Below are 144,179 nucleotides of genomic sequence, written 5' to 3'. Positions count from 1 at the left end.
TTGGATTTTGGCCGAAACTTGTGTTGCATACACACAGTCACACAAAGTTGTCGGAAAATCTGATCGTTCAGAACGAGGTGGCGTAAATCACGTACGACGGGACTATAAAGAGGCCAATAGCCAATAGCTTTTGTCTCGTAATTTATTCTGAGCATGCGTGGCACTTTGTCCGTTGGAATTCTCTACACGCGATCAGAAAATGTCCGATCGGATCTTGTTTTTCAGAAAATTTTAGATCCAGTTCTCAAACTTTTTCAGTCGGAAATTCTGATGTAAACAGTCTGATAGAGCCCACACATGATCGGATTTTCCGACAACATAATCTGATCAGACTTTTTCCGTCTGAATTTCTGACTGTGTGTATGGGGCATTAGATATAATCCCCCTTCTCATTCACCCAGACCAGACATGCTTTACCAAAGGCCAACAGGCGTGGGACACCACACGTAGGTTGACGAACGTTATACATTTAGCAGAACTGCATAAAAGGCCTTCTTTGTTGTTAGCACTGGACGCAGAGAAGGCCTTTTATCGCATTCATTGGTAGTATCTTACCCAAGTATTGAAGAGGTTTGGCTTCTCTGCCCCTATCTTATCTGCAATTTTAGCTTTATACTCCAAACCCTCGGCCCAGGTTTACACCTCGGGTGTATTGTCCAAGCCATTCGTTATTACGATCAGAACTAGACAAGGGTGTCCTTTGTCTCCAATAATCTTTAATATGTTAATAAAACCCCTAGCAATTTATATACAATCACACCCAGATATCAAAGGATTCCAAACTCCTGCTTCATCCCACACTATTAGTCTGTTCGCAGGCGACAGCATTATGATTCTCACTGATGTGGAAACTTTCCTGGCTTCGGTCCACTCTGCTTTGGAACTATTTAATAGAATATCCTAATATAAGGTCAATCAAGGCAAATCTTACATATTGGGGTTGGGCATCGACCCATCTTTGCAAAAGAAACTTAGTTCACGGTTCCCGTACTCCTGAAAAAATGATGGAATAAAATACTTGGGAATAACCCTCACAGCAACCACGACAAGCTGATTGCAGCCAACTACACTCTGTTCCTTGGTCCTATGTATAAGAAATTACAGGACTTATCTAACGTAGAACTGTCATGGTCAGGCCGACTAGTGGCTTTTAAGATGATAGTCCTACCGCAGTTGCTTTATCTATTTCGGACACTACCAATTCCGGTCCCTTTCTCCTTCTTCTCCAAAGCCCAAACCTTGTTAACCACTTCAGCCCCGGACCATTTTGCTGGTCAAAGACCAGACCACTTTTTGCGATTCGGCACTGCGTCTCTTTAACTGACAATTGCGCGGTCATGCGACGTGGCTCCCAAACAAAATTGACGTCCTTAGTCCTTAGAGCTTTCTTTTGGTGGTATTTGATCACCCCTGCGGTTTTAATTTTTTGTGCTATAAACAAAAATAGAGCGACATTTTTGAAAAAAAACGCATTATTTTTTACTTTTTGTTATAATAAATATCCCCCAAAAATATAAAAAAATAAAATTTTTCCCTCAGTTTAGGCCGATACGTATTCTTCTACATATTTTTGGTAAAAAAAAATCGCAATAAGCGATTATTGATTGGTTTGCACAAAAGTTATAGCGTTTACAAAATAGGGGATAGTTTTATGGCATTTTTATTGATAATTTTTTTTTTTTACTAGTAATGGTGGCGATCAGCGATTTTTATTGTGATTGCAACATTATGGCGGACACATCGGACATTTTTGACACATTTTTGGGACCATTGTCATTTATACAGCAATCACTGCTATATGAATGCAGTGATTCCTGTATAAATGACACTGGCAGTGAAGGGGTTAACCAGTGGGTGGCAGTGTAAGGGTTAAGTGTTCCTAAAGGTGTGTTGCTAACTGTGGGGGGCTGGGCTTTAATTTAGTGAACACTGATCTCTGCTCCAATCACATGGCAGAATGGGGAGATGCTGTTAACAACGGCATTTCCTCGTTCAGCCACCCCGTGAGACGATCGCGGGTATGCCCACGGCGATCGAGTCTGCAGGGCCCGCGATTGGACTCACGGGGGTCCCGACCAGCATGCGAGCGCGCCGCTGGCGGCGAGCTCGCTATGGCAGGGCGGCAAATTTAAAGGGACGTACAGGTACGCCCATTCGCCTGCCCATGCCATTCTGCTGACGTACATCAGCGTGCGCTGGTCGGGAACCGGTTACACAAATATTTGTGGCAAGGCAAAAGAGCAAGGTGTGCATTTAAGAAACTAGTAGCATCTAGGAAAGCAGGAGGAGTGGGCAATGTATCATTGAAAGACTACCACATATCCTCAATTCTATCTCAGGCTAGAGTGTGGTTCCCCCAGTTACATGACCCTAGGTGGTTTGACCTCGAGAAATCGCAGGTCCCTGGTAAAGCTCTCTCTGAGTTATTAACAACCAGCAATTATCACACACGGACATACACATGCCTATCTTCTATGATGATGGCCACATTACAAGCCTGGAGGAACTTCACATCCACAAAATTCATAGATCAGGTACTCAGACCCCTGCCAGGTACAATATCAAGTTTACCCCTAATTATCCCAGATTTATGCATATCACATTGGATAACTAAGGGTATTAAGGTAGTAGATGACTTAATGGTGGGCCCAACACTCAAAACCTTCAGGGCTTTACAGATAGAATTTGGATTAGATGACAATGACCACTATAGATATTGCCAAATTGCTCATTTTATTCACAATACACCTCAGACGTACACATTACTGCCATGGCGAATAACTCTTTATCTTACAAGCCCCACCACTTTAATCAGAGGAGTATCAATGTTTTACAATCTATTAAATAATAAGAATGGAACGGTCCGGCAAGATTCCTAGATTGCATGATAGACATTATCCATATGTTTTCCATGCAACAAATCCCGAGGCCAAATCTAAGGGGGTGACAATTCTGCTACATAAAAATGCTGATTTCATTGTACATCAGCAGATGGCGGACATTGCCGGAAGGTATTTATTTTTGAAGGGGATCTGGGCGGGAACTCCGGTTACCTTGGCTAACGTTTACTTCCCCAACACTGCACAGGTTACTTTTTGTCAACATGTGGTAGATGAATTGAAGGGCTTTGCATCTGGATGTGTGGTGCTGGGGGGAGATTTCAACTTAGCGCTAAATCCCCTTCAGGATACATCAGATGGCAGGTCCAGCATTCCGTATAAAAAGTTGCGTAAAATCAAGACACTTCTAGCTTCCCTTACTTTAGTAGATACTTGGCGCTTGGCAAACCCCTCAGGCAGGGACTACACATATTTTTCACCCTTGCATAATAAATTTACACGCATAGACTACATTTTTGTTACTCAAAGGGATATACCCCGTATAAAATCTGCTAAAATAGGTGCGCAGACCCTATCTGACCACGCCCCTATATCGTTGCAATTTCACAAAATAAACATACATCGCGGCCCCCACTCGTGGAGATTAAACCCCTCCCTGCTCACGGATAAGGACAACACTGACAAAATAGCAGATATAATTAAATTATATTTTACAGAAAATGTCTCTGAAGAATTGTCGCCGTTTACAATTTGGGCGGCCCATAAATGCGTGGTTCGGGGGGAGCTCATACGGCTGGGGGCCACGAGAAAAAGGGTTGCTGAGAGGGAGATTAATGATTTGATACAGACCATTAGAGACCTAGAGGGGAAGCATAAACAATCCTTAGCAACTGATACAGCAGTAACTTTATTAGAATTGAGGAAAAAATTACAAGCCCATTTGAACCTTAAAGCACAAAAGATCCTTTTCTTGAAGAAGGGGTTCTTCTATGAACACAATGATAAAACAGGCAAACTTTTAGCAAAGGCCCTTAAAGAAACATTATTATCGACGAATATTGCTGCAATTAAAACCAGTGACGGTCAGACAACACAGGATGCTGCGAAAATCGCGCAAAGATTTCAGGAATATTACTCCAATTTGTATAATCTACCGCAGTTACATAAACCTAGCGACCTAAGGGGGACGACAGCAGAGATTACTAATAAATTCCTGGCTGACAGCGGACTCCCCAAACTTACTGAGGAGGAAGCGCTGTCGCTGGAAGAACCGATAACTGAAGGTGAACTCACCGCAGCTATTAAGGAACTAAAAAAGGGGAAAAGCCCTGGACCGGACGGTTTAACAGCCCACTATTGTAAAATCTTTATGGAATTATTGATTCCATACATGATTAATACATTTAACCACTTCCGAGACCCACAAACGTTACCAGAAGATTTCCTGAGAGCGCACGTTACAGTATTGCCTAAACCTAATAAAGACCCTCTAGATTGTGCCAGCTATAGGCCGATTTCTTTATTGAATGTGGACCTAAAAATGTATACGAAAATACTAGCGAACAGACTGCGCCCATTGTTGCACAAACTTATAGGCCCCGAGCAGGTAGGTTTTATGCCTGGTAGGGAGGCGAAAGATAACGTGATTAAAGCCCTTAATCTTATACACAGGGCCCAAACAGAACAATTTGAAGGCATGCTCTTATCTACAGATGCAGAGAAAGCCTTCGACCGTGTGTCGTGGGACTTCCTGTATGCGACTTGCTCTCATATAGGTCTGAGAGCACATATGCTATCCTGGATTAAAACTATTTATTATAATCCTACGGCGCAAATTAAGGTGAATGGGACACTGTCAGACAAGGTGCAGATACGGAATGGGACTAGGCAAGGGTGTCCTCTTTCGCCCTTGCTGTTTATACTCACCTTGGAACCATTAATCCGCACAGTTAATTTATCATCCTCTATACATGGCTTCCACGTAGGCGATAAGGAATACAAGTGTGCTGCGTATGCGGATGATCTATTGTTTTTTATAACTCAGCCGCATGTTACTATGCCCAATCTGTGCACTATATTTAAGCATTACAGCTATATGGCGAATTTCAAAATTAATTATAAAAAATCTGAGGCCCTCAATCTTACGCTACAAGAGACCACACGGGAGGCTGTTTTACGTAACTGTAAATTTAAGTGGGAATCCCGCTCCCTTAAATATTTAGGAGTTCATTTGACTCCCAGTCTAACTGAGATATATAGCCAAAATTTTTTGCCATTGTTACAAAACGTGAAAAAAGACCTGGAGAGATGGACACTCAAACATTTCTCCTGGTTTGGTAGGGCAGCGATCGTCAAAATGACAATCCTGCCCAGATTTTTTTATTTTTTCCAGACTTTGCCAATATGGCTACCTGCAAAATTTTTTCAGTCATTGAATGCTATTCTTAGACACTTCTTATGGGCATCTAAAAAGCCACGCATAAGCCTTGCAATACTCACTAGAGATAAAGGCAGTGGGGGAATGGGATTCCCCAATTTCAAAAATTATTATAAGGCCACTCATCTTACCAGAATGATTGACTGGACCTGCCATGCGGATAATAAAGATTGGGTGAAACTTGAAAACGATGTAGGTCCTATTCCAGTGACATATTCCCCTTGGATTCCGTGGGACTTGTGCCCTAAACAGCTTAAGCAACATCCCCTTATAGGGACCACTTTAAGACTTTTACAAACAGTGGCTCAAACAACGGGTTTGACTACTTCACCTGGCCCATTAACACCGCTAGTAGATAATCCTGACTTTATACCAGGCATGCATAAACCTATCCGGCACTTTATATGTGGGAATCTGCCCTTATTAGCCACTCATTGTCTTGAGGGTAATAAGATTAAATCAATGTTGGACTTACAACATACTTTGGGTTTAACCGTTTTGGGGCAATGGACGTATAGACAAATACATGATTATATTTTGAGCCCGCGGAGGATCAAACATTTTATACGACCATTAACGCCTTTTGAGGCGGTTTGCCTTCGTGCCAAGGCTTCTACGAAAAATATCTCTCTCACGTATGCGTGGTTACAATCCGCAGCACGTCTGGAACCTAATAAACATAAGCTTTTCTGGGAAGCAGCATTAAATGCATCATTTACAAACGACCAATGGCTACAGGCATGTGTATTTGCTCATAAATGTGCAATTAGCACTAGATTACAGGAAACTTCTTTTAAACTTCTGACGAATTGGTATAACACGCCAGTTAAATTGCATAAGTGGTTCCCCGATGTTCCAGACCTATGTTGGCGTTGTAATCAAGCTAAGGGCACTTTACAACATATATGGTGGGAGTGTGACCTAATCAGACCATTTTGGGGCCAAGTGATTAGTATTATACAACAAATAACTGATACACAGATCCCCCTTGACGCTAAATGTTGTCTACTACATATTACTGACCTTTCTATGAGTAAATATAAAAAATCGCTGATTAGATTTCTTCTAACTGCCGCCAAGACAGTGATACCGAGATATTGGAGGAACACTATGACTCCCTCAATTATGGAATGGCTGGGGGAGATAGGATATTTGCATAAAATGGAAGAAATTAGGGCTATAGCCCATGAAAGCATGGGCAAGTATATAGTTATATGGCGACCTTGGGTAGTGTTTAGCAATTCCTCTGTAAACGCCTTTTTGATACAAACATGAGGTGGAGGGGGCGTTGTGTGTTCGGGCTAGCAATGCCCGCTTGATTATTTAGGGACAATTGAATTGTCCTTTTTTTTTTTTTTTTTTTTTTTTTTGTTTTGTTTTGTTTTTGTTTTTATATCTATTAGTCACATTTGGCCTTTGTATGATAGGCAATAGGGTGTATTTAGAGTGGTATAAAGTTATAAGGCAGATACGCCGGGACAGGCTTTTACAACCCATTGATATATATGTTTAGATCCTATTGACTCTTTGGGAATGGTAGGGTACCTATCCTTTTACTAATGGGCCTTTCCATTTTTTTTTTTTTTTTTTTTTTTTTGGAGGGGCTTATTAGTCTAATAGGGATCTTCTGTCAATCTGTTTATATGCAAACAAGAGGACTAAAAGTATGAGTTTGAGTCTGTAACGCTATTGTTACCCTATGGTACACACAGGCAATTGTATTTGCGCTTGTTATGTATTGCTATATTTGTATTGTAACTGGCTATTTCTTTAATAAAATCTAATTGTTTAAAAAAAAAATAATAAGAATGTTTTCACAAAATCTAAAAGCACCATGGCATGGGAACGAGACTTGGGTGCAACATATACCAAGGAACAATGGCAAAAAGCTTTGTGCAACACATTTACTGCAAGAGCCAAGAGCGTTAATCTATGGGAACTCACCCACAAAATACTACTGTGGTGGTACTTAACACCGTACAGAATTTCAAAATTTTCCTCCCAAACTTCCCCACTCTGTTGGAGGAACTGTGGGGACATTGGCACGTTGCACCACATCTTGTGGACATGCCCATGTTTACAGGGCCTATGGTCCAAAGTATTTGGACTAATTTCAAAGATCACAGGAGTGCAGGTCCTTCCATCTGCAGCCACCGCAATCCTATCCCTAGGTATAGATCTCAACCCCAACAAATTTAAGAACCATAGTCACCCATATCCTTCTTAGCAATTGACTGTCAATAATGTGGCACTGAAAAGATGTTAAACCTCCCTCGCTAAAAGAAGTAGCTGAGACAACTAATACCCATGCCACATACGAATCAATGTTCGCAGCAGCCCAGGGTAACTACCAGGATATGAGAACCAAGTAGTCGAATTGGTATGTGCGGTATAACTCTAATCATAAAGGCTGAGTCATGTGACAAACTATGTTCCTTCTAAGCTTTTATTACTAATAAGTCGAGCTGTGCAACATTTCAGTGTTCTACGTGAATCTGTTCCACATTGTTATACATTGCAATTTCATTTGTAAAGGTTTCCCAACTGTACTGCTGTGTGATGTCAATTGTTGAATGTATATCTTTTATATCTTATAAACCAATATCTCAAATTCTACCTCAGGCAGAGCTCCCATCTAGTGATGGAGGAACTTCCGATGGGGCGTTTCGCGAACGCGGCCAAAAGTTTGCGAACCGCAAAGTTTGAGGCGGACTGCATTGACTTTAATGGCAGGCGAACCTTAAAAACCTACAGGTCATATTTTCAGCCACAAAATACTTACTAGCTGTGCACACATAGTCCCACCACATGGACACTGACATAGCAAAAGTATTAAGTGAATCTGGGATCGACAACGACAAGCATTCTTTTTTTATCTGTGGAATTTTGACAACTCAGGAGCGCATGAAGACCATGGAGGAGAGGCAAGGTCAGGGCAGGCTATGAAGGGGGTGCAAGAGATGATCAGTGCCACAGTGAGGGCAGCGCAGTCCTGTGCCAGTGTCCCAGTGTGCCAACCTGTGGTTGAGCCCCTCCCTCTGCCCGGCCCTTACCCCCACCTATGCAGGGCTCCACTGCTGTGATCCGGAGGTGCCAGTCCAGTGCTGATCCTCAGCCATGGTGCTGGCACTGCCTGCTGATTGGCTTCTCCGCTGCTATCTCCCTCACTGTCTGAAACCAGCACCGCGATAGAGACTGAGCACTGACACCAGCACCGTGATAGAGAGCACTGACAACAGCACCATGATAGAGAGCACTGACACCAGCACCGTGATAGAGAGCACTGACACCAGCACCATGATAGAGAGCACTGACGCCAGCACTGAGCTAAAGAGCACTGACACCAGCACCGAGATAGGGAGCACTGACACCACACTAGCACCGTAACAGAGAGCACTGACACCAGCACCGTGATAGAGAGCACTGATACCAGCACCGTGATAGAGAGCACTGAGACCACACCAGCACCGAGATAGAGAGCACTGACACCACACCAGCACCATGATAGAGAGCTCTGAGACCACACCAGCACCGAGATAGAGAGCACTGACACCACACCAGCACCGTGATAGAGAGCACTGACACCAGCACCGTGATAGAGAGCACTGAGACCACACCAGCACCGAGATAGAGAGCACTGAGACCACACCAGCACTGAGATAGAGAGAGAGCACTGACACCAGCACCGAGATAGAGAGCACTGACACCAGCACCGAAATAGAGAGAGAGCACTGACACCAGCACCGAGATAGAGAGCACTGACACCAGCACCATGATAGAGAGCACTGACACCACACCAGCACCGAGATAGAGAGAGAGCACTGACACCAGCACCGAGATAGAGTGCACTGACAGCAGCACTGATACCAGCAACTCTCTGCAGAACCCAAAAATATGACACTGCTCAACCTCTTCAAACAGGAGGGTATATAGTAAGGTGTGCTTTTTTTGTACAAGGTAGTGAGCCAAAGGTAGAAAAAAGGTCTGTGTGCTCAATTAAATAAATCGTTTATAGAGTTATGCATATACATGGTCTACTGATCACATGTGTTGAATTCCTCAGAGATCCATGCCGCATTAATTTTTATAAATGTGAGGTAGTCAACACTGTCGGGAGCTAGGCGAGTGCGCTTATTGGTCACGATCCCCCCTGCTGCGCTGAACGTCCTTTCAGACAGGACACTGGATGAGGGGCAAGCCAACAGCTCCATTGCAAATTGGGCAAGCTCTGGCCAGAGGTCAAGCCTGCCCACCCAGTAGTCCAGGGGTTCATCACTCCTCAGAGCGTCCACATCGGCCGTTAACCCGATCAGTTATCAAGCATATAGAAGGTTGAGTTCCATCGCGTCGGGCAATCGCAAATAAGACGTCTGACTGGCAGATTGTGTCGCCGCTGAATGTCAGCAAGGTGAGCCATGGCCGTGTAAGATCTTCTAAAATGGGCCGAGATTTTCCTTGCCTGCCGCAAGATGTCCTGGACCCCAGGGTATTTGACAACGAATCGCTGCATGACCAAGTTTAAGACGTGTGCCATGCATGGCATGTGTGTAATTTTGCCCTGTTTCAATGTGCTAAGCAGATTGGCACCGTTGTCACACACCACTTTACCAACTGTCAAATTGAGCGGTGTCAGCCACCGATCTGCCTGTGAACGCACATCTGAAAGGAGTGCAGGGCCAGTGTGGCTCCTGGCTTCCAGGCACAACAGACGCAGCACAGCATGGCAACGTCTCACCTCGCATGTTGAATAGGTTCTGGGGAGCTTGGGCGGCGCAGCGGAAGAGACGCTAGCAGCGGAAAAGGAGGAGTCAGCCAAGGAGGAGAGGGAGGAGGATGGAGTAGGAGGAGGAGAAGAAGAGGCAGGCCTGCATGCAATCCGTGGCGGTAAAACCAAATCTACACGGGTGCCACGGGTTACATGCTTGATGGCCGTCAGAAGGTTCACCCAGTGGGCAGTAAAAGTTATATACCTTTCCTGCCCGTGTTTGCTAGACCACGTGTCTGTGGTCAGATGTATCTTGGCACCGACACTGTGTGCCAGAGATACATTCACTTGCCGCTGAACATGGCCATATAGCTCTGAGATGTCCTTCTGTGAGAAATACTTCCTTCCTAGGACCTTCCATTGTGGTGTTCCAATGGCCACAAATTTTCAAAAGGCCTCCGAGTCCACCAGTTTATATGGCAGTAGTTGGCGGGCTATCAGTCCTGACAAGCCAGCCGTCAACTGTTGGGCAAGAGGGTTATCCGGCATCATCATTTTTTTACGCTCGAACATTTGGCCCACAGAAGCCTGCCTTTTTGCAGAAAAACGTGAGGATGGCGTGATGGAAGGTGGAGTGGAGGACAATTGTGAGGAGAGAGGAGAAGGAGAAGTAGACGACAAGCCTGGAGTGTGGCTTTGTGTGTTTCGTTGCTCCCACTGGGCTCGGTGATGGCAGCTCATGTGCCTTCTTAAGGCGGTCGTCCCTAGGTGAGTGTTGGGCTTACCGCGACTTATGCGTTGACTGCAAAGGCTGCAGATGGCAACACTATTGTCAAAAATACAAATAAAGATTGTTGCACTAACTCAAAAAAATAAAATAAAAAATAAAATAAATAAAATGACAGCTCGCACTATATTGCAGGGAACAATATGCACAATATAAACAAAGAAAATGCGGCTGTAGTCAGCAGCGGACACGTTACAAAAAGCCCACACTGCGGAGCCATGTGCCCCTGTCCTGGGAGCGCCAGATGTGACCGTACATGGTCAATGACTCGCTCCTGATACATTAGCAGTCTACTTTGTCCCTCCTGTGCAATCTAAGTTCCACCTGCTTCTCCTATATCTGCTGGTCCATATCTCCCTCTGAAATCCCCTCCTCTTTCTCTCTTGTGGGCACCCACGTGACATCACTAGACACGTCATCATCGACGTCACCTTCCCCACCACTATAATTAGAGATCTCAGAGTAGGCAGCAACACCGGGGACCAATCTCCTCCTTGGGCTGATCTGGGTACTGTCGTCAGACTGCTTAGTGGCGGTTGTTGCTGCCTCCTCTTCCTGATCCAATGCCAAGAGTGGCTGCGCATCGGAAATGTCTTGATATGGATCAGAAAAAAATTCCTGTGACTCAAGCGGAAGGTATATGGTGGTGGTGGTGTTAGTGTCTTTGGGGGTGCACACAGCAGAGAGTGAAGAAGAGGGTGCAGATCGAGAGGATGAGGAGGGTGCAGAAGAGTAAGGCTGAGTGAGCCACTCAACCAAGTCTGGTGCGTCCTTTGACGTAATCGCACACACCTTCTGCAATTTGCCACTTTGGCTCAAGTCTGTTGCTCCTGCCCTACCCCTACCACCCCTGCGGAAGGGCCTGCCTCTTCCTCTGCCTGTCATTTTTTAAATGACAGGGTGACAAAAGTCTCTAGCGAAGTGCAGTATGTATGTGGAAGAAGGTATATAACACCCCGCTTCAATCTGTCGTTTTTGGGGGCCACTAGTCTATCACACCAGTTATAATACTATTTTTAATTGTGTTTTTCACTCTTTGTAGTATCACTGCAGAACCGTTCAGCAGTTACAATGCTGCACAGTGGAAATGCACTATACTATGCTTTCTATATGTATTTTATACATGTATTACACCCCTATATACTGCACACCAAATAGTACACCTATACCAGTCCTTAAAAGGACCTTTGTGGACCTAATAGAAGTTAGCTAGTAGCTAGTGATTTGCTGACTGTCCTTGCTCCAAAAACCAAACTGTCCCTCTCTACACTGAGAAACGACAGCTGCAGAATCGGTCAGCAGCACAGCAGTGCAGTGCACTATAATATGCTATATTTGAAAGAAAGTATATTATATATGTACAGCCCTATATACTGTACACCTATACCAGCCCTTAAAAGGACCTTTGTGGACCTAGTAGCTAGTGATTTGTAGACTGTCCCTGCTCCAAACACTAAACTGTCCCTCAGTCCCTACACTGATAAAATACAGCTGCAGAATCGGTCAGCACTCAGCTCAGCAGTCAAGCATAATATGCTTTCTATATTTGAAAGAAAGTATATTATACGTGTACAACCCTATATACTGTACACCTATACCAGTCCTTAAAAGGACCTTTGTGGACCTAGTAGCTAGTGATTTGCAGACTGTCCCTGCTCCAAACACCAAACTGTCCCTCCCTACACTGATAAAAGACAGCTGCAGAATCGGTCAGCAAGCACTCATAATATACTTGAAAGAAAGTATATTTTAAGTGTATTACAACCCTAGATACTGTACACCTATACCAGTCCTTAAAAGGACCTTTGTGGACCTAATAGTAATAGCTAGTGATTAAACTGCCCCTGCTCCACACAGCACTAGATCAGGTCTATTTATAAGGTAGGGGGAATGTCCAATTGTCCATGTGCTGAAATGTCTCAATTGGCTGTCCTGTACCCCATGATGGATGTGTCATGGGTCAAAGTTCTTCACAATGTAAACAAATATGGCCACCATGAAAAGCGCCAGAAGTCCGCCGGTTTGGCGAATCGCGAACAAGCAAAATTCACCGCAAACCGACCGCCGGGCGAACCGCAAGGCCATCTCTACTCCCATCGCTATCAAACTTGATCCCTTTACAGCAGCAGTCAATTAAACAATGGCTCGAATATCGGCAACTAACATCTTTTCTATCCTCTCTCCCTCCTTTAGATGTGTTTTAATAGAGAGCTAGATCCCCTTGAATCTCTTTTGTTATAAGAAACTGTACTGGAACATATTTTGTCTTCTGTGTATAGGGTTCTTATTTCTAGACTCCGTCTAGATCTCCCAGAGTTTACGGATAAGTGGCATAGAGACCTGAGGGTCCAAATAAAAACAAAGGAATGGGAAAAGGCATTTATTCGTACACATAATATGTCGTTAGCTACTAAGGCACAAGAGATGAACTTTAAAGTGGTTGTAAACCCTCCCCCACAACTTTGTCCCATGTAAATCAGCATAAAAAACCCTAATGAACACTGCTTGTAGTTATCTCCTTACTTGCTTAGTATTGTTGTAATCCTTGTTGTTCTGTAGAATGAAGTCACTGAGCATGCCCAGATCTCCCTTGATTTAAGGCACACTCTTTATGTCTTATCTATCTGTTATCTGGACTTCCTACTGCACAACACTGAACTCTGCTAATCACTCAGAGCTTCCTCCTACACACCATGTGACATGACATACAGTCTAAACTGCAGCCATTACTGCAGTCTTATCAGCTGAAGCTGTTACGTCTGACAAAGGGAAACATTAGACATCAGCACACGTAATTACTATGAAATAAACAAGTAAGCTATGAACAGGGAAGCAGGGTTGCCATAGAAACGTTGGATTGAGAAGGAGGCTTGGTTAACAGTACAGGAAGTGCTCAATGTAAGGGTGGAAATACACTCCACTGTGGACTCAGAAAACAATACTTAAGATGGCGCTGCCAATCCCCTGGAAACAAGTTTTTTAAAGTTTCGTTAAACAGTAAGTAATATGCGATTTGGGCTGGATTACAGTGGCTATAGTCTGATAATTACTTATTATAATGGACTAAATGAAAAGAAGCATCAGAGTGGGAGAGTTTACTTCCTCTTTAAGCTTCTTTCTCGATGGTACAGATGTCCGGTACTGATCCACTAGATATATTCAAATATGACGGACTTGTGTTGGCGGTGTCACTCTGCCAAAGGTCCGTTACTACATATTTGGTGGGAATGTCCTTCAGTTTATAATTTTTGGAATATGATACTCCAGCTTTATGCCCGGGTAACGGGGGAAACTATCTCCAACATACCACAAATTACTTTGTTATCTATTCTCCCTGGCTAAAAGCATTAAGAAAGGCCTTCTGAGACATTGGTTGACAGCTGCAAGAGCGGTTATACCGCGACATTGGCAGTCGGCACATGTTCCATCGTTGACTGAGTGGATTTCAGAGATGGATTACATTGCGAGGATGGAGACTCTCTTGTCGCAGCAGATGGACACTTATGAACAGTGTTGTCAAATTTGGCAGCCGTGGAAGATGTTAAGGGAATCCCTTGAATTACGGAACCTGATTGGAGGTTGTAGAGTTGGGGTGAGTGAGGAGACGTTGGTTTGAGTAGTCATTTCGGGTAGTTCTAAATGTGTTTTTTTCTTCCCCCCTTCTGCCTCTTGATAGGGCTTGGCAGGGTGTGGGTATATGTTTTATATTTTGTTATAATGTGGTATGTTCTTTATTATTATTTATAGGATGTGGATTATGTGTGATTCTTTATAAAAAAAAAATAAAAAATTTATGTTTAGTTGTTTGTTGGTTATATAAATGTCTTAAAAATTGTCAATAAAATTAGAATTAAATAAACCAATAAAAATTATTGAATCTAAAACAGTATTACAAAAATATTTATTACCAAAAAAATAAAAACATACCCACCTCCACCCTTCACCATTAAAAAAATGACAACATTGTCATATAAGCACCAAATAGCAGCAGCTCACACACAACCATCCACCCCATCCAAAGACACCAGGCTTATTGCCATGCCATCAAATCCCATGGGGGGTACTGGCCAAACTATTACAGCTTGTGGTGATTTTAAATAATGAGACACGTATGTCTAATCCAAGGTCAGGCCCCCAGTCAGGTCTATTCAAACATGACTGGCTAAAGGAATGACTTTTTAGTGGGCCCCAGTTAACTCTGGGTTAGCCAAATATCAGCTGCTGTGAATATCAATAAACCTTGTGTAGGCAAATACAGCCACTATAAGACCAAATATATCAGCAGTTGTCAGCGTATAGCAGATCGGACTGTGCAGTTCAAAGCCATCAGAGAGCTCTTAATTACTGGTTATAACCATACAGACAGTCTCTCAGATTGGTATCCACTCTGCAGATAACATAACATAGCAGGATGCTGAAAGCTGCTAGATACGGCAGCAGCAGGAAAGCAAAGCTAAGCCAGACGTTTTACACCAATAGCAGACAAGGTAGTTGGATACTGAAGCACGTAATGGAAATTAGGATAAAATGTCTGATACTCACAGTGTTTCACATGTAAGGCATACAGTCATGCTTAAAAGTTTGCACACCCCACCAAATTGTTAAATTTTGTCATTAATATTGAAAATATGACTGATCATGCTGTCTTTTATTTAAGGATAGCAATCACATGAAGCCATTTATTATCACATCGTTTTTTGGAACCTTTTAAAAACATAATGATAACAGAAATCGCCCAAATGGCCCTGATAAAAATTGTGCATACCCCGGAATGTTTGGCCTTGGTACAGACACAGAAGGTGGCACACACAGGTTAAAATGGCAATTAAAGGTTAATTTTCCACATTTGTGGCTTTTTAAATCACAATTCGTGTCTGTGAATAAGTCAGTGAGTTTGTTAGCTCATTATTATCTTGTTAAGCGGGTCTTTTGACGGTTCTTTTCTATCTCCTCATGGCTTAGTGTCTAGCCTGTTCAGTGCATCCACGTGAGAGCTAACAAATGCATTGACTATTTATACACAAACACTAATTGTGATTTAAAAAGCCACAAATGTGGGAAATTAACCTTTAATTGCCATTTTATGCTGTGTGTGCCACCATCTGTGTCTGTACCAAGGCCAAACTTTCCAGGGTATGCAAACTTTTGATCAGGGCCACTTAGGTGATTTCTGTTATCATTATGATTTAAAAAGGTTTTAAAAAAAAGAAGTGATAATAAATGGCTTCATGTGATTGCTATCCTTAAATAAAATACATTTTTTTGGCATGATCAGTCATATTTTCAATATTAATGCCAAAATGTCACAATTTCTGCCAGGGTATGCAAACTCTTGAGCACAACTGTAAATACCTCCACAATGCAAAGCAATGCAATTTCATTTAATCGAGGCTCAATCACATTGCTCCTTCTGTTTGGTGTACAAGCCACCAGGGAAGATGTAGCTCTTGTGGTCTACAGGTCGTTCCCAGCACTTCCTGTTGTCATTACATCGGCCAGTTCCCTGTTTCGAGCTTATCATTGCATTAGCTCATTACTCCAGTAAGTGTCACCGCCACCATCGTCAAGCCTCTTAGCCAGCATAGATGGAAGGGCATGTGTTGGCAGCTGCTTGATGACATCACACCGTCAACATGTTTCACTCGTCAAACAGCACAGGCTTCCTCAGGGAGGGGCTAATTTGCAGAGACTTAAATACCTAACTTGTTGGTTGTATTTTCAAATGACCAGCAGGTACCTCCCTCCCCAACAGACTGAAACTGTTGCATACACACCGTCAGACAAAGTTGTCAGAAAATCCGATCGTACTTAACGTGATGACGTTATTTTGTTAGGACGGGACTACGTTCAGGCTAGTAGCCAATAGCTTTGGTCTAGGAATTTGATCTGAGCATGCGTGGCACTTTGTCCGATTGGAATTCTCTACACATGATCGGACAAAGTCCGAACGGATCATGTTGTCGGAAAATTTTATAGACAAGTTGGAAAACTTGGTCCGTCGGATACTCCGACGGAAACAGTCCAATGGAGCCCACACACAGTCGGATTATCCGACAACACGGTCCAATCGGACACCTTCCGTCGGAATGTCCGACCGTGTGTACAAGGGCTTAGTCAAAATGAAAGGTCAATTTGATATTCCGCTCCTTATGATTCAGCTCCTATATAAATATCTGAAGCTTCTCAGCCATTCCCTTCAACAGTACCATAACATTGCCGATTTACTTAAGCCACAAGGTTACATGGTACATCAAAGATACCTTCTCCTCCCAAATGAAGGCAGGCATAAGTTGGAGCCCAAGGGGCTCCCGTGCAGGTGCCCCTCATCTGTTGGTAGCTGGATCTCAAAACTGAAAAAAAAATTGCTGTAGAGGTTTAACCTAAGTGATTCCAAATAAATTAATTCTGTGCCCCCATTTGTGGAAAGTCAGCTTCCAAATGCGGGTCACCCCCATTAGGCCCTACTCATGTAGGTTTGATGTGTAGAGCGACACCACATCAATCCCAAATAGAAGAGACCCTCCACTACCACCTGCCTATTTTTGTGAAGTACATCATGGGTATCCTGTATGTAGGGGGGGAGTTCAACCACCAGTACTTGATAGAGGAATCCATATACTTATCCACTTTCTCAAGAAGCCCTTTAATGGCAGAAACTATCGGCCTTCCCAGTGGGTTGGGCGAATATTTGGAATTATATAGAAGATAAGTGTATTGTACTCATCCACCTTCAGGTATTCAAGTTCTCTTTTTGAGATCAATCCCATAAGTCCACCAACTCACCATCAATATGTAGATGTAGTCCTCGTAACTAAGGCCATACAAAATAACTTGGGCTAAGGGAAGTCCCATGTGGAAAAGGTTGCCACAAGAGGACCAAGCAGTTGTTAAAGTGAAGTTCCACCCAAAAATGGAACTTCCGCTGAAGTGTAGGTGGCCCCTTGACATGCCACATTTGGCATGCAATATTTTTTGGGGGTGCAGATACCCCTTTTTAGAGGGATCCAGCTTCCACTTCCTCCCGGGGCACCGCGGCGCCGGAAGCCAGTTCACCTCTACCCCCTCCCTCTCGGCAATCATCTGGGACACGACACAGGTCCCAGATGATTGCCCGACCGGTTACAGTGTGCAGCGCAGCTCGCGCATGTGCAGTGCATGCCTGGCTGTGAAGCCAAAGCCGGGTGCCCACAGTGACAATGCAGCAGAGAGGAGGGGGAGAGGAGAGGGGCTTCGTACGCCCGCATCACTGGACCGTGGGACAGGTGAGTGTCCGATTAATAAAAGTCAGCAGCTACACTCTTTGTAGCTGCTGACTTTTATATGGGTGGAACTCCGCTTTAAGTATTAAGGCTATGAAGCCAACAGCCTCCTAGAAATCAGTGTCACTGACTGTGGGCAGAGCCCCATGGCAAATCTGAAACATTAGCCCCACATCAGGTTTGTTTTGGATATTGCAAAATATGTATATCAACCAACCAATTAAATAGTATCTAAAGAAAATCATCATCATTTTCTGCATTTCAGGGTGTTGGCACAATAAATAAGGGGTACGTTTTGAGGGTTCAAGGGCTGTGGCACACGCATGCAATGTACAGTGTGAATAGTCTCAGACTCTACATAATCACATTCCTTTTTTGGCGTGATGAAACCACATTCACCTTTCACCAAGTGCGCTGAGTTTCTTCTCTATACCCGTCTTTCCATCTGTCTGTCTCTACAGCTGGGAAGTATGATAATCTTTACCTCTATGAAAAACCTCCCTCTTCTGTACACTGATGTTCATGTCTGATATTATCAACTCAACCCAGCCCCACCCTGTGTTGTATTGGAGATTGTATTGAAACACAACTGTATTCATCATTATTGGCAGGGACTTTCATTGTACGTCTCTCTGCTGTCTGCAATGGCATCTGCTGAACTGAAAGCTGAGCTGGAATGTTCCCTTTGTTTGGACATTTATACAGATCCTGTAAACCTGAGATGTGGACACAACTTCTGCCGGGTCTGTATTGATTGTGCGCTGGATACACAGGAGAGGTCTGGAGGATATTTCTGTCCTGACTGCAAGGAGAAGTTTCAGGAACGGTCTGCACTGCAGGGGAACATAACACTACGTAACATAGTGGAGAATTTCCTGTCTTCTCAGCCAGATAAGGAGGAGTCCGGGGGCTTCTGTACTCACTGTGTGGACTCTCCTGTACCTGCTGTTAGATCCTGTCTGCTCTGTGAGGTTTCTCTATGTGATAAACACTTGAGAGTCCACAAAAAGTCCCCAGAACACGTCTTATGTGACCCCACCTTGTCCATGGAGAGCAGGAAATGCTCCGTCCATAAGAAGATTCTGGAGTATTACTGCACTGAGGATAATACCTGTATATGTGTGTCCTGTATGATTGGAGAACATAAAGGACATGAGATGGAGTCACTGGATGAGGCTTCTGAGAAGAAGAAGGAGACACTGAGGAATGTTCTGCAGAAACTTCTGACAAAGAGAGAGGAGACGGAGGAAAGAGTCCAGAGTCTGCAGGAACACAGGAGGAAAGTAGAAGAAAAATCAGCTGATGACACCGAGAGAGTCACTGTCCTGTTTAGAGATCTCAGGAGACGTCTGGAAGGCCTGGAGAAGAGAGTCCTGAGGGAAATCTCCGGGAGGGCAGAGCGGATCTCCATCTCCATCCGGGATCTGGAAATAAAGAAGGAGGAGCTGTCCAGGAAGTTGCGTCACATTGAGGAGCTGTGTAACGTGACGGATCCACTGACTGTCTTACAGGAATCAGACACAGGTGACTTGTGTGATACTGAGGATGGAGATAATGAGGACAGAGAGAGACATGAGGAGCTCCTCCATGATGGAGGGGGTCTGGATGTGGCTGGGATATCTAACACATTACACACAGGTTTATCTGATATAATAACAGAGGTAAATGTAGACTTCTATATACAGGATGCAGCAAATATATTGCTGGATGTAAATACAGCTCATAATTCTCTGTATATATCAGATGATAGGAAAACTGCTACCAGGTCACATATAGACCAGAGTCGTCCAGAAACACCAGAGAGATTTCAGTATTGGTCTCAGGTGTTGAGCAGTCAGGGTTTCTCCTCAGGGAGACATTACTGGGAAGTGGATATCGGGGGATCAGATGGATGGAGAGTTGGGATGTGTTACCCAAGTATAGACAAGAGACAAAGAGTGCAGTCATGGATTGGAAATAATAACAAGTCCTGGTGTTTGTATAGGAATGGTGATCTGTATGGGGTGATACATGACTGTAAACTGATTTCCTTACTCTGCTATATCTCCAGTAAAAGAGTCGGGATATATTTGGATTATGAGGCCGGGCGGATCTCATTTTATGATCTGTGTGACCCGATCCAACACCTCCGCACCTTCACCACCACCTTCACTGAGCCCCTCCATGCTGGGATACTGGTAGGGAGAGGGAGTATAAAGATCTGTGGGGGGGGGGGGGGGGGTCAGAAGATATAAAACTGGTGACATCACAATGAGGAGGGGTGGGATTGATGGAATATTCAGCCAATAAGATAAGAAAGTGAGGTGGGGCTTAAGTCAGTGTCATGTAGGTTTTTCTACTATAAATAAATGTAAGTGAGATTTCTCACTCTGTCACTCATTGATCACTGTGATTGGGTAGAATATCTGTCCAATTACTGCAGTATCAGTGAGTAACATGTTCCTATTGGTCAGTGAACATGGGTGTGGTCTTTCTATCTATCTATCTATGAAATGTACATAATGCGATGCATTAATAAAGTGTATTTCCACCCAATTGTTTTTTCTCATAGTATTGCACATAGTTGGGAAGGGTTAGAACCCTGGCCCGGTGTTTTACAACTATCTGGGCCTCATTTAGATAGATCTACTCTCACTTCCTGTCCTACTAGCTATGTTTAACCAAAAAGGAAGTGAGAGGAACTTTCTAACAGATTTTCTTTTGTAGCATAGGGGAAGGCTAGAACCCCTTTAGAATTTGTATTACTGTCTGTGTCCCCATTGGAGACTTCCTTTCCCTTCCTGTCTGGTAAAACATTGTCAGCAGAACAGGAAGTGAAGGGAAATCTTTCTAACAGAGCCCTAGCTATAAGTAAAAAAAAAAAACAACAGTGGTTTTTACCCTTCCCCAGTCCATCAAATACTAGCAGTATTAGAGTCACTCGTAACATAACTGTGCATCATGTTCTCCAGTCTCAACCTTCTCAGCTTCCCCACCAGACAGGATGGTATCTACAGAGACCCTTCATACATTAAGCTGATAATATGTAGAGCACATGGGAAAACAAAGAGGGAGAGGCCGGGGAACATGATGAACGACAATATACATTACAGTGCTGCCAATAGACATCAACACCATCTGATTGGTTGCTCCAAATTGCGAACTCTGCACTACCGTGCTGAACAAGATGAGATGTATTAGAAGAACACAGGGTAACCTACCTCTTTGTTTCACATAACTCTGAGGGAAGTTGGGAACCCAAATTGTATGTAACATGGCCTTGTGAATGGGTGAGTAGCGCTGTTGATACTGATATAGAGGTCTCCTGTTTTGGCACTTTGTGTTATGGGATGACAACGCTCTTCCCTTGGTCTCTCACCAGGCATGTACTGGCCATCTGGACTACTGGGAGTTTACCGGTAGGCCGATGGCTCAGTGGGCCAGTTTCAGTGACAGCCTGTCAAAGTAATGGCAGCACGGCTCATGCAGCCATTAATTTGAGCACCGCTGTACTGCCTAAAAGGTAGGCATCACTAAATGGCTGGCCGCGGTCCGGTTTTGGCCCCAGTGGCCATTCTACCCGGACCGCAGCCTTGCCAAGTAGTTCACTGTGTGTTCTCTCCCCTTCGCCAGCTTGCCTACCTGCCCCTCCTAATGCCGCTATGTACACAGCATGGCATGCACAGTAGGTCAATTTTTTTCCCCTAATATTGCTACACTGCCCCCTCCCAACACTGCCTGTCATATTCACACAAAACATGAAGCGCAGCCACTCTGGACAAAGGGCGGGACTTTTTAAGTTAAGAAGTGAGTGATTGATTGTGAAATGTGAAAAGTCCCACCCTTTGTCCAGATCGGCTGCGCTTCATGCTTTGTGTGAATAAGGTAGGGCTCTGTGGGGAGGGGGCAGTGCTGTGTTGTTATGTTATGAAAAGGATAGGGGTTTGATATCGAGAGAGGACTGTGTTGGGGGTCTGTGATAGGGGGGTCAGTCTGTGATTTGGGGGGTCAGTTTGTGATGGGGGTCTGTGATTGGGGGTCTGTGATGGGTCAGGTCAGTTTGTGATGGGGTGTCTGTCTTTAATGGGGTTCTGTGATGGAGGATCTGTGATAGGGGAGTCTGTGATGGGAGGTCAGTCTGTGATGGGGGGTCAGTCTGTATTACGGGGTCTGTGATGAGGTAGTCTGTGATGTAAAATGGGAGGAGGGATGTGATGTGAAGGGAGGGACTGAGGACACTGATGTAAAAGGGGATCTGTGATTTCTGCACAAGCAAAACACAGGTCTCTGCAAGGGCAATAGAAAACAATTATTTTCTACAGTATCTCACAAAAGTGAGTACACCCCTCACATTTTTGCAAGACCATACAGCGGTTTAACAGGACAGGTTCCATTTATAACAGGCCTCGCCATGGTCGACCAAATAAGTTGAGTGCACATGCTCAGCATCATATCCAGAGGTTGTCTTTGGGAAATAGACATATGAGTGCTGCCAGCATTGCTGCAGAGGTTGAAGGGGTGGGAGGTCAGGGTCAGCCTGTCAGTGCTCAGACCCACCCTCCCTCATGTGACTCGTTAGTGTTACAAGGTCTCAGGTGTGAATGGGGAGCAGGTGTGTTAAATTTGGTGCTATTGCTCTCACTCGCTCACACTGAAAGTTCAACATGGCACCTCATGGCAAAGAACTGAGGATCTGAAAAAAAGAATTGTTGCTCTACATAAAGATGACCTAGGCTATAAGAAGATTGCCAAGACCCTGAAGCACAGTGGTCAAGACCATACAGCGGTTTAACAGGACAGGTTCCACAGACCTCGCCATGGTTGACCAAAGAAGTTGAGCGCACGCACTCGGCATCATATCCAGAGGTTGTCTTTGGGAAATAGACATATGAGTACTGCCATTATTGTTGCAGAGATTGAAGGGGTGGGGGGTCAGCCTGTCAGTGCTCAGACCATATGCTGTACACTGCATCAAATTGGTCTGCATGGCTGTCATCCCAGAAGGAGGCCTCTTCTAAAGATGATGCACAAGAAAGCCCGCAAACAGTTTGCTGAAGACAAGCAGACTAAGGACATGGATTACTGGAACCATGTCCTGTGGTCTGATGAGACCAAGATAAACTTATTTGGTTCAGATGGTGTCAGGCATGTGTGGCGGCAACCAGGTGAGGAGTACAAAGACAAGTGTGTCTTGCCTACAGTCAAGCATGGTGGTGGGAGTGTCATGGTCTGGGGCTGCATTAATGCTTCTTTGAGGGAACCATGAATGCCAACATGTACTGTGACTAAGGATGATATGCAAGTTACTGTCCTAAAAAGTGTTTGGGGACCCGGGTCCTGCCACAGGGGACATGTATCAATGCAAAAAAAAGTTTAAAAAACTTCAGTTTTTTCCGGAGCAGTGATTTTAATAATGATTAAAGGGAAACAATAAAAGTGTAATATTCCTTTACATTTCATACCTGGGGGGTTGTCTATAGTATGCCTGTGAAGGGGCGCATGTTTCCCGTGCTTAGAACTGTCCCTGCACAAAGTGTAATTTCTGCAGAAAAAAAGTCATTTAAAATCACTCGTGGCTATAATGAATTGTCGGCTCCCATAATACAGAGAACACTCATTGAAAGTCATTGATAAAAAAAAAAAGCGTGGGGTTCCCCCAAATTCAATTACCAGGCCCTTCAGGTCTGGTATGGATATTAATATATAATATTAAAAAAAAAATTGATGTGGGGTCCCCCTAAAAATCAATACCAGATCCTGCCAGGTTGCGTGCTCGGATAAAGGGTCTGGTATGGATTTTTAAGGGGGCCCCCACGTCAATTTTTTTTAAAATTTGACGCTGTTTTTTTTTTTTTATCAATGACTTTCAATGAGTGTCCTCTGTATTACGGGAGCCAACAATTCATTACAGCCGCAAGTGATTTTAAATGACTTTTTTTCCTGCAGAAATTACACTTTGTGGAGGAACAGTTCTTAGCACGGGAAACATGCGCCCCTTCACAGGCATACTATAGACACCCCCCAGGTACAACATTTAAAGGAATATTACACTTTTATTGTTTCACTTTAATCATTATTAAAATCACTGCTCCCGAAAAAACGTCAGTTTTTAAAACTTTTTTTGCATTGATCCATGTCCCCTGGGGCAGGACCCGAGTCCCAAACACTTTTTAGGACAGTAACTTGCATATTAGCCTTTAAAATTAGCACTTTAGATTTCTCCCATAGACTTGTACAGGGTGTTCCACGGCTTTTCGAATTTGCTGCGAATACCCCAAATTGTTCACCGTTCGCCGAACAGGCGAACAGGCAATGTTCGAGCCAAACATGAGTTTGACTCGAACTTGGAGCTCATCCCTAACTGTAACATACTGAAGCCGAGCATGATCTCCTCCCTTCGGAGACTGGGCCGTAGGGCAGTATTCCAACATGATAACGACCCCAAACACACCTCCAAGAAGACCACTGCCTTGCTAAATAAGCTGAGGGTAAAGGTGATGGACTGGCCAAGCATGTCTCCAGACCTAAACCCTATTGAGCATCTACGGGGCATCCTCAAACAGAAGGTGGAGGAGTGCAAGGTCTCTAACATCCACCAGCTCTGTGATGTCATCATGGAGGAGTGGAAGAAGGGCTCCAGTGGCAACCTGTGAAGTTCTGGTGACCTCCATGCCCAAGAGGGTTAAGGCAGTGCTGAAAAATAATGGTGGCCACACAACATATTGACACTCTGGGCCCAATTTGAACATTTTCACTTAGGGGTGTACTCACTTTTGTTGCCCATGGTTTGAACCAGGGATATGCAATTAGCGGACCTCCAGCTGTTGTAGAACTACAAGTCCCATGAGGCATAGCAAGACTGACAGCCACAAGCATGACACCCAGAGGCAGAGGCATGATGGGACTTGTAGTTTTGAAACAGCTGGAGGTCCGCTAACTGCATATCCCTGGTTTAGACATTAACGGCTGTGTGTTGAGTTATTTTGAGGGGACAGCAAATTTACACTGTTATACAAGCTGTACACTCACTACTTTACATTGTAGACAAGTGTCATTTCTTCAGTGTTATCACATAAAAAAATAGAATAAAACAGTTACACAAATGTGAGAGGTGTACTTACTTTGGCGAGATACTATATGTGTCCTGTTTACACTGCAACAGCGCCCCTGAGTGCTGAGCAGTGCAGTGCAAAATGCATTCTGCTTCTATGCACCGCAACTGAGGTGTATTTGACATTTCAATAAAGTTGAGAGAAGTAGGGTCCATGATGTCACCTTCCCATCTCTCTCTACTTCAGGCAGGAAGCCTTTTCCTCATTCATAAAATACAAGAGCTGAGCAGCACTCAGTCCGACTCTATTTTGTTCTGGGAGTGGGATAGGAAATCCCCATCCATCCTGCTGCCTGCTGTACTCTGGTTGTAGATGATGCTACATAAAGTTTATACAAAGCACACAGCCGCTGTATGTCTTAGTGAAGGAAATAGTTTGTTTGGACCAAGCTTGGTCCAAACAAATTACTTAAACCAGGACTTAGGCTTTAACCTAGGGCTGGTGCAAGGATTTTTGACAACCTAAGCGAAACCTCATTTTGCCACCCCGCCTGGCTCCACCCCTGACTCCACCCTCTTTCCCCTGCCCATGTATACCCCACCTTTTTAATGAAGTGCCTATCAAAATGCAGCCCGCCAGCGCCCTATCAAATGCGGCCTTACCAGCACCCATCAAATGCAGCCTCACCAGCACCCATCAAATGTAGCCTCATCAGCACCCATCAAATGTAGCCTCACCAGCGCTCATCAAATGTAGCCTCACCAGTGCTCATCAAATGTGGCCTCCCCAGTGCCCATCAAATACGGCCTTACCAGTGCCCATCAAATGCGGCCTTACCAGCGCCCTATCAAATGCGGCCTCAACATCGCCCATCAAATACGGCCTTACCAGCACCCATCAAATGCAGCCTTACCAGCACCATATCAAATGCGGCCTCTCCAGCGCCCATCAAAGGCGGCCTCCCCAGCGCCCATCAAAGGCGGCCTTACCAGCGCCCATCAAATGCGGCACTGATAGACGGCAATGATGGCCAGAAATGATAGGCACCGCTGATAGACGGCAATGATAGCCGGCAATGATAGGCGCCACTGATATCCAGCAATGATAGCTCGCAATGATAGGCGCCACTGATAGACAGCAATGATAGGCGCTACTGATAGACAGCAATGATAGCCGGCAATGATAGGCGCCACTGATAGACAGCAATGATAGCCGGCAATGATAGGCGCCACTGATAGACGGCAATGATATCCGGCAATGATAGGCACCACTGATAGACGGCAATGATATCTGGCAATGATAGCCGGCAATGATAGGCGCCACTGATAGACAGCAATGATAGTCAGCAATGATAGGCGCCACTGATAGACGGCAATGATATCCGGCAATGATAGGCGCCACTGATAGCCGGCAATGATAGGCGCCACTGATAGCCGGCAACGATAAGCATCACTGATGGGCAGTGATTAGCACCACTGGTGGGCACAGGCAGGCATTGCTGATGGCACTGCACTGATAATCATTGCACTTATCGGCTCTCCTCTACTCACGCACTGTCAGCATGAATAGAGGAAAGCCGATAACGGGCAATTCCTTTTTACCCTGTGATTGGACACAGCTGATCATATGGTAAAGAGCCTATGTCACAGGCTCTTTACCATGATCAGAGATGTGGTGTGTCCATACGACACACCGCACCATCGATCGCCGTGCTCAGCATCCCCAGGGGCGCCCACAAGCGGCATGTTCTGAAGGATGTCATAGGACTCCCAGTCAGAACAATGAAGCTCCCACCTGGCTGTCATTTCTCTATAAGCCGGGTGGGAAGGTGTTGAGGACCAATATCTGTCCACGACAAGTGACTGAGAGCTGAATTTTAACCCTTTCATGACGGGGGGTAAAACAAACTTTAATGCCCAGACCAAATTTTGGAACTTTGACATGTGTTAATAAAACTGAACATATGATTGCATCTACCTTGTGCACCCCGATGAATTATACCTTTTCAGGACAAATTTGGGTTTTATTTGGTGGTAAATGATAGTAGATATCGCCAGATTTTCACTATCATCGGAAATCTGGCCCAAAATAGTAAAAAAAAAGTTGTAGCTGTATATCTCTAGCTATTACCATAACCTTCCACCAAACAACAACCCAAAAGAAATTCTCCTTCTCCCAACAATCGCAGGGATACCACATATGTGTATTCTAACACGGGGGGCCATTCGCTCAGAGACAGGTGCGTTTTCCAGCGATTCGCGGTAGTCAGGAACTGGATATTAAAGGCCTGGTAGATCCTTTTTATTAAAAGGCAAAATGAAAGTCCATAACATAAAGTGTTTCCCACACATGGGTTCTTCAGTAAATACAAATAAACAGAAAATGCCAGTTCACCTGGCTCCTAAGCTCTCACACAGTTTTAGTCACAGTACCAGTGCTCTTTGTGCCGGATACCCAGACCCAGTGGCCACCTGACCAGGCGCTGCCCCCTCTATCCACAGCCGCCATGGCAACCACTCCCTATCCATGCGTCCAGCCCCTTTCAGGATGCTGGGAGCACCAGTGGCGGCTGGTGCTAAAACATTTTTTGGGGGGGGGCGCAAACAAACTATAAAACACTGAAACCCCCCATCAATTGAAGCCTCGCTGTGCCCATCAAGCGCAGCCACTGTGCCCATCAATTACAGCCACTGTGCCCATCAAATGCAGCCACTGTGCCCATCAAACGCAGCCATTGTGCCCAAACGCAGCCACTTGTGCCCGTCATATGCAGCCACTCGTGCCCTTCAAATGCAGCCACTTGTGCCTTTCATATGCAGCCACTGTGCCCATCATTTGCAGCCACTGTGCCCATCATATGCAGCCACTCGTGCCCATCAAATGCAGTCACTCGTGCCCATCAAATGCAGACACTTGTGCCCTTCAAATGCAGCCACTTGTGCCCATCATATGCAGCCACTCGTGCCCATCAAATGCAGCCACTTGTGTCCGTCATATGCAGCCACTTGTGTCCGTCAAATGCAGCCACTTGTGCCCATCAAATGCAGCCAGTGTGCCCACCGACCCCTGTGATTGCGGCTCTAGCAGCAGCACCACCAACCCTCACGTGGCTCTGACAGACCCCCCCTGACAATTACCCCGCCAGGCAGCAGCTCCATGCACCAGAGCGGTGGCGATCTCTGCTCCAGCGCATGTCTCCTCGCTCCTCGTTCTAGGCGCCAGGCATCCAATAGGGTGGCCTGGCACTTTGGCTAATCGGGAAACAGGTCTGATGCCCTGCCTCCTGATTGGCAGGGAGGAAGGTTAGTGTGAAAAAAGTGCAAATATATTTGCTATCGTCACACAATTGGGTGGGATCAGGGAACACTCTTTGCGCCCTGAGCCCACCCTATTTTGAAGCCTATTAGAGCCTCAGGCTCTAATCAGGTGCTTCAAAATGCACCACCCCCTCCCGCCCATGGAATCCATGCATCCGGCATCCTGAAAGGGGTCGGGAGCATGGATGGGGGGGTGGCACCCGTGTGCCCAGAGTGCGCGGGCAGCCACTGCCGGGTGCATGAATTACAGTGGGGGGGTGGGTTTTTTTTGCGTTGGAGCACCCAAAAGTGTCAACAGTTCCTGAGTGCCACTGAGCACCTCCTAGTTCTCCAAGAAGCGTTGGGAGCCACCAGCATCCCCGCACCTCTGGCCACATACAGTACTGCATACCCCAGCGCCCCCCTACCTCTGGCCACATACAGCACTGCATACACCAGCGCCCCCTCACCTCTGGCCACATATAGTACTGCATATACCAGCGCCCCCGCACTTCTGGCCACATACAGTAATGCATACCCCAGCGCCCCCCTACCTCTGGCCACATACAGCACTGCATACACCAGCGCCCCCGCACCTCTAGCCACATACAGTACTGCATATACCAGTGCCCCCGCACCTCAGGCCACATACAGTACTGCATATACCAGTGCCCCCGCACCTCAGGCCACATACAGTACTGCATGCACCAGCAGTGGTTGTGGAACAGATCATCTGAATTTCCATTATTTCTTATGGGGAAACTCGCTTTGATATACGAGTGCTTTGGATTGCATGCTTCTGGAACTAATTATGCTCATAATCCAAAGTATTACTGTAGTAATAACACAATCCTGCGAAATAATATATGTTTATAATATACAATTGAGGATGTGAATGGCCTTCCTTTCCTTTCTCTTCAACCAGTGTGGACTACTTGAGTAAACGTAGACCAAAAACTCATAGTGATCTCTCTGGCCTATGAAGATAAGGTAACACCAGGATATATGAAGTTTATCTGTGTTTGTTATCTCGCAGACATGTCTGTGTCGGAGGGTGGGGCGGCTGACCCGATCGCATACAACAGTTCTTAACCCTTTGCTGTCTCCCCAGAAAGCTTGAGGGTATGACATCATAACGTTACGTGAGTGATCATCTTATTTATATAATGGAATTGCAAATATGAATGATACATCAAAACATCTTTATGTAAGATCAGGCATTTTCTGGAACTTCTGGACCACCTACTGTGTGTGTGTATATATATATATATATATATATATATATATATATATATATATATATATATATATATATATATATATATATACATGGCTTTTTTTCTCAGAGAATAGGTGCAGGAACTCCCCCTTTTGGGAGTTACCCCTTGTCTTTGCCCCTACCTAACTCTGAGCACCAGTCCTTGGTTTCACCCCCTACCCACCTCCCTGCACCGCCCCTTTTATAGAATACAGAACCAAGTAATATTTGTGGTACTAAGTAATTTGTATGTCATTTATTATTGATAACAAGAAAAGCAGTAATATAGACTCCCCACAGCCAACAACAATAGACCCACTAGCAACAATAGACCCCCCCGCAACAATGGACCACCTACAACAAAATCCCCCCAGCAACAATAGACCCTCTAGCAGCCAGCTATAATAGACTGCTCCCTCAACAGTAGATCCCTCCCAGCAACAACTGCCCCCCCCCCCTAGCAACATAAAACCCACCCCAGCAACAATAGACCCCCCAACACCAACAATGGACCTCCCCAGGAGCAATCAACCCTCCAGCAACAAAAGATCCACCAGCAGCCAGCATCAATAGACACTGTAGCACAACCCAGCACTCCTTGCCATTACATACATTCAGTGCTGGATGAAAAAAAAAGCCATGTATATATATATATATATATATATATATATATTTCATTACTTTGACATAATATACCGTGGTTATGGCAGCAGCTGGCTGTCCTAACACCGGTATTTTTTTAAACAGTGGGCGATCCTCTTTTACATAAAATTGGTCCTGGTGGCGGATTCGCCTCGGGATCACTAGACTTTTATGGGCAGCCTCCTGCTGCTTCCCGGTCATTTTCCCAGCTTACCGGTGTTCTGCCATATAGTGTCCTGGCATCGGATAGTGTCCACCCCGTACTGCGCATGCAGAGCACAAAGCAGAGGAAGCTTCGGAAAATCTCCGAAGATGATCGCTGCCTGCGCCGTGAGTCGAGGTGGTAGCCCCACCATCCAAGCGGACATAGGGCTGGCGATATTAGAGGGCACCTCGCGGGCTCGCTTCGCTCGCCACGCTTCGGGCTCTTTTATATTACAACTCTATGTCCACTTGGATGGTGGAGCTAGAACCTGGACTCACAGCGCAGGCGCCGTTCATCCGTTCAGCTATTTTCGAAATCTGTGTGTGCTGTGTACTGCGCATGAGCAGTACACAGCGGACACTATCCGATGGGGGACTCTATATGATAGGACACCGGAGCCATTGGTAGAAATCCCGTGGAGTGATGGGCAGGAAGTCGAGTGAGGGCAAGATAGCCTCCACTCAACTCTATGCCCTTGGAGGACCAAAGCGACGTCTGATGCCACTTCCTCATAAAGGCTTTAAAAGGGCCAATTTTTTATTTTTATTTTTTATTAGTAAATGCAAAATTATGTTTTTATTCTTTTGTTTGCTTTTAAGTGTAAATGTGAGATCTGAGGTCTTTTTGACCCCATATCTCTCAATAAAGAGGACCTGTCATGCTTATTTCTATTACAAGGGATGTTTACATTCCTTGTAATAGGAATAAAAGTAATCTAAAAAAATTTTTTTTAAAGGGACAGTGTAAAAAAAATTAAAAAAAATTAAAATTAAAAAGTGCCTTGTCCTTTCCGAGCTCACACGCAGGAGGGAACACATACATAAGTCACACCCACATGTAAACAAACAGTATTAAATCCCCACATGTGAGGTACCGCCATGATCATTATAGTGAAAGAAATAATTCTAGTACTAGACCTTCTCTGTAACTCTAAACTGTTAACCTGCAAAAAAAAATTAAAGCATTGCCTACGGAGATTTTTAAGTGCCGTAGTTTGTCGCCATTCCACGAGAGTGCACAATATTGAAGCACAACATGTTAGGTATCTATTTAATGTGTGTTAATGTGCGGTGTAAAATCATCTTTCACATTATACAAAAAAATCGGGCTAAAGTTACTGTTTCTTTTCTTTTCTTTTTTAAATTAATGAAAGTGTATTTGTTCCTTTCTGGAACAAAATGCATTTCATTGGTTTCCAGCGTAGAAGCTTTGGCGTGCTCAGAGAGCAGAAGTATGAATATGACCAGAAGCAGTGAAAGAGTAAAGCCCCATACATATCAGTTTTTCTGCTGCGTTTTTCCTTCAGATTTACCTAAACCATATAATATGAGGTCAAACCTTAGGAGTTTCAATTTGTATGCAATCAGGCAGGCCCTTGCACTACATGGTTTTGGTAAATCTGAAGGAAAAACTCATCAGAAAATCTGATAGTGTGTATGGGGCATAAGAAGTAGCATGAACCACTTTTCCAACTATACCCGGGGTAGCAAGATTTTGCTCAAAGCCTGGCAGGTGGCATGAGCCGTACGCCGCGTACACACAATCGGAAATCTTGGTCGGAAAAAGCTCTGATGGTTTTCCCGATGGAATTCCGATGGGATTTCACTCAAGCTGTCTTGCCTACACACGGTCACACCAAATTACGACCGTCAAGAACGCGGTGACGTACAACACGTACGACGGGACTAGAAAAAGGAAGCTCAATAGCCAGTAGCCAATAGCTTCCGTCTCATAGTTGAATCTGAGCACGTGTGAGTTTTTGCGTGTCGGAATTGCATACAGACGATCGGAATTTCCGATACAAACTTTTTCCATCTGAAAAATTGAGAACCTGCTATTAATCTTTTGCATGGCGAAAATTTGGCCAGCAAAATTCAGATGGAGCATACACACGGTCGCATTTTCCGATGAAAAGCTCTCATCGGTCTTTTGCTGCCCCAAATTCCGACCATGTCTACGTGGCATTCGGGTGGCAAGATATCTAGAGCAGTGGACATATGTGTACAAGTAGTCTCAGCTACTAAATTCACAAATGGCAACAGCAAACTGCACCACAGCTCACAATTGCCAACTTCCATAAAATGCTGATGCTCTGGTCTCCACTTATCCTGCTACCCTTAAACTACCACCACCGACAACCTCTACCTACACCGAACTTCTCCCTCAGCCACACTGAAGAGTAAATATTTCTGAGAGGCGTCTACTTTTTATTGTCTAAACCAGGGGTCTCCAATCTTTCTAAACAAAGGGCCAGTTTACTGTCTTTCAGACTTTAGGGGGGCCGGACTGTGGCCAGTGGGAAAAAAAAAGTCCCATCTTTGGTGGCCTATTATTATTGGCGAAACTGGTTTTAGGGACTTTAAATGAAGGTATGGCCTGGTAAGGCCAGTTCTTCCATCCCTTGGGACTTTAAATGAAATTATGGCCTGGTAAGGCCAGTAAGGTCACACATTTCCATCCCTATTATGATCAAGAATGGGGGGAGAGCAAGGGGGCGGGACTTTAAATGAGGCACGTGGTAGCACAAGAATAATTTGGTGAACATAATTGGAATTTATTGGTTGCCATAAAATACAAGTTGGGTACATTAAATATAAACATATTGAAGTGATGCATAGATAATACAGTACATCTCAGTCATAACATGATTGTCACATAAAACAGCAACAGCTTTCCAAAGTGCACCAAAACCATGATGAAGATAAAATTGTAAAATTTTGATAATGCCTGCAAAAACTCGGGCCTCTTGGATCCTTAAGTAGAATATAAAGTTGGCTAACAAGGCTGTATGGGTATTGATAAATAACATGGCGTAAGGCAGCTCTACGCGTTTTGTGGCTGGAAGGCCACTCGTCAGGAACCAGCACTTGATGTTTCTAAAAATAGAAATATTGGTATTAACTTACATAGTAGAATAAATGTAGATATGGACAGGGGTGAAACTGAAAACCCCCGTACCAAATACAATTAAACTTACTCGAGTTCAAAAGATGGTTGTCAGGTCACCTTGAGGCGAGGTGACAGATGCACACTGTAGGGATCAGGAGTGCACCGCAAGTTTGTGGACCCTACACCGGACTGCTGCGGACGGGAGACAGATCCCACTGGGGTTAGAGCGTAAGATTCCCTGGGGCGCAGGGTCTAAGAGCCAGCAGGTGTTCACCAGCGCCTCTAGTGGTGAGGATGGACTTGGCTGCAACTGACTCCAGGTCGCGACCCCCAGGGTCCCCCAGCTCACACCCACAGTAGGCAACAGGAGGATAGGAATAGTGAGGGACAAAGCCAAGGTCGGGGCCACAAGCAGACAGGAATAGTCAGGGACACGCCAAAAGGTCAAAATCACAGGCAAACAGGGATCGTCAAGGACACGCCAAAGTTGGTAACAGAACAACAGAAGAGCACACGGTAGGTAACAGGAGGCTAACACACAAAGGAATACACAATGGTTGATCAGCACTGTTGTCTTGCAGTGCACAGGTTAATATAAGGGTCCCTGATAGGGCCTGGGGTGGAGCCTTGCTTAGAGGAGAGATTATAAAAACCACCAGGTGGAAGTGGCTGGCCTCTTAGTCTGAACACATGAGGGGAGGTAAACAAACAGGAAGATCACTGCATAACCATGACAATGGTGGTGTGGTGCCGGGCAACACTAGCAATCCGAACTGTAATCCCCACCAGGAGCCACGGAGGGCAGTCCAGCGGGGGACACACCCATAGGCACCAACCAGGGCGGGCACAGAACCGTGGCAACCTAAGTGTAAAGTGAAATGTAAGGTAAACCAAGATATTCACATGGGAAAGGTGTAAAGCGTGGAAGGGAGTGAAGAAGGGATGTGTAGTGAAAGAGGGGAAGTGATAGTGAGAACTAGCACTAGCACTAAAGAAAAAAAAAGGAAGGAGGAATAGAATGGAGACGAGATAGCACCAGTCAAGAGCCCCCTTGCTCTCCCCCCATTCTTTGGTGCCCTATTGTTGGTGTCACCAGGAGGAATTGTGCCCCAACATTGATTGTCATTGGGCCAATTTTTTGGTGTCATTGGGAGGCATTGTGCCCCTTGGCTGGTGTCATTGGGAGGAATTGTGCCCCCATCATTGGTGTCATTGGACCCAATGTTTGGTGTCATTGGGAGGAATTGTGCCTCAAGGTTGGTGTCTTTGGGAGGAATTGTGTCCCTTCAGTGGGGGAATTATGTCCCATTGTGGGTTTAAGTGGGTGAAACAAGGGCTGGATAAAAGGAAGCAAAGGGCCGCATCTGGCCCCCGCTGCAGTTTGGAGACCACTTGTCTAAAGAATAGTTGCGCTATGTGAAAAATTCATAAACAACCAAAAACAAGTATAGGGAAAATAAAACTAAGTCCAAGGTAAAACAATAATCAAATCCATGGACAGATGTGTTCAGAGTGTATCCACTCCAAAATGTCACTGTGTGTAATTGAAAATACACAGTAATGTGTGTGTGAAGAAATTCAGGAACAAAAACAAATAAATACAAAACAGACAACATGTATTCAAAATGTATCCAGTCCAGTTTGTTCAAACAATGATGTCCACACGAGCTGCTGTAACTAAATATGATCAGTGAACCCACCACCTGGGTAAATCAAGCTGCTTACCAGAAATGCCGACCCCAAATTACAGGAGGTCTGGCAAGGCACAGTAGTGTAACAATGGATCATCCAATAGGAGGGTGTCAGTGGTACTCCACATCAAACTAGAACTATGGAATCCTCACCCTGTGGGTCTATAAGGCTCAATAAAAGAGTAGGACAGACCTCCGATGGTGTGACATTGCTTACAATTTATTGATTAAAAGACAAAAAGCTACTTACAAATTGAATCTCTTTGTTAACATGCAAAAAAAAAAAACACATACGCTGCTAGAGCCAGCTCCAGCTAGGTGAGGATAACATCAGCACATGCTCCACCTTACCCCAACGTACATTTCGTCTGAACAGACGTTGTCAAGGGAATTAACACTTTTTATACCGGAGAACTTTTCTAGTGTCTTTCATTGGTCCCTTGGAGGTCACATGGCTCCCATAAACCTTTCGGAAAACCAAGCCACCAAAAATAATTTGGCTCAAGTCCTCAGAATCCATGATAAAAGTCCAAATAAAACATTATTCAAGTTTTTGGCTCAGCCCTACTTACAGCCAAAGTTTATAGCTTAAAGTGTTACTAAACCTACACCTGTAAAATCGGTCTGTATATGCTTGTTATACTCCCTGTGGAACTAAAGGGGTTAATCTTCTGCATCGCGTAAAAAGGCTCTTTGTTCCGATATGGACAGATCCTTTCCTCCTGGACTGTTTAGCTTGGTGAGGCCATAAAATACAATGAGGGTAGCCATCCTACACATGCTCAGTTTAGTCTCCATTGCTGGAGAGAACATTTCCTGTTGAAGTTGAACTGTTCAGGTCCCATGATATTGACATCACACATGTGGGCATGTATACAGGCTGTAGTGGAAATATCCTCCTACCTGAAAAACTCAGCACTAGACAAACTCTGCAGTTTATCATGTGTCTGTGGTATACAGATCAGCAAAAAAGGTATATAGTGGCAATATTTTAATTGTAAAAAGATTTATAATCTGTGGGCACTGTGGGGGGGGCAGAGGAACTAATTTCATATTACTGGGTTTAGTAACACTTTAATAGATGTATAGAATTGAAATCTTAAAATTTTAAATTGTGTCACCATGTGAAAATAACAGTCCAGTATTATGAACTTCCTGTACTCCTATTGTTCAATAAATGGTGTGCTGTACAGAACATTTAACATTGTCCCAGGTTTAGGCGTAGAGACCCTAGAATGTGCATTTGTAGGTATTGATAAAATTCCTCGGGCATGGCGTGAAATTTAGGAGTTGGTAGAACATTGTCATAATAGTGGTGAGGAATTGGAACTCCATCCAAGTCTTGGGAAAAGGGCCAAAAGCCATAGACTGTCACCTCATCGCAAATTTCAATGGCTGCACTCACCAACATAAGTCCGGAAGAGAGCCGAGGAGCCTTGACTCCTATATGTTTCCAGTAATCCGCCAAGTTCTTGAGGTAGTCTGGGTTGAAGAAGACAACTCTGCTGTTCAAGTCAAAGTCATTGATGGTGTACATTGCCCGGAGAGAGATCTCTGTGTCCCGCAAGTAAGAGAATGCTGGTAGGATGACTAAAGTAGGGCCATACTCCTTCATCCTAATGCTGAATGGTTTCCTCCTTTCCATCAGACTGCTGAACCTAATGGAAGAGAGGTAATTATGTGTATTTAAAGTGAGACTCTATAGTCGAGTAATACATGAGGATACAATTACTTAACCACTTAAGGACCGAGCCTCTTTTTGAGTTACAAGTTAAAACATTTATAATTACTTATAACCCCCAATTTTTTTTTTCTAACACCCTAGAGAATAAAATGGCGGACCGCTAGGCAGATAAGATCATGGTGACCACTGGTCAAAATCAGGGCCTTGCACCACTGGGTTTTTAAGGTGAAACTCCATCAGGGCCATAATTGCAAGGACTTTGCACAATATTTTTTTTTTTTGCAGGACTCCTAGGGAAGCTCTAGGTCTCTCCCACCATCCAAATCACATATGCAATATTTAGTGAACCTGGCATCAGTTATAATGATGGTAATCATTGTTTTGCACGGTGTTTGATTTCACAAGGGTTTTTAAGGATTATGTACACTGAACAGGAATAGCACCAGAATTAGGTTTTATTATAGTTCTTCATTCTTGCCCTGGGCTCTGCACCAGCCTGTCCCGGTACTGGCAAGCATACATTAATACTTCCACCTTCCATCTATAGATATACAGAAAAGAAAGTTAATTCTATGTAGTAAAGGGACAAAGGAAACCAGGAATAGTCCTTCAAAATCACTGTAATTTGGGAGTTCCTCTATCTGCTGGGGTGGAGCCCAAAACCACAGCCACGATTCTTCTAAAATCCCAGCACACACTTGCCCAATTAGTGTGCTGGTGGACGGTTCTGGAAACCAGGATTGGAGATTTTATCCCATCAAAGTCTCTACAAAATCTCTAGGACCCAGGTCCAATCCTGGTCTACCAACCACTGACAGTTCCTTCTGAAGGCCCCAATCACCCTAGAGTCCTTCAATCTGGCTGAATGAGAAACTTCCAACCTTCCAGCTATATACAGTATATATGTATGTATATATATATATATATATATATATATATATATATATATATATACAGAAAAGAAAGTTAATTCTGCGGCGTAAAGGGGCAAAGGAAACCAGGAATGTCCTTCAAATTACTGTCATTTGGGAGTTCCTCTGTCTGATGGGGTTGTGCCCAAACCCACAGTCATGATTCTTCTAAAACCTCAGCACCCACTTGCCCAATTAGTGTGCTGGGGGTTCCTGAAACCAGGATTAGATATTTGATCCCACCAATGTTTTTACAAAATCTCTAGGCTCCAGTTCTCATTCTGGGTCTACCAACCACTGAAAAAACAGTTCCTTCTGAAGGCCACAAGCACCCTGGAGTCCTTCAACTTGGCTGAATGGGAAACCTCCAACCTTATAGCTATAGATATTCAGAAAAGAAAGTTAATTTTGCAGGATAAAGGGGTAAAATGGCAAAGGAAACCAGAAATGGTCCTTCAAAATGACTGTAATTTGAGAGTTCCTCTGTTTGCTGGGGTGGAGTCCAAAACCACAGTCATGATTCTTCTAAAAGCCCAGCACACACCTGCCCAAATAGTGTGTTGGTGGTGCCTGAAACCAGGATTGGAGATTTTATCCCACCAAAGTCTATGAAATCTCTAGGCTCCAGGTCCCAACCTGGGTCCTACCAACCACTGAAAAACCAGTTCCCTCTGCAGGCCGCCCACAAGCACCCTGGAGCCCCTCAACCTGGCTAAATGGGAATCCTGTGTGATAGGACACCCCTTTCACACAGTGGCAGAGTACAGCACTCTCACAACGCCTAAATATTGATGGCAAATTTAAATAGTCTAGAAGTAAGAACAGGCATGTGTGTGTAAACACACAAATCCCAGTAATTTCAGGGGAGAGGAGACATATTGTGTGTTCATACTAAGTATGAACATCGATCTGTCTCTTCCCCTAGTCAGTCCCCTCCCCCTACAGTTAGAACACACATAGGGAACACAGTTAACCCCTTGATTTCCCCCTATTGTTAACCCCTTCCCTGCCAGTGTAATTTACACAGTAATCAGTGCATTTTTATAGCACTGATCGCTGTATAGATGTGAATGGTCCTAAAAAATTGTCAAAAGTGTCCATTGTGTCCGCCATAATGTCACAGTCACAATAAAAATCGCAGATCACCGCCATTACTAGTAAAAAAAATTATAATAAATTATATAATATTTTATATATATATATATATATATATATATATATATATATATATATATATATATATATATATATATATATATATATAATATGTATATTATATATATATTATATATATATATATATATTTATTATAATTTTTATATATATAAAATGCTATAAATCTATCCCCTATTTTGTAGACGCTATAACTTTTGCGCAAACCAATCAATATAATATTTTTTTTCCCCAAAAAAATATATAGAAGAATATATATCAGCCTAAACTGAGAAAAAATTTGCTTTTTTAAAACAAAAATGGGGATATTTATTATAGCAAAAAGTAAAAAATATTGCTTTTAAAAAAAAAAAAAAAACTTTTTTTTGTTTATAGCGCTAAAAGAAAGCTCTATTTGTGGGAAAAAAGATGTCAATTTTGTTTGGGTGCAACGTCGCACGCACGCAAAATTGTCAGTTAAAGCGACGCAGTGCCAAATCACAAAAAAAAGGCCCGGTCATTCAGCAGCTAAATCTTCCGGGACTGAAATGGTTAAGAGATCTGATTTTTTTTTTTAATTTTGTGGGATATGTTTTATAGCAGAAAGTTAAAAATATTGTTTTTTTTAATTATTATTTATTTATATATTAAAAAAATAAAAAACCAGAGGTGATCAAATACCACCTAAAAAAAGTTCTATTTGTGTGAAAAATGTTTATAAATTTAATTTGTACACAGTATTGCATGAACGCACAAATAGCGCAGTGCCAATTAGCAAAAAAATTGCCTGGTCATGAAGGGGGGGGATAAAACCTTTCCGGAGCTAAAGTGGTTAGGAAAACACCGCACTCACTTATTCACTAGGATGCTTGGGTTTGCAGTGACGACATCGGTTTTTGTCCCCACGTCATTGGTCCAGTTCAGCGGAGGTAAATTCAACCTGCAATAAATTAAAAAGAGATAGTGCAGTGCATTATTATTAAGTGTATATTTTTAGTATTTTTTTTGTATATTTTTTTTAATCTTCAAGCCGAACTTTACAAAAGTTAGTTCAGTACTGTATCCAAAAATACAAATAATAAAAAAAAAAATACAAGCTGTGAAAATATGTGAATCTGACCTGGTATCACTTTACTGCAATCCCTGTACAGCAGAGCTCAAAACTGGAAGAGTGAGAAGCAGCACAGTCAGCTGTGTTGCAGTGCTTATATGATATAAAGGAGCTTGTGGATAGGAGGAGCATAAAGATGAGCTTCTCAAGGTGACAAATTTGTTAATTCGGATACTTAACCCAAAACAATTAAACAAATTTTTCCTATTATTCGTAAATTTGAGAATTCGGAAATTCAATAACCCGACAACCGGAAAATGGGAAAATCGGAAATAATAACTAACTAATAATAACATAACTATTACTAACTATTAAATTCTAGGTATTGGAATTTCCTTTCAAATTTGGCTGTTAGTGAACGTAAAGAATACAAATTTATCCGAAGTAATGAATTAACCCGGAATAGCGAATGCCGCATCTAAACAAATGTAACGGAACAAATTAATAATTAATAATAATAAATAAAATGTAAAAGTTTTAATTATTATTACTATTTATTATTATTAATTTGTTACGTTCCATTTGTTTAGATGCGGCATTCATTATTTTGGATAATTCGTAAATTCGTATGCGTTACGTTCACTAACAGCCAAATTTGAATGGAAATTCCAATACCTATTATTAACCACCGTTCTGTTAGTAGAGAAGACAGAGATTCTGCGTAGACATGTGCAAATTTGTTTAGTTTCGAATTTTTTTTTTTAAAGACCACCTAGATGGGTAAATGCCTGTTGACCGGCAGGCAGCGAGGCGGGGTGTGGGGTGGGGAACCACCAGCCGCCACTAGCCAGTAGGCTCCTAACCTTATAGCAGGAGAAAAGCAAATCCATTGTGTGGCACTATTTAGCAGAACCTTGTTATGTAATGTGAGGTTGAAAACAGGGGCTCTTTTGCAATACATTTCCATACATGAGCAGACACATTAACCTGTCAGTCAGGCTCAGACGAAACGTCCAGCAGTCAACTTAAGCACTTTTGATTAGGTCAGGTGTGCACTGCAGAGACTTGAGCTGCAATGTTGAGTTATGACCAGCAGATGGCAAAGTCTTAAAGTGGTTGTAAAGGTAGAAGGTTTTTTTTTTACCTTAAAAAGGAATTTCACTGAAAAAAAAATATTAAAAGCCAGCAGCTATAAATACTACAGCTGCTGACTTTTAACAAATGGGCACTCACCTGTCCCAGGGTCCAGCGATGTTGGCAGCCGAGGCCAATCACTCGGCTTTCCACTGCTGCCGCCGCCATACTAGGTGAGGGAAACAGGAAGTGAAGCGTTGCGGCTTTACTTCCTGGTTCCCTACTGCGCATGCGCAAGTCGCGCAGCGCAATAGGAATGGTCCGCGCTGTCTCTGGAGCCCGTGTGTGTCCCAGCAGACAGCGCGCCGGGACAGGAAATGGCATAGACTCCCATGGGAGTCTATGCCTGGAAGTGGGTGCAAATACCTGTCTTAGGCAGGTATCTCCACCCCCCCCCCCCCCTGAAAGGGGCCAACTGTGAGGGGGGGAGAGTTCTGATGAGCGGAAGTTCCCCTTTAGGGTGGAACCCCGCTATAATGCATTCTATACATTAAAGTGGTTGTATATAGTGATGGCCGAACGGTTCGCCCGGCGGTCGTTTCGCGGCGAATTTCCGACATTCGCGGTCCGCACGTTCGAACGCCTTTTTCCGTCGTTCGCCGCGGCGGACTTACGTGTTTAATGTATACAAGAACTTTAACCTTTGGTGACACGTTTATCATGTGATACAGGACAGCCAATTGAGACATGACAGCACATGGACACTTGTACATTCCCCCTAACCTATAAATACACCCGATCCGGTGGCCATTTTACATTCTTTCTTCTGTTAAGATAGGGACAGGTTCCTGTGTGGAGTAGGGAGAGATAAACCACTAGCTATTTGGTACACAAAAGTTCTTTTCAGGACTGGTATAGGTGTTAGGTGTTGATAGGTTTGCTGTGCTGCTGATTCTTGCAGCAGCCTGAGTGTCTTTTGTTAGTTTAGAGAAAGGGAAAGGACGGTGTATGCTACAGGGACAGCCAGATTAGTCTTTCATCATCATCATCATCATCATCATCATTAGCTGTTACTATCAAGGTCCACAAAAGAGCTGTTCCAGTAACCACTAATCGTTCTCTTTTTTTGCCAATTTGTATAGGGACAGGAAGGAAGCAGTGTTGTCAGGCAGTGAGGGTAATTTTAAAGACTTGCTGTTATTATTAGTTCCACAAAGGTTCTTTTCAGGACTGGTATCAGTGGTACAGTAATAGGCTTGTACATGTATAATATTCTTTCTTCCAAATATAGAAAGGATATTATACTTGACTGCTGCCCTTCTGCTGCAGTCTGCTAAACATTCACAACTCACTTGTTCCACAAAAGTTCTTATAAGGACTGGTAACTTGGTATAGGGTGCTACGGTACATAGGCTTGAGTGCGGTACAGTCTGCTGTTCTGTAAGGACCGCTATCGGTCCACAATAGATAGGGTTGACGTGCACCACTGCTGACCGCTGCCCTATACTGCAGCAGTCCTTCAGCGGTATAGGGACTGACGTACAGTCTGCTAATCACTAACACACAACCTGCTTGTTCCACAAAAGTTCTTATAAGGACTGGTAACTTGGTATAGGGTGCTACGGTACATAGGCTTGAGTGCGGTACAGTCTGCTGTTCTGTAAGGACCGCTATCGGTCCACAATAGATAGGGTTGACGTGCACCACTGCTGACCGCTGCCCTATACTGCAGCAGTCCTTCAGCGGTATAGGGACTGACGTACAGTCTGCTAAAAACTAATACACAACCTGCTTGGTCCACAAAAGTTCTTATAAGGACTGGTAACTTGGTATAGGGTGCTACGGTACATAGGCTTGAGTGCGGTACAGTCTGCTGTTCTGTAAGGACCGCTATCGGTCCACAATAGATAGGGTTGACGTGCACCACTGCTGACCGCTCACCTATACTGCAGCAGTCCTTCAGCGGTATAGGGACTGACGTACAGTCTGCTAAACACTAATACACAACCTGCTTGTTCCACAAAAGTTCTTATAAGGACTGGTAACTTGGTATAGGGTGCTACGGTACATAGGCTTGAGTGCGGTACAGTCTGCTGTTCTGTAAGGACCGCTATCGGTCCACAATAGATAGGGTTGACGTGCACCACTGCTGACCGCTCACCTATACTGCAGCAGTCCTTCAGCGGTATAGGGACTGACGTACAGTCTGCTAATCACTAACACACAACCTGCTTGTTCCACAAAAGTTCTTATAAGGACTGGTAACTTGGTATAGGGTGCTACGGTACATAGGCTTGAGTGCGGTACAGTCTGCTGTTCTGTAAGGACCGCTATCGGTCCACAATAGATAGGGTTGACGTGCACCACTGCTGACCGCTCACCTATACTGCAGCAGTCCTTCAGCGGTATAGGGACTGACGTACAGTCTGCTAAACACTAATACACAACCTGCTTGTTCCACAAAAGTTCTTATAAGGACTGGTAACTTGGTATAGGGTGCTACGGTACATAGGCTTGAGTGCGGTACAGTCTGCTGTTCTGTAAGGACCGCTATCGGTCCACAATAGATAGGGTTGACGTGCACCACTGCTGACCGCTGCCCTATACTGCAGCAGTCCTTCAGCGGTATAGGGACTGACGTACAGTCTGCTAAACACTAATACACAACCTGCTTGGTCCACAAAAGTTCTTATAAGGACTGGTAACTTGGTATAGGGTGCTACGGTACATAGGCTTGAGTGCGGTACAGTCTGCTGTTCTGTAAGGACCGCTATCGGTCCACAATAGATAGGGTTGACGTGCACCACTGCTGACCGCTCACCTATACTGCAGCAGTCCTTCAGCGGTATAGGGACTGACGTACAGTCTGCTAATCACTAACACACAACCTGCTTGTTCCACAAAAGTTCTTATAAGGACTGGTAACTTGGTATAGGGTGCTACGGTACATAGGCTTGAGTGCGGTACAGTCTGCTGTTCTGTAAGGACCGCTATCGGTCCACAATAGATAGGGTTGACGTGCACCACTGCTGACCGCTGCCCTATACTGCAGCAGTCCTTCAGCGGTATAGGGACTGACGTACAGTCTGCTAAACACTAATACACAACCTGCTTGGTCCACAAAAGTTCTTATAAGGACTGGTAACTTGGTATAGGGTGCTACGGTACATAGGCTTGAGTGCGGTACAGTCTGCTGTTCTGTAAGGACCGCTATCGGTCCACAATAGATAGGGTTGACGTGCACCACTGCTGACCGCTGCCCTATACTGCAGCAGTCCTTCAGCGGTATAGGGACTGACGTACAGTCTGCTAAACACTAATACACAACCTGCTTGGTCCACAAAAGTTCTTATAAGGACTGGTAACTTGGTATAGGGTGCTACGGTACATAGGCTTGAGTGCGGTACAGTCTGCTGTTCTGTAAGGACCGCTATCGGTCCACAATAGATAGGGTTGACGTGCACCACTGCTGACCGCTGCCCTATACTGCAGCAGTCCTTCAGCGGTATAGGGACTGACGTACAGTCTGCTAAACACTAATACACAACCTGCTTGGTCCACAAAAGTTCTTATAAGGACTGGTAACTTGGTATAGGGTGCTACGGTACATAGGCTTGAGTGCGGTACAGTCTGCTGTTCTGTAAGGACCGCTATAGGTCCACAATAGATAGGGTTGACGTGCACCACTGCTGACCGCTCACCTATACTGCAGCAGTCCTTCAGCGGTATAGGGACTAAGAGTTTTGTCACAGGGTCATTTAAAAAATGACATGCAGAGGAAGAGGCAGGCCCTTCCGCAGGGGTGGTAGGGGTAGGGCAGGAGCAACAGGCTTGAGCCAAAGTGGGAAGTTGCAGAAGGTGCGTTCAATTACTTTAAAGGATGCACCAGACTTGGTTGAGTGGCTCGCTCAGCCTTACTCTTCTGCACCCTCCTCATCCTCTCGATCTGCACCCTCTTCTTCACTCTCTGCTATGTGCACCCCCAAAGACACTACCACCAACAACACGACCACCACCACCACCACCACATACCTTCCGCTTGAGTCACTGGAATTATTTTCCGATCCATATCAAGAGGACATTTCTGATGCGCAGCCACTCTTGGTATTGGATCAGGAAGAGGAGGTAGCAACAAGCGCTACTCAGCAGTCTGACGCCAGTACCCAGATCAGCCCAAGGAGGAGGTTGGTCCCCGGTGTTGCTGCCTACTCCGAGATCTCTACTTATAGCGGTGGGGAAGGTGACGTTGATGATGACGTGTCTAGTGATGTCACGTGGGTGCCCACAAGAGAGGAAGAGGAGGGGAGTTCAGAGGGAGATATGGACCAGCAGATAGGGAGGAGAAGCAGCAATGACTTACATTGCACAGCAGGGACAAAGCAGACTGCAAATGTATCAGGAGCGAGTCATCGACCATGTACGGTCACATCTGGCGCTCCCAGGACACCGGCACATGGCTCCGCAGTGTGGGCTTTTTTTAACGTGTCCGCTGCTGACAATAGCGTTGCCATCTGCAATCTTTGCAGTCAACGCGTTAGTCGCGGTAAGCCCAATACTCACCTAGGGACGACCGCCTTAAGAAGGCACATGAGCAGCCATCACCGAGCCCAGTGGGAGCAACGGAACACACAAAGCCACACTGCAGGCTCTCACCGTCCAGCCTCGTCTTCTACTTCTCCTTCTCCTCTCTCCTCACAATTGTCCTCCACTCCACCTTCCATCACGCCAAGCTCACATTTTTCTGCAAAAAGGCAGGCTTCCGTGGGCCTAATGTTTGAGCGTAAAAAAATGATGATGCCGGATAACCCTCTTGCCCAACGGTTGGCGGCTGGCTTGTCAGAACTCATAGCCCGCCAACTACTGCCATATAAACTGGTGGACTCGGAGGCCTTTCGCAAATTTGTGGCCATTGGAACACCACAATGGAAGGTCCCAGGAAGGAAGTATTTCTCAGAGAAGGGCATCCCAGAGCTATATGGCCATGTTCAGCGGCAAGTGAATGTATCTCTGGCACACAGTGTCGGTGCCAAGATACATCTGACCACAGACACGTGGTCTAGCAAACACGGGCAGGGAAGGTATATCAGTTTTACTGCCCACTGGGTGAACCTTCTGACGGCCGTCAAGCATGTAACCCGTGGCACCCGTGTAGATTTGGTTTTACCGCCACGGATTGCATGCAGGCCTGACTCTTCTTCTCCTCCTCCTACTCCATCCTCCTCCCTCTCCTCCTCAGCTGCCTCCTCCTTTTCCGCTGCTAGCGTCTCTTCCACTGCACCGCCCAAGCTCCCCAGAACCTATTCCACATGCCAGGTGAGACGTTGCCATGCCGTGCTGCGTCTGTTGTGCCTGGAAGCAAAGAGCCACACTGGCCCGGCACTCCTTTCAGCTTTGCGTTCACAGGCAGATGAGTGGCTAACACCGCTCAATTTGACAGTTGGTAAAGTGGTGTGTGACAACGGTGCCAATCTGCTTAGCGCATTGAAACAGGGCAAAATCACGCACGTGCCGTGCATGGCACACGTCTTAAACTTGGTCGTGCAGCGATTCCTTGTCAAATACCCTGGGGTCCAGGACATCTTGCGGCAGGCAAGGAAAATCTCGGCCCATTTCAGAAGATCTTACACGGCCATGGCTCGCCTTGCTGACATTCAGCGGCGACACCATCTGCCGGTCAGACGTCTTATTTGCGATTGCCCGACGCGATGGAACTCAACCTTCTATATGCTTGATAGGCTGCTCCAGCAGAAACGTGCAGTTAACGTCTACCTGTATGAACTCTGCGAAAGAAACGGTTCTGGGGAGCTGGGTTTTTTTTCACCGCGCCAGTGGCTGCTCATGCGCGACACATGCAGACTTCTGCGGCCATTTGAGGAGATCACCAAACTGGTCAGTCGCAGCCATGGCGCCATCAGTGACATGGTACCTTATGCCTTCTTTCTGGAGCGTGCATTGCGTCGTGTCATTGATCAGGCTGTGGAGGAGCAGGAGCGGGAAGATGAGGAAGTCGCAATGCTGGATGAATTCCCAGGGGGGGCTACTCTATCTGAGACAAGTCAACAACAGGAGTCTGATGAGGAGTCAGAGGAGGATGGTGCCGGGGCGGATGAGCAGGAGCAAGAAGAGCATGCTTTAAACCTTTCTGGGATCCCTGTTGTGCGAGGATGGGGAGAGGAGAATGAAGAGGACGACATTATCCTGGATGATGAGCAGGAGCCAGGCCACCACACCGCTTCCACTTTAGTGCAAATGGGGGCCTTCATGCTCCAGTGTTTTAATAGGGACCCCCGTATAAAAAGCATGAGGGTCAAGGACCAGTACTGGGTGGCAACGTACTTAGACCCCCGGTACAAACACAAAATGGCGGAAATGTTACCGCCGTCGCAGAGGGCTGTCAGAATGCAGCACTTCCAGGCCTTGCTTCGAGAAATGCTGCATTCTGCTTTTGCGTGCGCTGGCAGAGGAGCAATTCCCACTCCCAGAGAAGGATTTGCGGGTACCAATCCAACAGCGCCTGCAAGAAGAGGCCGGTTTGAAGATGTGTTGGTGACTTCGGATATGAGGTCATTCTTTCAGCCGACCCATCGACAGGTGTCATCCGGATCCAGCATCAGGGAACGCCTAGACCGTCAGGTGTCCGACTACATTGGGTTAACGGCCGATGTGGACGCTCTGAGGAGTGATGAACCCCTAGACTACTGGGTGGGCAGGCTTGACCTCTGGCCAGAGCTTGCCCAATTTGCAATCGAACTGTTGGCTTGCCCCTCATCCAGTGTCCTGTCCGAAAGGACGTTCAGCGCAGCAGGGGGGATTGTGACCGATAAGCGTACTCGCCTAGCTCACCACAGTGTTAACTACCTCACATTTCTAAAAATGAATGAGGCATGGATCTCGGAGGAATTCAACACATGTGACCAGTAGACCATGTATATGTCTATAAACTATTTTTTTAATCAAGCACACAGACCTTCTTAATTCATTTGGCTCACTTCCTTGACCCAAAAAAGCACACCGTACTATATGCCCCTACCCTCCTCTTTGAAGAGGTTGAGCGGTGTCATATTTCTACTGGGGCTGCTTATGATATCCCTGTGCTGTGCTGACTTCCTCCTGGGGGTTCTTATTATGAAGGGATCACACTATCCCTGTGCTGTGCTGACTTCCTCCTGGGGGTTCTTATTATGAGGGGATCACACCATCCCTGTGCTGTGCTGACTTCCTCCTGGGGCTGCTTACGGTGCTGCTGTCAGTGCTGTATGTCACGGTGCTGCTGTCAGCGCTGTATGTCACGGTGCTGCTGTCAGCGCTGTATGTCACGGTGCTGCTGTCAGCGCTGTATGTCACGGTGCTGCTGTCAGCGCTGTATGTCACGGTGCTGCTGTCAGCGCTGTATGTCACGGTGCTGCTGTCAGCGCTGTATGTCACGGTGCTGCTGTCAGCGCTGTATGTCACGGTGCTGCTGTCAGCGCTGTATGTCACGGTGCTGCTGTCAGCGCTGTATGTCACGGTGCTGCTGTCAGCGCTGTATGTCACGGTGCTGCTGTCAGTGCTCTGTATTACGGTGCTGCTGTCAGATGCCTCTATCACGGTGCATGTGTCATTCCGGTATGTCACGCTGCTGGTGATCATCTCCTGCACCCTCTTCTTTGCCTACCCTGGTCCCTGACCTTCCCTCTCCTCCATTGCCTTCATTAGCTCCATAGTCCTGAATTGTTAGAACAATTTCCCAAATAAAATAAAAATGCTTGTAGTTATCGATCCCAAATTCACCTCATACATGTATTATGTCATTGTCCAGATGGTGGGACTACGTTTTACCCCCTAATAATTACCACGTGGCCGCAAATTCGACATGAAGGTTTGCAAAGTTCGCCTCCCATTGAAGTCAATGGGGCCCGCGGCGAACGGTCGGTTTCGCGAACGTTTGGGTCCGTTCGCATTTCGCGTTCGCGAAACGTCCCGTCGGAAGTTCGTCCATCACTAGTTGTATACTCATTTTTGGGACTTTTACCTACAGGAAAGCCTATAATAAGGCTTACCTGTAGGTAAAAAAAAATATCTCCTAAACCTGTACGGTTTAGGAGATATTCCCCTCGGTATGCGCCGCTGACTGCAGCGGCGCATGCGCACAAGGGGATTCTCGGCCAGAAAATCCGTCAGTGGCTGACCGGCCGGAAAGAAATCTCCCGCGCGCATGCGCGAGAGTGACGATATTGCGGCTCCAGCCACTCACAGCGCCGGAGCCGCGATACCCGGAAAAGAAAAGCAGAGGGAGCATGTCGGCTCCCTCGGCGTGGATCGGGCCAGATGTCGGGCCTCGTTCTAAGGTAAGTATTTCATAATGAGCTAGTATGCGGTGCATACCAGCTCATTATGCCTTTTGCTTTGCAGGTGTAAAAAAAAAAAAAAATAGCGAGTTTACTACCGCTTTAAGATAATAAGCCTATTGTGTGCAGCAGCCCCCTTTAGCCGCCCCCAACACTTACCTGTCCAGCGATGTCCACGAGTGTCTCAGCCATCCGAGATTCTCCCTCCTGATTGTCTGAGACACATTGACTGCCCCTGCTGTCAATCAAAGTCAGCTAGCCAATCAGGAGAGAGAGGGGCGGGGCCGGGTCAGTGCTCTGTGTCTGAATGGACTTGGCTCGGGTGCCCCCATAGCAAGCTTCTTGATGTGGAGGCACTGAACTGGAGGGAGGAGCCAGGAGCACAGAAGAGGGACCTGAGAAGAGGAGGATTTGGGTTGCTCTGTGCAAAACCACTACACAGAGCAGGTAAGTATAACATATTTGTTATTTTTATAGGGGATAAAGACTTCACAATCACTTCAAGGCTGAACACTACAGTGTACAGTACATAGTAATAATAATTCCTTTAAAAATTAGACAGTTTCTAATTTGAAGTAATTTCATTTAGAACACGGTATAGCTGAAGGTGGGAGATGCCCATAGTCAATTTAAAATGCTTCATTGGGCATTCTCTTATTTTACCCTTACCTAAACACAAAGTCAGCCTGGTCAATTTCAGCGCCACAAAAGCTGTTGTTTAAAATTCCTCCATTGCCCACCACTGCACATCTTTTGATTGGCTTATGGAATGGGGACTCCTGGAATAAAAGAGAGACCTGTTCATAATCCAACCTTATTGGAGATCTATTCATAACTTCAATACCAAGGCAATCAATGACAGGATTAGGTGTTACCCAAAGACCTCTATTCTTCATTGGTCTGATACGCCAACCAAAACAGTATAAAAATCAATGACCCCACATCTAATGCCGGGTACACAAGATTAGACTTTTCGACGGACTTGGTTCCGGCGGACTGGAATCCGTTGGACAATTCGATTGTGTGTGGGCTCCAGCAGGATTTTCCTACCCAAAAGTCCGGCGGACCTAGGAATAGGGTGCTGGTGCAGGGCTGTGCTGCAGATTACTGCTGGTTTCTGCAGCAGTCTTTTATCAGTGTAGGGACTGAGAGACAGTCTGCAAATCACTAGCTACTAGGTCCACAAAGGTCCTTTTAAGGACTGGTATAGGTGTACTATTTGGTGTGCAGTATATAGGTGTGTAATACACGTATAAAATACTTGCACATATAGAAAGCATAGTATAGTGCATTTCCACTGTGCAGCATTTTGACTGCTGAGCGGTTCTGCAGCGATACAAAGAGTGACAAACGCAATAAAAAAAAAAAGTATTATAACTGGTGTGATAGACCAGTGGCCCCCAAAAACAACATACTGCACTTCTCTAGAGACTTTTGTCACAGGGTCATATAAAAAAATGACAGGCAGAGGAAGAGGCAGGCCCTTCCACAGGGGTGGTAGGGGTAGGGCAGGAGCAACAGGCTTGAGCCAAAGTGGCAAATTGCAGAAGGCGCGTGCGATTACATCAAAGGACACACCAGACTTGGTTGAGTGGCTCACTCAGCCTTACTCTTCTGCACCCTCCTCATCCTCTCAATCTGCACCCTCTTCTTCACTCTCTGCTATGTGCACCCCCAAAGACACTACTACCAACACCACCACCACCACCACCACCACATACCTTCCGCTTGAGTCACAGGAATTATTTTCCGATCCATATCAAGACATTTCCGATACGCAGCCACTCTTGGCATTGGATCAGGAAGAGGATGTAGCAACAACCGCCACTCAGCAGTCTGACGACAGTACCCAGATCAGCCCAAGGAGGAGGTTGGTCCCCGCTGTTGCTGCCTACTCCGAGATCTCTAATTATAGCGGTGGGGAAGGTGACGTCGCTGATGACGTGTCTAGTGATGTCACGTGGGTGCCCACAAGAGAGGAAGAGGAGGGGAGTTCAGAGGAAGATATAGACCAGTAGATAGGGAGGAGAAGCAGGAAGAACTTACATTGCACAGGAGGGACAAAGCAGACTGCTAATGTATCAAAAGCGAGGCATCAACCATGTACGGTCACATCTGGTGCTCCCAGGACGCCGGCACATGGCTCCGCAGTGTGGGCTTTTTTTAACGTGTCCGCTGCTGACAATAGCATTGCCATCTGCAATCTTTGCAGTCAACACATAAGTCGAGGTAAGCCCAACACTCACCTAGGGACGACTGCCTTAAGAATACACATGAGCTGCCATCACCGAGCCCAGTGGGAGCAACGGAACATACAAAGCCACACTCCAGGCTCTCACCGTCCAGCCTCGTCTTCTATTTCTCCTTCTCCTCTCTCCTCACAATTGTCCTCCACTCCACCTTCCATCACGCCATCCTCACATTTTTCTGCAAAAAGGCAGGCTTCCATGGGCCAAATGTTTGAGCGTAAAAAATGATGATGGATAACCCTCTTGCCCAACGGTTGACGGCTGGCTTGTCAGAACTGATAGCCCGCCAACTACTGCCATATAAACTGGTGGACACGGAGGCCTTTCGAAAATTTGTGGCCATTGGAACACCACAATGGAAGGTCCCAGGAAGGAAGTATTTCTCACAGAAGGGCATCCCAGAGCTATATGGCCATGTTCAGCGGCAAGTGAATGTATCTTTGGCACAAAGTGCCCGTGCCAAGATACATCTGACCACAGACACGTGGTCTAGCAAACACAGGCAGGGAAGGTATATCACTTTTACTGCCCACTGGGTGAACCTTCTGACGGCCGTCAAGCATGTAACCCGTGGCACCCGTGTAGATTTGGTTTTACCACCACGGATTGCATGCAGGCCTGGCTCTTCTTCTCCTCCTCCCCCCATCCATCCTCCTCCCTCTCCTCCTTGGCTGACTCCTCCTTTTCCGCTGCTAGCGTCTCTTCCGCTGTGCCGCCCAAGCTCCCCAGAACCTATTCGACATGCCAGGTGAGACATTGCCATGCTGTGCTGCGTCTGTTGTGCCTGGAAGCTAAGAACCACACTGGTCCTGCACTCCTTTCAGCTTTGCGTTCACAGGCAGATCGGTGGCTAACACCGTTCAATTTGACAGTTGGTAAAGTGGGGTGCCAATCTGCTTAGCGCATTGAAACAGGGCAAAATTACACACGTGCCATGCATGGCACTCATCTTAAACTTGGTCGTGCAGCGATTCGTTGTCAAATACCATGGGGTCCAGGACATCTTGTGGCAGGCAAGGAAAATCTCGGCCCATTTCAGAAGATCTTACACTGCCATGGCTCGCCTTGCTGACATTCAGCAGCGACACAATCTGCCAGTCAGACGTCTTATTTGCAATTGCCCGACACGATGGAACTCAACCTTCTATATGCTTGATAGGCTGCTCCAGCAGAAACATGCAGTTAACGTCTACCTGTACGAACTCTGCGGCAGAACAGGTTCTGGGGAGCTTGTTTTTTTTTCAGGCGCCAGTGGCTGCTCATGCGCGACGCATGTTGACTTCTGCGGCCATTTGATGAGATCACCAAACTGGTCAGTTGCAGCCATGGCGCCATCAGTGACATGGTACCTTATGCCTTCTTTATGGAGCGTGCATTCCCGGGGGGGGGGGGGCTACTCTATCTGAGACAAGTCAACAACAGGAGTCTGAAGAGGAGTCAAGGGAGAATGGTGCTGGGGCGGATGAGGAGGAGCAAGAAGAGCATGCTTTAAACCTTTCTGGGATCCCCGTTGGTGTACGTGGATGGGGAGAGGAGAACGAGGAGGACGACATTATCCTGGATGATGAGCAGGAGCCTGGCCACCACACTGCTTCCAGTTTAGTGCAAATGGGGGCCTTCATGCTCCAGTGTTTTAACAGGGACCTCTGTATAAAAAGCATAAGGGTCAAGGACCAGTACTGGGTGGCAACGTACTTAGACCCCCCGGTACAAACACAAAATGGCGGAAATTTTACCACCGTCACAGAGGGCTGTCAGAATAGAGCACTTCCAGGCCTTGCTTCGAGAAATGCTGCATTCTGCTTTTGCGTGTGCTGGCAGAGGAGGAATTGCCACTCCCAGAGAAAGAGTTGCGGATACCAATCCAACAGCGCCTGCAAGAAGAGGGCGGTTTGAAGATGTGTTGGTGTCTTCTGATATGAGGTCATTCTTTCAGCCGACCCATCGGCAGGTCTCATCCTGATCCAGCATCAGGGAACGCCTAGACCGACAGGTGTCCGACTACATTGGGTTAACGGCCGATGTGGACGCTCTGAGGAGTGATGAACCCCTGGATTACTGGGTGGGCAGGCTTGACCTCTGGCCAGAGCTTGCCCAATTTGAAATGGAACTGTTGGCTTGCCCCTCGTCCAGTGTCCTGTCCGAAAGGATGTTCAGCGCAGCAAGGGGGGTCGTGATCGATAAGCGCACTCGCCTAGCTCATGCCAGTGTTGACTACCTCACATCTATAAAAATGAATGAAGCATGGATCTCAGAGGAATTCAACAAATGTGACCAGTAGACCATGTATAGCTCTATAAATGATTTATTTAATCGAGCACACGGACCTTTTTTCTACATTTGGCTCACTTCCTTGTACAAGAAAAGCACACCGTACTATATGCCCATACCCTCCTGTTTGAAGAGGTTGAGCTGTGTCATATTTTTGGTGCCCAGCAGCGAGTTACTGGTATCAGTGCTGCTGTCAGTGCTCTCTATTTCAGTGCTGGTGTCAGTGCTCTCTCTCTATCTCGGTGCTGGTGTGGTATCAGTGCTCTCGATCTCAGAGCTGGTGTGGTCTCAGTGCTCTATATCACTGTGCTGGTGTCAGTGCACTCTATATCACGGTGCTTGTGTCAGTGCACTCTATCACGGTGCTGGTGTCAGTGCTCTATATCACGTTGCTGGTGTCAGTGCTCTCTATCACGGTGCTGGTGTCAGTGCTCTCTATCACGGTGCTGGTGATCATCTCCTGCACCCTCTTCATAGCCTATCCTGACCTTTCCTCTCCTCCATTGCCTTCATACGCTCCTGAGTCCTGAATTGTCAAAATTTCACAGATAGAAAAAGAATGCTTGTAGCTGTCGATCCCAGATTCACTTCATACATGTGTTATGTCAGTGGTCATGTGGTGGGACTATGTGTGCACAGCTAGTAAGTATTTTGTGGCTGAAAATATGACCTGTAGGTTTTTAAGGTTCGCCTGCCATTGAAGTCAATGGGGCCCGCGGCAAACTTTGCGGTTCGCAAACTTTTGGCCGCGTTCGTGGTTTGCGGTCGCAAAATGTCCCGTCGGAAGTTCGTCCATCTCTATTGGTGTCAGTGTGAAGAATAGTGCCTCATTATTGGTATCAGAATAGTGCTCCATTGTTGGTGTCAGTGGGAGGAATAGTGCCCCATCATTGGTACCAGTGGGAGGAATGGTGGCCAATTTTGGTGTTTTTAGAAGGAATAGTGCCCCATTATTGATATCAGTGGAAGGAATGGTGCCCTGTCATTCACATCAGTGGGAGGAATAGTGACACATTGTTGGTATCAGTGGGTGGAATGGTGTCACATCATTGGTATCGGTGGGTGGAATGGTGTCACATCATTGGTATCGGTGGGTGGAATGGTGTCACATCATTGGTATCGTGGGTGCAATGGTGTCACATTGTTGGTATCAGTAGGTGGAATGGTCTCACATTATTGGTATCAGTGGGTGGAATGGTGTCACATTGTTGGTATCAGTGGGTGGAATGGTGCCACATTGTCGGTATCAGTGGGTGGAATGGTGTTTCATTGTTGGTATCATTGGGTGGAATGCTGCCACATTGTTGGTATCAGTCGGTGGAATGGTGTCACATTGTTGGTATCAGTGCGTGGAATGGTGTCACATTGTTGGTATCAGTGGGTGGAATGGTGTCACATTGTTGGTATCAGCGGGTGGAATGGTGTCACATTGTTGGTATCAGTGGGTGGAATGGTGTCACATTGTTGGTATCAGTCGGTGGAATGGTGCCCCGTCCACACAAAATGTAGGTTTTTGGCTGGAGCTCACCTTTGGAAACAAGCTGTAAAGGCTCGCTGTGACGTTTTTGCTTCCTTTTTGTCCATCATAGTGAATTGTATGTCCAATCGGAGTGTTCTCCTGGGTCACGATCATCGAATAGGAGGCATTGCAGCATTTCTGAAACTTCTCTCTGAGCAATGAACATGAATTCATAAAAGTCATTATCCAACCCCTGGATTGGTGACATTCACTTTAAAGAACTACTACCGTCCATGACATTAGTCGATGCCTGGAGAACACTGCACCCAGAGGGCCGTGACTTCACATACTACAGAAGTGAACAACAAATTACCCCTTTCTGGAAAGTAGACAGGTCAAGGTATTTAGTATGAGGCACATACTTTTTTTTTTTACGTACTGTTACCAGTGCAGTACAGAGTTGTCATATAATGGGTGTGGAGGTGATAGGGACACTGATTGGTAACAGCATGTAACAAAAAAAAGTTTATTTCTATTCATTTTTTTTTTTTTTGTACATTTTTTTTCCAACACACTGTGACCAGAGCAACATAATGTTACCCATTGTACTACTCTGGGGAAGTATTTTTTTATTTTTTTTATTTGCTATATGCAGGCATTTTCCTGAATAAAATTGATTCACTGAGTTTGTTTTGTTGTGATTTTAGCTGTGATTGGCCACAGCTGATCACATGGCACAAATGGGATGTGATTGGCCGGGTCAGTACCATGCGAGCAATGTGACCAATCACAGCTAGCGACACAATTGTACACAATAGCTTGAAAGGAAGCCATCCATTGTTTACAACTACCATGTGACCCGCTGTGATTGGTTACAGTAGTCACATGGTACTGGCAGCAGTGATCCGTCACGCAGCCGGTGACAGATTTTGCCGTTGCATGGCCCCGCGATCTGGCAGGAGGTCATATGACATCGATCCCATACCTCCCAACTTTTTGAGATGGGAATGGGGGACACCTATCAGCAAAAGTATGCAGGTGTAGGACACACCCCTTGCCACACCCTGCCACACCCCCTTAAAGGAGAATTGTACAAAAAAAACAAGATAGGTTAAGTGCTTTTTTTTTCCACTACTATTCCTTTATATTGGCTTTTGGAATTTACAAATGCAGCAATTTAGAAATCAGATGAAAGGTTTAGCGCTGGAAAACACTTTTTGAAAGATAAAAAGTGCATTTTATATACATCTATATAGATCAGACCAAAATGAGGGACAGAGGGACATTGCTCCAAATCAGGGACAGTTGGGAGGAGCTATGCAATCTGGTTTGATGAGGGGCCAGCCTCGGCTTCATTCTCCCATTGGCCGGGGGAGAACCGGTTAACAACGGACACATTGTTTTCTTCAGGGTCCTTGCTTTCAGAAAATGTCTGCTGTTTGGGGGGGGTTTAACTAATCTTCATGCCTAAAATGTGCATTTTAACCCCTTCCCACATAAAGCCTCCCGGCTTCTAAAGAGTCCTGAAAGCAGGGAGGCAGAGGCGGGTATTCGTGTCATGTGACTGCTGTGATTGGCTGTCACAGTGGTCACAAGATCGAAAAAGCTTACCAATCCCTGCCAGCTATTGTGCTGGGAGAACGATTAACCACTTAAGGACCAAGCCTCTTTCTGAGATTTGTTGTTTACAAGTTAAAAACTGTTTTGTTTTTTTTTGCTAGAAAATTGCTTAGAACCCTCAAACATTATACATCCTAGAGAATAAAATGGCGGTGGTTGCAATACTTTCTGTCACACCGTATTTGCGCAGCGGTCTTACAAGCGCACTTTTTTTGGAAAAAATACACTTTTTTGAATAAAAAAATAAGACAACAGTAAAGTTATCACAATTTTTTTTATACTGTGAAAGATAATATTACGCCGAGTAAATTGATACCCAACATGTCACGCTTCAAAATTGCGCCCGCTCGTGGAATGGCGACAAACTTTTACCCTTAAAAATCTTCATAGGCAATGTTTAAAAAATTCTACAGGTTGCATGTTTTGAGATACAGAGGAGGTCTGGGGCTAGAATTATTGCTCTCGCTCTACCGATCACGGCGATACCTCACATATGTAGTTTGAACACTGTCTTAATATGCGGGCACTGCTCATGTATGCGCTCGCTTCTGCACATGAGCTTGGCGGGACGGGGAACATTTAAAAAAAAATTTTTTTATTATTTATTTTATTTTTTATTTTTACACTGTTTTAAAAAAAAAATACAATTGTGTCACTTTTATTCCTATTACAAGGAATGTAAACATCCCTTGTAATAGAAAAAAAGCATGACAGGTCCTCTTAAATATGAGATCTGGTGTCAAAAAGACCTCAGATCCAGATCTCATATTTACACTACAATGCAATAAAAATAAATTAAAAATCGTAATAAAAAAAAAAAAAAAATCAAAAATGGCCCTTTAAGAACTATGGGCAGAAGTGGCCATATGACGTCGCTTCCGCCCTGCGATGGTATGGAGACGGGTGGGGGCCATCTTCCCCTCACTCACCTCCATGCCCAGCAAGGGTGAAGATCCGATCGCCTCCACCACTGCCGATAGCTCCAGTAAGCGGTGGAGGGCACCGGAGCGAGACGGGAGGGGGGGGCCCTCTCCCACCACCAATAAAAATGATCTTACGGCAATTCCGCTGCAGAGACCACTATTATCGAAAACCGGACCGTTCGTCGAAGAAGAAGATAGCGGGGTTCTGGCAGCAGTTAGCTCCCTTCAACGTAAGGACGTATATCGGCGTGCGGCGGTCCGGAAGTGGTTAAGTTGTAAACACAGGCAATATATTACACAGAACCGTCAGGTAGTGTGTGAATCGGCGCTCACTGGCAGCTATAGGGTGTATAATAAGGGATCGATAACGGGGGGGGGGGGGGTGCAACAAGATATACCCAAAATTTATTAATTAGAATTAGTATACAGTCCATAGTAGTTTGGGAAATCAAGGAGAAGTCCACAGGACAGATGGATCTACAGGATGGAGGGCGCCTGGGTCATTGTAATAAAAATCACACTGAGCCAGGCGCCATCTTTCTGTAAACACAGGGACGCATATACTGTATGTGTACGACCCGCGCCAAGGGATTAACACTTATGGGAAATAAAAATAAAAAAAGAAGGCAAAAACAGCTTTGGCAGCAAAAGGGTTGACACAAGTAATTTTATGATGGGATGACTTGGTACACAATTGTCATCCACTCACTCAGGATTAGAAGGTCCATAAACATAAAATAGTTTAAACTATTCCAAAGGTAAAAAGTGAATATAAAAAGGCGGGTGTCGGTAACTCATGGAGGTGATCATTAATGGTTGTTGGAGTTTTATGAAGGTTTCTTATCATTGACAAACAATGTTGGCCACAGGGAACAGGTCAGATCAGGAAATTAAAACCTTTTTAGACCGGATGTATACCTTACTTAAAAAAAAGTCACATCTCCATTGGCACCTAGAATACCTAAAACAATATGTCAAAGAGGAAATATGTCCTATGGGACTCAGAGTCCAAGTTTCCCCTACTATAAAGGACCCTTCTATGTCCTTTAAAGCAACTTGGGAAAAAACACTAACCCATTGCAGCAGAGATCTGATGCAATTACTTATCATACAATATACTTCTGACATGAATAATTTAGACAATGAAATCAATAAATTAAATCTCCAATATAAACATATCTTGGAGATCCCTAACTTTAACAACCAGTGGATAGAAATGAGAGAAAAATTGGAACAAATGAACAAAGACATTATTACATCAAAACAGAATAAATTCATTAAAGATAAACTGGCCTTCTCAGAAGGCTTTGCTTATAAATGGAACGGCAAATTTAGAGATAGACGTGTGGTCCCACAAGATAGACAAACAAGGGAAACGAGATATCATGGAGAATCAGATTCTTCACTATCTTCATCCACATCACACACAACAGAATCTCGTGCTATGGATACCACACAATCTTCTCGCAAACGTAACAGACAAAGCAATACACCACCAAACTCCCTAGGCAAAGGAGGAAAAAAATCCTCCTCGAAAACAAAAAATTGCACACAATACAGTAGAGACCTCTCCCACATCCACTCAAACATTTCACACACCCAACACCACGACACTTCACAATGTGATCCCAAAAGCTCTGGGATCAATATCCACACACTCTAGAAAGTCCCCAATTGATGGTGATTTTTTAGACCCAATAACACTGGAATGCAGGAAACAGCAAACCAAAATCGACACATTCACTCGCAGACCCTCACTTCCCCCCACTATTCCTCTTCCCAACACTCCCAGCCAGTAAGCTTAGATATTATAAATTTATCACAATTTCCTCTGTCAGCAGATGAAATACAGATCCTCAAATTGGGACTGGGATTTTGTCCCCTAAGACCAATAAATGCAACCGAAACGATAAAAGATTTATATTTATTTTCACGAAATCTTACCTTCAAATATATTTTTGACGATAAACGACGAAACGTCAATCTTGAACGTGAACTAGTGGAAAAGACCAAACATTTCACAATGGACGAATTCAGAGCCCTTCGGGACCTCCTTCTTCTGTATGATGAGGGAGCTACCAAGACTCCATCAACTGCATATGAGATCCCAATGGCTCTCTCATCTCCAGATCTGCCTGACAGTGAAAACATACAAACCCCGAAACGTTGTAAATTTAAGCCCAAGTCCCAAAAATTTCCTGATTTAATGACATGTCCAACCATCTGGGCATTTCTATACAAGTGTATTAGAGACCTCAAAAAAACTACGTGGCACCCCTTCATACCCAACTTATCCCCTAGATTACAAAAGGTACTTATGAACCTGGAGAGGCGTAATGAATTAGTTATAAAACCGTCGGATAAAGGGGGCAATGTCGTCATAATTAGTGATGGACGAACTTCCGACGGGACGTTTCGCGAACGCGAAATGCGAACGGACCCAAACGTTCGCGAAACCGACCGTTCGCCGCGGGCCCCATTGACTTCAATGGGAGGCGAACTTTGCAAACCTTCATGTCGAATTTGCGGCCACGTGGTAATTATTAGGGGGTAAAACGTAGTCCCACCATCTGGACAATGACATAATACATGTATGAGGTGAATTTGGGATCGATAACTACAAGCATTTTTATTTTATTTGGGAAATTGTTCTAACAATTCAGGACTATGGAGCTAATGAAGGCAATGGAGGAGAGGGAAGGTCAGGGACCAGGGTAGGCAAAGAAGAGGGTGCAGGAGATGATCACCAGCAGCGTGACATACCGGAATGACACATGCACCGTGATAGAGGCATCTGACAGCAGCACCGTAATACAGAGCACTGACAGCAGCACCGTGACATACAGCGCTGACAGCAGCACCGTGACATACAGCGCTGACAGCAGCACCGTGACATACAGCGCTGACAGCAGCACCGTGACATACAGCGCTGACAGCAGCACCGTGACATACAGCGCTGACAGCAGCACCGTGACATACAGCGCTGACAGCAGCACCGTGACATACAGCGCTGACAGCAGCACCGTGACATACAGCGCTGACAGCAGCACCGTGACATACAGCGCTGACAGCAGCACCGTGACATACAGCGCTGACAGCAGCACCGTGACATACAGCGCTGACAGCAGCACCGTGACATACAGCACTGACAGCAGCACCGTAAGCAGCCCCAGGAGGAAGTCAGCACAGCACAGGGATGGTGTGATCCCCTCATAATAAGAACCCCCAGGAGGAAGTCAGCACAGCACAGGGATAGTGTGATCCCTTCATAATAAGAACCCCCAGGAGGAAGTCAGCACAGCACAGGGATATCATAAGCAGCCCCAGTAGAAATATGACACCGCTCAACCTCTTCAAAGAGGAGGGTAGGGGCATATAGTACGGTGTGCTTTTTTGGGTCAAGGAAGTGAGCCAAATGAATTAAGAAGGTCTGTGTGCTTGATTAAAAAAATAGTTTATAGACATATACATGGTCTACTGGTCACATGTGTTGAATTCCTCCGAGATCCATGCCTCATTCATTTTTAGAAATGTGAGGTAGTTAACACTGTGGTGAGCTAGGCGAGTACGCTTATCGGTCACAATCCCCCCTGCTGCGCTGAACGTCCTTTCGGACAGGACACTGGATGAGGGGCAAGCCAACAGTTCGATTGCAAATTGGGCAAGCTCTGGCCAGAGGTCAAGCCTGCCCACCCAGTAGTCTAGGGGTTCATCACTCCTCAGAGCGTCCACATCGGCCGTTAACCCAATGTAGTCGGACACCTGACGGTCTAGGCGTTCCCTGATGCTGGATCCGGATGACACCTGTCGATGGGTCGGCTGAAAGAATGACCTCATATCCGAAGTCACCAACACATCTTCAAACCGGCCTCTTCTTGCAGGCGCTGTTGGATTGGTACCCGCAAATCCTTCTCTGGGAGTGGGAATTGCTCCTCTGCCAGCGCACGCAAAAGCAGAATGCAGCATTTCTCGAAGCAAGGCCTGGAAGTGCTGCATTCTGACAGCCCTCTGCGACGGCGGTAACATTTCCGCCATTTTGTGTTTGTACCGGGGGTCTAAGTACGTTGCCACCCAGTACTGGTCCTTGACCCTCATGCTTTTTATACGGGGGTCCCTATTAAAACACTGGAGCATGAAGGCCCCCATTTGCACTAAAGTGGAAGCGGTGTGGTGGCCTGGCTCCTGCTCATCATCCAGGATAATGTCGTCCTCTTCATTCTCCTCTCCCCATCCTCGCACAACAGGGATCCCAGAAAGGTTTAAAGCATGCTCTTCTTGCTCCTGCTCATCCGCCCCGGCACCATCCTCCTCTGACTCCTCATCAGACTCCTGTTGTTGACTTGTCTCAGATAGAGTAGCCCCCCCTGGGAATTCATCCAGCATTGCGACTTCCTCATCTTCCCGCTCCTGCTCCTCCACAGCCTGATCAATGACACGACGCAATGCACGCTCCAGAAAGAAGGCATAAGGTACCATGTCACTGATGGCGCCATGGCTGCGACTGACCAGTTTGGTGATCTCCTCAAATGGCCGCAGAAGTCTGCATGTGTCGCGCATGAGCAGCCACTGGCGCGGTGAAAAAAAACCCAGCTCCCCAGAACCGTTTCTTTCGCAGAGTTCATACAGGTAGACGTTAACTGCACGTTTCTGCTGGAGCAGCCTATCAAGCATATAGAAGGTTGAGTTCCATCGCGTCGGGCAATCGCAAATAAGACGTCTGACCGGCAGATGGTGTCGCCGCTGAATGTCAGCAAGGCGAGCCATGGCCGTGTAAGATCTTCTGAAATGGGCCGAGATTTTCCTTGCCTGCCGCAAGATGTCCTGGACCCCAGGGTATTTGACAAGGAATCGCTGCACGACCAAGTTTAAGACGTGTGCCATGCACGGCACGTGCGTGATTTTGCCCTGTTTCAATGCGCTAAGCAGATTGGCACCGTTGTCACACACCACTTTACCAACTGTCAAATTGAGCGGTGTTAGCCACTCATCTGCCTGTGAACGCAAAGCTGAAAGGAGTGCCGGGCCAGTGTGGCTCTTTGCTTCCAGGCACAACAGACGCAGCACGGCATGGCAACGTCTCACCTGGCATGTGGAATAGGTTCTGGGGAGCTTGGGCGGTGCAGTGGAAGAGACGCTAGCAGCGGAAAAGGAGGAGGCAGCTGAGGAGGAGAGGGAGGAGGATGGAGTAGGAGGAGGAGAAGAAGAGTCAGGCCTGCATGCAATCCGTGGCGGTAAAACCAAATCTACACGGGTGCCACGGGTTACATGCTTGACGGCCGTCAGAAGGTTCACCCAGTGGGCAGTAAAACTGATATACCTTCCCTGCCCGTGTTTGCTAGACCACGTGTCTGTGGTCAGATGTATCTTGGCACCGACACTGTGTGCCAGAGATACATTCACTTGCCGCTGAACATGGCCATATAGCTCTGGGATGCCCTTCTCTGAGAAATACTTCCTTCCTGGGACCTTCCATTGTGGTGTTCCAATGGCCACAAATTTGCGAAAGGCCTCCGAGTCCACCAGTTTATATGGCAGTAGTTGGCGGGCTATGAGTTCTGACAAGCCAGCCGCCAACCGTTGGGCAAGAGGGTTATCCGGCATCATCATTTTTTTACGCTCAAACATTAGGCCCACGGAAGCCTGCCTTTTTGCAGAAAAATGTGAGCTTGGCGTGATGGAAGGTGGAGTGGAGGACAATTGTGAGGAGAGAGGAGAAGGAGAAGTAGAAGACGAGGCTGGACGGTGAGAGCCTGCAGTGTGGCTTTGTGTGTTCCGTTGCTCCCACTGGGCTCGGTGATGGCTGCTCATGTGCCTTCTTAAGGCGGTCGTCCCTAGGTGAGTATTGGGCTTACCGCGACTAACGCGTTGACTGCAAAGATTGCAGATGGCAACGCTATTGTCAGCAGCGGACACGTTAAAAAAAGCCCACACTGCGGAGCCATGTGCCGGTGTCCTGGGAGCGCCAGATGTGACCGTACATGGTCGATGACTCGCTCCTGATACATTTGCAGTCTGCTTTGTCCCTGCTGTGCAATGTAAGTCATTGCTGCTTCTCCTCCCTATCTGCTGGTCCATATCTCCCTCTGAACTCCCCTCCTCTTCCTCTCTTGTGGGCACCCACGTGACATCACTAGACACGTCATCATCAACGTCACCTTCCCCACCGCTATAAGTAGAGATCTCGGAGTAGGCAGCAACACCGGGGACCAACCTCCTCCTTGGGCTGATCTGGGTACTGGCGTCAGACTGCTGAGTAGCGCTTGTTGCTACCTCCTCTTCCTGATCCAATACCAAGAGTGGCTGCGCATCAGAAATGTCCTCTTGATATGGATCGGAAAATAATTCCAGTGACTCAAGCGGAAGGTATGTGGTGGTGGTGGTGGTGGTCGTGTTGTTGGTGGTAGTGTCTTTGGGGGTGCACATAGCAGAGAGTGAAGAAGAGGGTGCAGATCGAGAGGATGAGGAGGGTGCAGAAGAGTAAGGCTGAGCGAGCCACTCAACCAAGTCTGGTGCATCCTTTAAAGTAATTGAACGCACCTTCTGCAACTTCCCACTTTGGCTCAAGCCTGTTGCTCCTGCCCTACCCCTACCACCCCTGCGGAAGGGCCTGCCTCTTCCTCTGCATGTCATTTTTTAAATGACCCTGTGACAAAACTCTTAGTCCCTATACCGCTGAAGGACTGCTGCAGTATAGGTGAGCGGTCAGCAGTGGTGCACGTCAACCCTATCTATTGTGGACCTATAGCGGTCCTTACAGAACAGCAGACTGTACCGCACTCAAGCCTATGTACCGTAGCACCCTATACCAAGTTACCAGTCCTTATAAGAACTTTTGTGGACCAAGCAGGTTGTGTATTAGTGTTTAGCAGACTGTACGTCAGTCCCTATACCGCTGAAGGACTGCTGCAGTATAGGGCAGCGGTCAGCAGTGGTGCACGTCAACCCTATCTATTGTGGACCGATAGCGGTCCTTACAGAACAGCAGACTGTACCGCACTCAAGCCTATGTACCGTAGCACCCTATACCAAGTTACCAGTCCTTATAAGAACTTTTGTGGACCAAGCAGGTTGTGTATTAGTGTTTAGCAGACTGTACGTCAGTCCCTATACCGCTGAAGGACTGCTGCAGTATAGGGCAGCGGTCAGCAGTGGTGCACGTCAACCCTATCTATTGTGGACCGATAGCGGTCCTTACAGAACAGCAGACTGTACCGCACTCAAGCCTATGTACCGTAGCACCCTATACCAAGTTACCAGTCCTTATAAGAACTTTTGTGGAACAAGCAGGTTGTGTATTAGTGTTTAGCAGACTGTACGTCAGTCCCTATACCGCTGAAGGACTGCTGCAGTATAGGTGAGCGGTCAGCAGTGGTGCACGTCAACCCTATCTATTGTGGACCGATAGCGGTCCTTACAGAACAGCAGACTGTACCGCACTCAAGCCTATGTACCGTAGCACCCTATACCAAGTTACCAGTCCTTATAAGAACTTTTGTGGAACAAGCAGGTTGTGTGTTAGTGATTAGCAGACTGTACGTCAGTCCCTATACCGCTGAAGGACTGCTGCAGTATAGGTGAGCGGTCAGCAGTGGTGCACGTCAACCCTATCTATTGTGGACCGATAGCGGTCCTTACAGAACAGCAGACTGTACCGCACTCAAGCCTATGTACCGTAGCACCCTATACCAAGTTACCAGTCCTTATAAGAACTTTTGTGGAACAAGCAGGTTGTGTATTAGTGTTTAGCAGACTGTACGTCAGTCCCTATACCGCTGAAGGACTGCTGCAGTATAGGTGAGCGGTCAGCAGTGGTGCACGTCAACCCTATCTATTGTGGACCGATAGCGGTCCTTACAGAACAGCAGACTGTACCGCACTCAAGCCTATGTACCGTAGCACCCTATACCAAGTTACCAGTCCTTATAAGAACTTTTGTGGAACAAGCAGGTTGTGTATTAGTGTTTAGCAGACTGTACGTCAGTCCCTATACCGCTGAAGGACTGCTGCAGTATAGGTGAGCGGTCAGCAGTGGTGCACGTCAACCCTATCTATTGTGGACCGATAGCGGTCCTTACAGAACAGCAGACTGTACCGCACTCAAGCCTATGTACCGTAGCACCCTATACCAAGTTACCAGTCCTTATAAGAACTTTTGTGGACCAAGCAGGTTGTGTATTAGTTTTTAGCAGACTGTACGTCAGTCCCTATACCGCTGAAGGACTGCTGCAGTATAGGGCAGCGGTCAGCAGTGGTGCACGTCAACCCTATCTATTGTGGACCGATAGCGGTCCTTACAGAACAGCAGACTGTACCGCACTCAAGCCTATGTACCGTAGCACCCTATACCAAGTTACCAGTCCTTATAAGAACTTTTGTGGAACAAGCAGGTTGTGTGTTAGTGATTAGCAGACTGTACGTCAGTCCCTATACCGCTGAAGGACTGCTGCAGTATAGGGCAGCGGTCAGCAGTGGTGCACGTCAACCCTATCTATTGTGGACCGATAGCGGTCCTTACAGAACAGCAGACTGTACCGCACTCAAGCCTATGTACCGTAGCACCCTATACCAAGTTACCAGTCCTTATAAGAACTTTTGTGGACCAAGCAGGTTGTGTATTAGTGTTTAGCAGACTGTACGTCAGTCCCTATACCGCTGAAGGACTGCTGCAGTATAGGGCAGCGGTCAGCAGTGGTGCACGTCAACCCTATCTATTGTGGACCGATAGCGGTCCTTACAGAACAGCAGACTGTACCGCACTCAAGCCTATGTACCGTAGCACCCTATACCAAGTTACCAGTCCTTATAAGAACTTTTGTGGAACAAGCAGGTTGTGTGTTAGTGATTAGCAGACTGTACGTCAGTCCCTATACCGCTGAAGGACTGCTGCAGTATAGGTGAGCGGTCAGCAGTGGTGCACGTCAACCCTATCTATTGTGGACCGATAGCGGTCCTTACAGAACAGCAGACTGTACCGCACTCAAGCCTATGTACCGTAGCACCCTATACCAAGTTACCAGTCCTTATAAGAACTTTTGTGGACCAAGCAGGTTGTGTATTAGTGTTTAGCAGACTGTACGTCAGTCCCTATACCGCTGAAGGACTGCTGCAGTATAGGGCAGCGGTCAGCAGTGGTGCACGTCAACCCTATCTATTGTGGACCGATAGCGGTCCTTACAGAACAGCAGACTGTACCGCACTCAAGCCTATGTACCGTAGCACCCTATACCAAGTTACCAGTCCTTATAAGAACTTTTGTGGAACAAGCAGGTTGTGTATTAGTGTTTAGCAGACTGTACGTCAGTCCCTATACCGCTGAAGGACTGCTGCAGTATAGGTGAGCGGTCAGCAGTGGTGCACGTCAACCCTATCTATTGTGGACCGATAGCGGTCCTTACAGAACAGCAGACTGTACCGCACTCAAGCCTATGTACCGTAGCACCCTATACCAAGTTACCAGTCCTTATAAGAACTTTTGTGGAACAAGCAGGTTGTGTGTTAGTGATTAGCAGACTGTACGTCAGTCCCTATACCGCTGAAGGACTGCTGCAGTATAGGTGAGCGGTCAGCAGTGGTGCACGTCAACCCTATCTATTGTGGACCGATAGCGGTCCTTACAGAACAGCAGACTGTACCGCACTCAAGCCTATGTACCGTAGCACCCTATACCAAGTTACCAGTCCTTATAAGAACTTTTGTGGAACAAGCAGGTTGTGTATTAGTGTTTAGCAGACTGTACGTCAGTCCCTATACCGCTGAAGGACTGCTGCAGTATAGGTGAGCGGTCAGCAGTGGTGCACGTCAACCCTATCTATTGTGGACCGATAGCGGTCCTTACAGAACAGCAGACTGTACCGCACTCAAGCCTATGTACCGTAGCACCCTATACCAAGTTACCAGTCCTTATAAGAACTTTTGTGGACCAAGCAGGTTGTGTATTAGTTTTTAGCAGACTGTACGTCAGTCCCTATACCGCTGAAGGACTGCTGCAGTATAGGGCAGCGGTCAGCAGTGGTGCACGTCAACCCTATCTATTGTGGACCGATAGCGGTCCTTACAGAACAGCAGACTGTACCGCACTCAAGCCTATGTACCGTAGCACCCTATACCAAGTTACCAGTCCTTATAAGAACTTTTGTGGAACAAGCAGGTTGTGTGTTAGTGATTAGCAGACTGTACGTCAGTCCCTATACCGCTGAAGGACTGCTGCAGTATAGGGCAGCGGTCAGCAGTGGTGCACGTCAACCCTATCTATTGTGGACCGATAGCGGTCCTTACAGAACAGCAGACTGTACCGCACTCAAGCCTATGTACCGTAGCACCCTATACCAAGTTACCAGTCCTTATAAGAACTTTTGTGGAACAAGTGAGTTGTGAATGTTTAGCAGACTGCAGCAGAAGGGCAGCAGTCAAGTATAATATCCTTTCTATATTTGGAAGAAAGAATATTATACATGTACAAGCCTATTACTGTACCACTGATACCAGTCCTGAAAAGAACCTTTGTGGAACTAATAATAACAGCAAGTCTTTAAAATTACCCTCACTGCCTGACAACACTGCTTCCTTCCTGTCCCTATACAAATTGGCAAAAAAAGAGAACGATTAGTGGTTACTGGAACAGCTCTTTTGTGGACCTTGATAGTAACAGCTAATGATGATGATGATGATGATGATGATGAAAGACTAATCTGGCTGTCCCTGTAGCATACACCGTCCTTTCCCTTTCTCTAAACTAACAAAAGACACTCAGGCTGCTGCAAGAATCAGCAGCACAGCAAACCTATCAACACCTAACACCTATACCAGTCCTGAAAAGAACTTTTGTGTACCAAATAGCTAGTGGTTTATCTCTCCCTACTCCACACAGGAACCTGTCCCTATCTTAACAGAAGAAAGAATGTAAAATGGCCACCGGATCGGGTGTATTTATAGGTTAGGGGGAATGTACAAGTGTCCATGTGCTGTCATGTCTCAATTGGCTGTCCTGTATCACATGATAAACGTGTCACCAAAGGTTAAAGTTCTTGTATACATTAAACACGTAAGTCCGCCGCGGCGAACGACGGAAAAAGGCGTTCGAACGTGCGGACCGCGAATGTCGGAAATTCGCCGCGAAACGACCGCCGGGCGAACCGTTCGGCCATCACTAGTCATAATGTCTAATCACCAATATCGAGAGATGTGCTATCAAATACTGAATAATAGGACCTGCTATAAACCAATTACCCCAATTGAAATATCCGCCTTTACTGATGAATTTACGCTCATCTGCGTTCAAGCCTACCGGCAAAATCTGATCGACAAGGAAACGTTGGATTTCCTTGTCCCTAAACATCCTCGTACCCCAACTTTCTACAGCCTACCTAAAACACATAAAGATCTCAAGAAACCTCCGGGTCGCCCCATCATTTCGGGGATAGGCTCATTAACTGAAAACGCTAGTAAATTTGTGGACAGCTTTTTACTGTCTCATGTCTTCAGCCTTCCGTCATATATTCGTGACACTACTGATCTTTTAAGACATATAGAGGGCACTCTGGTTCCTCCCGACTCCCTCCTCGTGGCCTTGGATGTGGAAGCCCTCTATCCAAGTATCCCCCACGAGGGGGGAGTCGAGACGGCCAGAGTGTTCCTAATGGAACAAGAGGAGACCTCTTGGCCCCTGAATAACTTCATTTTGCAACTACTTAAATTCATTCTTACCCGCAATTTCTTCCTTTTTGAAGAACAATATTATTTGCAGAGACAAGGTGTAGCCATGGGCACATCGTGTGCCCCCTCCTATGCAAATTTGTATTTAGGCGCATGGGAAAGACATGTCTTCTCATCTGAATTATTTCAGGCCCATCTGGAATTTATTTTATGTTGGTTTAGATTTATTGACGATTTATTTATTATTTGGACAGGCTCTAACAACCAACTTCTTGAATTTGTCAAACTTATTAATCGAAACGACCTAAACTTACGATTTACAGTCTCCACAGATCCCTCCAGGATTCCTTTCCTGGATATCTATATTTCAAAAAACACAGATGGCCTTCTGGAGACAAATTTGTATAGAAAACAGACAGCTGGCAACACTTTGTTGCACGCGACAAGTGCCCATCCAACACCTCTGCTGCACAGCATCCCATTCGCACAATATTTGCGACTTCGGCGAAACTGTACACGTGAGGAAGACTACTACATACAAGCAGCAGCCCTCAGAGAGCGTTTGCTACTGAGGGGCTACTCCTCTACTAATTTACGTAAAGCCTTCAACAGGGCTAGAAGTTACAATAGAACATCTTTACTTTATCCCAAAAAGAAAAACACCAGAATGGAGACAGTCAAAGTTATTACACAATTTTCGGCCCATGAAGATACACTCAGAACTATACTCTCCAAACACTGGCACTTACTTTCAGAAAACCATATACTTTCCCAATACGTGAAAGATACTCCTGAAATAGTCTTCCGCAAGGCGAGATCACTGAGGGATCGACTAACCAGTAGTCATTACCAGATTAAACCAACTCAACAATCTAGTCAAAAAGGCACCTTTCCCTGTGGTCATTGCCCTATGTGCCCATGGATATATTTGGGAACATCAGTGATTCTCCCGAATGGAGAAAATTATAAACTACAATTTCGAGCTGATTGTGGCACTACTGGTATCATCTATTTAATGATATGCCATTGTGGGGCGTACTATATTGGGAAAACAATACGGGAGTTCAGGCAGAGAGTAGGGGACCATATTTACTATACGACTAATGGCAAATTAACATCCATCGGACGACATATCGGACTATACCACCGATATGAAGTACAAACCCTTAAATTTGTGGCATTGGATGTGGTCCCGTTGAGTAGTAGGGGGGGCAACAGGGACAAATTACTCCTGCAGAAGGAAGCTATTTGGATAGAAAAACTGAACGCACTTGTCCCCCCTGGACTCAACGAGACCAACTCCTTCAAAGCCTTTTTATAGGTATCTCGTAACCAATTTTGATCTATATTTATACATGATATTTATAGTATTGGCCCCCTGGTCTCTGCTCCTTTTTTGCGAAAAACATCTCCCTCCCTCTTTCTCTTTTCCTTCTTTCTCCCCCGCTGGCTTTTTCTATATATGACTCTGCCCTTTCAAATGTTTTTATCTGATAAATAAAATATAAAAAATAATTAAAAGATATGGTGATACTGAATGTATTGGCCTCCTTTGCCGTCCCTGCCCAGATGGTGACTTGCCCCGACACAATTGGGGTTTTGTCCCTATATGGTGCACGGGCAAGTCAATATATTATTGTTCTCTAGCACTTGTCTATTATAAATATTTTTTCTTGTATTTTCATATCAATGTTGTAATTTATTTGTATGAGTTACATGTGCTTTCGTAAATAAACACATTATTCTATGTATCTTATGTAAATGGGGCGCGTTCCTGGCTCTCTTTGACACATATAGCCTGTGTCTCCATTTGATCACTGGTCCCCCCTTGGCATGTGGAGTTTCTTTCCTTTCCCGGCGGCTGGTGTGGCCCGGGGACAGGGGGGAGTGTCCATTCGCCTGCATTATGATGCGGTGGTTGGATGCTCCATCCCCTGTCCTACTGACGCGATCGGGGGATGGGTTTATTCCCCTCCCCTGATATTTCGCTTCAGTACGTGTATATTTAGTGTTCCGCTGGATGCGCGTGCGCTGTTGGCCAGGCGGATCACGTGAGCCGGATGTCCATGTTATGGGCGCGGCCATGTTTTAGGTGTCCGTTCGACCACGGCGCAGGCGCGGGCGGATACTCTTTCATACCTTGCTGGACCACTGACCCCGCTGACGTCACACGCCGGCGACACGGCGTGGACTTACGGCGGGGTTGGGAGACATAAAAAGGGCGCCCTCAACGCCTATTCACAGCAGCGACGGGACCCGGGATTTGATAAACAGAGGATACAGGGGTAAGCGACTAACCCATTACATCTAAACCCTCATGAGCTCTTAATTCATACCCCTAAATTTGCTTGTTTTTCATCCTTTTATCTCATGGATATGCCATTTAGCATCTGGTGAAAATACTTTGAACCTACTGAACATTGGGCCAATTCAAGATGGATCGCTTGTCATCCCTGTCTCCTAGCTAATCTCTGGTCTATCACCTTCCAGAGATAGCTAATCCTCTGGCTCCCCTCTTTCTCCCCGGGATCCCCAAAAAATCTCTCCTCTTTGCTGCCTCAAGAGGAGGTAAAATTTAAATATTTATCTTGGTAATTTCACTCTGTTTCCCTCCTATTCACTCCCCTGGATTTAGTATTCATCCTCATTTTTTAATGGATCTCTTTGATTCACTGATCTCTCACAGCTCACCCTGATTTAACCACTCACCCTTTGTATCCTTATTCCCAACCACGGCCCTTCTCTTAACTTTGGAGTATATAGATATCACCTCTGGTTTTCTTCACAATCTTTAACTTTTATTTTAGTTCACTGTGGGTATATATATATATATATATATATATATATATATATATATATATATATATATCCCTTTTTTTGGGTTTTTGTGGTGGTCTTCCTCACATTCCCTTATCCAATCTTAAATTACCCACCTCTAATTCACCTTATCCTTATGACCATATTTATCTTTATATATCTAGCAAATCTCTATAACATCTCAACTTGTCGCTGGCACTGTGATTTATTCCTCCCCCAGTCGCCGGGAGGAATTTTCTCCCTTTGCACTTTTGGGCTTGACCAGGATCAGAAGAGTGGGCTTGAAAGGAGAGGTAGGAATATGCCCTATGTTTAACATTGTAAAGATGACATTTTCTTCTCCCATGTCTCAACAAACTGTATAGATCTATTCAAATTGAAATCTACCAATATCTGTGAGCTTTGTACCCATTGATACTAACGACATATTTATATTTACTTGTATATCTGCAGACTTAGGTGTTGTCCTGAGGAAGCAATTAAGCGAAACTAGTTGAACAAACACCTCACGAGTCTCTACCAACTGTATTCTGATATCTCGTATATACTTTTATATGTTTCTTATTTGTCTTCTTTAAATAAATTGTTTTTTATGATTTATTGTCTTCATATTTATCTTTTATATAAAAACATCTTTTGTGCCCCGCAACAGTCCCGATACTCACCCCTTTATCTCAGTTGATGTCCCCTTTGGGAGATAGGAGACATCCACTGTTCCTTTAAATCTAACCCAATGGGATGAGGGTGCACACATACTATTACTAAATCACCACATTTTTCAAAGCTCTTTTTGTTTCATTGACAAACAAGACGGGAAAGAAAAAAAGTCTGGAGATGTAGGTCCAGCCACTACTGGAACTTGTCTTACGTACGTATCTCCAGTCATCAACTGTTTGAGAAAGGCTAACTTTACGATGGTTTTATGACTTGGGACAGTGCATGGACAAGGTCAACTAGCACCCACGGTGAAAGAAAGAAAGTAAGAAAATCCCAAATTTTGGGTTGTCCCCAGAAAAGTAATAGAGGGGAAATCACCCAATGAGGACACTAGTTCTGGTGACCTTGGGGGGGGGGTCCTCAAGAAATTCCCTTAATTGGCAATGGATTTCCTCTCATTTCCTGTTTGGCTATGGGACAGGAAGTGAAGGGAAATCTCTGCAATGGGACACAGATGGCAAAAATATTGGTATTATTGGAATGAATAATCTCTGGAGACGTAGGTTCAGCCACTCCTGGAAGAATTAATTTGTCTTATGCAGGCCATACACGGTCGAATTTCGAACAAATTTTCTTTTCAAAATCAGAAAATTTGTTTTGTTTTTGTAATCCGATGATGCCACCATTGATTTTCAAAATCCGGCCGACCAAGTCTTCAATTTCACCTCATGTTGCTACAGAAAAGATTTTCTTGGCCGGGAATCTTCTTTTCTCTCCGTAAATTTTCTTTTCTCTCCGTAAATTTTCTTTTCTCTCCGTAAATTTTCTTTTCTTATTACATTTCTCACACGATTCTCCCATCATTGATTAGAATATCGTTAGTTTTTCAAAAGATTTGCAACATGTCCAATTCCTCAAATTTTATTTCCGCACGAAAATCGACTGTTGCTGCAGCCCCACTAATGGTGGGAAATTCATATAAAAATTCTTAGATACGATTTTCGAAAGAAAATTCTTTCGAAATTCGAACCGTGTATGGCCGGCATTACATCCCATGCTGAAAGTACGTATCTCCAGATGTCATCTACTGTTTGAGAAAGGCTAACTTTACGATGGTTTTATGACTTGGGACAGTGCCTGGACAAGGTCATCTAGCAACCGAGGTGAAGATGCCAAACTACGCCCCTTCCAAGATGTATGAGCATCATGTGTCAACAAATATCCCCTCCACCCAAAAGAATAAATAGAGCACTGATTGGCATGCTTAGCCTTAAGCATAAATTCCTTTGCAAGCCAAAATTCTCCCCAAACAAAAAATTCCCCTGCCTCCAAGGACAAATCTCAGTTGGTATGTCGCTGCCTGTGTTCAGGTTTAGGGCATGCACATGATTGTAGTCTGTCTGTCAGCAGGTCCCGGCCAAAGATTCATGTCCAGGACCTGTTGATCCGCTGTGTCCAATCACAGCCCAGAGCCCTGTGTTGACAATCAACTCAGAGCTCTGTACAGAGGGAACAATCTCTCTGTTAAGTAGACATGTGCGCCGTCAATAAATTTGTTTTGTTTCGTGCCGCTTCATATTAAAATGAATACAGAATTTGCGTCCGAAATTCAATTCGGATTTGTACGAAATACGAATTTTCATTAGGTTTTCGTAGTAATAAAAAAAGTCTGTTATGATGAATTTATCATTATGAGGGGCTCCCACCATCCCTGTGCTGTGCTGACTTTCTGGGTTTGTAACTTTTAGTTTCGTTAACTTTTTGTAACAGTAACGAAAGTTTGTTATGATAAAATTATCCGAAAATTCGTAAACAAAATTTCGGATTTCGTACAAAATTCGTATGAATAAAAATTTGTATTTCGGATCCTCGCGAATGTACAAATTTCCGGAAATTCGTCCGAATTTTCGATTTGTGCGAAACTAATCGCACGTGTCTACTGTTAAGGATGGGTGAATGTTTTGGCCCAAGCATGAGCTCAGGCCAAACATTTATCTGTTCAGCTGTCCACCGAACACCCAAATTTGCGGGGCGTTTGCCCCGACGAACAACCCGCAGTGCTGCACATTCTGCACCCTGATTGGGCAAATCTTTGCCCAATCAGGGTGCAGTGTGAGCTGGTTGTTAAGAAGCTGTGGTGGCCTTGGCGATCTTAACAACCGAGGAGCCATCAGCTGTCAGTGGGTTTCCCTGTTGATACCGTAGATGAACGATAAAAAAAAAAAAAGTGCCAACGAAAAAAATAAATAAAGACAAAAATGGTGTGGGCCCCCCCCCCTAGTCCACAACCAGGCCCTTTGGGTCAGGTATGGATTTGGAGGGGAATCCTATGCTCAAAAAAAAAGTGGATTCTCCCCCCACAATCCACACCAGGCCCTTATAAAGGCATGCAGCCTGGCAGGTCAGGAAAAGAAGGGGATGGGCGAGCACCCCCCCCCGAAACATACCAGGCCCCAAGCCCTCAACATGGGGGGTTGGGTGCTTGGGGCTCTGTCCCCCCCCACCCCAAAGCACCTTGTCCCCATATTTATGGGGACACGGGCCTCTTTCCAACAACCCTGGGCAGTGGTTTTAAAGGGTCTGCAGGTGGGGGTGATTGGAATCTGAAAGTCCCCTTTAACAAGCCCCCCCCATGCGGATGGGTATCGGGTACATAGTACCCCTACCCATTCACCAAAAAATATGTAAAAATTTAATAAAGACAAGAGACAGTTTTAGACAATTCCTTAATTAAAAATAGTGTCCCTTGATGTAAATCCGTCGACGCCGCACCCAAAAAATGAAAAAAAAATGAAAAACTCTCCCGCCTCCTGGGAGGCCTTTTGCCGTATTCCCGCTCTGCGCTTTGACATTTCTTATATAGGCAAGGGACGGGGCCACCTGGCTACGTCACCCAGTGGCACCACTCTCCTGCCGTTATATTATTATTTTTTTCAATACCCGGGTGCCGGAAATTGTAACTACGAGTCATTTTAAATGGGATATTTTTTTCTTTAGAAATTTTATTTTTGCTGTAGCTTGTTTTATGCATGCTACAGATGCGCCACTTTACAGGCAGACTAAGGGGACCCCCCCCCCCCCCCCCCAAACACTATGTATAAAGGAATTTTTCATTTTTATTGTTGCACTTTATCGGCTTGCCGACTGTCTCACAGAGATATACTGCGGCAGAAGGGCATGTACAGGCAGATTAACGTACCTGTACATTGCCCTTTAAGAGGCGGCCGGTGGGCGTGCGCATGCCCACTGCAAGCTCCGTGAGTCGGGTCGCGGGTCCCATGGATCGTCTCAAGGAGAGGAAAAACGGGGAGATGCTTGTCTACATTACACTCCTTCTCCCTGCGATCGGGAGCGCTGATCAGTGCCGTGTCACACACACCCCCTCCCCCCACAGTTAGAAACACTCCCCAGGACACACTTAACCCTTACATCGACACCTAGTGGTTAACTCCTTCACTGCCAGTGACATTTTTACAGAAATCGATGCAATTTTTTAGCAGCGATCGCTGTATTAATACCAATGGTCCCAAAAATGTGTCCGCCATAATGTCGCAGTCATGATAAAAAAAATCGCAGATCGCCGCCATTACAAATTTAAAAAAATTATCCATATAAATGCCATAAAACTATTCCCTATTTTGTAAACGCTGTAACTTTTGCGCAAACCAATCAATAAACGCTTATTGCGATTTTTTTTTTACCAAAAATATGTAGAAGAATACGTATCGGCCTAAACTGAGGATTGACTATATTTTTTGGGGGGGATATTTATTATAGCAAAAAGTAAAAAATAATGCGCTGTTTTCAAAATTGACGCTCTTTTTTTATTTGTAGCGCGAAAAATAAAAACCGCAGAGGTGATCAAATACCACCAAAAGAAAGATCTATTTGTGGGGAAAAAAGGACGTCAATTTTGTTTGGGAGCCACGTCGTACGACCGCGCAATTGTCAGTTAAAGCGATGCAGTGCCGAATTGCAAAAAGTGTTCTGGTCTTTGGCCAGCAAAATGGTTCAGGGCTTAAGTGGTTAAATTACACCTAAAGTCAAAACTTTTTTTTTATTTTGGACCAGTTTTTATTGCTGTCTGTGCCCTTGTTAGGGAGATGCGTCCTCTCTCTTTTCCCTGTTTACCATTATCATTGAAAGTGAAAGTAAAAGAAAATCCCAAATTTTTTGTTGTCCCCAGAAAAGTACTAGAGGGGAAATCATCTAACGGGGATGCTAGTTCTGGTAACCTGGGGGGTCCCCAAGAAATTCCCTTAATTGGCAGGGATTTCCTCTCCTTAACTGTTTGGCTATGGGACAGGAAGTGAAGGGAAATATCCGCAATGGGACACAGATGGCAAGAATATTGGTATTATTGGGAGGAATAGTGCCCCATTATTGATATTATTGGGAGGAATAGTGCCCCAGCATTGGTATTATTGCAGGGAATAGTGCCCCAGCATTGGTATTATTGCAGGGAATAGTGCCCCATCATTTGTATTATTGGGAAGAATAGTGCCCCATCATTGATATTATTGGGGGAATAGTGCCCAATCATTGGTATTATTGGGCAGAATTGTGTCCCAGCATTAGTATTATTGGGAATATTAGTGCCCCATCATTGGTATTGTTGGGAATAATAGTGCCCCATCATTGGAATTATAGGGAAGAATAGTGCCCCAGCATTGGTATTATTGGGAGGAACAGTGCCCCATCATTGGTATTATTGGGAGGAATAGTGCCCCATTATTGGTATTATTGGGAGGAATAGTGCCCCATCATTGGTATTATTGGGGGGGAATAGTGCCCCAGCATTGGTATTATTGCAGGGAATAGTGCCCCAGCATTGGTATTATTGGGAATATTAGTGCCCCTTCATTGGTATTATTGGGAATAATACTGCCCCATCATTGGTATTATTGGGAATAATAGTGCCGCATCATTGGTATTATTGGGAATAATAGTGCCCCATCATTGGAATTATAGGGAAGAATAGTGCCCCAGCATTGGTATTATTGGGAGGAATAGTGCCCCAGCATTGGTATTATTGGGAGGAATAGTGCCCCATCATTGGTATTATTGGGGGGAATAGTGCCCAATCATTGGTATTATTGGGCAGAATAGTGTCCCAGCATTAGTATTATTGGGAATATTAGTGCCCCATCATTGGTATTGTTGGGAATAATAGTGCCCCATCATTGGAATTATAGGGAAGAATAGTGCCCCAGCATTGGTATTATTGGGAGGAACAGTGCCCCATCATTGGTATTATTGGGAGGAATAGTGCCCCATTATTGGTATTATTGGGAGGAATAGTGCCCCATCATTGGTATTATTGGGGGGGAATAGTGCCCCAGCATTGGTATTATTGCAGGGAATAGTGCCCCAGCATTGGTATTATTGGGAATATTAGTGCCCCATCATTGGTATTATTGGGAATAATACTGCCCCATCATTGGTATTATTGGGAATAATACTGCCCCATCATTGGTATTATTGGGAATAATAGTGCCGCATCATTGGTATTATTGGGAATAATAGTGCCCCATCATTGGAATTATAGGGAAGAATAGTGCCCCAGCATTGGTATTATTGGGAGGAATAGTGCCCCACCATTGGTATTATTGGGAGGAATAGTGCCCCATCATTGGTATTATTGCAGGGAATAATGCCCCAGCATTGGTATTATTGGGGGGAATAGTGCCCAATCATTGGTATTATTGGGAATATTAATGCCCCATCATTGGTATTATTGGGAATAATAGTGCCCCAGCATTGGTATTATTGGGGGGAATAGTGCCCAATCATTGGTATTATTGGGAGGAATAGTGCCCCATTATTGGTATTATTGGGAGGAATAGTGCCCCATCATTGGTATTATTGCAGGGAATAGTGCCCCAGCATTGGTATTATTGGGGGGAATAGTGCCCAATCATTGGTATTATTGGGAATATTAGTGCCCCATCATTGGTATTATTGGGAATAATAGTGCCCCAGCATTGGTATTATTGGGAGGAATAGTGCCCCATCATTGGTATTATTGGGGGGAATAGTGCCCCAGCATTGGTATTATTGGGAATATTAGTGCCCCATCATTGGAATTATTGGAAATAATAGTGCCCCAGCATTGGTATTATTGGGAATATTAGTGCCCCATCATTGGAATTATTGGAAATAATAGTGCCCCAGCATTGGTATTATTGGGAGGAATAGTGCCCCATCATTGGAATTATTGGGAAGAATAGTGCCCAATCATTGGTATTACTGGGAGGATTAGTGCCCCATTATTGGTTTTACTGGGAGGATTAGTGCCCCATTATTGGTTTTATTGGGAGGAATAGTGCCTCACCATTGGTGTCAGTAGAAGAAATAGTGCCCAGAGGGCCAGATAAAGGCAAGCAAAGGGCCGCATCTAGCCCACGGGCCGCAGTTTAGAGACCATCGGTGTATAGTATTATCACTGATCACTGTATTAGTGTCACTGGAGATGTCAGTTTGTCAGTTCCCTCCCAGTGTCAGATTGCCGCCACACCATCTCCACACACTACTATCTGAGTACTATCTGAACAATTAAATAAACTCAGATAAGAACTTCCTCAGAACTTACTAATGGAGGACTTTGAAAAGTTTTCCAGGAGGTTGGAAATGGCCTATTACGTCAATGGCAATAAAGCAGGGAAATTGCTAGATAATGGGTTGAGAGGCCCCAGACACAAAACTAAAAACCCTTTATATTTTACAAAAAGACAGGCAAACCAAACTATACCATAGCGGATGCCCCCTCCAGTGAGTATTATGGCTCATTGTACAATCTTAAACAAGACCCACACACAACCCAACCTTCACCCGCAATAATTTACTGAATTCCTTAGAAAAATCAAATTACCACAACTCACAGAAGCACAAACTACGATATTCAACTCTGAGAAAAAAACAGCGCACCAAGGGGACCTTCATATGTTAAAAATAAGGAAGTCATTTATTAAATATTATGAAAAAAACACTTTCACAAAGAAATCAAATCCCTCCTGGGATCTAAAAAGTGATTGTCAATCTGAAAATAAAATAAGGTCCAAGTTTTGATTGAAAAAGAGAAAAAAAAATAAAAAAATTCAATAAAAAATGGTGGGACTTTATATGAAGCGTATCACTAGATGAAACGAGCCAATCAATTTACACATTGTTCCATTTATTTATACAAGTCATACATACATAAATAAAGATGTATGATAAACATGTAGATGTTTATCGTCTACATCTATCATCTAGATTGATAAACAATTTTACTAATAAATCTCAATCAATAGATCATGATAATAATACATGATACATAATTGATTCAACAGAACACATGGTAATCTCATTATAGGCTATTAATTATAAATTAGTAATTATAAATTAGTAAAAACTGAGTACTTCATAGTATCGCATAGTTAGTTCAGTATAATATGCATAGTACTAGACCTAAGTATGTAGACCAAAATTGTAATAGTAACAGCATATAGACATCAATGGTGGATTGGTTCATTAACCACTTCAATACAGGGCACTTAAACACCTTCCTGCCCAGACCAATTTTGAGCTTTCAGCGCTGTCGCAATTTGAATGACAATTGCGCGGTCATGCTACACTGTACCCAAATGAAATTTTTATCATTTTTTTCCCACAAATAGAGCTTTCTTTTGGTGGTATTTGATCACCTCTACGGTTTTTTTTTTTTGCGCTACAAATAAAAAAATACCGAAAATTTTGAAAAAAAAATGTTTTTTTTTGTTTCAGTTTCAAAACTTTGTAAATAATTACGTTTTCTCCTTCACTGATGGGCACTGATGGGGCTACACTGATGGGCACTGATAAGGCGGCACTGATGGGCACCAATGTGGCACCAATGAAGTGGCACTGATGGGCGTCACTGATGGGCGACACGGATGGGCGACACGGATGGGCGACACGGACGGACACTGATAGGTGGCACAAATTGGCACTGATAGCTGGCACGGATGGGCGGCACGGATGGGCGGCACGGATGGGCGGCACGGATGGGCACGGATGGGCATGGATAGGCGGCACAGGTGGGCATGGATAGGTGGCACAGGTGGGCATGGATAGGCATCACAGGTGGGCATGGATAGGTGGCACAGGTGGGCACTCATAGGCGGCACAGGTGGGCACTCATAGGCGGCACAGGTGGGCACTCATAGGCGGCATCGGTGTTATACTATAGTAATGGATGCCAATCAGTGCCAAACAATAATGCATGCCAATCAGTGATGCCCATTGTGGGCACTGATTGGCATCCATTATGGGCACTGATTGGCACCCATTGTGCTGACTGGCATCCCTGGTGGTCTAGGGAGGATTATGACCTTTATTACCTTTTCCCTGGTGGTCTGGTGGCGTCCCTGGTGGTCCAGTGTGGGCATCCTCGGGGGGGCTGTGCTGATAATCAATCAGCACAGACCCCCCCTGTCAGAGGAGCAGCCGATCGGCTCTCCTCTACTCGCGTCTGACAGACGCGAGTGAGGGAAAGCCGATCACCGGCTCTTCCCATTTACACTGTGATCAGCCGTGATTGGACACGGCTGATCACATGGTAAAGAGTCTCCGTCGGAGACTCTTTACCGAGATCGTAGTTGCCGGGTGTCAGACTGACACCCCGCAACAACGATCGCCGCGATGCGCGCCCCCGGGGGCGCGCAGCGGCTCATAATCCTGATCACGTCATATGACGTCCGGTCAGGATTATGAAACCACTTTGCCGCCGTCAATTGCCTATAGGGCGGGCGGCAAGTGGTTAAAATTAAATATAATAAAATGTTGGTAATAAACAAAAATACTGTGACAACGCATCATAGGAAATCTCTACGCATTTCGTGGTTATATACCACTCATCAGGAGCAGATGCAGAAAATAGAGGTATCTATAATGAAATAAAAAAGATCCAAGTGGCCCGCGTGATATCTACAAAGCGACTTGAACTTACATGTTTCTGATGATTTCCGATGTGGTGACTTCCCTGGCTTCAATCCAACAGACATTACACATGTTTAGGGATGAGCCGAACACCCCCCGGTTCAGTACGCACCAGGACTTTCGAACGGACCGAAAATTCGTACGAACTTTAGAACCCCATTGAAGTCTATGTGACTCAAACGTTCGAAATAAAAAGTGCTAATTTTAATGGCTAATATGCAAGATACTGTCCTAAAAAGGGTTTGGGGACCTGGCTCCTGCCCCAGGGGACATGTATCAATGCATAAAATGTTTTTAAAAATGGCCGTTTTGAGCACTGATCTTAATGACGATTAAAGTGAAAAAAAAAGTGAAATATTCCTTTAAATATCGTGCCTGGGGGGTGTCTGTAGTATGCCTGTGAAGTGCCACGTGTTTCCTGTGTTTAGAACAGTCCCTGCACAAAAGGACATTTAACTGAAAAAAAGTGCTTGCGTTTTTAACGTAATATCTGGTTCTGGCAATATGGATGAAAATCATTGAGAAAAATGGCATGGGTAGCCCCCCCTGCCCATTACCAGCCCCTTTGGGTCTTGTACAGATATTAAGGGGAACCCCGTACCCATATTAAAAAAAAAGGAAAGACGTGGGGCCCCCAGGCCCTATATACTCAGAACAGCAGTATACAGGCGGTGCAAACAAGACAGGGACTGTGTAGATTTGTTGTGTTAAGTAGAATCTGTTTGTAATTTTCAACTGGTACATTTTTAACCACTTCAGGACCGCCGTATTGCCATTGTACGTCAACACAATGGCACAGGCAGGCACAATCACGTAGATTTACGTGATTGCCTTCCAGCGGGTGGGGGGTCCGATCGGACCCCCTCCCGCTGGTTACGGCGGTCCGGTTCGGTCCAGGAGCGCTCCGTGATGAGGGGATGGCCGTTGGTTTTCGGCCACCCCCTCTGGATCGCTCCTGGCCAATGAGAAGCTTCCTCCCCTGTGTATTGTTTACACAGGAAGGAGGAAGTGATGTCATTCTCCTCGGGGCGGTCTTTTTGACCGGACTACGAGGAGAAGACTAATAGTAAGTGTGCACCAACACTACACTGACATGTAGGTACACACAGGCACACAAACCCCCCCCCCCGATCGCCCCCCGATCCCCCTCCCCCCCCAGTCACAGTGTCACTGATTGCATTAATCATTTCTTTACTGATCAATGCATTCAGTGTCAGTTGTGACAGTAAAAACTGTCAGGACAGTTAGTGTTAGGTCCAGGGTAGCCCCCTATCACCCCCCAATAAAGATTTAACCCCCTGATTGCCCCTAGAGTTAACCCTTTCACCCCCTTTTGCCAGTGTCACTAAGCGATCATTTTTCTGATCGCTGCATGTGTCGCTAGGTAGCTAGTTATTTTTTTAGGTTCACCGCCAGGTTTTTATATCGCTAGGTACCCCAATATACTACCCAATAATGGTTTTAACCCCCTGATTGCCGCTAGTTAACCCTTTCACCCCCTTTTGCCAGTGTCACTAAGCGATCGTTTTTCTGATCGCTGCATTAGTGTCGCTACAGTCGCTAGGTAGCTAGTTATTTTTTTAGGTTCACCGCCAGGTTTTTATAGCGCTAGGTACCCCGATATACTACCCAATAATGGTTTTAACCCCCTGATTTCCGCTAGTTAACCCTTTCACCCGCTTTTGCCAGTGTCACTAAGCGATAATTTTTCTGAACGCTGCATCAGTGTCGCTAGTGTCGCTAGGTAGCTAGTTATTTTTTTAGGTTCACCGCCAGGTTTTTATAGCGCTAGGTACCCCGATATACTACCCAATAATGGTTTTAACCCCCTGATTGCTGCTAGTTAACCCTTTCACCCCCTTTCACCAGCGATCACAGTATAAGTGTCACTGGTGACGCTGGTTAGCCAGTTAGTTATTTAGGTTCCCCGTCAGGTTTTTATATAGCGCCAGGGACCCCCATATACTACCTAATAAAAATTTGAACCCCCTGATTGCCCCTAGTTAACCCTTTCACCACTGATCACCGTATAAGTGTTACGGGTGACTCTGGTTAGTTTGTTTTTTATAGCATCAGGGCACCCACCATTTATTACCCAATAAAGGTTTAACCCCCTGATCACCCGGCGGGTGATATCAATTAGGTTTTAGGGTCAGGGTCTGCGTCGCCCCAGGCAGCGCTAGGTTAGTGCCAGTACCGCTAACACCCACACGCAAAGCATACACCTCCCGTAGTGGTATAGAATCTGAAAAGATCAATATCTGATCTGATCAGATCTATACTAGCGTCCCCAGCAGTTTAGGGTTCCAAAAAAACGCATTGTTAGCGGGATCAGCCCAGATACCTGCTGGCACCTGTGTTTTGCCCCTCTGCCCAGCCCACCCAAGTGCAGTATCGATCGATCACTGTCACTTACAAAACACTAAACACATAACTGCAGCGATCGCAGAGTCAGGCCTGATCCCTGCCATCGCTAACAGGTTTTTTGGTAGCATTTTATATTCAAATCCGGAAGGCAGTGCTTGGTTTTCGGGGTCCCGTACGTGGCTAGGCTCCCAAAAAGTCCCCCACATGTGGTATCCCCGTACTCGGGAGAAGCAGCAGAATTTATTTTGGGGTGTAATTTGACTTCTGCCCATAGCATGTGTGAGCAATATATCATTTAGTGACAACTTTGTGCAAAAAAAAAAAAGTTTGTAATATTCCCGCAACTTTTGGCAAAATATAAAATATTCCATGGACTCAACATGCCTCTCAGTAAATAGCTTGGGGTGTCTACTTTCCAAAATGGGGTCATTTGGGGGGGTTTTGTGCTATTTTGGCATTTTATGGCCTTCGAAACTGTGATAGGTAGTGAGGAGTTAAATCAAAAATTTGCACCCTTAGAAATCCTGAAGGTGGTGATTGGTTTTCGGGGTGCCGTGCGCGACTAGACTCCCAAAAAGTCCCACACATGTGGTATCCCCGTACTCAGGAGAAGCAGCAGAATGTATTTTGGGGTGTCATTTCACATATGCCCATAGCATGTGTGAGCAATATATCATTTAGTGACAACTTGGTGCAAAAAAAAAAAAGTTTGTAATATTCCCGCAACTTGTGGCAAAATATAAAATATTCCATGGACTCAACATGCCTCTCAGTAAATAGCTTGGGGTGTCTACTTTCCAAAATGGGGTCATTTTGGGGGGTTTTGTGCTATTTTGGCATTTTATGGCCTTCGAAACTGTGATAGGTAGTGAGGAGTTAAATCAAAAATTTGCACCCTTAGAAATCCTGAAGGTGGTGATTGGTTTTCGGGGTGCCGTGCGCGACTAGACTCCCAAAAAGTCCCACACATGTGGTATCCCCATACTCGGGAGAAGTAGCGGAATATATTTTGGGGTGCAATTCCACATATAACCATGGCATGTGTGAGCAATATATCATTTAGTGACAACTTTTTGTAAAAACATTTTTTTTTTGTCATTATTCAATCCCTTAGGACAAAAAAAATAAATATTCAATGGGCTCAACATACCCATCAGCAATTTCCTTGGGGTGTCTACTTTCCAAAATGGGGTCATTTGGGGGGGATTTGTACTGCCCTGCCATTTTAGCACCTCAAGAAATGAGATCGGCAGTCATAAATTAAAAGCTGTGTAAATTCCAGAAAATGTACTCTAGTTTGTAGACGCTATAACTTTTGCGCAAACCAAAAAATATACGCTTATTGACATTTTTTTTACTAAAGACATGTGGCTGAATAAATTTTGCCCTCAATGTATGACTAAAATTTAGTTTATTCGATTTTTCTTATAACAAAAAGAAGAAAATATCTTTTTTTTTCAAAATTTTCGCTCTTTTTCCATTTATATCGCAAAAAAAAAAAATCGCAGAGGCAATCAAATACCATCAAAAGAAAGCTCTATTTGTGGGAAGAAAAGGACGCAAATTTCGTTTGGGTGCAATATTGCATGACCGCGCAATTACCAGTTAAAGCAGCGCAGTGCGAAATTGCAAAAAGACCTCTGGTCCTTAAGGTGTTTATTGGTCCGGAGCTGAAGTGGTTAAAGTGTAGCTCCAGTCAAAAAATCTATTTTTAAGCTTTTTGGAAAACATAGGGAAGGGTTATCACCCCTGTATAATTTGTTTTGTCGTCCATCTTTTTTCATCTCACTTGCTGTTGTCTCCTTCCATTTGCAAGTAGGAGACGTTTGTAAGTTGGATGTTTGAAAGTAGGGGCCTGCCCTATATGCTCTGCAGAAATGGCGGAACAAGGTGTTGGGGTTGCAACAACTAAGGATGAGCCGCACCCCCCTGTTCGGTTCGCACCAGAACCTGCGAACAGACCTAAACTTCGTGTGAACTTTAGAACCCTATTAAAGTCTATGGGACTCGAACATTCACAATCTAAAGTGCTAATTTTAAAGGCTAATATGCAAGTTACTGTCCTAAAAAGTGTTTGGGGACCCGGGTCCTGCCCCAGGGGACATGGATCAATGCAAAAAAAGTTTTAAAAATGTCAGTTTTTTCAGGAGCAGTGATTTTAATAATGATTAAAGTGAAACAATAAAAGTGTAATATTCCTTTAAATTTCATACCTGGGGGGTGTCTATAGTCTTTTAATATCACTTTCCATTGTCGGCTCTTGTAATACAGAGAACACTCAATGAGTGTTCTCTGTATTAGCCGACAATTCATTCATTGATAAAAAAAAAAAGTGTGGGGGTTCCCCTAAATTCAATTACCAGGCCCTTCAGGTCTGGTATGGATATTAAGGGGAACCCCATGTCAAATGTAAAAAAAAAAAGACGTGGGGGTCCCCCTATGGGCCATGGGCATCCCCAGTGACGTATGGGTGACCCCGCCCCCTCTGATGTAACGCGGGTTTCCGTTACATCAGAGGGGCGGGGTCACCCATACGTCATTAGGGAATCCCTGGCTCCCCTCACCAGCGTCAGAGGGGGCAGGGTCAGGTGACGGGTGGCCCTGCCCTCCTAATATAACAAACGTCAGCGCTGGGATCCCCGCAGTGTCTCCACAGTGGAGACAGAAGACAGATGCATGTGGACAGCGCTGGACTGAGAGATCCCCTGTCGCTGGATCAGATCAGCCATCGCTGGACCCGGGAGAGATGATCATCCATCGCTGGATAGCAAGAGTGGATTACCACCGCTGGAATCTTTTTTTTTAATTTTTTTTATTTTTAATAAAGGAATGTTTCAAAAGTGTGTTTGTCTTATTTAACCATTTTTACACTTTCTTTGTTAAATGGTTGAGGTTACTTTTGTACCTCCTTACCATTTCAAACGGGGGGGGCGGGATCTGGGGGTCACCTTGTTAAAGGGGGCTTCCAGATTCTGATAAGCCCCCCACCCGTAGACCCCCACAACCACTGCTCAGGGTTGTGGGGATGAGGCCCTTCTCCACATCAACATGCGGACATGGTGCTTTGAGGGGTCACAGACCCCCAAAGCATCCTCCCAATTTTGAGGGCATGTGGCCTGGTGCTCTCTCATCCCTCCTCTTTTCCTGTGGCCTGCCAGGTTGCGTGCTCGGATAAAGGGTCTGGTATGGATTTTTAGGGGGACCCCCACGTCAATTTTTTTTTTTAATTTGATGCGGGGTTCCCCTTAATATCCATACCAGACCTGAAGGGCCTGGTAATTGAATTTAGGGGAACATTTGTATTTTTTTATCAATGAATGAATTGTCGGCTAATACAGAGAACACTCATTGAGTGTTCTCTGTATTACAAGAGCCAACAATGGAAAGTGATTTTAAAAGACTTTTTTTCCTTGCAAAATGACACTTTGTGCAGGGACAGTTCTAAGCACGGGAAAGATGCGCCCCTTCACAGGCATACTATAGACACCCCCCAGGTACGAAATTTAAAGGAATATTACACTTTTATTGTTTCACTTTAATCATTATTAAAATCACTGCTCCTGAAAAAACTGCCATTTTTAAAAACATTTTTTGCATTGATCCATGTCCCCTGGGACAGGACCCAGGTCCCCAAACACTTTTAAGGGCAGTAACTTGCATATTAGCCTTTAAAATTAGCATTTTAGATTTCTCCCATAGACTTGTATAGGGTGTTCCGGCTTTCCGAATTTGCCGCGAACAGCCCAAATTGTTCACTGTTCGCTGAACAGGCAAACAGGCAATGTTTGAGTCGAACATGAGTTTGACTCGAACTCAAAGCTCATCCCTAGCCACAACATTGTAAGCCCTCAAAATGACTCTTGGTGGTCGCTGGAGCGCCCTGCTGTGAACGATTTTATCAAGAATTGTAATTACATGCCATTGTTGAACAGTGGTAGAAAAATGGACCTTTGGCGGTTGTGGTGCTGATGCTGGTGCCACAACACTATAAGTCCTCACAGTTACTCTGGGTGGGCACAGGAACAGGCCCTGCTGTGAAATATTATATCAAGAATTGTAATTACATGCATCTGTTAAACAGGGGCTGAAAAATTGGGCCTTAGGCACTGGTGCTGGTGCCACGACACTGCAGCCTCTCCCATATACCCTAGTTGTGGTGCAGGAATGAGCCCTGCTGCAAAGCATTGCATCAAAAATTGTAATTAAATGCCCCTGTTAAAAAGGGGCTGAAAAATTGGGCCTTAGGCACTGGTGCTGGTGCCACGACACTGCAACATCTCCCATATACTCTAATTGTGGTGCAGGAATGAGCCCTGCTGCAAAGCATTGCATCAAAAATTGTAATTAAACGCCCCTGTTAAACAGGGGCTGAAAAATTGGGCCTTAGGCACTGGTGCTGGTGTCACAACACTGCAACCTCTCCCATATACTCTAGTTGTAGTGCAGGAATGAGCCCTGCTGTAAAGCATTGCATCAAAAACTGTAATTAAACAGGGGCTGAAAAATTGGGCTGGTGGCATCACACTGAACCAAAAATATTCTTCCAACATATCAGCGGAGGAGGAAGAGGATAGAAAATCAACATAACAGGACAGTCACTGAGCATCAGCATAGGCAGTTTTGAAGGGATGTGATATTTCAAAAAAAAAATTATTCGGTTACATCAGCTTCAGGTGCTTGGTAGCTGTGGGTGATCCAAGACTGATTCATCTTGATGAAGGACAGTTGATCAACTGAGTCGGTGGACAGGCGCACCCTGTGATCGGTAACAAAGCCACCAGCAGCACTGAAGGTGCGTTCCGAAAGAACGCTGGATGCAGGACAGGCCAGTAGCTCAATTGCATACTTGCATGATCCATCCTCAAGACCCAGTAAGCCAGAAGATTTTCGGTGGGAAAGGTGTCCAAGTCTGACCTTGCCCCTAGGTATTCCTGCACCATGTAAATCAGACGCTGGTGATGGTTGCTGGAACCGATCATACCTTGGGGCTGAGGACTAAAAAATTGTCTGAACGCATCGGTCAGACGGCCACCTTCTCCACCGCTCCTTCTGACCGATGCCTCAGCAACACGTTGTCCAGGACCAGGAGTTTGTAACCTCCCAGTCTCTGGGAACGCGTTGCACAGACCTTTCTGCAAGGCCTCCCGGAGATGTCTCATCTTCTGCTCCCTCTGCGATGGCAAGATAAGGTCGGCAACCTTACCCTTGTACCGTGGATCAAGGAGAGTGGCCAGCCAGTAATAGTCCCTCTCCTTGATCCGAAGAATACGAGGATCCTTCCGCGGGCTTTGCAGGATCAGGGAGGCCATGCAGCGTAGGTTAGCTGAGACATTCGGTCCGGGGTCCTCTGGGTTACTAAGGACAACATGATCCGCAGCTACCTCCTCCCAGCCATGTACAAGTCCATGGGTTTCTTGGGACTGTAAATCATCATTACAAGACTGCTGCTGCTGCTGCTGCTGCTGATGATGCTGAGTGCCAGCCTCCACCTCCATGCTGACACAATCATCCTCCTCCTCCTCCTCCTCCTCTTCCTGTGTGATGGGTGGGACAGCAGGAACACTGTCTGGATAAAGGGGGCCTTGAGAGGCAAGGAAGTCCTCCTCTGCCTGCCTCTGTTCGGCCTCAAGTGCCCTGTCCATTATTCCACGCAGTGTATGCTCCAACAGGTGGACAAGAGGTACAGTGTTACTGATGCATGCACTGTCACTGCTCACCATCTTTGTGGCCTCCTCAAACGGTCAGTGCATGCATCCCTGATCATGCCCCACTGGCGTGGTGAGAAAAAACCGAGCTCCACTGACCCTGTCCTGGTGCCGTAGTCGCACAGGTACTCATTGATGGCCCTCTCCAGCGTGTGCAGCCGCTGCAGCATGGCCAACGTTGAGTTCCACTTGGTGGGCATGTCACATATAAGGCGGTTCTTGGGCAGGTTCAACTCCTTTTGGAGCTCAGCCAGCCAAGCACAGGCATTAAATGATCGGCGGAAATTCACACAGACTTTCCTGGCCTGCTTCAGGACATCCTGCAAGCCCAGGTACCTGCCCAAGAACCTCTGCACCACCAGGTTAAGGACGCGAGCCACACAGGGCACATGGGTCAGTTGTCCCTGTCGGAGGGCGGAGAGGAGGTTGGTGCCATTGTCGCAAACAACCATTCCTGGCTTGAGCTGGCGTGGCGTCAACCACCTCTCAGCCTGCCCCTGTAGAGCTGACAAAATATCTGCCCCAGTGTGGCTCCTGTCCCCCAAACAAACCAGCTCAAGCACGGCATGGCATAGTTTTGCCTGCGTACTTGCGTAGCCCCTAGAACGCCTACAGAGCACCGCTGGTTCTGAGGACAGAGCACTGGAAGAGGCCACGGAGGAAGAAGAAGAGGAGGGGGTGGAGGAGAGAGGTGTGTAACAACCAGTAGTAGCATTTTGGAGGCGTGGTGGCGGAACAACCTCCAACACTACTGCACCTTGTCCTGCATCCTTCTCAGCTGCCAGAAGAGTGACCCAATGGGCCGTGAAAGACAGGTAACGTCCCTGTCCATGCCTGCTGGACCATGAGTCAGCGGTAATATGCACCTTACCGCTGACATTGCCTTCCACATGCTGGTAGAGAGCCGGAATCGCCTTCCGTGAGAAAAAGTGGCGTTTGGGGACTTGCCATTGAGGAACCGCACATTGTACAAACTCACGGAAGAGGGCCGAGTCTACCAACTGAAAAGGCAGCAGTTAAAGTGCTAGCAATTTTTCCAAGCTAGCATTCAACTGCTGGGCATGTGGATGGCTGGGAGTGAACTTCTTTTGACGGTTCAGCAGCTGGGGCAGGGAAATTTGCCTGCTATAATCGGATGTGGGTGTACTGCTGGAAGAGTGCCCAGAAGCACTTGGCTGTGACACACCTAATTCTACACCTTAATTTCTCTCAGAGCAGGTTTCAGAGAGGACTGAAGGTCTAGTGGGGTTGGAGATCCCAGCTGATGAGGAGCAAGGAGAGGTCCGCTTTATTCTTTGGTGTGGTTCTTTGAGGTATGCTTTCCAACTAGCTGCATGGCAGGTCAACATATGTCTGGTCAAGCATGTGTTGCCCAAGTGGCTGATGTTTTGGCCACGCGAGATACGCTTGAGACATATGTTGCAAATAGCAGCAGTGCGATCTGATGCACTCGTCTCAAAAAAGGCCCACACCAAAGAACTTTTAGAATAACACACAGAAGCAGCGCCCTGCACAGGCGGAGCTCTGCGGTGTGATTCAGTCAGTGTGCTGCCCCTAAGCTGGCCCCCGGAGGGCATCCTGCCTCATTGGACATGTGCCTCCTCCTCCTCTCTCCTACCAGGCACCCACGTGGAGTCAGTGCCCTCATCATTCCCTCCCTCTTCATCGCTGGAGCAAACCTGGCAGTATGCTGCAGCTTGTGGAACATGACTGCCAGATTGCTGTCCTTCTTGAGCATCCCCTCTCTCTGCGCTCACACTACTGCCTTCCTATAGCTGAGTATCATCATCAGAGCCTACAAAACACTGGGCATCCTCCTGGAGCATGTACCCAACACTGTGCACAAAGAGTTCAGGAGACTCCTCAGGAGGACGTGGTGGGTCTAGGGAAGGAGTCACTGATGATGACATTGAGAGGAGGGAAGGTGATGCATTGGCAGCTGCTTTGCTAGTACCCTGAGCCTGGGTGAGAGAGGATGAGGAAGATGAAGAGGGCTTGGTCATCCACTCTACCAAGTCTTCGGCATGATGCGGCTCAACACGTTCAGCTGCTGAAAAGAAGGACAAGTGTGTCCCATGGCCACGTGCTGATGATGACGATGCACCATGTCCACAACCAGCACTGTTGTCTCTAGACACAGAGCCTGCTTGCCCTCTTTTATCGGCTCATGCCTGTCTGCCTCTCCTTGTTGGCCTTCCAGACATGGTAATGGCCTGAAAGGAGATAAGAAAACCAGCAATTGGGTAGTGTATATTTTGTTGGAGGCACACAACACCCACTAACTCCTGCAGATGGCAGATGGCTCAATTAGAGAAGAGCTATATAGGTGGATATAACGGTGTATAGTGCGGTCAGGGCACGCAGACAACACGCACAATCTCCTACAACTGACTGCAAGCTCTATTACAAAAGAGCAATATAGCTAGCTATATAGGTGGATATAACGGTGTATACTGCGGTCAGGGCACGCAGACAACAGGCACAATCTCCTACAACTGACTGCAAGCTCTATTACAAAAGAGCAATATAGCTAGCTATATAGGTGGATATAACGGTATATAGTGCGGTCAGGGCACGCAGACAACACGCACAATCTCCTACAACTGACTGCAAGCTCTATTACAGAAGAGCAATATAGCTAGCTATATATGTGGATATAACGGTGTATACTGCGGTCAGGGCACACAGACAACAGGCACAATCTCCTACAACTGACTGCAAGCTCTATTACAAAAGAGCAATATAGCTAGCTATATAGGTGAATATAACGGTGTATACTGCGGTCAGGGCACACAGCCAACAGGCACAATCTCCTACAACTGACTGCAAGCTCTATTACAAAAGAGCAATATAGCTAGCTATATAGGTGGATATGACGGTGTATAGTGCGGTCAGGGCACGCAGACAACACGCACAATCTCCTACAACTGACTGCAAGCTCTATTACAAAAAAGCAATATAGCTAGCTATATAGGTGGATATAACGTTGTATACTGCGGTCAGGGCACGCAGACAACACGCACAATCTCCTACAACTGACTGCAAGCTCTATTACAAAAGAGCAATATAGCTAGCTATATAGGTGGATATAATCCACACGCTAAACAAGCAGGGAGACAAGCTATCTACTCCCTTACCATGGCAAGTAGCTTTATATTATAAGTCCAAAAACACTAAACTTAGTGGGATCTCGCTATATAACATATTAAAAGCAAGCAGTCCTTTAGTAAAACCACTAATATAGAAGCTTGGGAAAAGGATTTAGGGGTTAAATTCACTGAATATCAGTGGAACAAAGCCCTACACTTCCACAAGATGTGTAAATTTATGGGAACTGTAAAAGAAGATCTTGTTGCCCTGGTAACTTACACCGCATCGCATATCTAAATTTGCATCTGGAGCATCTATAGAATGCTGGAGGCAATGTGGCAAGCAAGGCATACTGATGCATATATTATGGTCATGCCCATGTATTAGGAGATTCTGGAGGAGGGTATTTCAATCATTGCAGCAGGTTACAGGGATTACAATTAAACCCACTCCAGGGTTGGAACTTCTATGACTAGGGATTGACACAATCCTGGCCCAGTCGAGGACATTGACATCACATATATTCATGGCAGCTAGACTCACTATATTACGACACTGGAAAGACGCTGAGTGACTACACATAGGAGGAACCCTACAGATTACAAATACTCATGGAGTATACAAGGTACAGTTAGCTCGTAGTATAGGTAAACATCAAAAGGCCATCCAATGTTGGAATCCTTGGCAGGCTTGGTATCCACCAGCAGCATAAATGGGGGAGGGTGAGTTGAAGTGGGTAAGAAGGCTTTAAACGATAGTATAAACTTGCGGAATGGCTGAGCTACGGATGTATGCTTCATGGTTAACTAGTTTTATTGTTTAGTTAATATTTGTTGTTAGTTTCTGCTTGGTTCCTTTTTCAAATACAACTAATAATATACATGCTGGGCACATGACATAGCTGGAGAACCAGTTTGGCTCTGTAGAGCATCATACAGCTCGAAGAAAGTTCACAACCTAAATGAATCCTATCAGATGACTTAAATCAAATGGGTGGATGCGCCACTCTCCTCCAATGGGCACAGCTTGATCCCATGAGGGGTGCCTGGGGGGGGGGGGGGGGGGCGCATCCAGCTTTGTATCTTGAACATGATGCACGAGTTTGGGTCACACTTGTATTTCAAATATGGATATGTTTACTGTGCATGTTAATGTCTGGTAACTGCATTTACTTCATTGTCACTGTTATTATTTTTGAAAATTCTCAATAAAGAAATATTGGAATTAAAAATTGTAATTACGTGCCCCTGTTAAACACGGGCATAAAAATTGGGCTTTAGGCACTGGTGCTGGTGCCACAACACTGCAACCCCTCACAGATACTCTAGATAAGCGCAGGAATGAGCCCTGCTGCAAAATATTACAGCAAAAATTTTAATTACGCACCCATGTTAAACAGGGGCAGAAAAATTGGGCTTTAGGCACTGGTGGTGATGCCCAGAACCAAAAATGTTCTTAGAAGCTATCAACGTGAACAATGAGGAGGAATAGGATAGTCACTCAGCATAACATGATAGTCATTCAGCATCAGCATAGGCAGCCTTCAAGGGATCTCACATTCATAAAAAATAATCGGTTACATCAGCATCAGGTACTTGGTAGCTGGTGATTCAAGACTTATTCATTTTTATGAAGGTGAGCCGATCAACCGAGTCGTGGACAGGCGCACTCTGTAATCGGTTACAAAGCCTCCAGAAGCACTGAATGTGCGTTCAGATAGAACGCTGTATGCAAGACAGGCCAGTAGCTCAATTGCATACTGTGAAAGCTCTGGCCAGTGATCCATCCTCAAGACCCAGTAACCCAGTGGATTTTCGGATGGAAAGGTCTCCAAGTCTGATCTTGCCCCAAGTTATTCCTGCACCATGTAAATCAGACGCTGTCAATGGTTGCTGGAACCGATCAGACCTTGGGGCTGCGGACTAAAAAAAATTGGCCAGACGGCCACCTTCTCCATCACTCCTTCTGTGACTGACCAAAGCTTCAGCAACAGGTTGTCCAGGAGGACCAGGAAATTGCAACCTCCCAGGCTCTGGAAACACATTGCACAAACCTTTCTGCAAGGCCTCCCGAAGATGTTTCATCCTCTGCTCCCTCTGCGAAGGCTGGATAAGTTCCGCAACCTTACCCTTGTAATGTGGATCAAGAAGGGTTTCCAGCGAGTACTGATCCCTCTCTTTGATACCACGAATCCGAGGGTCCTTTCAGAGGCTTTGCAGGATAAAGGAGGCCATGCAGCAGAGGTTTGCTGAGGCATTCGGTCTGGAGTCCTCTAAGGACGACGTGATCCGCAGCCACCTCCTCCCAGCCACGTACCAGTCCATGGGTTTCTGGGGACTGAAAACGATCCCTTGAAGACTGCTGCCAGACACCACCTCCATTGTGACACAATCCTCCTCCTCCTTCCTGTGTCATAGGTGGGCCTGCCGCAATACTGTCTGGATAAAGGGGGCCTTGAGAGGTAAAGAAGTCCTCCTCTTCCTCCCTCTGTTCTGCCTCAAGTGCCCTGTCCATTATTCCACGCAGCATGTGCTCCAACAGGAAGACAAGAGGGACAGTATCACTGATGCATGCACTGTCACTGCTTACCATCCTCGTGGTCTCCTCAAATGGTGACAGGACAGTGCATGCACCCTTGATCATTAGCCACTGGCGTGACAAAAAAAAGCCAAGCTCCCCTGACCCTGTCCTGGTGTCATACTCGCACAGATACTCATTGATGGCTCTCTGCTGCATGTGCAGCCGCTGCAGCATTGCCAATGTTGAGTTCCACCTGGTGGGCATGTCACAGATGAGGCGGTTTTTGGGCAGGTTGAATTCCTTTTTGAAGGTCAGCCAGCCGAACACTGGCATTATATGACTGGCGGAAATGTCCACAGATTTTCCTGGCCTGCCTCAGGAGATCATGTAAGCCCCAGTACCTGCACAAGAACCGCTGCACCACCAAATTAAGGATGTGAGCAAAACAGGGAACATGGGTTAAGTGTCCTTGTCGGAGGGCGGAGAGGAGGTTGGTGCCATTGTCGCAAACCACCAATTCCTGCCTGAAGTTGGCATGGCATCAACCACCTCTGAACCTGCCCCTGCAGAACTGCCAGAATCTCTGTCACAGTGTGGCTCCTGTCCCCTAAGCAGACCAACTCAAGCACCGCATGGCATCTTTTTGCCTGAGTGCTTGCGTAGCCCCTAGAACGCCTACCGAGTACCGCTGGTTCCAAGGACAAATCTGCACAGGAAGAGGCCATAGAGGAAGAAAAAGAGGAGGGGGTGGACGAGAGAGGTGTGGCAGAATCACCACTACCAGCATTTTGGCAGCGTGGTGGCAGAACAAGCTCCAACATTACTGCACCCTGTCCTGCATCCTTCCCAGCTTCCAGCAGGGTTACCCAGTGCACCATGAAAGAAAGGTAACATCCCTGATCATGCCTGCTGGACCATGAGTCAGCGGTAATATGCACCTTACCACAAACCGTCCTGTCCAACGAGGCCAAGCCATTGCCTTCTACATGCCAGTAGAGAGCTGGAATGGCATTCCGAGAAAAAAAATGGCTTTTGGGAACCTGCTACTGAGGTACCTCACATTCCACAAATTCTCGAAAGGGGGCAGAGTCTACCAACTGAAAAGACAGCAGTTGGAGTGGTAGCAATTTAGCCAAACTAGCATTCAGCCACTGAGCATGTGGATGGCTGGTACTGAATTTCTTTTGACGGTTTAGCAACTGGGGTAGGGAAATTTTGCTATAATCGGATTTAGGTGTACCGCTAGCAGATTGCCCCACAAGTGCTTGGGACACCTAATTCTTCACCTTCATTCCTCTCAGTGCAGGTCTCTGAGAGGACTGAAGGTATAGTGGGGTTGGGGATCCCAGCTAGGAGAGGTCTGCCTTGTTCTTTGCTGTGGGCTTTTAAGTACTGTTGCCAATGGACTGCATGGGAGCTGGACATATGTCTGGTCAAGCATGTGGTGCCCAAGCGGCTGCTGTTTTGGCCACACTTGATACGCTTCAGACATATGTTGCAAACAGCAATGGTGCAATCTGCTACACACATCTCAAAAAGTCCCACACCAAAGAACTTTTGGAAAAATGTGTGGCATCAGCAGTGCCCTGCACATGCGGAGCTCTGCGGTGAGATGTAGTCAATTGTCTGTCCTTAAGCTGGCCCCTGGTGTGTCTAATCCTCTTCCTCTCTTCTATCAGGCAACCATGTAGAGTCAGTGACTTCATCATACCCTCCCTCCTCACCAATGGAGCAAACCTGGCAGAATGCTGCAGCTGGGGGAACATGACTGCCAGTTTCTTGTCCGTCTTGGGTACCCCCTCTCTCTGGGCTCACATTACTGCCAAAAACAGCAAATTCTCCTGCGCTCTGGTTTCTTGGTCTTTAGATGTGATATAGACAGTTTGAAAATGGTGTAGTCACTACGTCTTGCAGCCCTCCTTTAGAACATTGGGTGTTCAAATACTAAAAAGAGAGAATACAAAGAAGGGGAAGGCGCACTGACCTAGTGCATTACCATAAAACAGCTTTATTTAAAATTGAATCAAATAGCGAAATGGCTACTCACAAACGAGTATTGATCACAGGCAAAATCAATACAATAAATCCATCGCACCAAACGTTTGGCGACTCCAGACCAGATGTCCGAGGAATTTGATGAGTACCTCTACGGAAATGGCTAACGCGTTTCGGGAGTGACCCCCTTTCTTCAGAGCCAAAGAGGGCTATGGTCTCTCGCTGGAGGCTGCCAGTAAATATATATAACAAGGCCTCTAAGCCCATGAGGTAGAAAAGGTCAGAAAACTCCACCCCAGGTCAGGCAGGTCAGAAAGCTCCACCCCCCCAAAAAAAAAAAAAAAAAAAATAATAATAATAAAAAAAAAAAAAAAAAAAAAAAAAATTAAATAAATAAATAATAAAAAATAATAAAAAAAAAAAAAAAAAAAGGGAGGGAGAGAGGCGACTGCAAGTGTCGCATCTTATGCGGAAACGCACGCGTGTGCTCATGCACACGTGTGTAGATATACATATGTACTCCTGTTCAATAGAATAATACTAACCGCCACATACGATAGAGATTTTTTGTGTTAATATCTGCCACATAGAAATTACTGATGATCTTAGTGGTACACTCGAGGGGGAAGGTGCTACACCGAATTTCATTTTATTTTATTTTATTGAAATACATTTAGTGCTGTACACAACCTATATGTGTGCAAAGGTGATGTCCTCGTGGACGCTATCTGCTGGCTGGAGCGCACCTGGTTTCTTGTAGCAGGAAGTGCGGGTGGATATGCGTTCCACCCGCAACTTCCGGGCGCACCAGCATGGGCACTTCCGCTCACGCCGACTGGAGCGCACTTGGTCCCATGTGACAGGAAGTGCGGACGGATATGCCTTCCATCCGCAACATCCGGGCGCCCCAGCGTGAGTACTTCCGCTCAGGCGCACAAAGTGGACGTCCGAGCACGGGCGTCCATTGGCGTGACCTGGTCCACTCACGCTTCGGCGTCTAGCCAGACCCCTGAAGCGCAAGCTGGAACCAGGACCCGGAAACACAGGCGCAGAGGAACCCGCCCACAATCCAACCTCCCGTGCGAGCGCTAACCTCCTTGCTGGGACAGTCAAGGAGGTTACTAATAATATTGATAATAAAAAATAAAAAAAAATTATATATATGTAAAAGTGGGAGAAAAAATAAAAATAAAAAAATAAAAAATAAAATAAAAGGGGGGAGGGGGGTGTTACAGGGAATTACCAAATGCCACACCTACTCTCCAGCGAGAAGCCATACGCCCTAGTGAATGTACTACAGTTATAGAGTGGGAACAAATGACAAGGCATTTTTAAGAAATACAAAAAATAAATAAAAAAAAAATATATATATATATATGTTAAAATTAAGAATTGCAAAAAAGGAATTTTTTTCCATTCATTCATAAAAATTAATTCAATTTGCATTAAGAAAAAAAAAAAAAAAAATCTATCAATAATTAATTAAACACAAAAAAGAGAGAAATGCATTAGAACTAGTTAATCGCATAGTTGATAGAAACGATGGATTAAAAGTATATGCATATATATCTAAAAATAAAAAATAAAGATATATTTAAAAAATATATATACATATAAATATATAGTATATAGTAATGTAGTGAACATACATGATAAGCCATATATAAACACATATATACATATACATAATGAGTAACCAGGTCTTATACCTAAAACTGGGTCTACCATCATTTAAGTATGGATGCTGCCTCAACGGGAATATATTGCCCTCGAGAGCCGATCAAATGGGCCACATGTAGCCAAGATAAGGTTAAAGGGATTAAATTGAATTTGATTAGAATAAAGACAATTAAATAAATAAAATAAAATAGAATAAATTGAAAATGAAATTAAAACTAAAATTAAATTAGATTGTATTAAATTATACAGTTGCCTAAACTACATAGGGCCTTACCCACCCACCCAGCTAGCGAGGGCTATCCATCTTACAGCAGGTTGTGCAATTCAATTTCTTCATTAAGGCCTTTGGGGGCCATAGTTCCTAGACAGAATATCCAGTAGGCCTCTCTATTGCAGAGTAGCTGATGTTTTTTACCGTTATCCACATCGTTTGGCATAGCTTCAATCCCGAAAACCTTCATGCCATCCACATTACTGGCGTGAGTCTCTTTAAAATGTCTTGGTAAGGAATACTTATCCTTTTCTGTCTGAATGCTACTTCTATGTTCGTTCATTCTTGTTCGCATTTGGCGTGAAGTACGGCCAACATAGAGTAGGCCACAGGGGCACAGAATGCCATAGATGACATAAGTGGTCCCACAATTAATAAACTGCTTAACCTTGTGGACTTTGTTATCAGTGCCTATTACGTCTCTTTTCCTGTGGCACATATACGTACAATTGGCACAATTTGTGCTCCCGCATTTGTAGCTGCCCTTTTGATCAAATATTGTAGTCCAGATACTGTTTAGGCCTCTAGTTTTGGTCTTCTTCACCCTACTTGGGGCAATAATGCTCCTTAGATCTTTTGGTCTCCTGAAGACTACATTCGGGCATGGGGGGAGGCTAGTTTTCATGATAGGATCAGATTCAAGTATCCTCCAGTTTTTCTTAAGGATCCTCTGTATTGCTGGGGCCCTATTGTTGAACCTAGTACAGAAACTCATCTGAGGATGTTTGTAATTATGGGATGTAGTTGTCTGTACTTCTTCGCCCGTCTTGTCGTACAATAGCAAATACTTTGAGTAGGCTTCATCGATGTACTTCTCCTTGTATCCCTTTTCTCGAAATTTGTTTTTAAGGATGAGGCTCTGTGTCTCATAATCTTGTTTGAGAGTGCAAGTTCGCTTGAGTCTGCAAAATTGACCAAAAGGGACGTTTCGGATCCATCTTGGGTGGTGGTGGCTATAGGCATGAAGGTATGAATTCCCAGAACTTGGTTTGAAATGGGTTTTGGAGTAAATCTGTCCTTCTTCGTCAGCTCGCAGTTCTAAGTCTAGGAATACCAAGGATATCTCATCCAACACATGCGTGAATGTGATTCCGAAGGGGTTATTGGCACAATGCGTCAGGAATCCTTCTAAATCGTCATCACTGCCATTCCAGATAATGAGGATATCGTCTATATATCGAGCAAATAAGACTAGATTCTTTCCAAAGGGATTGTTGGTCCAAATGTACTTTTGCTCCCAGTAACCCATAAAGAGATTTGCGTAACTCGGCGCAAATCTAGCCCCCATCGCGGTGCCTTTTACTTGTCTATAGAAACAATCCATAAACATAAAATAATTATGGGTTAGAGTGAATTCCGTGCTGTCATGGATGAATTTTGCCTGGGCCGGGTTGAACAGATGTGCTTCTGCCAGGTAGTTTTCTATTGCTCTTAGGCCAAACTCATGTTGAATGGAAGTGTATAATGATACCACATCCAGAGAGAGCCATCTGTACCCCTTTTCCCAAGTGTATGCGCTCACATTACTGCCTTCATCATCAACCTGGGTACCATCAGCAGAGCCTTTAAATTGTTGCGCATCATCCTGCACCATGTACCCGACACTGTGGTCAAACAGTTGGGGGGGGACTCCTCAGGACATGATAGTGGGGCTAGGGAAGGAGTGACTGATGTCATTGAGCCACTGGAATAGGCTGCGTTGGCAGCTGCATTGGCAGCCAAACTTGTCTTAGCCTGGGTAACAGAGAATGAGGAGGATAATGGCGGCTTTGTGATCCACTCTACCAACTCTTCTGCATGTTGTGGCTCAACACGGCCAGCTGTCGAAAAAAAGGACAACAGCCCCCCATGGCCACGTGCTGATGATCAGCACTGTTGGCTGTAGACACAGAGCCTGCTTGCCCTTTTTTAGTGGCCTGTGACCTGCCTGGCCTGCATGGCCTGCCTGCCTGAAAGTATCTTTAAATTTGTACACAAGGAATGGCCTATAGTCAGGTATAGGCTTGGCTAGACTAGAATGCAGTGGATATATATGTAGGAGACAGTATATATATTTTGTGCACTTCAGATCACTGAATCACTTGCCTGCCTTAAAGTGTATTTCAAAACGTACACCAGCAATGGCCTGCAGTCAGATATAGGCTTGGCTAGACTAGAATGCAGTGGATATATATATATGTTGGAGACTGTATATATATTTAATGCACTGCAGATCACTGAATCACTTGCCTGCCTGCCTGAAAGGGTATTTGAGAACGTACACCAGCAATGGTTTGCAGTCAGATATATATACACACACACACACACACACACACAAAGCCGGGAGGTATATATATACTAAATACACTGCAGCTAACTGAATCAACTGCCTGCCTGAAGTATATTAGAAACAGTACAGCAGGAACGGTCTGCAGTGAGATCTAGTTAACTGAATAAACTGCCTGCTCAAAGTAAATTAAATTATACTCTCTCTTTATCTCTCTCTCCTCCAGAAACACACTAAACAAGGCCAATGTGCAGGCATCCTTATATAGTGTGGGGCATGGACTTAACCCCCTGAGCCATAACTGGCCAAAGGCACCCTGCCTTTGGCCAATTATGGCTCTCTTTGGTGACCGCGCTGTGATTGGACAAAGCATGCGGGTCATAGTGCATGCTTGGCCAATCATCAGCCAGCAATGCACTGTGATGATGCAGTGCATTATGGGGCATGACGCGCTTCTCGTATTTTGTACGAATTCCCCATAATGTTCGATCTTCGGTGAACGATTGAACAGCTGATGTGCAACTCAAACTCATGTTCGACCGGAACTCAAAGCTCATCCCTACTTGCAATTAGTGTGTGTGTATAAAAGGTCAATGCATTTCTGGACTCCTGCCAGACCCTTGAATCTTTCATCCAGTGCTGCACTGATGTTTCTGCATGGGGAAAGCAAAAGAATTGTCAAAGGATGTGTGGGAAAAGGTAGTTGAACTGTATAAAACAGGAAAGGGATATAAAAATATTTCCAAGGAATTGAGAATGGCAATCAGCAGTGTTCAAACTCTAATCAATAAGTGGAAAATGAGGGGTTCTGTTAAAACTAAACCACGGTCGGGTAGACCAACTAAAATTTCAGCCACAACAGCCAGGAAAATTGGCCGGGATGCAAAGAAAAACCCATAAATAACTTCAGGTGAAATACAGGACTCTCTGAAAACATGTGGTATGGCTGGTTCAAGATGAACTATAAGGAGGCACTTGAAGAAAGATGGGATGCATGGTCGAGTCGCAGAAGAAGCCTTTGCTACCCAAATGTCACAAAGTATCCCGCTTAAAATACGACAAACAGCACAGAGACAAGCCTCGGACCTTTTGGCGCAAAGTAATTTGGAGTGATGAGACCAAAATTTAGCTTTTTGGCCACAACCATAAATGTTACATTTGGAGAGGAGTCAACAAGGCTTATGATGAAAGGCACACCATTCCTACTGTGAAACACGGAGGTGGATCGCTGATGTTTTGGGGATGTGTGAGCTACAAAGTCAAAGGAAATTTGGTCAAAATTGATGGCAAGATGAATGCAGTATGTTATGAAAAAATACTGGAGGAACATTTGCATTCATCAGCCAGGATGCTGTACATGGGATGTATTTGGACATTCCAACATGATAATGATGCAAAACACAAGGCCAAGTCGACCTGTCATTGGCTACAGCAGAATAAAGTGAAGGTTCTGGAGTGGCCATCTTAGTCTCCTGACCTCAATATCATTGAGCCACTCTGGGGAGATCTCAAATGTGCAGTTCATGCAAGACAGCCCAAGAATTTACAGAAACTGGAGGCTTTTTGGCAAGAGGAATGGGCAGCTTTACCATCTGAGAAGATAAAGAGCCTCATCCACAAATACCACAAAAGACTTCAAGCTGTCATTGATGTTAAAGGGGGCAATACACAACATTAAGAACTGAAGTATGTAAACTTTTGATCAGGGTCCCGTTTTAACCTGTATCTGGACTTTGTCCAGTCTGCCTTCATTTTATTTATTTTTTTATTGTTTCCTCTGTTATTTTTTTTGTTCATTCTGCTATTGTACAAATTTAACTACTTTGTACCTTTTTATAATATTTCAAAATTCAATAAAAAAAAAACTTAAAGAAAACCATGCTTTTAAGTTAAAAACACCTTTGCAATGACATTAACATTTCCAAGCTGAGTGAAGAATTTGGGGATTGAGATTACAGCTGCTTTAAAGGCAGTTTTTAAAGTTTACTGCAATGTGATATTTGCCAACCATTCACCAGCTGTCACATTCACTTGCCTTGTGTAAATGGGGTGAATGTGATTGGAGAATGTTTGGTGAATGTTCACTTACAACACACCTATACTGATTTATTTTTTATTTCATTTATTTATTTATTTTATTTTTTCCAAAATAAATTTTATTGGAGAAAAAGTAAATATATCAAGATTACAGAATCATCATACATTTGTTTAGAAATCAGATATCAAGTGAACAAATGAACAATGAACAATGGTTGTCGTGGAAAAAGCATACAGTATGTATTTAGCATCCTGGTATCATATAGAGTCTCTTGGGTAAACAGCTTAGAATACAGATGGGGGTTAAGTGTTAGGCATGGTAAAAATGAACCATATTGAATCAACCTTAGAATAAGTATTTTTAAATGCCATAGCACATTGTTCTGTCTTGTGGTGAAACTATTCAGGGGAGGTTCCGAGAGCTTGAGTATTGGTGCGGGTGTCTGCATGATAATTCAGTCTGTAGGCGTATGAAGTTGCTGGCTGGTTGCTGTAGTTTAGTCACCTGAGTCGCAACAGGTAGTAATACTAGGTCTTGGTGGATGGCCAGAGACAGGGGGTGAAGGGTCAGGGTGGTAGGCAATGGTAAGGTGTGGGGGGGAGGGGTCAGGGATGGAAAGGGAGGGTCAATAGGGATTGAGGGGTTAGTGGTCGTCTCCTCGGTCTCCGCTATTTGATAAGTGGTTTTGGTGTGTTATCGCTTTAGGGTGGTAGCTCCTGACATGTGGTCTCTCATACTTGTCCCTTGGGTAGGGGTGGGAGGCCCATGTTGCCTGAAAAAGGAAAAGAGAAACAAAAAAAAGAGGGGGGAGGGGGTATGGGGTAAATCAGTAGGTGTTTGTCATATATGGGCAGGACATGGTCATATGTTAGTTCATCAATGTCAGATACCTGTCGGAAATGCATCCAACATGCCCATGTCTTAGAGAATTTGGCTGGGGAGTCTCGAGCAATAGAAATGAGTTCTTCCATTTTCAGCTATTTTGTTGATTTGTTTAAACCATTCTGGGATGGTCAGTACTTGAGGAGAGCCCCAGTGCCCAGAAATGCACATTTTAGCTGCATTGAGTAGAGGTAAGATCAGAGTCTTGCGATAGCGGTGGGCTGGTATATTGATGAAAGAGACATTGGGCTGGGGTATGGTCTAAGGTATATGTGGATATTGATTCTGTGAGTTTTCGAACTTGTAATCAAAACGGTTTGGATTACTGGACATGACCACATACTGTGTAGCAATGTGCCCGGTTCTTCGGCACATCTCCAGCATTTGTTGGGATAGGAGGAGTTGTATTTGTTTAAAATTGCTGGGGTTCTATACCAGCGAGTCATTGTCTTGTAGTTGTTTTCCTGAATGGAAACATTTAGGGAGCCTTTATGGGCTATTGTGAATATATGTTCCCATTGGTCTTCTGATAAGTCTAAGCCCTTGTACACACGGTCGGAGACTCCGACAGAATGTGTCCTATCGGACCGTTTTGTCGGATAATCCAACTGTGTGTGGTCTCCATCGGACCAAGTTTTCCAACTTGTTCGTAAAATTTTCCGACAAAATGCTCCGATCGGACATACTCCGATCATGTGTAGCCTACTCCGACGGACAAAGTGCCACGCATGCTCAGATCAAATTCCTAGACCAAAACTATTGGCTACTAGCCTGAACGTAGTCCCGTCGTAATGAAATAACGTCATCACGTTATGTACAATCGGATTTTCCGATAACTTTGTCCGACCATGTGTATGCAACAGTTTCGGACAAAATCCGTCGGACAAAATCCAACGGATTTGATTGTCAGAATGTCCGACCGTGTGTACAAGGGCTTAGTGTGCATAGTGTAGATACTGGAGATCAAATGTTGTTGGGGGCTAGATTGGGAGCAAAGGTGTTCAAATGGGGTTAATGGTCATGTGATGGAGGAGTCGCGATTGATCTCCTGTAAGAAACGGCGGATTTGAAAGTAGGTCCAAAGCGGGAGAGGGTTGTCGGTCTGAGTGAGTACTAATGCGAGGCGATCTAGGAGAGAACCGTCATGGAAATATTGGTGCACTAGTACTTCTGGATGTTGCCAGTGTTGTGTTAAGAACTGAGCAGACATACCGGGGGGAAGGGAAGGCAGGGTTAAGACTTATAGGAGTTAAGGGTCCTGGAGTGGAAGAGATATATATATATATATATATTTTTTTTACTCACTTTAGCAGGTTGCGTTCTGTCGGGTCCTCTCTCCATAGACACCCTTGAAGTGCATTCACCACTTCAAAAAAATGTTTCCTTTTAAATCTAAAGCAAAAAAGGAAGAAAGAAAAATGTAATATCATCCTAGAATGAGTTAACAATGAATAATCAAATGATGAAGTTGTTTTGTGGGAACATCTTGGCAATGAGCACACCGATCCAACAGAAATTCCAACATTTCTCCTTTTTTTACGCAAAACAAGAAAAACAAGTTTTAGCCGGAATGTAACTTTACATTTACGGTAATGGGCAAATTTTTCAAAAATGTTGTCATTACTTAAGACAACCAAGACATACATATGACATTTTTTTAAGGGAATACAAGGCTTGCTTTTTGTGAAATTGTCTTGCAAAAAATGATTTTATTTTTTATGCAATCTAATGACACAAAAAGTAATAAAAAACAGTAGAGAGTGGGTGTACAGACCCAGGAATTCAGCACAGGGATGGTGGGAATCCCTCATAATGGGCACATCAGGTGTACAGACCTGAGAACTCAGCACAGGGATGGTGGGAACCCCTCATAATGGGCACAGCAGGTGTATAGACCAAGGAACTCAGCCAAAGCATAGTGACAATCCCTCATAATATGCACAGCAGGTGTACAAACCCAGGAGCTCAGCACAGGGATTGTGGGAATCACTCATAATGGGCACAGTGGGTGTACAGTCCCAGGAACTCAGAAAAGGGATGGGGGAACACCTCATAATGGGCACAGCATGTGTACAAATCCAGTAGCTCAGCAGAAGGATGGTGAGAACCCCTCATAATGGGCGCAGCAGGTGTACAGACCTGGGAACTCAGCACAGGGATGGTGGGAACCCCTCATAAATGGCCCAGCGGGTGTACAGATCTGGGAATATAGCAAAGGGATGGTGGCAATGCCTCATAATTGGAACAGCATGTGTACAAACCCAGCAGCTCAGCACACGGATGGTGGGAACCCTTCCTAATGGGCATAGCAGGTGTATAGCCCTGAGAACTCAGCCAAGGGATGGTGGCAATCCCTCATAATGGGCACAGCAGGTGTATAAACCCAGGAGCTCAGCACAGGGATAGTGGGAACCACTCATAATGGGCACAGTGGGTGTACAGACCCGGGAACTCAGCAAAGGGATGGGGGAACCCCTCATAATGGGCACAGCATGTGTACAAACCCAGGAGCTCAGCACAGGGATGGTGAGAACCCCTCATAATGGGCACAGCACGTGTACAGACCCAACAACTCAGCACAGGGATGGTGGGAACCCCTCATAAAAGGCACAGCAGGTGTACAGACCCAGATACTTAGCACAGGGTTGTTGGGAACTCCTCATAATGGGCACAGCAGGTGTACAGACCTGGGAACTCAGCCTAGGGATGATGAGAACCACTTATAATGGGCACAGCAGGTATATAGGCCAGGGAACTGAGCACATAGATCTTACTAATAGAAGCAAACTTTGGGTAGTGCAGGTAGTGGTATAGGAACCGTTGTCCCAGCTGTGATCAGACCCCTGTTCCCTGTGGGGGGTTTCCATAGGACCCCTCTTGCCACATTCAAACACCCACCCTACCACGTAACTTCATATTGGGTAGGAGTGCATGCAATTGAACACTTTAACGGGGCTCCTCTCCTCCATGGCAACTGTAGATATTTTCTGGTGACTAGGTCTACAATGCACCATGGGTGGACCTCATAGTGCTCTTCACTATGCAGGCTCAAAAAGTTTGAGATACAAGTGATACCCTTAATTGGCTAAGATTCATGCATTTGGCCTTCTTTAGGCATTTTACTAATTCTGAAAAATTTTGTGATAGATCTAGCCGGGACAGAGGCTGTTGGAGGGGATAGAATGTGAGCCTCTTGCCTTGCGATTATGGGCCCTCGCATTTGGGGAACGGTGCTCTTTGTGAGCTGTATGCCTGGGGACCCCTGAGGTGGGGTTACTTGGATTCAGATACATGTCCCCCCAAGACACACAGACTCTGGATATGTATTTGCCATATTAGCAGTAGACTGAATCACACTGTTGGGACACAAACTGTTAGATGCTAATGTCAACTCCAGCCACCTGTCTGTTGTGTAAATGAGTCTAGTCTGGCTTGTAAGAATTTTCCACACATTGTTGGTTGTGCTAATTAACCCTGTGTTTTTATGTTTATGGTAATGTGTATTGAATAGTCAATCAGTGAGCTAGGAGACAAAGTCCTACCCTGAAAAGTCTTATCTCGCAGACAACTAGTCTGGGTCAATGATTAAATAATTAGCTCATGCTAATTAGGTTAGGTTTTAGTCTTCTACTGTATTATAAATACTTGTCTTTTTGGTTCTAATAAATCAGTCCATGTTGTGCAGCTAAGCAAGTGTCGTCTTGTTTTGTGCTTGTGAGCGGTCGGAATATCTGATATCTATATTCAGACTTAGGAAGCATTATACTGACGGAAGCATTCAATCGGAGTGTGGGATTGGTTCCGTCACATTGGTGGCAAGCAGTGGGTTGCTTCCTGCAGTCTGGGACATCCAAACCTCCACTGGGATCCAAGATCAGGATAGCAGACTTAAGTCACCCCAGCGGAGATATGGACCTGGCATCAGAGTTCCCGGGGCTGCTGCAGATCATCCTTTCAGCATACACCAGGACTGTGTCCGAGGATGAATACCTGGAGCTCAGGCAGCGGATTCGGGTGGAGCTCTGGATTGGAGCCCTCCAGCTCGCTGGTATAAAACAGGGCAAGTGCTTTACAACCCAAGAGCAACGGGCCAGTGACCAACGGGCATTGCGGATTGCATTCCTGGGAGAGCAGCCCCAGGAGCAATGGGTGACTGAGTTGGGCAGGCTGGTCCAGCAAGAGATAGAGCTGGACAATCATTATCAGGCTCTGCAATGGCACACAGAGCAGGGATATTTAGGGGAGACAACAGAATGCTCTCCGGAGGGATATGACTTTGGAGGCCCTGAATTGCTGTGGGAGAGCCTTACAGATCGTTTTGTGTTTGGCGATAAAGGGGAACCTACCCTTGAGGACCTGCGAGAATATAGAGAGGCTATGCTCGGTCTTGCAGGGGTCTGAGAGCTTAAAACTGATCTGGACCATTTGTTAAGGAAGGAACAGTATCTGGAAGGGGCATACAGGAAACTGCTAGAACACGTTCAGCAGCATCCCAGAGAATCGGCAGTGGAAACTCCGAAGATTGTTGTCCCCAAACCTGAAGTGATGACAACAGGGCAGAGCTCTGCTAACCTCTGCTCAGCACCGATAGCATCTTCTGGGTTCCACAGACAGGAGATGGTGAAACTCTATCCCCAGACACCAGTTGCAGTGACAGGGGATTTGATAGACTTTTATGCTGAGGAAGAAGAACCTGATGAGCCTCCAGCAGAAGAGCTGGTATCAGCGCCAAACTTCACTGTGCTCTGCCCAACACTAAGAATGAGCCGAACACCCCCCGATTCGGTTTGCACCAGAACCTGCGAACAGACTTAAAGTTCGTGTGAACTTTAGAACCCTATTAAAGTCTATGGAACTCAAACGTTCAAAATCGAAAGTGCTCATTTTAAAATCTAATATGCAAGTTACTGTCCTAAAAAGTGTTTGGGGACCTGGGTCCTGCCCCAGGGGACATGTATCAATGCAAAAAAAAGTTTTAAAAACGGCAGTTTTTTCAGGAGCAGTGATGATTAAAGTGAAACAATAAAAGTGTAATATTCCTTTAAATTTCATACCTGGGGGGTGTCTATAGTATGCCTGTGAAGGGGCGCATGTTTCCCGTGCTTAGAACTGTCCCTGCACAAAGTGTAATTTCTGCAGGAAAAAAAGTCATTTAAAATCACTTAAAACTTTTTTTGCATTGATCCATGTCCCCTGGGGCAGGACCCGGGTCCCCAAACACTTTTTAGGACAGTAACTTGCATATTAGCCTTTAAAATTAGCACTTTAGATTTCTCCCATAGACTTGTACAGGGTGTTCCGCGGCTTTTCGAATTTGCCGCAAACACCCCAAATTATTTACTGTTCGCTGAACAGGCGAACAGGCAATGTTTGAGTCGAACATGAGTTTGACTCGAACTCGAAGCTCATCCCTACCCAGCACCAACAGCAGTATCTGTGGAGTTGCAAGGAACTTCCCCAGCTGAAGCGCTGGTCACCGGTTAGAGGGTCCAAGACCACTGCCCCACACCTGTGGCAGTTCTGGAGGCTCAGGGTGAGAAGGTAGCGATCACTTCCCAGCAGCAGATACAGGGGGAGAAGGGAGAGGAGGTGTTGGTTGTCCCTCCTCAACCGTCGGCCAGGGTGGAGAAAGCAGTCTTTCCTCCCTAGCAAAGATCCGTGCACCTGGGAGACAGTACCACAGACATGTTATCCCAGCAGCCAGATGAGGGAATGGAAAGGGAAGCAGCCAGCTCACCTCCCCAATAGCAGCTACACAGTTTGGCAGTGGAGAAATCCAGCCTCTTGCCCCAACAGTTAGCCGAAGCGGATGATGTGGAGCCCCCAGCAGAAGGGCTGGCAACAGGGCAGAGTGCTATCAAACTCTGCCCAGCACCGGCAGCAACTGTGTAGTTCCAGGGAGCTGGGGCAGTTGGCCCATTTCTCTAGCCACGGATTACAGAATTGATGGACTTAACGGACTGTTCATCAGAGGATGTCATAGATTATGCATCACCTGCTCAAGTACTTGCAGCAGGACAGAGTACTGCAGACCCCTGCTTCACAACCGTGGCAGTTTTGGAGGCCCAAGGTGAGAAGGTGATGGTCCCTCTCTCCCAGTGGATTTCAGAGATGAAGGGAGGAGAATCAGACATTTTCCCTCCCCAACAAGGGTTCATGCACCTGGGAGACAATACCAGTGAAAGGGAGTTCCAACAGCAGACGGCACCCCAGAATGATGACACCAACTCAGCTGAAGCACTGGCAACCGGGCAGAGTGCTACCAACCTCTGCTCAGCACTGGTAATGGCTGCAGAGTTCCAGGGAGCCGGGGCAGTGGGTCTGACTCCCCAAAAGTCAGCTGGAGGGGATGATGTGGGGTCCTCAGCTGAAGTGCTAACAGGACAGAATGCTACTGGCCCCTACACACAACTGCAGCTTGAGCTGATATCGATGGATGGAATTTCAACCTCCACTTGTATACCCCAGGGATGCTGGGCAGTCAGCCCTGATCCCCAACAACTTGATGGAGGGAGCCCAGTCACCCTGTCTTCTCTTCAGCGGCTGAAAAGACTTGAGGGAGAAGGGCCAGTCCAAGCCTCTCCCCAGCGGCGGATATGTGCTCTGAGAAAGGCAGAGGTTGGCTGGGTGAGGAATACTCTGTTTGGACCAATTTGTTTGGGGTACTGTGTGGGGACCGGCATTGGGGCACTGAAATCACTGACTAACGTCGGAGTCAACCCGTCTGGGGTCTCCTCCTGTGTTAGTCTCCTGCCGAAAGGGGAGAAAATTGACAGACCTAGCCGGGACAGAGGCTGTTGGAGGGGACAGAATGCGTGCCTCTTGCCTTGCGATTATGGGCCCTCGCATTTGGGGAAAGGTGCTCTTTGTGAGCTGTATGCCTGGGGACCTTGAGGTGGTGTTACTTGGATTCAGATCCATGTCCCCCCCAAGACACACAGACTCTGGATATGTATTTGCCATATTAGCAATAGACTGAATCACACTGTTGGGACACAAACTGTTAGATGCTAATGTCATCAACTCCAGCCACCTGTCTGTTGTGTAAATGAGTCTAGTCTGGCTTGTAAGAATTTTCCACACATTGTTGGTTGTGCTAATTAACCCTGTGTTTATGTTTATGGTAATGCATATTGGATAGTCAATTAGTGAACTAGGAGACAAAGTCTTACCCTGAAAATTCTTATCTCGCAGACAACTAGTCTGGGTCAATGATTAGATAATTAGCTCATGCTAATTAGGTTAGGTTTTAGTCTTCTACTGTATTATAAATACTTGTCTTTTTGGTTCTAATAAATCAGTCCATGTTGTGCAGCTAAGCAAGTGTCGTCTTGTTTTGTGTTTGTGATTGTGATTAGTTGGAATATCTGAAATTTATATTCAGAGTTAGGAAGCGGTATGTGGGATTGGTTCCTTCACAGTTTTGAAGCCCACATACAATTTAAAGCAATGAAATGTAACCATGAATAAAATACAACTATATTTATCTTGACACGCTTGAATAGCTACTGTAAAAGGGTCAGACTATATAGAAAAAGATCAGAGGAGTATTTGATTCAAAGAAAAAGGGGTCAATGTATAAAATATTCCTTGGACGAATGTCACAAGCATTTGTCCAATATGCGCAGTGAGAGGGACTGAAAGTCCCTTTGGAAAGGACCATTTATATTTGAACAAAGGCTTGAGGGGAAAACAGATTTTGCTGGTTGAAAGTTCAGTAAAATCCTGTCCCTAACCTAAATTCCAACTTTTCTTTTGGTGGTTTGAAGTTCCCCATTAGTTCTATAATCTGGATTTAAGGCCTTGAGAAGGAATCTAGGAAGGGCGCCGGACAGCCTCGGAAATACTCCGGAACAGCTCGGCTGAACTCGGAAACCCTTGGAAAGTCTCGGAAACAATTGGGAACGGAGTATTTCTGAGTGTTTCTGAGTGGTTCTGGGTGTTTCCGAACGACTCCTGAATGGCTCCGAACCTTTCCGTGTTTCACTGGCCTCCCCCCGCACCTCTGGCCAAATGCAGTACTGCACACCCCATTGGCTTGAATCCTGCTTGTTTTGCGAGACAACACTCGCAAACCGAGTCGGGATTTAAAAAAAAAAAAGTAGCTTGTCTTTCAAAACGCTCATTAACCATGTTACTCGTAAACCAATGTTCCACTGTATAAAGTTTAGTATAACCCCCTTCCCATCCAGCCATCATTTTATTATAGGTGCTTCAGCACGATTTGTCATCGGCTGTGTCCACCGTACACAGCCGATGACAGATTAGTGGAGCACCCTGTGTCCAGTACCATGTGATCGTTGTGACCAATCACAGCAGATCACATGACAATTGTACACAATGAATGGCTTCAATTCATGCCTTTCATTGTGTACTATTGTGTTGATCACCGTGATTGGTCACAATGATCACATGGTACAGACAGTGCTAATCACATTCCATCTGTGCCAAGTGACAAAACAAAGATGGAGAGATTAAAAATTAAGGTACCACATCTCAAATATTATATATTAAAAATTAAAATTTGTTTTAATATCTGTGCCAAGTGGTTAGCTGTGGCCAATCACAGCTAATCACAATGCACACTGAATCTTTTTCACTCAGTAAAAATGGTTGCTTATAATAGTGTGTAAAAAAATCTATAAAAAAAAATCATGATCACCTATGGTAACACTGTATTTTTCTGGTAACAGAATGTAAAAAGAAATGTGGAAAAAAAATAAAAAAGTAACAAAAATGAAAAAGAAAACATTAAAAAAATAGAAAATTGTTTTGCTTTTGTTTTTTTCCAGTTTTTTAATATACGGTCACCAGTCAGTGTCCCTGATCACTATCACACCAGTTATATGACAATGCTGTACTGCACTGGTGACAGTATGTCAAAAATAAAAAATAAATAAAAAACAATATTTTTTTTTCTGTATTTTCCAAATAATTGTGACAAATAATTACAACAAAATACCTCTTACCAAATACCTTGGACTTTCTACTTTCCAAAAATGGGTCATTTGGGGGATATTTGTACTAGCCTGGTATTTTAGGGCCTCAAGAAATGAGATGCTGTCAGTACATTTACAGATATATACCATAGTTTGTGCTATCCTACAGACTAAATAATATCCACTGATTTGGGTTATTTTCACCAAAGAAATGTAGCAGAATACAATCTGGCCTAAATTTTTGAAGAAGGATTATTTATTTGCAAAATGTTATAACAGAAAAGAACAAAAATGTGTGTTTTATTTCTTCAAAATGTCCATCTTTTTTTCCTTTATTTAGCAAAAAGTAAAAAAACCCACCAAAAGAAAGCTATATTTGTGTGACAAAAAATAGAAAAATGCCACGTTGCGTACAGTGTTGTTGCATGCCTGCGCAATTGTCATTCAAAATGTGACCTGGGCAGGAATAGGGTAAAAGTGTCTGGTATTGAAGTGGTTCATTAAAAAAAAAAATGCTTTTGCAATTAGAAAAGCTATTTCCCAGGAAAATCTTCTGTAGGTAAACTGATCCCGGATATATCCTTTGGTGTTGTAGTGGCATTCACGTAAGTAAAACTCCCACCAGTAGGATCCCAAGGAAATGTAATTCTAATTTAAAAGTACAAATAAAGTAATTTATTTAAAATGTTGACAATGTAATAATAGGATTTTTATATACAGCTTACCTGTAAATCCTTTTCTTGAGAGTACATCACAGGACAAAGAAGCTTCATTACATAGTGGGTTATATAGGCACCGTCGGTGCTTGGGCACTGGTTAACCCCAATTAAGGATAATTCCTCCCCTATATAGCCCCTCCCATATGGTAGGCACCTCAGTTTTGTAGCAAAGCAATAGGAAACCACGTAAAACCCAAGAAGGGCGGGAGCCCTGTGTCCCGTGATGTACTCTCAAGAAAAGGATTTTACAGGTAAGCTGTATATAAAAATCCCATTTTCTTGATCATACATCACAGGACACAGAAGCTCATTACATAGTGGGATGTCCCATAGCAATGCTCAGATTGAGGGAGACACAGATCATAATTATAGACCGCCATGGACCGGAGGACCTAAACTGCAGCCTGCAGTACACTGCGCCCGAAGGCGATATCCTCTTGCCCTCTGACATCCACCTGATAGAATCTGGTGAATGTGTGGACTGATGACCAAGACACAGCCTTACAGATCTGAGCCAGGGAGGCCTGGTGATGCACTGCCCAAGAAGCACTTACAGCCCTAGTTGAGTGCGCTTTCACTTGAAAGGGAGGAATCTTCCCCTTTACACTATAGGCCTGGAGAATAACTTGTCTAATCCATCTCGAGAGAGTGGATTTCGATGTCGCCTGGCCTCTTTTAGGGCCTTCTGGCAAAATAAATAAACAATCAGTCTTTCTTATCTGAGCAGTTGCCTGGAGATATATACTGATTGCCCTTAACACATCTAGAGTGTGCAAAGATTCTTCTTCTGTGGACTGTGGATCCGGAAAAAAGGATGGTATGATTACATCTTGATTCAAATGGAATCCTGAAACAACCTTAGGTAGAAAGGACCTATTAGGACGCATCACTACTCGGTACTTTTGTGAATAATTAAATAAGGTTCTTTGCTTGAAAGAGCTGCTAGCTCTGAAACTCTCCTAGCCGAGAATATAGCTATCAAGAAGACTAAATTTTTAGTCAAAAGAACTAACGAAGCCTGGTGCAATGGTTCAAATGGTTGTCCCTGTAATGCAGAGAGAAAAAAATTCAAATCCCATGGGCATACTGGAGGTTTGACTGGCGGTTTTAGGCGCGTGGCCCCCTGAATGAAAGCCCGGACAAGAGAATGTGATGCAAGTGGCTTCTGGAAAAACACTGACAGGGCCGAAATCTGCTCCTTGATAGTGCTTACGGCCAAATTTATTTCTAGGCCCAACTAGAGGAAAGCCAAGATCCTGCTAACGACATACTTTCTAGGATGCCATCCCCTGGGTTCACACCAGGAAACATATGCCTTCCAGATTTTGTAGTAAATAAGCCTGGAGGCCTGCTTTCTGGCATTGACCAGAGTAGAAAGGACTGACGGTCTCTCAGAATGTGGGTCTCAGCAGCCAAACCGTTAAATTCAGACTGTGTAAAGCAGGATGGTAGATTGGACCTTGCGAGAGTAGATCTGTCCGGAGAAGAAGGGTCCAAGGCCTGCCTACTGCCATCTTCATGATCTCTGTGTACCAAGGTTGTCTGGACCAAGCCGGGGCTACCAACAGAACCGACTTTGTTTCCCTCTTGACTCTTCCCAGAAACTGCGGCAGAAGCGGATACGGGGGGAAGGCATAGATTCAATTTTACCGATCCCAGGGAATTGTCAGAGCATCTGACCCCTGAGCAAGTACGTCTTTTGTTCTCGACACAAACTTGTCCAGATTCCTGTTGAATCTGGACGCAAACAGATCTACATCCAGAGTACCCCATCTGTGACATATGGTTTGAAATATGTCGGGGTGTAGAGCCCATTCTCCTGGGCATAATTGGTGGCGGCTTAGAAAGTCCGCTTGCCAATTTTCCACTACTGAAATGAAGACTGCAGAAAGGCACGGAACATGCCTCTCTGCCCAAGCAAGTATGCGATTCACCTCTCTTTGTGCATTCAGACTTTTGGTGCCACCTTGGTGATTGATATAAGCCACAGCCGTGGCATTGTCGGACTATATTTGAAAAGGATGATCCTGTAGTCCAGGGGTGCTCAACCTGTGGCTCTCCAGCTGTTGCGGAACTACAAGTCCCATGAGGCATAGCAAGACTCCGACAGCCACAAGCATGACACCCAGAGGCAGAGGCATGATGGGACTTGTAGTTTTGCAACAGCTGGAGAGCCACAGGTTGAGCACCCCTGCTGTAGTCTGTAAGACCAGTCCATGAGGGCCATGTAAACTGCCCGATTTCCAGAATATTTATGGACAGGAGTCTTTCGGTCACAGACCATCTTCCCTGCGTGCATACCTCTTTCAGCACTGCTCCCCAACCTGTCAGACTGGCATCTGTAGTTACGATTTTCCATGGAAGTGGAAGAAAAGTTTTGCCTTTCAGCAGATTCTTGGTCTGTAACCACCAAATGAGACTCTTGCGTATCCCTGGGGATAAACACATAGGAAGATCCAAGGCTTGGGGCTTCTTGTTCCAAGCCGCAAGGATGCATCTCTGTAAAGGCCTTGAATGAAACTGGGTGAATGGAGCGGCCTCGAAGGAGGCGACCATTTTCCTTAACAGTCTCATACACAGCCGAATGTAGGAACTCCTTTTGCTCAGCACTAGGCAAACCAGAACCCTTATAGCCATGGCTTTTGGCCTTGGTAGAAACACCCTGCCCTGAGCGGTGTTTATGATCATGCCCAGATACTCCAACCTTGTAGCAGGCTGCAGGGACGACTTTTCTAGGTTCATAATCCAAACTAGGTTTTCCAGGTGTTCTAATGTTCTGACAATACTGTGGTTCAAGAGCGCTACTGTCTGCTCTATGAGTAGAAAATTGTCTAGATAAGCTATCAAGGTTATGCCCTGAGCTCTTAGGTTTGCCAAGAGAGGGTCTAGAATCTTTGTGAAAACTTGAGGAGCTGTAGCGAGACCGAAAGGCAGGACCACAAATTGAAAATAGCGCTGATCTACCACGAACCTTAGATATTTTTGGTGTGCGGGAAATATGGCAAATGAAGATATGCATATTTGATATCTATTGATGCCATAAACTCTCCCCCTTGCAGGGAGAAGACCACAGAGCGTATTGACTGCATTCGGAAAGACAGAATGTGCAGAAACAAATTCAAATCCTTTAGATCCAGGATAGGTCTGACATCTCCATTTGGTTTTGGAACGGTGAAGAGATTTAAGTAAAACCCTGAACTCTGTTCTTTTGGGTCCACCTCCACTATCACCCACTTGGATAGTAAATGATCCAAGGCCAAAAGTAGCGGTCTTCGCTTTGCTGGATCCTTGGGGACCCTTGACCTTAGGAAGCAAGATGGTGGAATCTCCTGGAACTCTATCTTGTAGCCCAGAGATATTGAGGAGGTTACCCATTTGTCCTGAATCTCTTCCCGCCAGGCTTATGCAAACTGCAGGAGCCTTCCCCCCACTCGGCCGAGTGGGGGGGCTCCTTCACAAGGAAGCTTTGGGGCTCTGCTTGGCAGGCTTTCACCCCCAAGTCTTTTTCTGCCCTTGGGCCTTTCCTCTAGAGGGAGGTTGGCAAGGCAGTCGCCACTGCTTAGAGCTTGATGCTCTGGGAGAAAGAGAACGCCTAAATGATGGACATTTGTTCTTTTTGATTGGTAAGAGAGTAGATTTACCCCCTGTAATCTTTTGGATGAATTTATCCAAGTCCTCCCCAACTAAGCGTTCCCCATTAAACGGGAACCCAGTCAAATATTTTTTACACGACAGCTCAGCTGCCCAATTCTTGAGCCACAGAGAGCTTTGCATGTGTATCAACAGGAGAGACAAACGAGAGGCTTGTTAGACAGAATCCAAAATCGCATCAATCATGAAACACAGAATCTGAGGAAGTTCTGCATAATTCTCCACTTCCTCACTGGGAAGGAGGCTAAGCATTTGCTTAACTTGTTCCTTGAGGAACTGACACAACCCCACAGTTGCGACTGTAGGTTGCACTACAGCGCCAGCCATGGAAAAGGAGGCTTTCAATAAAGTTTCCAGCTTCTTATCAGTTTGGTCTTTAAATACCTGTGCATTATCCAAAGGACAGGTCAGGTTTTTATTCACACAAGAAACAGCCGCATCCACGGATGGGACCCCCCATTTCTTGATGAAACTTTCCTCCAGAGGATAAAGGATTGAAAACCTTTTAGGAGGAGAAAACTGTTTATCGGGATGCCCCCAATCCTCGTACAACAATTTATCCATTAAGGGATGAATTGGGAAGGAAAAAGAAGTCTGTGGGATGTTCCGGACCCCCGGGGAAGAAACAGAGGATGCAGCGGCCTCAGCAGCGGGCATTCTGAAAGTGGTACGCACCAATTCAGTGTAATATCGGACCTACTTCTTGAGTGCCTGAAGGAGGAGACTCTTTCCTCTTCCTCTGATTCATCTGACTGCTCTTGATCCCCATCCCATGATAGGGATCTTTCCTCATTGTCAGAGGTGTCATCTGAAAGAGGAATTGCAGCAGAGGGAGGGTATCTACTCTTTTTACTGCTATCTTTTAGGGAAGCTGAAATAAAATTCATAATTCTCCCTTCAAAACCCTCCAATGTAGCCTTAAGGGAGTCTTCTGTGACATACGCTGGGGCTGAAATATTAGGAGAGGCTGCAAAACCTGACAGAGGCACTGACTCATCCTGTGAGGCTGGCTCCAGTCTTGCAGGGGGGATGGTAACCTACAGGCATCTTTAGGACCCCTAGACCTGGGCGGTGATTTTCCAGTGCCCTTGTTACCTCCCCCTGAGACCCTCTTACGAGGAGACATAGTCCCAAGCTACAAAGCAGAGGTACTAGTACAAGGTGCAATCACTGTTGTGCTACAAGTCTCACAATATACATATATGCTTAAACTGAACAACATGATGCTGAGTAGGTGTCTTAGGATTGCCTGGATCCGATCCCTTAGGATGCTTACTGCCAACAGCTCTTTGTCCATCTGCTTACAGATCCCTGGCACTCTGGGCTTTTTAAATTTACAGCTTTGGCGCCTGCGCAGTGGAGCGCCATGCACGCCGGCGTGCACGGTCCTGCAACCACACCCCCCTCCGTTTTGCCATAGGAGCGCGCTCTTGCGCGAGAACTATCAGCATCTGAGGGGAAGGAAGAGGACCATCTGCTGAGTTGTGCGGGACCCCCCCCAGACTACATGGGACCTCTTTTTTAGCCCTTTTTGTGGCAGAGCCTGCAGCGGTGGATATGAGCCGTCCGGAGACTGGCTTCACTGAGCGTGTATCCTGGAAAGGCATGTAAGTATACACCGGGCTGCTCTTTACTCCCTCTAGTGGCAGAAACCAGGTAAGACATACTACTTCTCACATGAAGAAATCCATAATATACAATTTATATAGAAATTAACTTCTCTTACCTGTCCCCGCCGCAGGAACTGCTGAAAACAGACAGTTTCCAATCTTCACTCATCACGGCGGGCAGAGTTGTACCAACCTTCAGGGTTGTTTGGGTTCCTTCTCAGAGGAACCTCTTACCTGGATCTTGTAAAAGACTCTGCCAGAAACGTTCGTGCCACTGTTTTAATAGTACACCAAGTCTGATTTTCACAGAGCCCAGTCTTCCAAAGGAGAGGACTTACAGGCAAAACCTTGTTTCTTTGGATGGCGAGACCCAGGTACCATATCATCTCGGGAGACAAATATCGGCCCGAGATATGGATCCGGTTAGCATAGCCCTTAGACCCCTGCAGGGACCTGCATAGAGCTTTCTTCATAGCACATTTTTTACGTGACCAACCACCTTAGACACTGGCAAAAAAACTGGGATGCCTCCCATATGGGAGGGGCGATATAGGGGAGGAATTCTCTTTAATTGGGGTTAGCCAGTGTCCAATCACCGAAGGTGCCTATATAACCCACTATGTAATGAAGCTTCTGTGTCCTGTGATGTATGATCAAGAAAAATGGGATTACATATATAAATATTTTGCTGTGCAAATAATTCCTGTAATGAAAAGATATTCTAGGATCATCGCCCCCATCCAGTTGGCATAACGTGGTATTTTCTGTGAATAGACCCCCCCCCCCCCCCAAGTGTTCTTACTAATCTAAAGTTCCTTCCTACATTTCTAATTTCTTATAAAAGTCTCATTTGTTGTAAGTAAAACAATTTGCATTCCATTCTACATTTAAGCCTTGACTTGTCTTTTACCCACAGTTTGAACAATTTTTTGATCCTCTTTACAGGCCATAGTCATAAATATTTTTTCTTTTACAGCTCTTAGTTATGGGTCATTTGTTTTACAGCTCATAGTTATGGGTATTTTGGACAGCCCATAGATCATTTGGACAGCCCATAGTTTATCAAAGCTGAGATTATAGATTATGTCAAACCAAAACCATTTTTTTTTACAAGGGGCCCCCCTTGACATCCATACTAGGCCCTCATCAAGAGAAAGAATGTATTTTTAAGGGAAACCTCAAGTTTTTGTTTCCTTGTCTCCCAGTAACATCTATACACATTGGCGTATCATCCATGTGTGAAATGTGGGCCCTAAGGGGGGTGAGGCCCTCTGTGCCCCCATGCACTGCACACATAGAGGAGCAGCTGCTGTTCCACCCCCCCTCTAAAATGCCTCCCCTCTTTTCTTACACCTCCCATATTACCAATCCCCTGTGGCTCCCCTGCAGCTGTTGGCTTCCCCTCCTCACCTAATCTCCCAGCTTTGGGTGCTGCAGGGGAGCCACAGGGGCATTTAACTTCACAAAAAAGATCCTCCCACTGCATCAACTCCCCCAGTACTGGGCCTTCCCTCAAATCCCCAGCATTGCTGGCCAGCATCCCTCCACCCCTCCCACCGGTTTCAGCTACTGCAGAAGAGCCTTAGGGGGAATCAAACTGTCAAAATATATTCCCCTTCATCTCCAAGCTCCCTCCTGCACAGCCCCCCTACTGCAGCACTGATCCTCTGGGCCCCGCCTTGCAGTGCTGCTGGCCGGTTACCCCCCCCCCCTCCTCCTGCTGGCTCCAGCTGCTGTAGGAGATGGAAATTGATGTCAGGATGGAGAGTGGGAGGGCTGGTAAACTTGTCATGTTTAGCAGCCCCTTCCTGAGTGAACACAGTGAGCGATTCACCAAAGCCCCTCCCCCTGTCTTTTTAACACTGTAAAAAAAGAAAAAAAAAGAAAAAAAAAACCTAGTAGGCCTCATTCACATGGGGCATACTACAGAGTACACCCGTGCAAGGCCGTGTTTACCCACAGGATGTAAAGGTGTTCCGTGCATCCCCATGCAAGTAGTCCCATTCATGTCAATTGGGAAGAAGCTGCACGGACACAGCCGCTGCTCTCAATTTGTCACCTGTGTGGGTGAAGGTGCGTAGCGCCGGCTCCTGAAGAGCACGCACTGTGTGTTTTTTCTAAATTTAAGGTTAAACCTGAACTGCAGTTTGGTTTGGGTGAAATTGTCTAAATTTGGACCTCAGCATCATTCTGACTGGACTGTGGGATGTTCCGCCTGGCCACAGGAGGCATTGTCTCTTCTGGCAGGCATGGAACTACAGTCTGGATGGGTGCTTTAAGATTATTCTTTCTCAGAGCCTGCCCAGTGGGAGTGGCGCTCTTGCTGTGTTTTCTGGGAGAGGGTACTTAAGATGCAGATGTCACGTGGTTCGGGTTTCCGGTCCAGAAGGATGTGCTGACTTCATGGTCCTGGTCCTCCTGACCAGCCCCCAGGAAGGCTATGACCTGGGGTGCGGATCCACCCGACTTGTTTATCTCAGGGATGGCTAGCCCGAGGCAAGGAAACTAAAGGAGGATTCTGAGGGGTTTGGGAGAGACCCATTAGCTTCATAGCATTCCAGTGGAGGACTCTTCGGAAGAAGACCACGCACGGGTTGGTTTCTTAGCAAGAGCCTGGAAGGGCTAAAGTACCAAAGTGAATCCAGTCTCGTGGATATCGCCAAGCTGGTTGAAAGATCCAGGTATCACACGAGTGTTTTACAAGTTTCGTTTTTCTACGTGTCCTACAACAACATCTGTGGCAGAGACTTATTCTTGTATATTCTACAACAACATCTGTGGCAGAGACTTGTTCCTGAAGTTAAGCACCTTGTTGGCTGCTAGACCTTGTGAGAGAGGGACTATCCAACTTGAGTGAACATCCAGTTTTGAATGGCTATTCTCTGGATTCGGTCAAAGTAAGCAAGTTCTTCATTATTGACTTTGACACTAAGAGTACCTGAACTTTCTTCCTAACCCTCTGATCCCGATTTAAGAGACTGTTCATTGTTTAAGTTTTTGCAAATAAAATCACTTTATGCGGACCTATCGCCAGTTTCTCAAGTTACTGAGCCATCTACTATGGGACACCCCTAGATGTGAATTGAGGAAAAGAAGGTAACGGTAAGCCCAATCAAACCAGCAGCTCCTTCGGGGGTTAGTGCTACAGGGACATGTCCCTGAACTCACAATGTCTGCATTCAGACTGTGCACCCGCATCCACAAGGATGTCAGATTGGGAGCAGCGACTGTGTCCGTACAGCCACTGTGTCCCAATTGACATCAATGGGACTTGAAAAAGTAACAAAAGGAACCACGCTCTTATATCATAAATTACACATCATTAATGACCATAGTGAATAAACAAATACGTCTTCATGTAATTATATAAATACCTACAAACCGTGAATCCCCTGTATAAATCCCACACGTGAATAATGTCATCGGTGAGCATAAGAAATGTTTCTCTCCACCTGCCTGCAGACACACAATGTACTCACCAGACTTTTTTTTTTTTTAAAGGGTAAATTTTATTTTGATTTTCAAAGATAATATACATTCACATTTCTCCATTATACGTACATACTGTAAATGGTATAAGCTTAACTTGCCATCTGCATTTCATATATACATTTGTGGCACTAACCCCCGAAGGAGCTGCTGGTTTTATATGGGCTTACCATTACCTCACCTGCTTGCCTCTTCATCTTAGGGGGGTCCCGTGAAAAGTAGCCCAAATGATGATAGATCAGACACGTGGTCCTTTTTGAAGATTTATTTAGGGGTATCACCAAAGGAAGACACAAGACACAGTCCTTCAATAGAGGGTTAGAGGATAAGGGGGAGTTCAGGCACCTGGTAATTGTGGGTTAGAGGTATCAATCAGATCCAGAGGACAAGCAGCTCCACAGACTGGATCCAGCAATCACCGGACAGGCCCCTCTCACTTGACCCAGCAGCCGATGAGATGCCAAACAAAGTCTCTGGGACAGACTTGTTAATTGAACTTAGTGGTTTTGAGAGTAGATGCACAACAAAGTTCCTGCCACAGACTTGTTAACGTAACTTAGAGATTCTTGAGAGTTTTTAGGAAGAACTACCATACAGTACCAGATTCTTTCAGCCGACCCGGCGATACTGTAAGAATATTGATCCGGGATACGCCTCAAACTGAGTTTCCAGGCTCCTCCAGAGACACCAGCCTTGCGCTCGGCCCTCCACTGGAAAAGTCCTCCCCTGGATCCTCCAGCTTTTCTTGGCTTCTGTCCACAGAAGAAACAGCACAGAGCCACCCCTGGGTCAGTAGGCCCCTAGAGATTCCTGGGCCTACACTCTCAGTTGCGAAGCCTCGGGCCAGCAGGCCTCCGAGGCGCAAGACCATGTGACACAGACTCCAGGCCAGGGGGGCCCTGGGGTTGGGATCACGGACCAAGGAAAACAAACCCAAAAGAATGGCGTCAGTACCTTAAATACCCTCTCCCAGAATGCACAGCAGGGAAACCACACCCACTGAACCATTTCTGAGCAAGAGGCGGCATTCAATGCATCCAGCCTGCTGCTGTTCCACACCCACTGATGGTGACAGCGACACCTATGGTCAGGTGGGAATCAGTGCAACCCAATTGGACTGGCACAGAAACCAGAACTTTTAGAGAAATTAGTTTGAGCCAAACTACAGCTTCAGACAATTACATTTGAAAAAAACAATAGTGTCTGCTCATCAGGAGCAGGGCTCTACACATTGTGTGTGTGTGTTATCATTTGTGTTTGTTATGACTGAGCAATAAAATACATTTATTACAAGTTTTTATATTTCACCAACAATCTCGTATACATCCTGAGACATCTTTATTTGGGTCTAAGTTCATTTCTGAAGTTTGTTCCCTAATCCCAATCATCTCTGACCTACCACCCCCTGACTTCCCTTATGTTATCACTCCGTCTCCTGAGGTATACTTTAGTCATCCTGCCCATACTTTATCAAATTTTTTGCAGCTGCCTCTGGCTGTATAAGACAAATGTGGAAAAATGTAAAATAATGCATTTGGGTGGAAAGAATATGAATGCAATCTATACACTGGGGGGAGATCCTTTGGGGGAATCTAGGATGGAAAAGGACTTGGCGGTTATAGTAGATGATAGGCTCAGCAATGGCATGCAATGCCAAGCTGCTGCTAACAAAGCAAACAGAATATCGATATGCATTAAAAAGGGGATCAACTCCAGAGATAAAACGATAATTCTCCCGATATACAGGACTCTGGTCCGGCCGCACCTGGAGTATGCTGTCCAGTTCTGGGCACCAGTCCTCAGGAAGGATGTACTGGAAATGGAGCGAGTACAAAGAAGAGCAACAAAGCTAATAAAGGGTCTGGAGATTATTAGTTATGAAGAAAGGTTGTGAGCTCTGAACTTATTCTCTCTGGAGAAGAGACGCTTGAGAGAGGATATGATTTCAATTTATAAATACCATACTGGTGACCCCACAATAGGGATAAATCTTTTTCGCAGAAGGGAGTTTAATAAGACACGTGGCCACTCATTAAAATGAGAAGAAAATAAGTTTAACCATAAACTACATAGAGGGTTCTTTACTGTTCTTTACTGTAAGAGTGGCAAGGATGAGCAATTCCCTTCTGGTGGTCTCAGTGGGGGGGCATTGATAGTTTCAAGAAACTATTAGATAAGCACCTGAACGACCGCAACATAAAGGGATATATAATGTAATACTGACATATAATCACACACATAGGTTGGACTTGGGTCTTTTTTCAACCTCACCTACTATGTATACCCTTTGTATCAATTGCCCCTTCCTTTTTAGATTGTAAGCTCTAACGAGCAGGGCCCTCTGATTCCTCTTGTACCAAATTGTAATGTAACTGTAATATCTGCCCTCATGTTGTAAAGCGCTGAGCAAACTGTTGGCGCTATATAAAACCTGTATAATAATAATAATAATAATAATATGTAACTATATCATAAATCCCCATAGTGAATAAACAAAAATAAATCTTCATTTAAAAATACATATAAATTGTGAAGTCCATGTATAGCTCCCACACGTTAGTAACATCCTCAGTGAGTACAGGAAGTGTTCCTCTCCACCCGCATGCAGACACACAATGCACTCACCAAACTTAATTGACCCCAATTATAGGGAGTCAAATTACTCATATGGGAAAATCCAAGATGTCATACATGAGGTCACAGGAACAAATCCAAACTACTGCTTCATCCAGTCAATATTTATATAGATAGCGTATTCAAACCTCCAGCTATTTAAAAAGAAGGTTGTATTGCACTTACATCAAAGAAGACAAGGATCAGCATGTATTGTATAGGAATCGCTGGTTAGCGCTCCACCTGTGTTTGAGCTGAGGGGAAATGACATATCTCAAACACGTCATTCCCGGTCAGCTGGAATGCAGGTGGAGCGCTAACCGGCGATTCCTATACAATACATGCTGATTCCTATCTTCTTTGATGTAAGCGCAATACAATCTTCTTGTTTAAATGATTCAAAATACTGCACCATGAGAGTGTTCTTTCCTTTCCCTCCCTATAGGAAAACTGGAGCTTTGAATACACCTATAGGGCAAAACTGGAGCTTTGAATACGCTATATATATATATATATATATATATATATATATATATATATATATATATATATATAATATATTGAATGGATGACAGCAGCAGTTTGGATTCATTCTTGTGACCTCATGTATGACATCTTGGATTTTCCCATATGTGCAATTTGACTCCCTGTAATAGGGGTCAATAATGTCTGGTGAGTGCATTATTATTATACATGATTTATATGGCACCAACAATTTACGCAGTGCTTTACAATATAAAATGAGACAATACCATTACAATACAATAAAATGCAAGAGGATTAATAGGACCCTGCTCAGAAGAGCTTACAATCTAGTAGGGTGGGGTAGGTGGTACAAAAGGTTGTAACTGTGGGGAATGAGCTGATGGAAGTGGTAGGAGATTAGTTGGAAACATGATAGGCTTCCCTGAAGAGATGAGTTTTCAGGGATCGCCTGAAGGTAGCAAGAGTAGGGGATAGCTGGACCGGTGGAGGTAGCGAGTTCCAGAGGATGGGAGAGGCTCTGGAGAAATCCTGGAGATGAGCATGGGAGGAGGAGACGAGAGAGCTTGAGAGTAGGAGGTCTTGAGAAGAACGGAGGGGATGTTTTGGGTGATATTTGGATACAAGATTGGTGATGTAGCTCGGGGCAGAGTTGTGAATGGCTTTGTATGTTGTGGTTAGTATTTTGAATTTAATTCGCTGGGTGATTGGGAGCCAGTGTAGCGATTAGAAGAGAGGGTTGGCAGACACTGAGCGGTTGGTAACGTGGATAAGTCTGGCAGCAGCATTCATGATAGGCTGAAGAGGGGATAGCCTATGGAGAGGTAGGCCAATGAGAAGGGAGTTGCAATTAAGTCAAGGCGAGAAATAACAAGGGAGTGAATGAGGAGCTTGGAGGTTTCATTTGTTAAAAAAGGGTGAATTTTAGAGATGTTACGGAGGTGAATTCTACAAATTTTTGACAACGATTGGACTTGGGGCTGAAATGAGAAGTCAGAGTCTAGGGTTACACCGAGTACCCTGGTACAAGGGGAGGGCATGATGGTTGTATTGTTGATTTTGATGGAAAAGTCATTTTGGGGAGGCATGTGCAGGGGGGAATATTAATTGCTCAGTTTTAGAGAGATTTCATTGAAGGAAGTGGTGCGACATCCATGCTGATATGTCAGTTAGTAAGTTAGTAATGCGAGAGGAGACTGAAGGAGTGAGGTGAGGAGTAGACAGATAAATTTGGGTGTCAATAGCATATAAGTGGTATTGGAAGCCACGGGACGTTATCAAGTGACCAAGGGAGGAGGTGTTGATCGATAAGAGAAGGGGTCCAAGAACAGAGCTTTGGGGGACCCCCACAGAAAGGGGCAATGGAGAGGAGGAGCGAGAGTTGTAGGTGTCGGCATGCGGGTGGAGAGGAACCTTTGCTATGCTCACTGATGATGTTATTCATGTGTGGGATCTATACATGGATTTCACAATTTTTATAATTTAAATGAAGATGTATTTGTTTATTCACCATGGTGATTTATGATATGTAATTTATGATATAAGATTGTGGTTCCTTTTGTTTATTTTTCATGTTATAGATATTTTTTTACACTTTACAACATGCAGCTCTCTATTGTGGTTTGTTTGTTTTTTGATACTGGTTTGCGTGGGTTTGGAACCTTTTGTTGCTGTATTTTCTCACATCAATGTGACTGCCTGCACAGAACACCTCTGCATCCCTAGGTGGGTAAACCTGGCTCTTCACGCTTTAGTACACCCCATATTAAGAGGCCTTATTAGGAATTTTACAGGAACTTTATGTTGGGTTCATGATGTGTGCTAATAAAGATTTTAGTGTATTTTTTGTGAAAACTGTGATTTGATAAACATTGGCTCAACTTTTGCAGGGTTTAAGAAACCAACTATTACGGGAATTGTACTAGAGGTCAGTCTTACTTGGGGGAAATTATACTGGAGGACAGATGGACCTGGGTGGATTATACTGGGAGACAGATTGACCTGGGGGGATTATACTGGGGGACAGACTGACCTGGGTGGATTATACTGGGAGACAGATTGACCTGGGGGGATTATACTGGGAGACAGATTGACCTGGGGGGATTATACTGGGAGACAGATTGACCTGGGGGATTATACTGGGGAGCACATTGACCTAGGGGGTGAAGGATTATATTGGGGGATAGACTGACCTGGGGGGGTGTTCTACTTAGTGACAGACTGACCTTTGGGGGGGTTGTACTGGGGCACACATTGACCTGGGGGGAAGATTTTACTGGGGAGACAGATTAACCTAGGGTTTATACTAGGGGATTATACTGGGATGCAGATTGACCTGGGGGGGACTGTAATATTGACTTGGGGGGGACTGTCAGTCTGTCCCCCAGTATAATCTCCCCTAGGTTAGTCTGACTTACCTCAGAGAATTGGTACTGGGTACAGACTGACCTGGGGGAATTACACTCGGGGACCGACTGACCTTGGGGGAATTATACTGGGGGAAAAATTGACCTGGGGGAGAATATACTAAGAGACAGATTGACCTGGGGGGAATTATACTGGGGGACACATTAACCTAGGGGGGATTATACTATGGGACAGACTGACCTGGAGGGAGACTATACTGGGGGACTTGCTGGCCCGGGGGGTTATGTTGGGGGACAAGTTGACCTGGGGGGGAAGAATTATACTGAGGGACAGACTGATTATACTAGTATACAGATTGACCTGGGGGTGGATTATACTGGGATACAGAGTGACCTTGGGGTGGGATTGTACTGTCATATTGACCTTGGAGGGTGAGACTTTCAGTTTGCCCCCCCCCCCCCTTACAATCCCCCCAGGTCAGTCTGACTTATCCTGGAGAATTTTATTGGGGATTAGAATGAACTTGGGGGAATTATACTGGGGAAGAGACTGACCTGGAGGGGAGGATTATACTGGAGGCAGACTGACCTTGGGGGGATTATACTGGAGGACAGATTTATCTTGGGGGAATTATACTGGGGGAAAATTTGACCTGGGGGGAGAATATACTGGGAGACAGATTGACCTGGGGGGATTATACTGGGGGACACATTGACCTGGTGGGATCATACTGGGGGAGAGACTGACTTGGAGGGAGATTATACTGGGGGACAGACTGACCCGGGGGGGGGGGTGGTCGGTTATATTGGAGGACAAGTTGACCTAGGGGTGAAGAATTATTCTGGGGACAGACTGATTATACTAGTAGACAGATTGACCTGGGGCTGGATTATACTGGGATACAGATTGACCTTGGGGTGGTATTGTACTGCCATATTGACCTTGGGGAGGGGAAGACTGTCAGTCTGTCCCCCTGTACATTCCCCCCTAGGTCAGTCTGACTTACCTGGGGGAATTATACTGGGAGACAGACTGACCTGGGAAGAGGGGGTATTATTATACTGGGGGCAGACTGACCTTGGGGGGATTATACTGGAGGACAGATTGGCCTGGAGGGGGAAAGGATTATACTGAGGGAAGGACTGACCTGAGGGGTTGTTTTATTTAACTACGCCCCTTAAGCCTCTCCCAATGTTTGGCACAATTGGCCACACCCACTGTTTGTCGTAGTGTGCGTAGCAGGCTGCATTACTATTCTATTTGGCGTGCCCCAGGTCTTTTACAATCCTAGCAACACCCCTGGCACAATGAAAACCAAGCCCACTCTTCACTGTGGCATGCTAAGCGCACCACATTTTTTTTATAAAACAATTTTGCCCAACATATGATCTTGCACACAGGTCCACTGATTTCATAACACATCCGAGTCAGTACCAGATCCCCATCTAGGACAAGGATATAGATGAAGGCAAATGAATATCTGCATTTGGGGTGCCATTAATTGGCACAGATCACAAAGGCAGTGCGTTTTGAATGTGGTGCAGGAAAGGTTAATGGAGTGTACCTTTCTGGTACCATGTTCTTCTGTGTTCCGGCCCTCAAAGATAATAACGGTAGAAATATAGTTAACGTATTTGATGTTTGCCTTCCACTGAAGGGGCTAGATGTCTGGCTTTCAGACAAACACCGGAAAAACAAAAGTTCAGTCCGGACATAAGCATGAGGTCATTCCTACTAAGGATGAGCCGAACACCCCCCTGTTCAGTTCGCACCTGAACCTGCGAACAGACCTAAACTTCGTGTGAACTTTAGAACCCTATTAAAGTCTATGGGACTCGAACGTTCAAAATCTAAAGTGCTAATTTTAAAGGGTAATATGCAAGTTACTGTCCTAAAAAGTGTTTGGGGACCCGACTCCTGCCCCAGGGGCATGGATCAATGCAAGAAAAAGTTTTAAAAACAGGCGTTTTTTCAGGAGCAGTGATTAAAATAATGATTAAAGTGAAACAATAAAAGTGTAATATTCCTTAAAATTTCGTACCTGGGGGGTGTCTATAGTATGCCTGTGAAGGGGCGCATGTTTCCCGTGCTTAGAACTGTCCCTGCACAAAGTGTTATTTCGCAAGGAAAAAAAGTCTTTTAAAATCACTTTGAATTGTCGACAATTCATTCATTGATAAAAAAAAAAAAAGCGTGGGGTTCCCCTAAATTCAATTACCAGACCCTTCAGGTCTGGTATGGATATTAAGGGGAACCCCCGCGTCAAATTTTTAAAAAAAATTGACGTGGGGGTCCCCCTAAAAATCTAAACCAGACCCTTTATCTGAGAACGCAACCTGGCAGGCCGCAGGAAAAGAGGGGGGTGGACGAGAGAGCCCCCCCTCCTGAACCGTACCAGGCCACATGCTTTCAACATTGGGAGGATGCTTTGAGGGGTCTGTGACCCCTCAAAGCACCATGTCCCCATGTTGATGGGGACAAGGGCCTCATCCCCACAACCCTGGCCGGTGATTGTGGGGGTCTGCGGGCGGGGGGCTTATCAGAATCTGGAAGCCCCCTTTAACAAGGGGACCCCCAGATCCCGCTGCCCCCTGTTTGAAATGGTAAGGGGGTACAAAAGTACTCCTACCATTTCACAAAGAAAGTGTAAAAAATGGTTAAATAAGACAAACACGCTTTTGAAAAATTCCTTTATTAAAAATAAAAAAAAATTAAAAAAAGATTCCAGCGGTGGTAATCCACTCTTGCTATCCAGCGACGGATGATCATCTCTCCAGGGTCCAGCGATGGCTGATCTGATTCAGCGACAGGTGATTTTCAGTCCAGCGCTGTCCATACATGCATCCATCTTCTGTCTCCACAGAGGAGACACTGCGGGGATCCCAGCACTCACATTTCTTATATTAAGAGGGCGGTGCCACCTGTCACCTGACCCCGCCCCCTCTGACGCTGGTGAGGGAAGCCAGGGGTTCCCCAGTGACGTATGGGTGACCCGCCCCCCTCTGATGTAATGCAATTTTTTTTTAAAATTTGATGCGGAGTACCCCTTAATATCCATACCAGACCTGAAGGGTCTGGTATGGATATTTAGGGGGACCCCCACGTCAATTTTTTTTTAATTTGACGCGGGGTTTCTCTTAATATCCATACCAGACCTAAAGGGCCTGGTAATTGAATTTAGGGGAACCCCACGCATTTTTTTTTTATCAATGAATGAATTGTCGGCTCTGTAATACAGAGAACACTCATTCAGTGTTCTCTATATTACGGGAGCCGACAATTCAAAGTGATTTTAAAAGACTTTTTTTCCTTGCGAAATGACACTTTGTGTAGGGACAGTTCTAAGCATGGGAAACATGCGCCCCTTCACAGGCATACTATAGACACCCCCCAGGTATGAAATTTAAAGGAATATTACACTTTTATTGTTTCACTTTAATCATTATTAAAATCACTGCTCCTGAAAAAATGTCAATTTATAAAACTTTTTTTTGCATTGATCCATGTCCCCTGGGGCAGGACCCGGGTCCCCAAACCCTTTTTAGGACAGTAACTTGCATATTAGCCTTTAAAATTAGCACTTTAGATTTCTCCCATAGACATGTGCAGGGTATTCCGGCTTTTCGAATTTGCCGCGAACACCCCAAATTGTTCACTGTTCGCTGAACATGGGAACAGGTAATGTTCGAGTCGAATATGAGTTCGACTCAAACTCAAAGCTCATCCCTAATCCCTACTCTCCACCAAATTGTATTTTTAAAAACTTTTTTTTTTGCCATTTGCTTGAAAATCCCTTGCCTATTATATTAGAAAATGGCCTAGAAAAAAAAATATATATATATTTTTAACTCAGCTCTTGTTGACTTCAGTGGGATTTGGACTCGGCAACCAAACTTCAGTAAAGTTCACTGAACCTTCCTCAAACCAAACCTGTTGAGTGCATTCCTACTCCGTATATCATGTCTCATTTCCTCCAGCTTCTATTTGCACTGACAATAATTATACTCAGTCTGAGAACAGAAGATCACTTATGTGTTTATTAACCACTTGGCGTCCACGCTATAGCCGAACGACGGCCACAGCGAGGACCTACATTTCCGGGAGGCCGCCATATGACGTCCTCCCCCCGCGCAGGGCGCGCGTGCTGTAATCACTGAGGCTCCCTGCCCCTTACCACGTGATCAGCTTTCAACCAATGACAGCTGACCACATGATGTAAACAAAAGGTCGGTAATCTTTTTTTTTTTCTCCTCATGCTGATAGCGCGAGGAGAAAAAAAAAAGACGATCACCGGCTTATGTGCAAGGGACATCGGTCCCGAAGAAGAAGAGGCAATTCTGCCTAATCTGTGCCCACCCCTACCCCCTGCTAGTGCCACCTGCCAGCGCCCACCAGTGCCACCTATCAATGCCCATGAGTGCCACCTATCAATGCCCACCAGTGTCTGGCACAGTGGTGTAGTGGTTAGCACTCTCGCCTAGCAGTAAGAAGGGTTGCTGGTTCGCATCCCAACCACGACACTACCTGCCTGGAGTTTGCATGTTCTCCCTGTGCTTGCGTGGATTTCCTCTGGGCACTCCGGTTTCCTCCCAAAGACAAGCAGGTTAATTGGCTTGGATTGTGGGCCCCTTGAGGGTAGGGACTGATGTGAGTGTGCAATGTACAGGGATAGGGACAATTGTAGACACTCACTCAGGTTGAACTGGATGAACTGGTGTCTTTATTCAACCTTACTAACTATGTAACTATAAAACCAGTGGTGCCAATCAATGCCACTGAGCAGTTCTGCTTATCAGTGTAACAACCAGTGCCCATCAGTACCACCTCATCAGCGTACATAAATGAAGAAGAAAAACTACCTATTTGCAAAATTTCATAACTAAAAAAAAAAAAAAAAAAAAAATATATAAAACTTTTTTTTTTTTAATTCGGTCTTTTTATTCCGTTTCACAAGTATAAATGTTTTATTTTGCATAATTCTCTGTACCCGAAACTTATTGTACTTGTCTATTCCTTCTCAATAAAATCGTTTGTATTAAAAAAAAAAAAAAAATCAGTCTTTTAAAAAATGTTTTAACAAAAAATAAAAACCGCAGAGGTGATCAAATACCACCAAAAGAAAGCTCTATTTGTGGGAATTTTTTTTTTTATAAAAATGTAATTTGGGTACAGTGTTGTATGACCGCGCAATTGTCATTTAAGGTGCGACAGCGCTGAAAGCTGAAAATTGGTCTGGGCAGGAAGGGGATTTAAGTGCCCAGTAAGCAAGTGGTTAATTATTTACCTATATAACACAGTTTAAAAAAAAAGGAATGGTAAGTTACTCATTCGTCCTAAAGCATTGTTCAGACACAAACATTGGGGATGGTGTGATCATGGTTCAGTAAAGTTCAAATCCTGCTAAAAAATAATCACACATTACTGTATAGTAAGAGTATGCCCTGACCATGTTTTCAGCTCTGTACAACCTTATTTTCATCTAATTTACACTTTACTACAGTATATGAGAAGTATAATACATATATTACTTACATTTTCATTACAGAATTCAATATGAGAGCCTTTAGATGGGAACATTTTTCTGGTGGCAGAATAAGTTTTGTTTTCTTTGACCTTTAATAAGGAATAAAAAAAATGTGTCAATAAAATGATGTTCTCCATTCCTTTATCTCTTCTTTGCAGATCTCCTCTCCTCTCTTTCTCCTCTCCTCTTCTTTCTCTCCTTCCATTCCTTTTCTTTTCTCCGCAACCCCCCTTTCTCCCTCCTCCCTTCCACCCTCCTCTCCTTTTCTTCTCTAATCTCTCCTGTTTATTAACACTTTGCTTTTGCCCTTATCACTTTCCTTTCTCCTCTACTCTTCTTTTCTCTCTCCACTGTCCCTCCTCCCTTTGCCTCTTATCTTTTGTATTCTTACTTCTCTCCTCTTCTGTCCCCTCTCCTCTCTCTTACTTCTCTCCTCTTCTCTCCCCTCTCCTCTTCTCTCCCCTCTCCTCTCTCTTACTTCTCTCCTCTTCTCTCCCCTCTCCTCTCTCTTACTTGTCTCCTCTTCTCTCCCCTCTCCTCTTCCATCTCCTCTCTCTTACTTCTCTCCCCTCTCCTCTCTCTAACTTCTCTTCTGCCCCCTCTCCACTCTCTTACTTCTCTCCATTCTCCTCTCTCTTACTTCTCTCCTTTTCTCTCTCCTATCTCTTTCTTCCCTCATGTCTTTTCCACACTTCTCCTCTTTCCACTCTTCCATACTTCTATATCCTCTTCTCTCCCCTCTCCCCTCTCTTACTTATCTCCTCTTCTCTCCCCTCTCCTCTCTCTTACTTATCTCCTTTTCTCTCCCCTCTCTCTTACTTATTTCCTCTTCTCTCCCCTCTCCTCTCTCTTACTTATCTCCTCTTCTCTCCCCTCTCCTCTCTCTTACTTCTCTCCTCTTCTCTTCCCTCTCTTACTTCTCTCCTCTTCATTCCCATCTCCTCTCTCTTACATCTCTCCTCTTCTCTCCCCTCTCTTCCTTCTCTCCTCTTCTCTCCCATCTCCTCTCTCTTACTTCTCTCCTCTTCTCTCCCATCTCCTCTCTCTTACTTCTCTCCTCTTCTCTTCCCTCTCTTACTTCTCTCCTCTTCTCTTCCCTCTCTTACTTCTCTCCTTTTCTCTCCCCTCTCTTCCTTCTCTCCTCTTCTCTCTTCTCTCCCATCTCCTCTCTCTTACTTCTCTCCTCTTCTCTCCCCTCTCCTCTCTCTTACTTCTCTCCTCTTCTCCCCCATCTAATCTCTCTTACTTCTCTCCTCTTCTCTCCCATCTCCTCTCTCTTACTTCCCTCCTCTTCTCTCCCCTCTCTTACTTCTCTCCTCTTCTCTCCCATCTCCTCTCTCTTACTTCTCTCCTCTTCTCTCTCTTACTTCTCTCCTCTTCTCTCCCCTCTCTTACTTATCTCCTCTTCTCTCCCCTCTCCTCTCTCTTACTTCTCTCATCTTCTCTCCCATCTCTTCTCTCTTACTTCTCTCTCTTTCTCTCCCCTCTACTATCTCTTTTTTCCCTCATGTTTTTCTACACTTCTCCTTTTTCCAGTCTTCCATACTTTCTCTATTTTCTTGTCTCCTTTGTTCTTCCCTTTCCTTTCTACTCTCCTGCCTTCTTCCCTTTTCTTCTCTTCCTCTCTCCTCTCCACTTTTGTCCTCTACTCTTATCTCCCCAATTCTTCCCTCACCTTTTTTTATCTTCTCTACCCTTGTGTCATTGTATCTCTTCTATCCACTTCTCTTCTCTCCTCACCTTTCCACCCTTCCTTCTATTCTTCCTTCCTTCCATTCTTCCTTTCTCCCCCTCTTATTTCCTCAGCATTGTAACTCCTGAGACTTACCGGAGGTGTCCAGCTCCATGCTGGGTCTGAAGATTCTGGTAAAAGAGGTAACTCGCCAGCCCGGTGCTCAGGATGAGGAGGACCTTCCAGTGTCTCACCATTATAAGATATAAGACAACGGTGATAGAGTAGCAGGTTGGGATCCCAAATGAGTGACTTCCCTGTAGAGATGATAGTGATATTACAGCCTAGAAGGTGTGTCGGCTCTCCTATCACAAGCGATCATGCAACATTCTCTGTAAACTGTGCCAGTTATTTCTCTCACCTTGTTAACTCTGAATACTCCACATAAGAAAGTCCTGCAGGTTTCAGGGTTGTCTTATGAAAATGCACAAGTGGGCTTCCAGGTAGGAAAATATTGTTTAAAATTCCAACTTTGAACAACAGTTGGATCCAGGTAAGTCGTCCTCTTACCTGATCCTTCATACATCGCCCCCCTTTGTTTTCACATACCATTCTGACAATATCTATCTCTATACAGCTTATTAGAGTTGGGTGAACAGTTCTAGCAGAGCAAAAGTTTGGTCCGAACATTGCCGGCTTGCCGAACACACAGAAAAAAAGTGAGAAAAAATGGTGTGGGAGTCCCCCCCCCCCCCAATCCATGCCAAGTCCTTTGCGTCTCGTATATATTTTAAGGAGAACCCCATGCCATTTTTAAAAAAAATAAATGGCGTGGCATCCCCTCCAAAATCCATACCAGACCCTTATCCGTGCATGCAGCCTGGCATGTCAGGAAAGAGTGGTAACAGTGAGCGCCCCAACTCCTGAACCATACCAGGACCACTGGGCCCCCCCCCCCCCAATCCATGCCAAGTCCTTTGCGTCTGGTATATATTTTAAGGAGAACCCCATGCCATTTAAAAAAAATATATGGCGTGGCATCCCCTCCAAAATCCATACCAGACCCTTATCCGAGCATGCAGCCTGGTATGTCAGGAAAGAGGGGGAAGAGCAAGCGCCCCCAACTCCTGAACCCTACCAGACCACATGCCCTTAACATGGGGGGGTGCTTTGGGACAGGGGGGCTTTGCCCCCCCCACCCCTAAGCATCTAGCCCCCATATCTGAAAGTCAGGCCTTCGTACTACACAAAATAATAATGTGCAGAATGCATAAAAAAACACATTCGACAAATAAAACTGATCTCTGTGAATAAAAATGCGATGTGATGAACCCAAAACCAGCTGCAAAATCACTTTTTATTGTTTTTACCTTGTCCCCATGTTGATGGTCGGTGGTTGTGGGGGTCTGCAGGCAGGGGGCTTGTCGGAATCTGGATCCTGTCATCCTACCCATGTGAATGAGTATGGGGTACATTAGACACAGTTTACATATGTGGGCTCGACATACGTATGCAATCACGTCTGTGTGCGAGCACGCGGGGATAGGGCCGCATAAATCTACACTTCCCGTTATATTTTTTCTTTTGACCACTTTAACCACTTAAGGACCGCCGTATTGCCATTATACGTCATCAGAATGGCACAGGCAGGCACAAGCACGTAGATGTACGTGCCTGCCTTCCAGCGGGTGGGGGGTCCGATCGGACCCCCTTCCGCTGGATATGGCGGTCCGTTTCCCTCCAGCAGCAATCCGTGATGAGGGGATGGCCGTTGGTTTCTGGCCACCCCCTCTGGATCGCTCCTGGCCAATGACGAACTTCCTCCCACTGTGTATTGTTTACACAGGAAGGAGGAAGTGATGTCATTCTCCTCGGGGCGGTCTTTTTGACCGGACTACGAGGAGAAGACTAATAGTAAGTGTGCACCAACACTACACTGACATGTAGGTACACACAGGTACACAAACCCCCCCCCCCCCGATCCCCCCCGCCCCCCCCCCCCCCCAGTCACAGTGTCACTGATTGCATTGATCATTTCTTTACTGATCAATGCATTCAGTGTCAGTTGTACAAGTAAAAACTGTCAGGGCAGTTAGTGTTAGGTCCAGGGTAGCCCCCTATCACCCCCCAATAAAGATTTAACCCCCTGATTGCCCCTAGAGTTAACCCTTTCACCCCCTTTTGCCAGTGTCACAAAGCAATAATTTTTCTAATCGCTGCATCAGTGTCGCTAGTGTCGCTAGGTAGCTAGTTATTTTTTTAGGTTCACCGCCAGGTTTTTATATCGCTAGGTACCCCGATATACTACCCAATAATGGTTTTAACATCCTGATTGCCCCTAGTTAACCCTTTCACCCCCTTTTGCCACTGTCACTAAGCGATCATTTTTCTGATCGCTGCATCAGTGTCGCTACTGTCGCTAGGTAGCTAGTTATTTTTTTAGGTTCACCGCCAGGTTTTTATAGCGCTAGGTACCCCGATATACTACCCAATAATGGTTTTAACATCCTGATTGCCCCTAGTTAACCCTTTCACCCCCTTTTGCCAGTGTCACTAAGCGATCATTTTTCTGATCGCTGCATTAGTGTCGCTACTGTCGCTAGGTAGCTAGTTATTTTTTTAGGTTCACCGCCAGGTTTTTATATCGCTAGGTACCCCGATATACTACCCAATAATGGTTTTAACATCCTGATTGCCCCTAGTTAACCCTTTCACCCCCTTTTGCCAGTGTCACTAAGCGATCATTTTTCTGATCGCTGCATCAGTGTCGCTACTGTCGCTAGGTAGCTAGTTATTTTTTTAGGTTCACCGCCAGGTTTTTATAGCGCTAGGTACCCCGATATACTACCCAATAATGGTTTTAACATCCTGATTGCCCCTAGTTAACCCTTTCACCCCCTTTTGCCAGTGTCACTAAGCGATCATTTTTCTGATCGCTGCATCAGTGTCGCTACTGTCGCTAGGTAGCTAGTTATTTTTTTAGGTTCACCGCCAGGTTTTTATATCGCTAGGTACCCCGATATACTACCCAATAATGGTTTTAACATCCTGATTGCCCCTAGTTAACCCTTTCACCCCCTTTTGCCAGTGTCACTAAGCGATCATTTTTCTGATCGCTGCATCAGTGTCGCTACTGTCGCTAGGTAGCTAGTTATTTTTTTAGGTTCACCGCCAGGTTTTTATATCGCTAGGTACCCCGATATACTACCCAATAATGGTTTTAACATCCTGATTGCCCCTAGTTAACCCTTTCACCCCCTTTTGCCAGTGTCACTAAGCGATAATTTTTCTGATCGCTGCATCAGTGTCGCTACTGTCGCTAGGTAGCTAGTTATTTTTTTAGGTTCACCGCCAGGTTTTTATAGCGCTAGGTACCCCGATATACTACCCAATAATGATTTTAACCCCCTGATTGCCCCTAGTTAACCCTTTCACCAGCGATCACAGTATAAGTGTCACTGGTGACGCTGGTTAGCCAGTTAGTTATTTAGGTTCCCCGTCAGGTTTTTATATAGCGCCAGGGACCCCCATATACTACCTAATAAAAATTTGAACCCCCTGATTGCCCCTAGTTAACCCTTTCACCACTGATCACCGTATAAGTGTTACGGGTGACTCTGGTTAGTTTGCTTTTTATAGCATCAGGGCACCCAACATTTATTACCCAATAAAGGTTTAACCCCCTGATCAACCGGCAGGTGATATCAATTAGGTTTTAGGGTCAGGGTCTGCGTCGCCCCAGGCAGCGCTAGGTTAGTGCCAGTACCGCTAACAGCCACGCGCAAAGCATACACCTCCCGTAGTGGTATAGAATCTGAACAGATCAATATCTGATCTGATCAGATCTATACTAGCGTCCCCAGCAGTTCAGGGTTCCAAAAAAACGCATTGTTAGCGGGATCAGCCCAGATACCTGCTAGCACCTGCGTTTTGCCCCTCTGCCCAGCCCACCCAAGTGCAGTATCGATCGATCACTGTCACTTACAAAACACTAAACACATAACTGCAGCGATCGCAGAGTCAGGCCTGATCCCTGCGATCGCTAACAGTTTTTTTGGTAGCATTTTATATTTAAATCCGGAAGGCAGTGCTTGGTTTTCGGGGTCCCGTACGTGGCTAGGCTCCCAAAAAGTCCCCCACATGTGGTATCCCCATACTCGGGAGAAGCAGCAGAATTTATTTTGGGGTGTAATTTGACTTATGCCCATAGCATGTGTGAGCAATATATCATTTAGTGACAACTTTGTGCAAAAAAAAAAAAGTTTGTAATATTCCCGCAACTTTTGGCAGAATATAAAATATTCAATGGTCTCAACATGGCCCTCAGCAAATAGCTTGGGGTGTCTACTTTCCAAAATGGGGTCATTTGGGGGGGTTTTGTGCCATCTTGGCATTTTATGGCCTTCAAAACTGTGATAGGTAGTGATAGGTAATGAGGAGTAAAATAAAAAATGTATGCCCTTAGAAATCCTGAAGGCGGTGCTTGGATTTCGGGGTCCCGTACGCGGCTAGGCTCCCAAAAAGTCCCACACATGTGGTATCCCCGTACTCAGGAGAAGCAGCAGAATGTATTTTGGGGTGTCATTTCACATATGCCCATAGCATGTGTGAGCAATATATCATTTAGTGACAACTTTGTGCAAAAAAAAAAAAGTTTGTAATATTCCCGCAACTTGTGGCAAAATATAAAATATTCCATGGACTCAACATGCCTCTCAGTAAATAGCTTGGGGTGTCTTCTTTCCAAAATGGGGTCATTTTGGGGGGTTTTGTGCTATTTTGGCATTTTATGGCCTTCGAAACTGTGATAGGTAGCGAGGAGTTAAATCAAAAATTTGCACCCTTAGAAATCCTGAAGGTGGTGATTGGTTTTCGGGGTGCCGTGCGCGACTAGACTCCCAAAAAGTCCCACACATGTGGTATCCCCATACTCGGGAGAAGTAGCGGAATATATTTTGGGGTGTAATTCCACATATAACCATGGCATGTGTGAGCAATATATCATTTAGTGACAACTTTTTGTAAAAAAAAATTTTTTTTGTCATTATTCAATCCCTTAGGACAAAAAAAAAATATTCAATGGGCTCAACATACCCATCAGCAATTTCCTTGGGGTGTCTACTTTCCAAAATGGGGTCATTTGGGGGGGGTTTGTACTGCCCTGCCATTTTAGCACCTCAAGAAATGAGATAGGCAGTCATAAATTAAAAGCTGTGTAAATTCCAGAAAATGTACTCTAGTTTGTAGACGCTATAACTTTTGCGCAAACCAAAAAATATACGCTTATTGACATTTTTTTACTAAAGACATGTGGCTGAATACATTTTGCCCTCAATGTATGACTAAAATTTTGTTTATTCGATTTTTCTTATAACAAAAAGAAGAAAATATCTTTTTTTTTCAAAATTTCCGCTCTTTTTCCATTTATATCGCAAAAAAAAAAAAATCGCAGAGGCAATCAAATACCATCAAAAGAAAGCTCTATTTGTGGGAAGAAAAGGACGCAAATTTTGTTTGGGTGCAATTTTGCATGACCGCGCAATTACCAGTTAAAGCAGCGCAGTGCGAAATTGGAAAAAGACCTCTGGTCCTTAAGGTGTTTATTGGTCCGGAGCTGAAGTGGTTAACCACTTCAGCCCCAGACCATTTTGCTGGCCAAAGTCCAGACCACTTTTTGCGATTCGGCACTGCGTCGCTTTAACTGACAATTACGTGGTCATGTGACGTGGCTCCCAAACAAAATTTACATCCTTTTTTTCCTACAAATAGAGCTTTCTTTTGGTGTTATTTGATCACCCCTGCGGTTTTTATTTTTTGCGCTATAAACAAAAATAGAGCGACAATTTTGAAAAAAACGCATTATTTTTTACTTTTTGTTATAATAAATATCCCTCAAAAATATATAAAAAAAACATTTTTTTTCCCTCTGTTTAGGCCGATACGTATTCTTCTACATATTTTTGGTAAAAAAAATCACAATAAGCGAGTATTGATTGGTTTGCGCAAAAGTTATAGCGTTTACAAAATAAGGGATAGTTTTATGACATTTTTATTAATAATTTTTTTTTACTAGTAATGGCGGCGATCAGCGATTTTTATTGTGACTGCGACATTATGACGGACACATTGGAAATTTTTGACACATTTTTGGGACCATTGTCATTTATACAGCAATCAGTGCTATACAAATGCAGTGATTCCTGTGTAAATGACACTGGCAGTGAAGGGGTTAACCAGTGGGTGGCAGTGTAGGGGTTAAGTGTTCCTAGGGGTGTGTTACTAACTGTGGGGGGCTGGGCTTTCATTTAGTGAACACTGATCTCTGCTCCAATCACATGGAGCAGAGATCAGCGTCACTTATTGCTAGGCAGAATGGGGAAATGCTGTTTACAACGGCAGCTCCCAGTTCAGCTGCCCCGTGAGACGATCACGGGTATGCCCACGGCTATCGAGTCTGTGGGACCCGTGACCAGACTCACGGGGGTCCCGACCGGCATGTGAGCACACCGCGGCATCGAAGATTGGATGTACCTGTACGGCAATATGCCTGCCTGTGCCATTCTGCCGACCTACATCGGTGTACGCCGGTCGGGAAGTGGTTAATTCCTATTACAAGGAATGTAAACATCCCTTGTAATAGGAATAGGGCATGACAGGTCCTCTTTACTGTGAGATCTGAGGTCTATAAGGCCCCAGATCTCTCCTCTAGCCTGGAAAGTCTAAGATAAAAAAAAAGTGATCTCAGTGTATTCCGGTTAAAAAAAATGTGACAACATAATTTCACGCCCAGCCTCCGAAGGTGATAGAGATTGCCAGGGACCATCTGGTCCATGGTATTCTCTATGATAAATGGCCGCCACCACCCGATTGATTTTCCGGCTCGGCGGACGCACAGACGAGCCGGTTGAAGCAACGGAGAGTGGCGGAAGGGGGGTGACATCCCCTCCCAGTGCCTGTAAAAACAATGAAGAGACTAAACAGCCACTATGATTCTTTTTACATGACAGGGAATCGCTGGCAGAACATAATAATATCTGAATTATGTCTGCAGCTTCAGGCATCATTCAGATTTAACCACTTAAAGTCCTGAGGGTCAGATGATGTCCACCTAAGGAGAAGTGGGCTTCCAGATTCCGATAAGCCCCCTTACCATAGACCCCTACAACCACTACCCAGAGTTGTTGGGAAGAGGCCCTTGTCCCCGTAAACAGCAGAGCTCCCCCACCCCAAAGCAACCCCCATGTTGAGGGCATATGTCTTGGTATGGTTAAGGTGGGCATTTGCCCCCCCCGCCTTTCCTGACCTGCCAGGCTGCATGCTTGCATAAGGGTCTAGTATGTATTTTGGGGGGGGGGGGGGGCATTCTGTTTTTTTTTTTCTAAATTTTGGTGTGGGGTTCTTCTTACAATTTACACCACAACATTCTTTCTAGATCACAAAAGTAAAAATGTTGATCATTTCACGCCACAAAGCCATTCTCAAGCGATGGACATCCGTCATTCCTCCATCTATTGCAGATGTGAAGGGCCTCCAGGGTTTAATAAGAAAGGAAAATCTAGATGCAGCTCTGGCTCAAAACAATCTTACTGCCCGCTTTCACAATAAGTGGGACGCATATATTTGCAAGCGACCTACCAGCTACGAAACTACCGTCATCACGCACCCATCTTCACTGAACTCAGCGGTGCCACAACCCCTCACCCTACCTCCGTTGAACTGACGCCGATTGTTCATTCTTTTGAACATCCGTTCTTTCACCATTACTGTACCATTGCGAATTTGAAACAGCCACACCACATGCTTTCAGAGAGTCCTGTGTTTCACCTGAAGTTGTTTGTGGGTTTTTCTTTGCATCCCGAACAATTTTCCTGGCACTTGTGGCTGAAATTTTAGCTGGTCTACTTGACCGGGGTTTGGTTTTAACAGAACTCCTCATTTTCCACTTCTTGATTCGAGTTTGAACACTGCCGATTGGCATTCTCAATTTCTTGGATATCTTTTTATAACCCTTTCCTGTTTTATACAGTTCAACTGCCTTTTTCCGCAGATCTTTTGAAAATTCTTTTGCTTTCCCCATAACTCAGAATCCAGAAACATCAGTGCAGCAATGGATGAAAGATGCAAGGGTCTGTCAAAAGTCCAGAAACTCATTGAGTTGCCCCACCCAACCCCTACCCTGCCTAATTCCACCCTCAAACACGCCCTGGTAATGTATCTCATGAAATGACAGTTAAATGCTTTATGCAGAGCTAAGTTACAAAAAATAAATATTAACAACAACTTTAGCAATATTAACCACTTGAAGCCCGCACTATAGCCCAAAGATGGCTACAGTGTGGGCTTCATTTGCTGGGAGGGCGTACATGGATATCCCCCCGTATCCAGGCAAGCGGCGCACTCTGTGATCTCTGAGTCCTTGGGACTCAGCTGATCACAAATGGGAGTAAAGGGCT

General features: G+C 45.2%; 2 protein-coding genes across 2 annotated transcripts; one reads left to right on the top strand and one right to left on the bottom strand.

Annotated features, from left to right (window-relative positions):
• The first annotated feature begins 18,607 nt into the window (after positions 1-18,607).
• On the top strand, positions 18,608-20,563 carry LOC143961572 (E3 ubiquitin/ISG15 ligase TRIM25-like). The gene has a single exon (XM_077470881.1). The coding sequence runs from the start codon at positions 18,673-18,675 to the stop codon at positions 20,260-20,262; it is 1,590 nt and encodes a 529-aa protein (XP_077327007.1). The 5' UTR covers positions 18,608-18,672; the 3' UTR covers positions 20,263-20,563.
• Positions 20,564-35,321: 14,758 nt separating this feature from the next.
• On the bottom strand, positions 35,322-136,045 carry LOC143961571 (alpha-N-acetylneuraminide alpha-2,8-sialyltransferase-like). The gene is made up of 7 exons (XM_077470880.1): positions 135,883-136,045; positions 134,063-134,143; positions 105,965-106,051; positions 55,288-55,429; positions 49,909-50,018; positions 39,641-39,727; positions 35,322-36,698 (listed from the first exon to the last, which is right to left on the bottom strand). Exons 1-7 carry the CDS (start codon positions 135,981-135,983, stop codon positions 36,239-36,241), a joined length of 1,068 nt encoding a protein of 355 aa, XP_077327006.1. The 5' UTR covers positions 135,984-136,045; the 3' UTR covers positions 35,322-36,238.
• Positions 136,046-144,179: the final 8,134 nt, after the last annotated feature.

The sequence above is a fragment of the Lithobates pipiens genome, unplaced genomic scaffold (assembly GCF_037356315.1).
Source record: "Lithobates pipiens isolate NorthernLeopardFrog02 unplaced genomic scaffold, aLitPip1_a1.2 Scaffold_8, whole genome shotgun sequence".
NCBI lineage: Eukaryota > Metazoa > Chordata > Amphibia > Anura > Ranidae > Lithobates > Lithobates pipiens.
Note: the sequence above shows the minus strand (reverse complement) of the source record. Positions and strands in the feature narration are given on the sequence as shown.

Excerpts from the sequence above, each read along its gene's own strand:
- LOC143961572 (XM_077470881.1), top strand. The coding sequence starts at position 18,673 with ATGGCATCTGCTGAACTGAAAGCTGAGCTGGAATGTTCCCTTTGTTTG.
- LOC143961571 (XM_077470880.1), bottom strand. The coding sequence starts at position 135,983 with ATGGTGAGACACTGGAAGGTCCTCCTCATCCTGAGCACCGGGCTGGCG. Across the intron at positions 134,144-135,882 it reads CATGGAGCTGGACACCTCCG|GTCAAAGAAAACAAAACTTA; the intron begins GTAAGTCTCAGG and ends TCCTTATTAAAG. Across the intron at positions 50,019-55,287 it reads TTTACAGCTTGTTTCCAAAG|GAGTCCCCATTCCATAAGCC; the intron begins GTGAGCTCCAGC and ends CTTTTATTCCAG.